Source organism: Brachionichthys hirsutus, unplaced genomic scaffold, assembly GCF_040956055.1.
Source record: "Brachionichthys hirsutus isolate HB-005 unplaced genomic scaffold, CSIRO-AGI_Bhir_v1 contig_748, whole genome shotgun sequence".
In the NCBI taxonomy this organism is placed as follows: Eukaryota; Metazoa; Chordata; class Actinopteri; order Lophiiformes; family Brachionichthyidae; genus Brachionichthys; species Brachionichthys hirsutus.
In genome coordinates this window covers 1-144,179 of record NW_027180422.1, presented here as the reverse complement: position 1 = coordinate 144,179, position 144,179 = coordinate 1, and the positions used below count along the sequence as shown (strand labels likewise).

The following is a 144,179-nucleotide window of genomic DNA, read 5'->3' as shown; positions in this document are numbered from 1 at the left end:
ATCCACACCACAGAAAAATATTGTATTTGAGAAAATAAACTCAAATTCATTGACTTCAAAGCTGTGCTTAAAAGATGAGAATACAAGAGGGGGAAAAAGGCAACTGGAAGCAATGCTATAATGTACTAGAGTGGAAAAGACTATATTCACGTATGTAGGGCATAAATTAGACATTTTCACCTTAATGTTACTGGGGCTTTAGTTTGTGTCCATCAGGAATTCCCAGTGTCCGTGGCGTCTTTATCGAATGAACATGGAGAAACTGTCTCTCTGTTGTGTTAATAGCGTTGAATATAAAAATCTGTTTATTATCCTATTTACATAATTAGGGAAGATTTTACTCCCATTTTCAAAGCTGCAGAATAAAGCAGTGCCGAGAGTCCATCTACGGATAAGCTCCATTATATTTAATTAGCTGTCATTGCAGTGTTCCCAGCTATACAGGCATCCATGACGCCTCCTCAGTCTTTAATGTGTGATGTTTCTTCCACAGAATAAGGAAGTCCTTGGGAGCATAAAAACAGTCACTGGATCCTAACAGGAAACAACAGAAAGAGGAATAAGGTAACTGGGCAGAATGTTCAGAACATCACAAGAAATTCCAAAATGTGACCCGATGAGAAGTGAGGAAATTAATGAATGTGATTTTAATTATGCCACCATCATGGATAATCCAGCGCTTCGCCTCTCGAAGAGCGTTTGTTGTTGCAGCCTGCAAAGTTTCTCTTATTATGTTTTATGTTCTCGTATAAAGAACTCCCCTCAACTCCCACCTGATAATCCAACTGGCCACTATCTGCCCAGTACCAAAATGCAAGGCAACGTGGTGGATGAACTCTGTGCTACACAAAAAGGTCTTCAGTCAGTCGAGGCCAACATGCAGCTACCCTTTAAAGACACCAACAACCAGACAGATTTTAATGTTTTTAGCAGATGGATTTCAGCATCGACAAGCTTGCAACTAAGGGTTAATATTTCGTTTCAAGTAAAGTTTCAAACAGACTTTCCTCCAACTTTTTCCTCACTGATTGAAACATTAAAACCCTCGATGCATCATTGTATGCCTGCGTAATTTCAACAGCCTTCAGCTCTCTTTTGCATCAATTTATGCGCATTATCGCAACCCACCTGATGTACTTGGCATACTAAAGACGAAATTCTCTCCAGTAATCTTCACGACATGTTAATTATCATGATCTCTTTCGCAAATTACTCTATCAAGTGCTTAAATAAGTTTCAATAAGAGCCGCTCGTCCGTAATCACGCTCAATTCAAATTTATGATCTTATAAGTTAAATGATTTTTGCAACAGATTTCACATGGCTTTTAAAATCAAGTGTAAAAGCCATCAACATCTCATCTCACTGACCTACGTGACTTTGCGCTTTGTTCCCGGCCAGCCAGCTGTATCCCGCGGGCCGCTTCTTCCCGACTATCAGAGGGACAGTTTCTTTCAGCAGAGACAGACATAACTCAACTCTACAGGTAGCAGCTGACATGACTATTAGTCTTTCTTCTGGTAGTTGCAAGTGTCAGACTTGCTGGTGCTCACTTGTCAGAGCTGCTCTGTGTGCTGTCTGAGGTGATTCATCTTCTTGCCAGCATCATTAACTTCCTCGTGAAAGGACCGGTGGAAGGAGACTCTAAGCCGGGCTCCAAAGAGTTTACGTGCCTTTTCGGGAGACTCTTTTCCTCCTCTGTAATCTGATCCAAACTTCCTCCTCAGTGTACTTTTTTGTTGGTTTAATTATTTATTTTCCTCTGTAGCATCCTGCATGCAAGTCATAGTCACTTAATTGTTAAAAAGGTTTCCTGAATTAATTTATCTTCTCCAGACTCCATTCAATTTTACAACAAACATTGCAATTAACATTACCGACTTAAGAAATGAAGCAAAGCTATAAAGTGTGGTTTTATTATTTATAGAACCACACTTTATTATCGGCAAAAACAAAAAAACCAAAACAGAAAACAAATTGACAATATAAAAACACCCTCGGCCTTATCCTATTTTGCAATTTTCCCATTAAACTAATGAGTTTCTGTCTTTCATCACTAATTGCTTCATTTCAGTGGCGCACATGTTCATTTCTGCAATAACATGTATTTGTGGATTGCTTGCTTTATTTCGGCTGCAAAATGAAATCACTTAATTAGCAGAGTGAAATGTAAAGACCTGTCAAATTAACCCATTTTCCAGTACATTACATTTCTACATTAAAGCAGTAAAATGAATTATCAGGGAGGCACAAAATATCAGTAATATAGGTCACACTGGAAACAAATGATTGATGGCTTGATGAAGCTCTCACAAACAATAGAGCATTCAGAGATGTCATGGTGCGCTCCTGTGCGTGAAAGCAATGGCCCGCAGCAAAGATGATATATAAAGCACCGCTCCTGCTTTATTAAATGTAGCATAACACTGAGGGGCTTATGAGCGTTATTGAACCTGAAGCTGAATTCTATTACGCTTCTATTGAGGTAACTTATTATTTTTGCCTTCTTTTATTGTTTTGAGCAATTCACGTGTCTTAAAAACCCCTTTAAAACTTTTCTTCTTCTTCTTTTCTTAAGTAACAGCAAATCAGATGCGTTAGATCTCTGAGATTGTTTTCCTCAAGGAAAAAAAACACAACCGAGCCGACCTCTTGACCCTTTTCTCCAAAATATACCTCTTTTTCGGCTCCTTGATAACAAGTTATTATCCAATATGGCAGCCTTTTGAGAGCTAGTGAAGAGTGGTGGCGGGTCTGTGCCGCAGTGTTATTAAGCTGGTGTATGGACTCTCAGGGACTGTCCTTCAACCTCCAAGTGTTTTATTATGAAACCTCAAAGCTTCAATCCAGTTTGAGTCTTGTCTCTTTCCACAGTGATATTTTTCAGAGGAAGCCTTTTAATGTACTTCTTAAGCTTCCTGTCTGAGGGAAGGTATGGATGAAATATTTATTCATGTACCCCTGAAGTCTCATTTTTCCCATTATTGCCCCTGGCTTTATTGGCGTCGTCACTAACAACGCAAGAGAGTGCACGGATTCTTTTGATCTTATGCAGCTGCAGATGAAACTTCTTGCTGTTGCAGAACTAAATGCTTTTTGTTTTAATGGAGCTGTTGCCAATAATAGCTATAAGTGCATTATGCATTTACACGATACAGGGTCAGCACAGGACTGTGAGCTAGTCCAGTGCTGCTTGGATCATGATGATGTAATTGTTCCCCATCGTTAAGTACTGCAGAGACAGAATACTCCCAAGAGAATTCTCACTCCTTGTTCAATAATACAGCTCTGAAAGAATACACACCCATTTGTTTAGGATCATTGTTTGCGCTATATATGTGTCGCAGACAATTGAGCCAGCAAGCCTCCTCTTGAATTTACAACATTTCTTAATAGGGTTAGAGCAGGGGAGCAAGAAAGACAGCGAGCCAATAGGAAAAATACTGAATACAGGGGGGGGGGGGGGGGAGTTTTATCTCGTGTCTCCACTTGATTAGTTTAACAGCTGCTTTGATCTTTTGCTGTGATTGAGGTGTTTAAGTGGAACATGGGGGGGCAACGGCAGAGCCTGAGAGCAGGCGCAGAGTAATGTGCCACCACATGCCTATGAGGCACAACACCTTAATGTCAGGGGGAAATTAAAACACTTTTCCATTACCGAGACCCTTGAATCTTAATTCATTTGTCCACACACAATACAAAGTGGGTGACAAGGTCAGTAAATACTCGATGAATGTTGACCTTTGAGTGCGGGTAGCAATGAGAACAATCTATATATACCGGTATATATAGATTGTATGGGGGGTGAATGAAGCGTTATTGTATTTTGCTCTTTGATTTTAGATATGATGGTGATGAGGTACATATGTTGCTCATGCATCCTTGCAAGGAGACTCCAAGGTCAAACATCTTGTGAATGGCAGACTCAGTATTTATCTTTGCTTCCTTTCTCTGCCTTGCGACCCTTACAGGTGCACGAAGGTAGGCGAGGCTTTGATTGTAACCTTTGGAAAAATTAATTTGGCTTGTGTCCCCTGGATTTAAGGCTTCCCAAATATTGTAAATGTTAATTTTATAGCTGCCTAGCCCATAACAGTAATCAAACTCAGCAATGCAACTAAAAGGCTTTAAACGTTACTTGGAAAAATTAAATATAAAGCAGCAACGCAACATCATGCTAATCACTTAAAAAAAAATTGCCCTCTCACTAGTTTGCTTTGAAGATATTAAATTGGACTTCTTCGTTGCAGTCTCACGGTCTTGTTGGACATGACATTTCTTGTGTTTTTACATTGAAACATTTTTTCACCTGTACAAGCATCTACTGACCAGCGACCAAACCAGCCGTCAACATAACCGTCATCCCTGACATTGCCTGGAACTTTAAGAGTCACAAGGCTTGGGGTGTTTCTGAGACAATGTCAATACCCCTGGACACAAGACAGATGTTGTTATTATTTTGTCATTTCAACATTTCATACGAGTTGGAAAACCTTACGGAGCTCCTGTTGCCCTGCCCCAGAATGTCAGCTAATGACCGGACAGTCGGTGACGAACAGCAGATTTGTTACCGCTGACAGGAAGCTGTGACGGATTCCAGAGCTGGACATACGAAACACAGCAAGCTGCGGTCAGCGACACAGTTGATGCGCAGGGAGTAACTGCAGACATAAATAAATCCCAAAGAATATAATAACAGGAATAAAAAGGCACACTAAATGTTAAAGGAGTTCATATATTGTTCTGAGGAATTTTTGTTCTCTAAAATATATTGAGAGCTCCCCATTGCTGTTGTGAGTGGATTTCAAATGTTCTGCTCTTCTGACATTTACACGATGCCTTCATCTCTCTCATCTCACTCAATGATTCACTCAATATTTTGTATTATTTTATTATCTAGAATCACTGTTGTTGTTGTTGTTTTTTGTAAATGTAAAGTTACACATTTCTTTAATGAAGTAAGTTCCTCTGCCTGAATGTCTGTAGATGAATAGGAGAATGGTGACTAAATGTATCTGTCCTAATTTAAGATAAATTAATCATAAATATAAAACAGATATATTTAAAAAATATGCGTTTACCATCCTTGTTCCTGTTAACAACAAGCGCTCTGTTGCGGGAAAAATCCCTCCTAAACACAAGATTTTTAGTATATTTTTGTATGGGTGGGTAAAAACATAAATAATCGGTGGATACGGTTATAATATAATGAAATAGACTGCAATTCTGTCCTTGTGGCCCCAGAGTATTTAACAACGTGCGGTCACACTCTGATTTTTGTGGATTTATATAATAGCCCATGCTGTGCTGCCTCTTGTTAAGCTTGTTGTCTGCGTTAGCACAATCTGAAATCAGGAGAATTTATCCACTGATTCTTGTAAGGACTCCAATCACTCCAATTACATTTGCTCCAAAGTGACTTTTCCCAGTCATCCGGCCAGGGATTTCTTTAGCCATCAATTAGAAACGTCGTTTCTAATCTGAGCTGGCTTCCCAGACACTGGTCATTTCCCATTAGAGTCATTTTCCCCAGGATCCCGTGGAGCGATAGACATCTCCGCGGCTCAATAGAGGAGACGTGGGGGGAACCATAATTAAAGAGCTGGCATTTACTCTCAGTCAAGCCCTCTCAGAGATCTGAATCTGCAATTACCTTCCAGAAAATAGCGTTGTCAGGACAGGACCCACGTTAATAATGGCCCACATCTCTGGGGCAGGGCACAGAATGCAATCATTTCCACTGAAGGCGCACTTTGATTGTTTATCGCTTTACCCAGGGTTATCAGCCACTCTACTGTAGCGAATATATACAGAAGGAAATAATCCTGTGGACACAAGCTGGTTTACCTATTTCGCTGAGTGGCGACTCACTCCATAAAGGGTAACGCTGGCATTCTATTCATAAAGGGTTTAATATCATGATAGAGCAACCATCCAACACAAAGTCTTACTGTCTACAGACTCTTTTCTTCTCTCACCCTATATACAAATTCCATTCCCGATCCCACATACTGCATGTGCACAGACTCCCCAAAGCCTATGGCAACCCGTGCCTAACTTTCCAGCTACTTTATCAAGTGCATAAGGACCATTTGCACAGAAGGCAATTAAAAGCTTTAGTGGTTCCTGCAGGCAGAGGGGTCGTTTTGGAGCCCCAGTCGACACATGAGCCAGCACCTTATTGGACAGGGCTGACTTTGTGCAGTGAAATGGCTTCAGTAATTTATACCAAATAGACCGCAGGTAGGGTACGAGAGCCAAGAGGAACGCATCTGCATTAATCAATATGAAATTATCCCAGACGTAATTTGTGGAAGGCAGCCGTGCACCTGCTAGAACTGTGATTGGGGGAAGCCTGCAGATAAATTATTAACTAAAAACGTCTGAAAATCTGGTAGCCAGAATGAGAAAAATAAAAAAAGATCTATAATCAGACCCAAATTTCTGAAAAATACAAGGATGACAAAAGACTTAATGTAAGATCATGCTGAAAATGATTAATGAAAATGACTGCTTGCTTCTGATATATATTCAGAAATGTGTATTTAAGTCTCAGTGCAGTTTTCAGAAATACTATACCAATCAAGTAGTAAAATATTTGGAAACAGATTGTCAAGGGCTGTAAGGAAATAAATCTATTGGGATAGTGAACTTGTGTTCCCGAGATAAGCATGTCCTTAAAATGACCATATGCAAAGGTGCCGATAGTGGGGATGTCCAGGGCATTATCGCGTTTGCATATCTTCCAATCAATCCACTTGTGGTGTTTCTGTGTAAAGGTCAAGATCACTGTGTAAGGACTTTGAGACAGTCTTGTGTTTTACTGTTTGTTTAGCTCAGTACGCATTTTTATTCATTATCAACAGTTCTTCTTACAGCATGTTTTCGATATTGAAAGTGCAAGTAAATCGATGAGAAGCTGAGGACATTGTGGAGATGGCCTGGCCCGTCTTTGGCAGCTGGTGACCTTCCTGGTCTGTGTGCTCCATGACTCTCTCCAGACTCTTTTTTCAGTTGTCAGACAGCCCGGCTCTCCTTATCGCTCGCCTCGATCAGCAATTGCTCACCGACAGTCTTGCGGTAATGCATCCATTCTAGGTATCTCCTTGGAGCACAGCCATGTGCTTTGCAAATGAAACACACAAGCAAGGAATAAAAGAAAGAGCGAGCAGGGCACTTCTTTGTAAGTAACATCCCAAGGAGGACATTTTTAACCTTTACAAATTATTTTCAAAATTGCAATTTCACATTTATTCTACAGCTTTAAGCAGAGTAACAGGAAAACATGAAGTGAAAGAGATGGCTCAAAAAGAGGAAGTCATGTCTGCATATAGTGCTACATGGTGGGCTGCTATAATGTCCTTGACTGAAAGAAAGATTTGTATGCAAAGATACGCCTGTTCACCTGATTGGCACTGTTATAGAAAGTCATTTAGCTGCATCCAGTTATCTATTATTTAACAAACAAAAGAACAATAAAAAATGTTCGCCTCAACTGTGAGTGAGCTCTCTATAAGGCATCTTAATTAGGACTGCAACGTTGAGAATTATGAGACAAAATGTACTGCATTAAGATTAAGATTCATTTATATTGTCATTATGTTTTTACACTGCAAACACACAACACCTAGTACAAGGGCCTAACATAACGTGAAACAAGGTGTGGTGGAAGAAGAAGAAGAACAACAACAACAACATGTGGTGTTTAATGCTTCTGGTGGTTCGTAAGAGGTTTGCCAATTATGCAGACTGAAATGCTGAAAAACATTTATAGAGACCCTCCTGTGATGCGTGGTTCATATGAATAGTAGCATTTAATTGGCTGAAATTTTCTCTTGGCAGACAAGTGTGGCCTCAGGCAGAGATAAAAGGCTCTCAAACTCTCTTTTGTGGAGCGAGGACATGAAAGGGCAGCAAAGACGGCCGCTTGTCAGGAAGACGCTGGTCTCAGCTGCCAGTTAGTCTACAGGTGTAGCGGACCAGAATAACGGCAGGTTATCATCGGGTCCCTGCTTGAGGAATGAGACGCGTCGTCATCGCGCCATGATGTGCTTCTCACTATTACACCCAATCATGCTTACTTCTGATGTGACAGACGGCATAATGTTTACAGACATGAGATGTCGAATGTAATGAAATTCTACATCCTCATTTTGCTGCTGTTGCTGCGGCAAAAAAAAAACAACAACTGAAAATTGAATCTTTTATTTTTGACCTTTGACCAAAAATGTTATTTGTTATGGCAATTATTGGTGAAAATAACATTTACATGGTTTCAGGTACTTGAAAAATACTGCTGCATTTCATATTGTATTTTTCTTATTTTTGCTCAGTTGAAACACAACATAATGAGGACGGTATGAAGAGAATCCGTTTTCCCAATACCATGCATTGCTTTCACATGATTATAAACTGACCCAAAATGAGGCTGTGGCCTCAGAATTAATTATCATTCTTTAATTGAGAACCGATGAGCCGTTAACACAGAACTAACACAGAAAACGTTGTGTCTTGTTAATACTATATGACCTGCACTGCAAATGAAAATATATATGCATTCATGAATTTAAGGTGTACATACATACAACTTTTGATCATCAGATCATAACATATTTATAGGAATTATTGCTCTTAATGATTTTCAATGCTAGAATTTAAAAATAAAATGACAACTTCAAATGTTTAGATTTGCATTTTACATTTTTATTAAGAATTTAGATGTTCTTTAGTTATGGGGAGGAAGGGGGGGACGCTACGAAAATGAACTCAGGATTTACCTTTACTATGCACACACAATTCTCTCAACTTGTCTGTTCCAAGCAAATTTGCAGCACTTGAGTGCATACGGGTGTGATCCCTTCAAGCAATTAAAATATGAAATCATCTGCTTGAAATGTATGAAAAACAATATCTGGAATATAGATTTAATCCGTTTTTTCAAGAATGTCATAGATCATTTGTTAATGAAATTAGAATTAAAAATTGTGCATTTTGGGTAAATTATAGCCTCATTCCCACACCACTATCTTGCCTCTATTAATAACATGGAGCCAGTGAACAATTCCTCTCACTGCTCAATGGACATTTTGGCAACAGAGCATCTGCTTCATGGTACAGTCAAAATCCGGAAAAGGTTCAAAGCTTGCTGGTAAGGAAAGATAGAAAGATCTGAATTTAAAAGAAAGGGCAACTATTATTATTTCATTATACGTTATATTTATATTCTCCCATCACATTTTATTTTGGGTTATATTATAAGTTATAGAAATAAGTTATAAGTTGCCATTAAGACCATCAAATGTAATTGTATATGGTGAGAGAAAAACAACAGGATGCAAGAGATTTATTTCACAAAGTTTAAGGTTTCCAGTGAGCTTACTGATGGAGACGAGATCTATTTTCATTCCCGGACAGGTCTGTCTCATAAGAGCAAAAGCAGTTTATTCAGTGAATACTTGTAGGTGGAGGCGTCCTGGTCCAGTGCCCAGGCTCAGCGGAGCTGTACACTCTGAATAATGGCCACTGAGATTGGTATTGTGCTATGAATTTAACTTTTTCAATCATTTGAACAAAATTCAACCGCAGACCTTCACCAGTGGTGTTCAGAAAAAAAGAATGAATTACTTATGTTGCAAGTGACCTTTTTTCAGATTCTCATTTCTTTTCTTCTTCTTTGTTTTCTTTTCTTCTTTTTTAAGATGTACTTGAAGGGCTGAATGTAATGATCAAAGGCGAACACTGAATGCATCACAGCCATCAGTGTGACATTGTGTAACATGTCAAACACAGCTCAAGAGCGGCTCACCGGTATGGCGGGTGATGAAATGAATTACTGCGGATCAAGCTCATTCAGAATCCTTCGACCACTTTTTCATTTGACTGACAGCCAGTGTGCAAAAGTGATACGAATGAAAATCAGTTGGTTTGTTTTAGGGGTAAACGTCCTTCTATTGCGTATGCATTCCAATATGCCCAACATGCCAAACATATATTGATTTAAGGATAATGTACTTGAAAAAATGTTGAACAAATGCTTAGTTGCTTATCCTGTCCAAAATATCTTTGGCAAACGTAATCTTAATCCCTAGTAGGCTTATCAAATGGCCGCCAGGACAACAACACAGCGGATTCCACATCCACTGATGTTGAATCCATGGCTACAGCCTTGCTGCAAAGACGGCTTTCCGACAGTGCCGCTGCAGTTCTTGATTTTGCATTAAGGTTGTGTGAGTGTCATGAAGAAATAATAACTGGAATAATTCCTTCGGGCACTGCCTTGCTTTTTAAAATAAATAAATACACAATGCTATGCTAAATCATCACGCCTTACCATGATGTGCACAACAGTATCTTCCATGTATGCAATTCAAAAGAGAGAAAGAAAATATCGGCACTGAATGATAAAATGTCACTGAAATCATGAGAGAGTTGTCTTCTCTCTGATGATAATGCTAAACCCCACAACAACTTCTGGATTCTTATGAAAACAAATGTCAGAAATAAAATGTCACATAAGTTTCACTCTTGTGAATACAGGCAATATTTAAAACAGTGAACTCCAAACAACTCCCTCTGTTTGTCCCTCTTTCTCTTTGATGTCCTTCTGTCCGTGGTGCTGCAGAACTTGGAGCTGTGGCTGTCGCTTTCCTATCCATCTCCTTGTTTTTGACTTGCCTCCGACCTGCCGTTCTCGCTCTCTCTATCTATCTCTCTCCCGCTCAACCCAGCCGGTCAGACAGATGGCCGTCCACCATGAGCCTAGGTTCTGTCCAAGGTTTCTGCCTGTTAAAGTTTTTCCTTGCCTCTGTTGCCAGAGTGCTTGCTCTTGTGGGTCAAGTTGGGTTCTGTGTTTCCCTGCAGGTCTCTCCCTGCTAATCCTGTAAAGTGCCTTGAGATAACTTTATGTTGTGATCTGGCGCTATATAAATAAAACTGAATTGAATTTAATTGAAAATTCTGATGCACACTGAACTGAGGCAAATGACACATCAGGTGATAGAGAATTAAAACTGCTCTTCTCTGTTAAAGAAAAGACCCAATATCACTCTCTGCATATGTTTCAATTAGATGTCAATGGTTAGTGATTCGTTTGGCATAGGGGGTTCAAGGTGGTGCTTTAGAATTTAGATGATGTTTATTACATCCAGATATATTTCATTTAGTTGAAATTGTATTCACCAGTTTTCAGGATTATATATAAAAATAAAGCATTCAGAGATGGTTTTGTATTGTGGGGTTTTTAATTATTTTTTTAAACTAAAATATTATTGACAATAATAAGATCTCTGCTTGTCTCAAAAACCGCCAGTGAGTGTTATATTTTGTCTTTCAGTTGCTCTTCAAACTCCAAAGGCTACTATAACATCCATATTGTGTGCTGAAATTCTCTCCATGTCTACAGAGAAATCAATTCAATTAATAAATTCTGATAAACCGGTCAGCTAATTTCTATTTCTCATATCCATTCACTCAACATTTGGATATTAACATATATTTTATTGCTTAGATATAATCAAATGAGATTATATTAAAATCTTTGGAATTTTCACCTCCTTTGTTCAGTATTGTGACTTTCTTTCCAAGGTAACAAAAAAAAGTGTGACTCACGTCAGACTCACTTCTTCTCATATGTTCTGATGAGGTCATTGGGGGTCATCTTGTCAATGCAGCCTTTTTTCTTCTTGCTCATACGTTCTGTCTACATCAGTCTTCATTAGAGACAGAATCCAGTACTTGTCAGGAATAATATCAAGAGTATTTTGAGATCCTCTTAATTAGACCACTCTGTAGATTAGAGGTTGGGGGCTGTCGCAGCACATTGTATAAGGAGCTATTCATGGAGACGGAACATATCAAATAAAAACAGTTAAATCTGAAGCCAAAGAAAGATAGAATAGAAATGTGACCGATTGAAAACGAAGTAAAAGTTTCATCATTTTCATTTTTTTATATTTAAATTATTTTACCACCAGGCATTTATGTTCCAAACCTTCTGATTAGAAATAATGCAATAGCAAATGAATGCTAGTTGATTATCATTAATTAGTCCTCCTGTTCTTGAATAGCTGGGCTATATTTCCTGTGTACACACTCAGCAAGACTTTATTCCCTGCCCTTATATTTAACGGAGTCCAATTCCTGATAAGCAGCCATGTATTTCTTTATCTTATCGTCAATCCCTTCCACTTCAGGACGAGTCAGAGTTTTATCACTTTGATATTAAAGATGTTTGACGTAGGCTGCAGAATGTGACATTTTGCTGCTGCCTTTTGAGTCCATTTTACCAAAACCAAACTAACTAACAAACAGTCTGTGCTTTGGGGTTTGTTATCACTATTTGGTGGAATTTATTCACAATCTGAGCCATACTTTATGAATGCGGACTGATGGGTGGAGACGAGCCATTTATCGCTCATTCTGCCAAACAGTGTCCATCCATCTGAAGGGGAATTAGTTATCATTGGCCCAGAGGGAGACATTATGGAGTATTGTTTTAGAGAATGGCTTACCCCAAGCTGCTTTGTATTTGCTAGAGAAGAAACCTCAGAAGCAGACAGAAGAGACGTTGTGAAAGCTGGCACAGAATGAGCTGCAGTTGAGGATTTCAGCAATTGTGTAAGCCACATTATAGTTTCTAGTCTATGATGATGAGTTATTACAGGCATTTATAGGCACACAATATGAGGATAATGATCACATATTCTCCACACCTATGAAAACACATGCATTCCTTCCCCTATTGGGGATCCACTTTGGTCTACTTCAACGTATTGAAATATGTTTTTTCCTTAATACTAAATATAACACTCATTCATTCATCTTCCCACGCTTTTGACCATTACCGGGTCGTGGGTCGTGCTGGAGCTTATCCCAGCAGTCAATGGGCGAGAGGCGGGACAAGCCGCCAGTTCATCGCAGGGCCAGACAAAGACAGGCAATCATTCACACACACATTCACACTTATGGACAATTTAATGTAACCAATTCACCTAATTTACATGTTTTTGGTGGTGGGAGGAAGCCGGAGAACCCGGACAGAACCCACGCAGACACGGGAAGAACATGCAAACTCCTCACAGAAAGGCCGTAAGTCGGATTCAAACCGGTGACCTTCTTGCTACAAGGCAATGGTGCTTACCAATGAGCCCTAAATATAACAATATATGAATATGCATAGAGTTGAAAATATGTTATAGAATATTTTATTTCAAATGGAAACAATCATCTATGCAAAGTATGAACGTGAGTAATTTGTGGAACAGTGTTGTAAGTATTTTACATTAACAGTCTTCTCAGAGTTACTTATATATTAAATAACTTATACATGATTAATCTTGAACTAGATCAAAATACTTCATATACTGTGTGGTGTTTTCAAAAGAAATAATAGAACTCTATCCCGTGTATCCTTTTTATTATTATACGATCACACAGACCAGGATGCTGTCCGAACTTCGCACATGCGCAATGGATATATTTTCCAGCCAGTGAAGCTGCCAGACAGCTAGACAGATGTAAGCTAGCATAGATATAAATTAGACAAAGAAAACCTTGTGAAGAGACTGAGTGGAAAGAATTGCCTAAAGTAACGGATGTCGCAAGGGGTCACAGTGACACAAAGCTAAATGCGTTGTTCGTGATATACGGAAGTATGAAATCGAAAGGTACGCCGTCACTGTGTCTTTTTTAAACTTTTTGTGAGCAGGTACAGCAGAGATTAGCTTTTGGCTAGCAGGCTAGTTAGCCTCCGTTGTTTTCTTACAGGCGGATTGTATCTAAACGTGAGCGTTTTAGCCTGGTTAGCATCCTGTCGCCGATATCAGCGAAGGCCCTTTGTTTTACATCGGTTATTATTGGGTTTAAACAGCATATTGCTAATTTAATTTACGCTACCCTTAGTTTTATGATGGGTAGGAATAAGGCGTATTGGTTTTTTTTCTAAGTCAACTTGTAGTCAGATGTGTTAACATGTTTTGTGTTTAGCTAGCTGATCGATGTTACCTGCATTTAATGCGAAAATGAAATTAATCTGGCTATTGATAATATTAGTGTTAGCTGGAGTTAGCTAGATGCGTATGTCACACAGGACTGACTGATTCGCGCGATCTGATTTTTTATTTTAATTAATTTCTAAAGTATTAAAGCTTAACTTTGTAAGGACGACAAGTCAGCTGGAGTGGACATGTAATCTGGAACGACGCTACGCTAGCATTGAGCTGTTGCTTTTTCGTGATTCCAGTTTTTGTCCTAAAGGCTAGTCGCAGCCATTTACATTTCAAATAGCATAATAGACGAACTGAGCTCAGCGAAGAAACGATCTTTCGGGTTTCAACTAATGTGAACTCGCTGCCTCTTCGGGTGGCATCAGTTCTGTTGTGTTTCAGGCGAGCTAGCATGGCTTCAGCTAATGAGTTAGCCAAACAAAGTTGCGAGTGAATCTTGAGTTGCCAAACGTCGCTATTTATAGGCCGGACAAACAACATCGGTCTATGGGAAATAAATTCCGATTCAGTCAATAGTTTACATAGCGAGGTGTTCCAGGCCTACAACATCAATGCGGGCTAACACTATGTTATTTTGATGCTAACATTTGCCTTCCGTTTTCAATAACGTGGCATTCTTGGGCTGGTTTCAAATCTTAACATTTGATCAGGTCCATTTTCTAAATGTTTTTGTTTCTTCCTAGAATGGAACATGAAGATCGGGCCATGAAGAATCCAGTGATAACCTAGAAAAACTGCATCTGTGTACATTTCAGCCATTACAGAGGTGATGTGGTTTTCATTTCTCCGCTGGTGTTGCATGATTCACATTTATTTAACGCTTCTTGCTCGTGGTGAAGTGTTCTGTGCTTTTCACTGCGAGCAGATGTCTGTATTCTTAACTTTAGGTCTGTTTGTCTGGTATGTCACCGTTACCGGTACATTCATGCTTCAAGAAACAAAATATCCTTTTGTAGTCACGTTTTAGCTTGTTGTTAGTCCGCACCGCACGTAGTCTGTTTCTTTTAAATCTCAAACAAAATCTTTGGGAAAGGAAAGGGCAAAGGTGAGAGTATATACTCCCAGTCAAATGTTAGAGCACGCCTTCTCATTTAAAGGTATTCTTTATTTTCATACCTACTTTAATTGTAGATTCTCACTGAAGTCATCAAAACTATTTTGCAATTGGACAAACTTCCAAATAACTCACAACATATTTTACATTTTAGATTTTGAATAATACTCTTGGCATTCTCTCGATGAACTTTGTGAGGTAATCAATCACCTGAAAGCGGTTCCCAGAGGTGTTGATCACTCCGTGGCCCATTTTGGCTTCACTCTGATGTCCATCTCATCCCAAACCATCTCGGTTGGGTTTAGGCCAGATGACCAGGTCATCACGCAGCACTCCATCACTCTCCTCCTTGGTCAAATAGCCCTTACACAGCCTGGAGGTGTGTTTAGGGATCATTGTCCTATTGAACAATAAACGACTGTCTATCTGAACGCAAACAGGATGGGATGGCGTGTCTGTGCAGGATGCTGCGGTTGCGATGCTGGTTCAGTGTGCCTTCGATTCATTCACACCTCCTCCTCCACACTTCACGTGGACAGCATCCGCTCACCGTTTTCTGTGTCGCACACCAAAGATCTCAAAGTTGGACTCATCAGACCAAAGCACAGATTTCCGTTGGTCTGAGCCAGTTCCATCACAGCACTTGCTGCTTTTTAGACTGCACTTTGGGATGCATTAAAAGTTTTTGCATTTTTCCCAGAGTGACTCACCTTTAGTTTTTAATGTAATGATGGAGTGCGGTATATATTGTCTTGTTAGTTGCCATAAAGACATTTCTTTTTTGTAGATAGATTGATAAGAGGAAGGACAGTGTTTTTTTTAAAGGGCTTTGATATGAACTTCCCGCATGTGAGGGAGATTGAAAGAAATGTGCTGACGCAGCGAAAGAGGATGTCTAAGGTGAGGAGGGAATGGAAAACATCTGTAAATGTTCTCAGCCACAGCAAGTGTTTCTTTGTGTTGGCTTTGGCACGCTGCTGTTTTAACGTTGGTCCTGCTTAAGGGAAATGACATTTACATGTTTCCGATGTGAACAATGGCTGACTAAGACAACGTGCGTTTGGTCACAGATTGCTGCAATCTCCATTATCACATAATTCCTGGCAAGTCCTGTCCTCTGGAAATGACTAAACATTTGTGAGCGACTAGGCGGCGCTGTCAAGTAGCTACCAAATCATGTCACTGATCAGGAACGGAAACGGTTTCCTTCATTCATTTCTTTGCATAGAAGCAGTCTGGAGAGCAGGATATCAAATTGATTCTTGCTGGCGGCACTGGTGTAGACAAAACATCCCTCTCCATTGCCCAACCAGCTTGCATCTCGACGCCGATGTGAATTTTCATCTATCTCTGATGTTGACTCAGTGTTAGTAGTCCCTATTACACGGTAGTAACAATTGTAATAGCCCTACGGGGTGGTTTTAATATGTGGGTCGGGTTTCACAACTCTCATTCATGCTGAAACGTGTCTTATTGATGTAATTAGTGCTTTAAGGGTGAGAGCGAGTGGTACCCCCCCCCCCCCCTGCAGCCGGTGATGTCACGGGTTCCCACCCCTCCTCCCCCTGGGGAGATGTCCAGTGGCCCTGTGGCAGAAAGCTGGTGTTACACACAGGTATGGTTATAACTATCATCACGTCCTGTTTATGAATAATGGAATATGTTGCGCTTCATGACTCTTAGCTGGTTCCACATCCTGTCAAGTCTCAAAGTCAAAATGTGGACTGAATTGGTATTGATCTTTTTATTTATATATATATATATATATATATATATATATATATGAGCGTTGTCACACAAAGCCACAGCATTTCCTTTCTTTTCACTTTGTGTTTTAAATGTAATCGGAAACAAAAAGAGCCGTCGTGTGATGATGACACATGTTTCTTCTGATTCCAAGGTTAAAGTTGTGAAGTTTTCCTACATGTGGACCATTAACAACTTCAGTTTTTGCAGAGAAGAAATGGGAGAGGTGTTGAAAAGCTCAACATTCTCTTCTGGTCCAAACGACAAGATGAAATGGTTCGTACTCGAGTTGCGCCTCGGTGCATTTCATAAATGAGCAGCGTTTCTGTTCAAATCTGAACATCCTTTACTTTCTGAATGATTTTTGTCCTTCGGGATTCTGGAAAATCTCATTAGATGTGTCAGATTTTGTCACGCCATGCAAAATGTTATTGATTTGGACCTTTCCAGTGATAAACTAATAAATACACACCGTCCAATCAGAGGAGACTCATACCTGAAGGCTTCTCATATTTCTGTAGCCTGTCAAAACGAGTTCTGACTAAATCTTCTTTATCATGTTACTGATGTCCTGTGTTGTCTGTTCTCTTGTCAGGTGTCTGCGAGTCAATCCAAAGGGACTCGATGATGAAAGCAAGGATTATCTGTCATTGTATTTGCTCCTGGTTAGTTGTCCAAAAAGTGAAGTCAGAGCAAAGTTCAAGTTTTCTTTGTTGAACGCTAAAAGAGAGGAAACGAAAGCAATGGGTGAGGATGAGCATCGCCCCCGCCTGGACTGTACCACGGTTTTCCTTTCGGACCGCCGCTTTTAGAACATTGTTTTATTCTTGTTGCAGAAAGCCAAAGAGCATATAGATTTGTCCAAGGTAAAGACTGGGGCTTCAAAAAGTTTATAAGGAGAGATTTCCTCCTTGATGAAGCCAATGGACTCTTACCGGATGACAAACTCACCCTGTTCTGTGAGGTAATTATTCATTTCTTTTGCATCCTTCAAACACAGAAGTTCTGGTCTTTTGCTGTTTTATGAATTCTGCCGTTTTTTTTATCAAAACTGCACAACAGAGAACTACACCTTTTAACTCAGTACTGCTTGTAGTTGCTGTCCAAGGTGATATTTGTGGGATACCAAGATTCAAAGAACACCTTTTTGATGATTGAAAGGGATTCGTTTAATTGTTTTAGTTCACCTTGCAAAGAGAACATGCAGGATTACGTCTGTCCAAATGTGCAGACCATGTTTGATAGAGGGGGGTGGATTATCCACATTTCTAACTGCTGGACAGAATTAAAATTCACAGTTGCTTTCTCGAGGCGATGTTTCCCTCTCTAGGAAGACATATTGAAAGTGTTAATGTTCAGCTTCTCTGCTTTTCCATTGTTGTTCCTGGCAACGGTTGGATTCTTGTCGCAGCCGCTTTAAACTCGAGTGCCATTTAACTACAAGCATGCGGTTGACATTTGCTTCAAATGACATTAACGTCTAAGAAAGCGGAATGCTTTCCTCCATCTCAAATCGGGGGGGGGGGGGGGGGGGGAAAGTGTAATTCAATTAAATGTGTCAACAGGAATAAAAGTCTTCTGAAAGGTTCTTTCAAAGGGACAAGTCAAATGAGGTGTCAACGCATTTTGATGTGAAATCATCAGTTTGAATACTACAGACGCTGTTCCAGACAATGGGTTCAAACTGATTCAACAATTTACGGGTGGGGGGGGGGGGGGATTTGCATTGTGATAAAATGATTTTTGTCATCAATTAGATGCTTCAGCAGAGTTAATTAATTTCGCTTTCGTGTGATTTTTGCTTTTGCAAGCAAGATTCCTTCTTGTCGTAAATGTCCTCACTAAAAGGAGAACTTTATATTTTTATATTTTCTCCAAAGCAGTATAACACATTTTTTGTTGAATTATTACTTTCTTTTTTGGGATTATTAACCTCGATGAGTCCCAGCATGATGTTTTCTGTGTTATGTGCAGGTGAGCGTTGTCCAGGACTCCGTCAACATTTCCGGCCAGTCGAACATGAACATGCTGAAGGTACCTGAGTGTCAGCTTTCTGACGACCTGGGGAACCTGTGGGAGTGTTCTCGCTTCACCGACTGCAGCCTCTATGTCAGAGGGCAGGAGTTTAAAGCCCATAAATCCATCCTTGCAGGTAAGATTGTTCATGGCACCCAGAACTGGAGTAAAGAGCCGCCCGTTTTAATGGCTCTTTACGACTCTCTACCTCTCATGGAGCACCATAAACACCCCGAAACTCTCCCGAGGGGTCCTATTTCTGGTTAGATTTATAGTGGCTTAGTGTTGCTGTGGATGCTAATCCAGCCCACCGCCCCTGCTTGGCCCGTTTTGACCCTTAGAAATGGTGCCCTACCGGTCAGGGGGAAACGCTGACAACGTGGCAGCTGTTCAGACTGTAGAGATTTTAAAGCTGTCTTAGTTCAGTTCTGATGTTTCCTACCTTTTTATCTGCAAGAAAACCTTGTGTTGTCATTTTAAATAAAGATCATTCATTGCCACAAGCTTACACTTACATTTGTAAATGTTAAATGTATTTCTTCAACAGCGAGGTCACCGGTCTTTAACGCTATGTTTGAACATGAAATGGAGGAAAGTAAAAAGGTAAGAATAACGCATGCCATTCTATCTTTGATCATTTTGTTGTGCTGTACTTTTACATGTGCAGTAAAATGCCTGTACAGTTAAAAAAACGTTTCAAGCCCGACCTCCTGATCGCTGATGTGACGAGTTTTCTTTCAAAAGTCTTTCTTCAATAAGTTGTGCTGAAAGCTCGCCTTTTCTTCCAGAACCGCGTGGACATTAGTGACGTGGAGCCAGATGTCTTTAAGGAAATGATGGGCTTCATATATACAGGAAAGGCCCCAAACCTGGAGAAGATGGCAGACAATTTACTGGCAGCTGCAGACAAAGTACTTCCTTAAATATTAGAATCACTCATTTATCTTCTACCTCTTTTGCATGGCCTGCGGTTTTCCGTTTTTTTCTGTCAGGAGAAAGTGGGGGTGAACTCCAGCGAGGTGCTTCACCTTGAAATTATCTTTGTGATAACAGACTCATCACCAATGATGAACTCACTGGATCTTGTTAAGCACTGGGTGTCGCACTTGGAGTCACTTGGGTGACGATAGCATCTCAATATTTAATCTTCAGTCACCAGCCTCGATCGGAATTGCAAAAAAAAAAAAAAAATCCTATTGTCCTCATGCTGCAAAATACCATGCAGGATTTGTCCAGATTAGAAACAGCGTGAAGTCAGTGTTCCCTTTAAAAAAACGCTGTTTCATTCAGTAAAGTTCAGTTTTGGCACAAGCCCCCCTCGTCAATCATTTTGCTACCTACAGCTCACTTCACACTTTGCAACACCAGAGGACCCTCGTAGACCCATCCGTTTTCTATGAGCATAATTAAGATGCAATTTTGAGGTTTAAAACAAAGTCTTCGTCTTTTTTGGCAACAGTCTTCAGGCCGCTTTCTCACTGAAACGCAAATTCAGTGCAGCAGCTCTTCAGCAAACATCAGTGTGTGTTTGTGAAACCTTTTAATTGAGCATAAATCCAGGATATATCAGAGATGCAGTTACTCTTCTCGAAGCATGTCGGTAATTCAATGTCTGTTATGGTTTACAGTTATTAGTCTGACGGGATTAAATTCGCTACGCTACATCTCCATCAAAGGTCCTTGTTCAATCCGTATATTCGATTTTATTCCGTTTGTCCCTCTGCTGATGGGGACAAATCCTAAATTCAGCTTCATACGTGTAAAGCCATTTATACCGTTAATCCCACATTATCCATTGCTTGTGTGTAATGACTTTTCCAGCTGCCTGTTGTTTAGATATGTTTTGAGTGGGTTTTTCCCCTCCATTCCCTGTAAAGGCGCATTTATCAAATGTTATTAACTGATTCCATCTGCAGCTTTTTTTCCCCCTTTTTTTAATAAGTGCTTGAGACAAAACCTCGAATCATGGGAACCACAGTGAAATCCAGGGTGTAACCACTTGTTTTTTTTTGTTCTCCCACTCAACCCCCACCCCCACCCCCAGTATGCTCTTGAGCGTTTAAAGGTCATGTGTGAAGAGGCCTTGTGCAACAGCCTCTCGGTAGAGAATGTGGCTGACACCCTCATCCTAGCAGACTTGCACAGTGCCGAGCAGCTCAAAGCACAAGCCATAGATTTTATCAACAGGCAAGTATTGCAAAAAAAAAAAAAAAACCTCCGGTGATGAATTCCTGCTGCCATTTCTGTTTACCAGCCCTGGATGCTTACCTTTTTATCTCCTTGCCATAGGTGCAGTGTCCTGAGACAGCTGGGCTGTAAAGATGGAAAGAACTGGAATAGCAAGTATGTAATTAGCTGATATATGTGACACAAGATTAATAACGCACTCTTATCTCTTTCCTGGAACAGATGCATTAGAATTCATTGTTTCGGCCCAGGCAGACGGGGTACTATTTGCCTTTTCAGTTTGAAGCGCCATATCTTTGTGTCCGTGTTATTAATAGACTCATACCTGAGTAAACCCTGGAAGTGGAATGTGTGCAGCCTTAAAAGAAGGGACACATTTTTTTTCAGTTGATGTAGTGTGTTGTCGTGGTGGACCTTGAAATGCTAAACTTATTTCTACCTCTTGCATTCAACATTTGAAGAGTTTTAATCCTGCAGTCGTTTTCACCTCTGTTCAGAAGCATAAATGGCCCTTTTTAAACTTTACCATGCAACTCACAAATCAAGTTCCCCCATCTTAGCTCTGTCATTATGATCTCATTTACGTTTATTGATTTTTAATGTGCACATTCTATTGCCTGACTTCATTTTGCCTGTGCTTACAGCCACGCTACAGATATAATGGAGACTGCAGGCTGGAAGTCAATGATCCAATCCCATCCTCACTTGGTAGCCGAGGCCTTTCGCGCTTTGGCTTCAGCACAGTGCCCGCCCTTTGGTCTTCCCAGGAAGCGTCTAAAACAGTCCTGACTGCTTGACTGTGATCCAGGACTTTACTGGCGGTGTGAAGCATGGGTTTACAAAGGAAGGACTAGCAAGGGTACTACTCTTATTTCCACCAAAACTGAACACACTTGAAATAAAGAAGAGTGGAGCTTTCGGGCCAGGCATGTGGGGAGGCTGGCAGGTGGATGGTTGACATCAGCGGATTGGGGGGGGGAAAGAATTGGTAAAATTGATGTTGCTTGCTTGCTTTGCTGGACCCAACTGAATTTCGTTCAGCCTGGGCAGTAAGTGGAGCTCTGTGCTACCCCCCCCCCCCCCTCTAATTTTGAAAATGGCCTTAACATATCTGCCATTGCTCTGGAGCTGCTCCAGAGTACTTTGTCTATTTTACTCTGTGCCTGCCTTGTCACAAAGACTGGGCCTCCTCCAGGTTGCACTAGTTCCCATGTATAGTCATTTTGATATGGAGTTCTATAGGAACGTAACAAAGGCTTAACGAAGTGGGAAATATTATATATTTGTAATGTTTAGCCCGTTTTGTGACTAGACATTAAAAAGCATGAACACTTTCAGTGCAAGGTCGGTTCTTTACACTGTTTAAAAGATGTGTATGCCCCATATTGATGGCACCATTTCTATGTAAATGACAGTTGAACATCTTCAGAAGACCCAGTGTATAAGAAAGTGTATTGCATATTTGTGAGCAAACATGTAATCTGCCATTATGAAGACCCGGTGTCAATCCGTATAATGCATACAAGACGAAAAGTGTCTATACTTTGGCCCTAATATATTAAACCATTGGACTTATATGGAAGTATTTACTCAATCTCCCATGTTTTGTTTTTTATTTTTTAAATGACATATTCCAGATCATATGTCTGTGAACCGTTAGAAAGAAAATTATGAGAATTTCTGTCCTTAGTATTGCCAGCTTACAAATATATATTTGCAATATATTGTGGTCGACTAAAAGTGGAGAGACTAATGCATGGTCATGTTGGTGTCAAAGAAAGTGTCCAATTAGCAGTTTCATTTTTAATTTTTAATTTATTTTTCTGCAGTTATCTGACATTTGTGGAAAAATTAAATGAATTGAGAACGTGCAAAACAACAACAACAACCCTCTAACATGCTTGGATATTTGTAGGATGCTGAGCATCACTTCTACTGGCAATGTTATTTCTGTGTTTCACTGGGAGGGGGTGGGGGGGGGGGTCATCATGTTTATTCAGTCAGTCTCGTATGTAGTGTTGTGTGGCCGACACTTCAGAGGATTTTGTAAATTAAACGACAAATCATTTTACATGATAATACTCATCATTCAGTGTCATGTTTGAGCCTGATTTGTTGGAGGGAACAAAAAAAAAACATGAAGTTGTTGTCCGCGAGAATGCCTGCATTAACCCATTAAACCATTTCCCAGCAGTCAGAAGTGGCCCTTTTTCGGTTTCATAGTCAATGAGATTGTTATTTTTAACAGGAATAATTTATGATGTGTGCGCGCGCTGCTGTTTAAATGGTAATGCATGCGGACTTCGGGCTGGGGTGACTCCCCCCCCCTTCTATCTCACCAGTGATTTATTTGGTAGACGACATTAGGAAACAACACCAATGTATTAACCAAAAGCTAAGACTCTTTAGCATAGTAACATGTTTAACGCTGAGCATTTCACAGCACATCAAACACTTTCCTCGTGCTTTATGTGCGCCTGTTCGGCGATAGCCTTAATTAAAGGGAACACAAGGCCGGTCTGTCCTACTGGAGCACAGACGTCTTCATCAGCGGCTTGCTGATCCTCATCCACTCCTCTCACCACAGGGCCCGATGGTATCTCTGCTTTAGGACGCCTCCGCAACTTATTATCTTCCCTTTTCATTTTCCTTCACTAACCGCAATGCAATGAAGGAGCAGCTGAATGCAAAAGCATTGTCACGGTTGAAGATTTTCTTCTGTCTTTTTTGGATTGTAGAAAACGAACCTGCTAAAGACGCGGTGAGCGCAGGCCTGAGGCCAAAACGGCTTTGGCAAATGTTCATGCCTGTATTGTGATGTTAAAAAGTCAATTGCATGGGTCACAATGAGGCTGCAGTAGAGTGCTGCTAACGCTTACCACGAAGAAGAGACTTGATTCTGCTAATTATGGTGCTCAGTGCATTAAAGGAAATATGTCGCGATGAGCTCAAAGGCCATTTGTCCTCGTTCGCTGAGCATGTCAAAGGAGCTTTTGCAGATAAAATTGATACTTATTCAAAATTCAAATATTATGGTTGTGTTGCACTCTGGGGTGAATTGCTGCAACTTTGCCTTTTCAAGTTTCTCAAACAAGCCAAATCTGACTTTTGCCTCTGATGGTGAAGAAAATGTTGCCATGAAATCAAGGTCACTTCCTGTGTTATTGGGTAGAACGCACTGAAAATCAGGTTAGGAGGTTAGTTTGATACAAAAAATATTTTGCTGTTTGGCTGTATAGTAATTGGCTAAGAAAATCTGTGTGATCTCATTGGATTAAATGGGTTTGCTGAGCATTTGGATGCGTGCAGTGTGGCTTGATCCTTATAGAAGATGCCTCGCCCTGATCAGATAAGAGTAATGGAAGCGGATGAAAAGACCCCTGTCACTGATGGCCACAGCAAAATGGATGTGCTCTAAGGTGTACCTCTGGTATCATCCACGCCTGTGGACACAGATTTATTGCCCATTAAAAAGCGACACTGAAATGTACCTCCTTAAATGGTGTGTTTATCCTGCTGAGGAATAAAATGCAACAATTTTGAGCGTCAACACACCGGCGGTGGGTCAGTTTGACAGTATGCTGCGAGCCAAGTTCAAGTCAGGTTTAATGCCATAAAAACCTCAGCTTGATCTTTACAGTTTCATTTAAACAAAACGAACTCCAGGCGAAATGCAATATTCCAAAAACATTGTTTACGAACACTATACACACAGGTAGTGTCCTTGTTTCATTTTTCACAGAGGAAACTGTTCAAACAGGATTAAGCAAGCAGGAAATGAATGCCATCTACAATGATTACAAAAAAGAAAATGGAAATGAAAGCAACTCATAATTATGAGGAATAAATATATATGATACTGCTTAACACCAAAAATAAGGAACAGCATACTTCTTGTTATAATTCTTTGGGAAATGAATGAGAATAAACGGAAGTTGTTTACTTTCAGGGTAAACACATTTAGATCCAGTTACATGTTAATACACAGCATTGCACAAAAGGTGTGGAACTAAAATATCAACACTCGGATTTAGGCATTTTCTAAACATTACACATCTTATGTGCTTAATGTGACAGGATAATTTACAGTTGATAGAGAAAGACGAGATACAGCAGATCAGGTAGTCTTCCGAAAAGCCACGTGATAAATCAGTGGCGCACCCCTCAGCCTAAAATCCTCCGTATACGGATGCATCAACACGATTGATGACATTTAATCTGCTGACGGTTTTCAACGGAAGCTTTTCAAACCATGTTAGTGATCGCTAAGTCGAAGCACATTACACCATTTACAAGAAGACTGGATGTTATCCACTTTTAACACAAAAGTCAGTCAAATTAAGCCTGCTGTACAAGTGGGAAATGTCTGACATTTTCAAATGTAGTCACACTTCTCATTAAAATCCCAGATGGATTTTAGTTATTTTTTTCTTCATTTTATTTATTTATTTGTTTTGGCTTTCGGTTTCTCCACTCCTGGTCTCAAATAAATTAAATTTCCCTGGCTAATTAAAGCCTATTAAAGACAGGTAATGTCAGGGCTGGTGGCAGCACCATGACAAAGTGCTGATAATTGTCTGCCAGACTCACTAAATCCACCTGTCCTGCAATTATCTCACCCGCCACACACACACACACCTTTCCTAACACATTAATTCACTGCAGAGCCCGTTCTGCAGGCTGATGCCACAAAATGCATCCTGCAAAAACAGATGTTGTATTTCAGACTGGTTTAGCATACACATGCCTTATGATGAGGGCAGCAGAAATCCAGCATTATTTAAGGATCGCACGTGGCAGCAGCCAGGTTATATATATGGATGGGTACTTACACGTGCAAAGATTTATGGTTATGCTCTCGACTTGCCTTCAGATGTGCCGGATCAATTTATTTGGTCATGGGCACAGAAATCACTCAATTCATTTTATGCCACTTGCTCCAAGAGATAAAAACATAGACTGTAAGGCCGTAGTCATTATTCAGAGCTACTTGAAAGAATGTTCATCGAGAAAACGAATCTAAGACAATGCGCCGCTCTGCTTTGTGTTCTATTGACAAGTATAAATGGATGGGAGCACTATCTCAAAGACCGTGAACTGATTGTTTCAACTGAACCTACAGTGATGAGAATTACAGAGTTTTATGTCCTATTGAAAGCAACACAAATGCCTTGTTTGTTAGTAATTTACATGATTTAAAGGTTTTCATCTCGTTGAGGTGAAGAAATTGTTTAGCGGTTTTAGCATCAATGCGGCGGCGCTGGTGCGGAAGTCAATATGCATCTCAAACTGGGAGGCTGCTTGGCCTATGGTCCAGCCTTGAAGAAAACATCTGGATCACATGCTAATTATACCAGCGGATTACAGGAGACATGTGCTGTTGTTATGGAGGGTTGGCAGCTATCTTGGAATCCCAAAGCAACCCCTAAAACCGAGTCCCTTGACACCTAACTCCAAGTGTAAAACCTGCATACGTGTCTGGAATACTTGCTGGGGGTTTGGTAACAATGCATCAAATCCTTCCTGTTGTGAACTGGACTTCCTCTGACACGTCTAGGTTTTAAGTATTTCGGAAAAAGGAGATTAGAGGTTGACCTTTGAAAAAAAAAAAACGATTGATGCATACCAACAGCTAGATCATCCTGTGGAGGAGTAGGGCGTGTCGCTATGGTAGTTGTAGTCAGGACATACCTTCTGCACCAGTTTATAGTCTACACTGTAAAAGGCTATATAGATGCATATGACTTTGAAGGGTTTCGAGCACAGCCAGGACACGTGACTTTGCGTCTGCTCCTGATAGCACACCTTAGAGGGGTCGAAGCTGCACAGGGCAGTTTTCTTGTTTCGGTCTGTCTTCTCATACTCAATGCGACAGTTGAACGATTTGGTGTCTTTGGTCTCCAGCGTGGACTGCTGGGCGATTTCAAACTCCACCACCTTGGAGGGTGGGACCAGGCTGACAGAAACATTCCCCAGGCCCGTGGAGTTGTGGCGGAAGTAGACGCTAAAGGTGCCATTCCCGTGGTCCACGATCTTCCCCGTGATCAGCAGGTTGAGTTTGACGGTCTTGATGTTGGAATGGAAGTCTCCCCATCCAAACATCTTTTTGAACTTGCCAGTCTTTACGATGGGCCTGCGTTTAGTTCTGGCCTGTGCACCCTGAACATCTGTCTGGTTAGATAACCAGTCCCAGAAGTCCTCCATGTTCTGTAAATATGTAATTTCCCTCATGTTGCTCTTGAACCCGGGGGAACCCTTGGCAAACAGACGCAGGGGGTTGATGATCCGTGGACTTGCCCCTGTGGGAGAAATCCTCTGTTCATCATCACTGTCGCCCCACTGGATGAGCTCCGTGGCTCCGCCGTGCGCTTTCCTGCATGTGACCTTAGGAAAAATAGGAAAGCAAAAAAACATTACACGGATTAAACATTATGGAAATATAATGTTTTAATGCTTGGGTGCAGATTAATATGACACAGAAGTTACGCAAACTATACCCAAAGTTGTTATTCAGACATTTTAGACTTTCTAGTTGGTCTTAACAAGCAAAATAAGTAATATAATAAATATAAAATATAGAAATATTCTGCTCTAAAAATGAAACCTTCCAAAAAACAATACAGCCTACAGAAGACAGTAATTACTTGCTTGAACTTGAAAAGCATTTAACTGCTTATTAATTAAATACTTATTTTAAAACATAGATCTCGCAACATTAAAAAACACAATTAAAAGGGACTAAAAAGAAGAGAATCAATAGTGTTATATTTATCTAAATGTACGTCATTACGATGACACATTGATATATTTGAGCGACATTCACGTCGCAAGTCACAGAACTCGAACCCGATCTGTAGCAAATATAATTTCCTTCACTTCGCATGCACCTTGCTCTAACGTGAACACATCTGTCCTCTGACACAGCAGGCATGGACACATTGATGCGTCTTCACACGAGCCATCCGCTTCATCAGCTACAGCCAAACACACGATTGAGACAACTGCTAATATTTAAAGACAATTTGTCAAATGACATGACAACAGAAATCCTTGGGAGCTGCTTTCCGATCACTAATGCTCTTTTTCGACACCCCGTGCGTGTGAGCTTCAGCCCGAAAAGGCTTCTCAACAATAAAACAGACTCCGTGAAGTATGGGCTGTGTGCTAATCCGGACTCAGCAATGAACTGTGATCCCTCCTTCGTACCTCAAAGCCTTTTAGCTTCGGGAGCGACTCCTGGTCCACTTCAGATAACGCTTTAATAATTCACAGCAATAAGCTTATAGTTTTATTAGTAATTAGTAGTGCAGAGTCTCTCCAGGCCTGGTTATAGGGATCACTGAGAGAAGCAGATGTTGAAAGCACCAAACAGCGGCTGTTAGGATTCTCACTGAGTTGCCGCACACTACCTTCAGACTAATTATAATTTTTGCTGTAAGCCTAACTGAGGCACATGTGTGTACAAAACTAAAAAACTAGGTCTGTCTGCTCAACCTCACATGACATTCCTATAAACCTAGCTCCTGTTAAAGTGCTGCAAATGTCTTAAATCCTTTCTTTACTCTCCCGCTTAATGCCACAGACTCCAGTAGCACCTTAAAGTGGCGGGCCGGATGCGATGGCTATCTGGATATATATAGCGTGAGATCAATGCATGTCATAAGGACCGAAGCCTTGGCCTATTTAGTCCTCGCAATACATAATTAAGTCTGTTGCTCCCTGTATACGTAATGCCCCTTTACGCCGCTCATCCATTGTGTTTTAATCAACCAATTCCAGCGCCGGTGCTGCCATGGCCGTGCCACGCAGTCATGTCTCTTGTGAGTCCAGCTGTTAATTTGATTTGACTCTTGCAACATCACAATAACAGGCCGGGCTGCTCGTAAAATCTTCGGGACTCCCAACAGGAACATTTCTCCACTGCTGTGAACAAAGACGGCGTGACGACACAAGCCCGGCCTGTGATATCCGTGACACACTGGGAGCCGTGCTTTGCACGCCTGCAGAGGTGAAACAACATTTTTGTCTTTCAGTGAAACTCTCAGGTGAGCTTTGTACAGGATGATTATAATGCAAATGAGAGAGGAGTTTAAGTATGACGAGCAACTGGAGAAATTGCTGTGACAACAAGGGGATCAGCAGAGGAATATCTAAGGCTTAAATGCCCCGAGAGAGATGAAGTGCTGGGAGCTTGAAAGCTTGCACTGACACATAGGCTCTGGTTCCTTTCTCTCTTCTTCTCTCACTGTCTGTCTCCCTGTGCACATGGAGCGCCAGCAAACACACAAGTAGCACGCCTCATTGGTTTAGGTGGGCTGCGTGCCGTCTATTAAAAACAGAGCAAGTTTTTGTACAAGATGCTGCAGCAGTGCAGACCAAAAAAAAAAAGTCAAGGTCTGATGAAGGGGAATCTACAAAAGCTTAATTAAGATTTCTTAATCGCCGCTGCCGTGCTAGAGGCAGTTTGGGGAGACTTGAAACAAGGCATTATTATGATAATAACTGCAGACTTATGGAGCAGAAAACACGAGACCTCATTTTAACGGCACAAGAAAAACCGACGAGTGGCAAAGGCTGCAAATATCTGCCTGTGTGATTTCACTTCTTTTTCTAAACACAAACACAGAGGTCAGGAAATTATATATATATATAAATGCATATGAGTAGTGATGAATCAAAACTACATTTAGATATGTTTTGCTCTTTGCAGTAACAGTGATCGGCATACTAAATGTATTAATTGTTATAATTCTTTTTTGCATCACTACCTGCAAGTGTCTAATAAATGCAGTTTACAGTTCACTTGTTATCTCACCGGGAACTGGGAGTATTGAGAGATTTATTATTTATTATTATAAATTATATGACATTAAATTAATTCAATCTCAAACTATTTATATTAATGTGAATAAAAGTAACATTTCTAAGATGTTCAGAATATGGAAAAGTACACACTTCCTGTCGGGGCAGTATGTGTGTAAGGTTTCAAGAAGAAATACGAGGCATGGGACATACCACTAATTTCATACTACTATTTTTTCAATAGAATTTTTCAAATTTCCAAAAATATCAAAGCATTCCAAAACCAATTACTGTAGCCATGAACAGAGAGATTAACATTCGTTTACACACAATATTTTTAGATAATATGAGTCAACAGGAAATACATTACTTCATACAGTAATGTATTTCCCATTGAATGACATGGCCTGCATGTCTCTCTCCTTTCAAAACGATTGTTTTACTGGTTTCCATGTACTTCTATACGTATAATGGTGTTCTAGTCCAGCGATCCAAAGGCTCCATTTGTGAATCAAATATTATGCATATTTCATTTAATGTCTCGTCTATGCTACTATCATGAATGATGGTGGAACGTTAATACGGACAATGTGCAGCAGGGAACGCCGCGTGTTCAGGATGAATCAGCCTTGCTGTTCCTCTGTAATGAGCGTTACGGCGTTGGCTGTCTGCTTGTCCCGTGGGTAGACATATCTTTTCGAGGCCTGACATAAAGGTAATTGCCACAGTGACTAGAACTAGCCTCTAGAAAGTTATAAAGAAGCCAGTGACATCTGGCTTCTGGCTCATCTGAAGAGGTGCTGCTAAAATACATTTGCAGCGGGCAGCCTGCAACATTGTGCCGGACCGTGATGGGTTCCGGGCCGCGGGCGAGGTTTACGGTGCTGTTTGGATGGCAACGATGGGATGGCTCTCAGTCTGCCCGAGCTGACAACGTGCCCCCCCCCCCCCCCCTCATTTCTCTGTGATAGCCTCTACTGCATCTTCATTACACATTACTGTTTTTCTACCATTGAGTTAAAATAATGTGTTTTTGAGTTCCCCATTTGTTTATTTCCAGTACATAAGGCTTGGATATGCGTCTGGAGGAAAATGGTTTCAGGCATTTTTCTCACAATAAACAAAATGGGCAATTAACCTGCTCATCAGTGCAAACAGAGCTGTTCCAGTGATGCACTCCACCGTTCTTCATGGATTTATCCGTGCAAATTGACCTCGCTTTGGTGGCGCAATTCATTTCTCTGCTAATTTTCCGTGTCTGAGGCTTCATTAATTTGATGCACTTCTGCGTAGTAAAAATCTGGACATTCCATGCAAATTACATCTGCTTCACCACAGCATACCATAATACTCTCCCGGCATTATTGCAACACCTGCTATATTAGAGCTGCTCAAATAGTTAGTCTGCCGACTATTGCAGAGCTGGATTGACTGCAGCCTCTTGCAGTCAAGCATCCAACATGATGAGCGGCTCCACTCACATTAAAACCGAAATCCCCAGCCGCACCTCCTTCCCCAGCCATCTTCCTCCCGATGCTGCAGGCCGCATCATTTGTAATGATCCACACCCAGAACCGGTTCCAGGGGAGAAGACCCCGGAGGCGCTTAGGCAGAGCGAGAGCGAGAGTCTACACGCTCCCGAAGAATAGATTGGGAGTCTGATCGCTAGAACAGCCTCACGCTCCAGAGCCATCACTTTCAATCAGAGCCCATCCACGAAGACACATGGCAGGTGCTTCGGCGCTGTGGTGGATCGCAACAGCAAATCCACACCAGGGGCACCTTACCAATCATAGAAGCTAGTTAGTGTGTGTGTGTGTGTGTGAGAGAGTGCATGTGACCAATCTGCTCCCCTCAAGGATGGCTCTTTAGGCCATTAGAACCTGACTTCTGCGAGAATGAGCCTCTGATATCAGAACACTCATGCTAAAGATGCTATAGATTCAATATTGAATTTTCAGATCAATTCATCGTCTCTGTAATCAGGATTATTTGAGGTGAATATTGAGAGCAGCGATGAGTCGGTAGGAATCTATATTTATATATGTGAGCAATGAAAGGATTTAAATCACTTTTTGTTGTTATTATTTGTTTTTCTGCTGCGCCATAGTTGCTCACTGACTGTGATATATCATGACAGGTTACCGTATATAAGCTCCAGCAATTCATAAGATAGCCACCTTCCTTTTGTACTGTAGTGTGTGTCCAGAAGAACGGGCGGCACTTCACGCAGCAACCGCCCCATCATGGATTAATGTCCGAACCACAGCCTGAGGAAATGTAATTATTGGACGATCTGAAACTGAAATCCATACTTGTCTTGTTGGATCAGAAATTGTAACATTGAGCTTTATTTATTTAGAGTACTTCAGTGTTAATTATTGATTGTTATCTACAAGTGCACGAAGAAGTTGTTGCTGTGCTATTTTTTTTATCTCGTTAACTGAATAACCCGGCGTCGTGTCCTGTCACCTCCTGGACCGACTGTCTGACTCATGAAATCATACACACAACCAGAACTCTCACTGCAATATGTATCTCTATTTGTGTTTGTGTACACATGTGTTACAATTTATCTTCTTTTCTTTTTTATTCATGAGGTAGTTTGAAACACTTTTCCTTTTACCAAGCTGGATTTCTCCTGAGGGTCTATCTTAGAATGTTGTTCAAATTCTGGCACTGTGAAGAAATCTGCAGCAGCTTGTATATTTAAACTTAAAAATAGCTTCCTCATCACTGCTGCCGAGGGTGAGATGCACAAACGTGCAAATTCAAAGCTTGTACGCAACACAATGGTCGTGCTGATATATATATATAAAAAGGTGGTCCTGTGAATAACAAGCATTAAAGCCAGATGAGCCAGACCAGCGAGCCCAAAGGGAAGTTGTGCTTACGGTATGTTCTAATTATGATCACCAGCATCATATCTTTCCTTCTCCATCACACCGTGGACAGATGCCCTTAAAAATTAAAATAACATCAAATGTGACAAGTGAAATCACAGATTCCCGGGTTAGAGGTGAGAAAGCATCCACTCTCCCAGTGGAAAAAAAACCCCACAAACTGTCAGCATCAAACCCCGCTCACAGCTTTGGTGTTGCAGCACTGAATAATAATTACGCAAATGTTATTTATTCAAAGTAAATGTAATGAAATAACAGTGAAAACAACAACAACACTATGCTGCCACACCTGACTCCGTCTGCCAGGGCTGCTTTCTCCGTGTTTGTCAGTGGTTAACAGCTACGGCATCACAAAGCGTGCACGAGTGTTCAGGTACACACTGTCAGTCACGATGAGACAAACACAAAGGCCATAGAACGTGACGGCTGCATCGACCGCTCCGATTATATCCAACCACACAGAGAAACACATAAACAAAGCCTCTGGGGTTCGCGAGGTTTGCAAACATTCAAATGCAAGTGTGCGATAAGCTTGCACAAACGTCTTGGTATGAACAGGACCGATAATTACTGCACTTTCCTTTGTCAAGATGTTATGCAGCCTGTTCGAAGTCTGAAAGGAGATTCTCATTCGCGACGAGTCATTTTTTATTCTGTCACAATAATATATATATATATATATATATATATTTTAGGCATTTTGTTTGTTTTTTGGGCCTGTTTTTGCAAACAAGGCAAAATCTACTCGCTCGTCGTGTTACTCAGAACTCATCACCGCCAATGATTCACATGAACGATAGCACAAAACATATCCCCTGCTGTGGCTAGCATAGATCATAAAATATGAGTTATTCTGAGTTACTTACTCTGCCTGCAGCAAATGACACTGACTCAAATTATTTTTTTTACACAACTGGTAGATTATTTATATTGAAGTTTTCCATCCGTGGCAAAGCATTTGCTGCGTTTTCCTCGCAGGGAACATTACACTAAACCACACAGATCAAAAGCAATTTGCACTTTTGCACGTGTGACAGCTGTTAAAAAACTGCAAACACATGCTTCAAGTGCGCACCCAATCAAATCAGCACATTTTGTCACATGCAATGCTGACCTCACCGACAAATGCTGGATCTCAGCATTTTGCTGTTGAAGTGTTTCTACCAAAGGTAATGCAGCCGTCCTGCAATGAAGCAAAAACATCTCCAGATCGCGCCTCCTTGCAGACAGCGGAAATACCACAGTGCAAAAAAAATACACCAAGAAAATGTTTCCTGCATTCAAATATTTACTTTTAAATATATGGTATTTCAAGCATTGAATGAAGAAGTACTTCCTCAGAATCTGAATGAACCCGGTGAGAGGCAAATCATTTTTGGTTTTATAGGAGTTCCTTCCTAAGAAATGTAATGTATAGTTGTGCCCATGCATATTAATAACAAAGAATGAAATACTAAAACCATAAACTGCTCAAATGTGCCTGTTTTAAATGAAAATACTGCAGTAAAATACAAATATGAACATCACAGCACCTACTGAAGAGGAAAATACAATTATCTAATATTTATCATTTGTGAACAGCAATTATTTTTGTGTTTTCCCTGCATGAACATTAATTAATTAATATACAGCAGCAACACCCGGTGTACAGGAAGAGTTAGCAAAGACCCCCCCCCCCCCCCAAGAGCCTCCAGGTAATCTGGAAACTTGTGTGATCTCAGCACCTGCCACATGTGACAGCAGCAAAGCCGTAAACGCTTCACTTTTAGGCAGGCGCTACCTTTCAACACATCATCACTTTCATAATCCCCTTACATGGTCAAAGCATCAACTTCCGCGCCGGCTCCTGACTCCTGCAGCCCACCTCTGTACGTCTGTTAGCAGCGTTTCAGGGGGATAATACCACAAAGCATGTTGGACTCGGCGTAATTATGCTTCTCTTGACCAATGTCTACCAGCTTCTGCTTTACAACAGTGGTAAAGACGGTTGTAAAACTCCTCAGCTAATTCTTGTGGAGGTTTGATGTTCTCAAAAGAAGACGTCAGGATTCTGACTTTTTGTTTTTCCCACTTTCTTCTTACATAGTGTTTGTGAGAGAGTATTTATGTGTGAATACTTGTGTGAACTTCACTTTTGTGTTTCCTTTCCTTCAAATCCATGCAGCAAATGATACGGCTGTTGTATTCCAAAACAATATCTTTGCTTGATTTGCTCAAACGAACGTCCGTTTAAGTTTTGGCGGAGCAAATGTTTCTGTCCTCAAAGGAGATTGCGCCTCGGCTGATTTCACATTAACGTCTCTCTTTGAAGACGAAACAAGAGTGGGGAAAGACGCCGTTTCTTCTCTCTCTGAGTTGCTCTGACGACAGGTACTTGAAAGAAATATACAAAGACAGACGGGAGCTGACAGTTCTTTGTTATAGGGTTGGGAGAAAGAAAAAAAGGCCTCGAAACCCACAGGCAGAGGAACAAATGCAAAACTGAGAATAATCAGAGGGAAGATTTATGGTTCTTACAGCTGTCACACTTTGCCTTTCACAGGAAAGCAATGCCGTTTTAATTAAAGAGGTCAATCATCCTCCTGAGCGCTGACATGAATGGTGATTACCTTTTCGACAGCATCAAACCAGCTGGTAATTAACAACTTTATATGCCAGTGTGTTTGGGAAATATGAAAGTGGAGACGTGGCATTTTACGAACTGATCCAGTCCCGCAGCTCTGAGACAAATGAAGAACTCTCGGCTGCGGTGCAACAACTCAGCTACTGACTTAATGAGACCAAAAGTGACTCCAGAGATGATACCCCATCATCCACGCACGACTTGGACAGAATACCCGCCTGCTATCCTCCTTTCATTTTGTTGCAGCAGCAGAAAGCCATGCAGCGAGTTAAAAAAAAAAGAAAAGAGCGCTGCTAAACGGTGAGGCTGTGCATCAGAGGATGCTGGATGCTTCTGACCCTGCAGAGCGGTGATGGCTGTGCTGCGGCAGAAGGCAGCGAAGCCTCCAGTGCCAGCGGCTGCCTCAGGCTGCCCATAAAAATTCATAGGTGTGGGCCAGGACCGGGGAAACAGCATCTTATTACACATAATGTTTCCTTCACAGTGGGCGTGAGTCGCTTTAGAAAAATCACTTCATCTGGACATTTCACACCGAGGGAGAAGCGGCGAGGACAGTAATTGAGTTGCTCGTAATTGCTTGGCGTTAGTCTTTAACGGTCCGCCCAGCAGCGAGACTGTTATCATAAATGCAAAGGGCAAACATGTTAGACCGATCAGTTATTTTGGACTTCTCTATCTTCATTTCGCCCTTTATTATGGATTTATTGACGGTAAACACACACTTCTGATCAATGATCGGAAACTTTGCTGGGCCCATGACAGTCGATGCGGGCTGCAGCGTTAGCCGGAGGCACGGGGGGGGGATTCGGGCTGAAGAATCTCGGCCTCAGACGGGCTGAGGACTGCAAATGCCACAGACGTTGTTGTTTATGGAGGATTATCTAGACAAGCCCGCTGGATAGAAATGGTTGTGACCCCAATATTGAGCACAGATACACATCAGAACCACGCAGGCTCCAAACCGATTCCTGGAATGCATCACATGCATGCAAGGACCTTTCACTCCATCGGCCCGTGTTCGATCACTCCTGCAGAAATGTTTGCTGGCCTTCCTGCCATTCCAGTTTCTCTGAAGGGTTTTTTGAAGACTTAAGTGCCAATATATATTTTTTCTCTCTCTCTCTTTGTTAAAAAGCAAATCCTGAGAGAGGTTGATGTGAAGACCAGGCAGAGCAAGGATGTGAAGAATATAAACACGTTTTTTATTTTTTTGATTGTCCAGAGCGAGGGGTGGGTGCGTTGGGGGTGGGGTTGCAAGGGGGGGGGGGCTGGATGGTGGGGTCCGTAAAAAGAGACGAGGACCTTATCACAGCCCAGCAGCTCTGTAATTCGCCGCCATGATAAAGTGGCAGCGCGGAAAACCTTACAAGGCTGGCACAATCCAACGACGGATTAGGTTTTTCTGACATAAGCTTCCTGAAAAACTAATCAATCAGCCCATGCAGTATTATCAGAAGCGTGAGATTAAAGAGCTGCTCCTAATCACCTCACTGTACATTTTATTACACTTCTCAGCGTTAGTTGCCTTTAAATATACATTAAATAAATAGTAAAACCAAAGCTAATGGAGCATGAGGGGGGGGTTAAAGAGCCCTTAGAGAGGGAATTTATGTAGAATTTGTGTTTTGTTATGAAGATGAGGACAAAACTATTGACCTTGCAAGGTTTTTTCTTCTTTTTTTTTTACTTCGATTAACGGATCACTCTGGTGCAACTGAGAGGAAAATAAATCTGGTTGGATGAAACAGCCACTTCAGCAGCTAAAACTCGCCCAAATATATTTCAAGTTCTGATGTTCCTCTTCTGATAATGTTCTACTTTTGGTGCCGGATAAGCGGGAGGATAATCAAGCAAGTGGATGTTAATAAATAAATAACAGTTGAAATTAATGCCAAACCCTTTGAGGAACGACTTGTGATCCCATAAATCAATGCAAATCAAAGTTGCAGGGATAAACTCCATGCATGTATCGGCTCCAGAGGACAAGACTTCTTCCTCTTCCTCAGCCAGCTACGCTTTGTCTCTTTAATGCGTCACACTCTTCTATCATGAGATGCTCGCGCTATTCCGCTGCGCCCGACCCAGGGCGGCGTTCATGGTATAACCGGGGGGGGGGCATACACTTTAACACTCCCACTCATCCTCTTGGTGTGGACCTCGTCCATGCTTTGTCATGACATGATAATACCAAAGAGCTCTCAGCCTGGCAATAAGATACAAAGGCTTAATAGCCTTTGTCGACGTCTTCTCACGCTTAATCCCATGCAGTGATGAAAAAACACAGCAATCTGCGGGATAGATGCAGGACAAGCAGGGGGTGGGGGGGTTGCAGAGCGCAAGTCCTCTCAAGTATGTTTTATCTTCATCTACATTGTACTGCTGTCATTGCACAGAGGATAACTGCAGAGCAGATGTCAAGGGAAAGAATTGATTCTCCCTGGATGGCTTTGACCCTTTTATACATCCCTGGGGTACGGCACAGATGCTTGGGCTGGGGTTACATTTTTAACGTATGATTCATGTTCTGGGTGCATGAGGAAGCCTGAGGAAGACTGTTCTTCATCTGCCTCTCTTGTTCTGAGTGATCGGTTCACAAGAACAAAGGATAAATTAAAACATGAAGTTCCTTCAATGTCATAGTTTGCTCAGTTGTCTGAGCTGCATTAAGATGATATTGTGTTTTAGGCTCGCCCAAATCAGATCTATATATCATGTCCACACAGTTAATGCCGTTAAAAATAGAGGGGGGATGGGGCAGTTTTGGTGCAATCTTCCTGTAAATTACCTAAGTTCACCCTTTGGAAGGATGTGAATATTGATAAGGGGCAATATGTCCCCAGTCAGGCAGTGGTGGGTCTGCTGGGAGGAAAGCCATTGAGGCATATGAAGAAAGCCTCCCCAGGGATGCAGCCTCTCTCTCTGTCTCTCTCTCTCTCTCTCTCTGTTCAAGGATGATTACAACAGCAGCCAGAGCAGCCAGCATGTTGCTGCTGCATCACAGTTCAAGGCTATCTCTAAAGAAACCCTCTTTGGGGACAGCACAGATGTAAGGAATTTCTTCAATCAAATGGCATTTTCTTTTCAGGTGTGATCACCAAAAGAATCCGTAAAGTGAAGACGATCATGATAAAACGCACACTTTATTCAAATGTATATGAAAAAAAAAAAAAAAGTAGGAGAGGACCTTTAAATTTCACTGAAGCTTACGATCTTTCTTTGAAGAGCTTATTCCGGCAAAGAAAACTGATTTATACTCCGGAAAGATTATGTGAAGAGGATCAAGATAATCAGCTTCCTGAGTGAAATAATTCCCCTTATTTGATATTGTTTGATAATCGAGAAGGAACAGTGCGAGCCTTAAAACCAATTTTTAGTGTCATTAGTTGTCTTCTCTTTTTCAAGCTCTGGCCTCCATTTTCACACAATAAGACACTTCATGGAAGTTGAGAACTCAAAACAAAGGTCATACATTGTTTGAAGCTGAAAGCAAAATGAATAAAAATGACTGCTAAACATCAGCGTCCGTGTGATGCAGCTGAATAAATGAAGATGTTTGTATTTATTCGGCCGTAGTATAATATATGAACGGTCACCGCAGGGTAAAAGGATGAAACTGGCCACAGTCAGGTGAGTGACGATAGCGTTATATTAAAATGATTGTAAACTACACTGACACCACTTCTTATTTATCATTAATTATAATCCAATCCTCATTGCTCACATTTAAATGTAAATCCTCTGTATTATTATTCTTTTTTTAAACAGTCTTTTTTTTTTAGCTTTTCAATACAGTATACAATATTTCAAAGAGATATGGGAATGAACAATTAAGATAGATTCTACTGAGTAAAAAAACAAAAAAACAAGCTGATAATTTATATGTATATTAGTGTTTTTTATAGGTTGCAAAAATAAATATGTCACCATATTTGCAGAGGTGAACTTTAATAAATGTAAAAAAGAAAAAAGAAAAACAGCATTATCATTAATTGTTATTTTATTAATATGGATCCCCCCACGCACAAACGAAATGAGCTGCTGATAATTCTGTCAAAAAAAGAAGCATATAATTTACTTAAATTGTCATGTTTGTAGCAAGAATGGAATGAAACAGATATTTTTATATAGATGTATAAAAAACAACATACATATATCAGGATAGAAGTGAAAGTCTTGAAACAAAAACACTGAAACTTTCTTTTTACGCCCCGCAGATACATTTCTACGCATTCTGTCTTTTTTTCCCATTTATTGCTCTCATATCTCACCTGGTGCAGGAAGAGAAGAAACAGGAGTATTGGCAGAGCTCTCATCTTCACAGACTTCTCGACTTATTCACAATGAGCGGCGCTTAAATCCTCTCTTGAAGATTTGGAGAGGGAGAGACGCGCATGCCGTTGAAGCATTGCTGGGATCACCTGCGCGCAAAAGTAGACATGTGGACGCTGCAAATCACTTAAACCTCGGCGTGTTACATTTGAGAGGACTTCAACGGAAAAGCTATTTAAATATTATTTCCCTTACCGTTCTGCAAATGTAATAATACCTCACTTAGTTTGGAAAGATGTTTGGAATCATCCGCGTTCAATCCACTTTGGGGAACGGCGCGTAAAATCCTCTCAAACGTCTCCGTCTCTCTGGATACTGAGTCAATGTTCCCTTCTGCAGCTGAGATGCTCGGATGCGGGGCACGCAGCTCGTCTTGTTTCAGTGCGCAAAACCCTCCGTTTCGCGTCTGGAGAGTCCAAGGTCGGCCGGCGCGCATCCGCGTCGACGCACGAGCTATCTTCTTTTGAAGTCGTCCGCTCACCGTGCGAGAGACGCGTAAAGTGGCTTGATCTCACTGATGTCAGGTTTTGCTCAGCAAAACGTGCACGTGTTTAACCCTTCATGCGCTTCACGCTCAAATAGGTTCACTGTTTCTGTTATAGTCGCATTTATACGTTCAGTCCCTGCAAAATGCACACGCACGCACGCACGCACGCACGCACACACACTTTTGAAACAATTTTACTGTTTGAATCTCAAAATTAAAACTCCATGGTGAGTGATCGTCATTGGGAACTGGCTGATGAAGCAGTCCTGGCCACAGAGCAGACAGAAAACGTTCACGCTTTGGTCACGGTTCCACACATGGGCCAACATTTTCTGCTGCTGGAGGCACTGTGTCGGCTCCGTTGGGCTTTGGTGCCATCGTGTGGTTAAAGACACGCGTTTCACGCTACAGAGGGGGAAAAAAAGGATTTCCAGGTGATGATGTGACGCAAGGAAACACAAATGTGAAATAATCAAACAAAGGAGATCCTCTCCAGAACATAGGCTTCCTGATTACGCAGCCCAAGCAGCATCACTTCTACACCAAGGAGTCTCTGTGCAAGCCTTTCGTGGTCTGGGTGTTCATTCTCTGAGAGGAATTACACATGCTGCCATCGACAATATGCTCTGCATTTATTTTAGTTGTGTGCGTTAGCATTTTCATGTCGCAGGTCCTCTATAGGTATCGTTTTTGATCATTTGAAATTGAGGATTGTTTGCATATATCACAAGATCATTAATCATCAACATCCCACCACTTGATCCTTGTGTCTAATGTTCCTTACTGTTGGTAAGAACAAGTGAAGTGATGATTGGTGATGATAATCCTAAATAGTTCACTTAACCAACAGCATTCCTCATACACATTATTTCTCAGGGCGGTCATTCCCAGGCTGCTTCTGTATCTGTGGATTATCCTGTTTCTCTAGTGCCTTCCCAGCAGATGTGTCCACGATCAATGGACCTGACTGGAGTTAACCCTTCAGTGTCCATGAAAAAACCATGAGGGTTACACCTTCCACAAGTGCAGAGAACACAATTGTTTGTTGTCCGTTGTTCATCGTATTCAGGAGCACCGTTATCATCCTCACTCAAAAATATGTCCTCTGTGCACCCATAGAAAATGATTTACACCATATGTGTCAAACTCAAGGCCCGGGGGCCAATGTGGCCCGCCACGTCATTTTTTGTGGCCCGCAAGAGCTTTGTGCACACATTTGTTTTCGTAAAATGCTGAAAAGTAAAAGTGAATCAGAGTTGATGTGTATTTGTAACTGATTTTTAATCTGTAAATTGGGTTTTAATGTTAAAATTAAATATTTGTTGCTGACTCCATTCTGGATCCGACCCAGATGATATTCATTGGTGAGATCGAGGCCCCCACCCTACATGACTGTGTTAAACTCCCTAAATATCGGTCAATAATCAATGGAGATATTGAAGAACAAATTACAGACAGACGCCGGCGATTACAAAACCTCAGCAGATATTTTTACAGCAGTAAGGTATCGATATATTTTTAGAACTATGCAATTGCATATGTAATATTTATAATTTCATGAAGTATGTAGTAGTAAATACAGTTATTTAGCAGAATGTTAAGGAATAGTTACATTTTATTTACATTACATTTAGTTACATTTACACGATGTTACATTTACAACTGGCTATTTGAGGGCAACCATAATGCTGATGTGGCCCTCGGAGAAAATTAGTTTGACACCCCTGATTTACACCATCTCCCGTGTGTGGGTCATGAGAGAGGATTTAAAAAAAGAGCAAAAGAGTTAATCCAGTAACTCATTAAGCATGGATGTCCCTCTTTTTCAATAGCCGACTCAAACAAAGACAATTTATTTACTCATCATCTGTTGCTGGAGGAAATCATTTTGTATTTAAACCAAAAAATCGCAATTACGATAATAGAGAAATAACACAAAGAAAATATTTTTTTACTATTGCTATGCCTTAATATATATTTCACTGAAATAAAATACTGTCTTTATGCTTCAACAACACCGTTTGACATATGAACAAAAGTTAACAATTACGCATAAATAGATACAAGTTGCATAATGTCACTAAGTAGTAAATGAAACTAATAATTGGAACATGGATAAATTAACCAAGAAAAGACTAAATCACATGACAAACTGGAGACAAACTCTGATTACTGGGACTTTTTTTTTTCACACTCCCTTTCGGTGGTTACACAATATCCCTTGAGCAATACGTACTCATTCACCACTTGCTCACAACGACACAGCTTGACTGGAGAGAGGAGGCATGAACGGGAGGGTGTTGTTTCCTACGCTGGGGCTGGTGGCCTGGCTGTGTTGTCTCAGCCTGCGGCCCGTTCAGGGTGCGAAGGTGCTGGTTCTGCCTATGGACGGGAGCCACTGGCTCAGCATGAAGATCCTGGTTGAAGAGCTCAGCCACAGAGGACATGATGTTTTGGTGCTGTTGCCTGAAACCAGCATGTTGATGAAAGGCTCCGAAGGCTACAGGACTGAGATCTACCAAGTGCCGTTCACTGAAGCTGAAATGGATAAAAATCTAAAAGTTTTCACGGATGGATTATTCCTTAAGGCGCCAGCAATGACAGACATGTTTATCGATGTGGAGAGTTTGGTTAACTATACCACTCTGCAGATTAAAGGTTGTGAGAGTTTGCTGAACAACCAGCCTGTGATGAGTCGACTGAAGGGAGAGGGCTTTGATGTTGTGCTTACAGACCCCTTCCTTCCCTGTGGTTCACTTTTGGCTCATATCTTTTCCATCCCAGCGATTTATTTCCTAAATGAACTTCCATGTAACCTAGATTTAAAAGTCAACCAATGTCCCTCTCCTCCTTCCTACGTTCCTGTGTTCTACTCTGATGATACAAATGTCATGAATTTCTTACAGAGACTCAGAAACATGGTTATGGCTATTGTGGAGTCCTACACGTGCAGAGTGCTCTATTTCCATTTTGATGATTTGGTCAGGAGGTATTCAGGAGACATCACAACATACCAGGAGCTTCTCAGCCATGGTGCTTTCTGGCTGATTAAATATGACTTTGCTTTTGAGTGGGCCAAACCAGTCATGCCAAACACGGCTTTCATCGGGGGAATGAACTGTGCAAAGAAAGCTCCTCTGCCAGCGGTGAGTATTCAAAGAAAGCATGTCAAACTAAACATGTGTGAAATGTCAATCACATGCGCGTGATTTGTCTTAAAACCCATAAAATTGTGATTTGAAAACGTGATACTGAAAATCAGAAAAATATCTCTGAAGATTGGTTTTCTCTCAACAGTTCTGTAAGTGGAAATGTGATCGCTTTACCTTTACACCCATACCTCCCATCTGTGCAGCTGCCTCTTCCAATTCATTTGTTGAATCACAGACTCCAACAGAAGTGGTGCCTCCTTCTGCAGCTCCTTCTGCAGCGAGAAGCTCATTGAGACTAAAACAAAATAACTGAACAGCAATAAGCTGTATTTAAAACAATTTGGATCGAATTAATTCCCTTCATCATTATACTTGAAAATAATTTGACCATAATGACAATTTCCAGATGAGAGTGAGAGGATGATAGCGCACCCTAAAGACAAAGACTCTGTAAGAAAAAACATTTATTACATAATTCTTCTGTAATGTTTTGTATTGTTTTTTACAACCTGCCTGCAGGATTTGGAGAAGTTTGTCGATGGATCGGGAGATGACGGCTTCATCGTCTTTACTCTGGGCTCAATGGTGCCCGACATGCCTGAGAAGATGGCGAAACAGTTCTTTGATGCATTTCAGCAAATTCCTCAGAGGGTAACAACAAGTTTTCAAGCTCTACATGTACTGTATGAGTTTATGTTGAAAGCAGAGGACTTTGTTCTCTACCTTATCTGACTGCAAACACGCCAAACCTTCATTAGGGTATCAGTATGAGTTCCTGGATTGAACAATCTGCAGTCCCTGGTCTAAATTGTTTTAATGGTGTGTCCTCGTAAGGGACTTTGATCCCCACCTTATCTTGCTGCAAACATGCCAGACCTTCAGTTTATTGCACGAATACATTGCAAAGTAAAAAATGAAGCGGTTTGTGTTTCAGGTTGTGTGGAGATACACTGGAGTCCCACCTGAAGATCCACCCAAGAATGTGAAACTTATGAAATGGTTACCTCAGAAGGACCTGCTCGGTAAGTTTATTCAGACAAATGTATGAGGTGCTATCATCTTTATTAACTTTACCTTTCAAACCCATCAAAGTATATTCCGATAAAGAAATTCACCAGCAATGGTTTGTGTCTGTTGTGTTTCTCAGCTCATCCCAAAGCTAAAGTCTTCATCACTCACGGAGGGAACCACGGAATCTACGAGAGTATCTGTAACGCTGTACCCATGTTGATGTTCCCACTGTTTGGGGACCAGACTCATAACACACAACGCATGGTGTCCCGTGGCGTTGCAGAGAAACTCAGCATTTATGATGTGACGACTGAAAGACTTTTGGCTTCATTAAACAAAATCATCTATGACCAAAGGTAACATGGAAAAAAATCATAAAATGCCTTAGCGATACAAGCTGAAATAGCTTTTTGGCATTTGCATATGAGCAATCAAATCACAGAACATATATGTAACATCCACATCACTCCACCAGAATTCAACTTGAACTAAAATCTAATCAGTATTATTGAAAACATTTGTATATGTTACTGTAGCTGCAAAGTGTTTGTGCAGTTTACCCAATCCTTTAAACTCATGTAAGTAATTCATATTTTATTTTATAAATCTTTGGGCAGTATCAAAGTTTCAACAGTGTTGTTTATGGTGATATATTAAGTTTTTCATCTCGATATTTGTACTCCCCAGTTACAAAGAGAAGATGGTGGAGCTGTCTCGGATCCACCTGGACCGTCCCGTGGAGCCTTTGGACCTGGCTGTTTTCTGGACTGAGTTTGTCATGAGGCACAAAGGAGCAGCGCACCTGAGAGTCGCTGCTCATGAGTTAAACTGGATTCAGTACCATTCCCTGGATGTCATCGGCTTTATGGTCGTCATTCTCCTGACTGTTCTGTGGCTGACACTCAAATGCTGTTTGTTCTGCACAGGCAAGTGTTTCAGAAAGAAGGCTGTAAAGAAAAAGAGAGCGTAGTGATCATACAGTAATATTCATCAGAATACAGAACACATTTTTTGCGTGTCCTGAAAAAAGGAAAGAGAAGAATAAAAAAATATCAGTGAAAAATATCAACATATTTGAATCTTAGTGTCTTTACTCACTGTCTGAATGAAAATAAAACCAAATATTATTTTTTTTCAAAGTGTTTCTTGTGACAAGCCTTTTCTTTTCCTTCAGGTATTTGCAGGTCGATGCATGCACAACTTGTTTTTGTTCCTATTTGTGATGACGACTTTCTGATTAAACTGTGCCACACCTTAAAATGATCATCTGTGCCTTAACAGTATTAAAAAGGACACAAACAACTGTAATTCTCTGTGATTGTAACGCCTCCACAGTAAAAGAACAGGTTAGAGTACTAAACAGTGGTTTTTACAGTTTGTGCACGGTTCACACCTGCTCCAGACATTATCCCCCGCATTCAGGTCTGTACGGTTCTGACCACATCCAAACTCACTATGAGAAGCTCGGTGCCAAAAAGGACACTTTCTCTTTCACACCTGTAAATACCGTTGATGTGCTAAAAAAACGAATTGCCCTTCAACCTAACAAGGCCACAGGCCTTGACAACATACCCACCCGGTTCCTCAGAGACGCAGCTGTCTCTATCGCCCCCGTGGTAACCCATCTGATAAATTTATCCATCAATCAGTGCCACGTCCCACAGGAATTCAAGACGGCGCGGGTTATCCCTCTGTATAAAAAAGGAAACAAATTAGAACCTGGCAACTACCGCCCTGTTTCCATCCTTTGTTCCATCTCAAAGGTTATGGAGAGAATAATCCAGGAGCAAATCAACCGCTACCTCGCCGAGCATAGCCTGCTCTTTGAATTCCAATCAGGCTTCAGAACATCCCACTCCACTGACACGTGCCTCATATATCTGACCGACTACATTAAGCGTGAAGTAGACTCGGGCAAGTACTGCGGCATGGTTATGCTGGACCTCCAGAAGGCCTTTGACACCGTTAACCATTCAATCCTATTGAATAAACTAGGGGCGATTGGTTTTGATAGCACATCAACAAACTGGATGAAATCGTACCTTGAGGGACGAGAACAAATGGTAGACATAAACGGAACCTTGTCCTCGTCCCTCCCGGTAAGCTGCGGGGTTCCTCAAGGCAGCATTCTAGGACCGTTACTGTTCCTCCTATACATTAACGACATGAATGCTGCCTGTAACTGCAAATTGTTCCTGTTTGCTGATGACTCAGCACTCCTGATTTCGGGAGAGGACAAAGTGCAGGTTGAGGAGGCTCTCAGCTCTGAGCTCACCAGAATCCGTACTTGGCTTACTGATAACAAACTGTCACTACATCTTGGTAAAACCGAATCGATTCTTTTTGGGTCTAAACACTCTCTACGTGAGATAAATGTTAATGATTTCAAGGTCACAGTCGATAATACAGTCATCTCCAGCAAAGAAGAGATTACCTATTTGGGCTGTGTTCTTGACAAATACCTGTCTGGCGATAGTATGGCAACTAAGGTGATCAAAAAAGTCAATCAGAGAACAAGATTTTTGGGCAGAATGTCTGCTTTTGTCAACAAAAGTGCTCTCCGGACGCTTGCTGGAGCCCTCGTTCAGCCCCTCTTTGACTATGCTAGCACCTCCTGGTATTCAAACATCAAAATGTCCCTGAAAACCAGGCTCCAAACCTCCCAAAACAAACTGATTCGGCTACTCCTCAATCTGGGGCCCATAACCCACCTTCTTCCTGGACATTTTGCTAGCCTAAAATGGCTCAGGGTAGAAGACAGGGTTAAACAACTCAAAATGGGATTGGCATTTAAAATAGTCAATGCAGCTCTGCCCTCAGTCCCCTCAATCCCTGCATACCTGACGGAACACCTCCACAGATTTAGTGACACCCACAGCCACAACACTAGAGGGAGCTCAAACAACAACCTGATTACCCCCTCCTATAGGACTAACATGGGTAAATCATCTTTCTACAATACGGCCACCCAAGGGTGGAACGGATTGACTCCCGCCCTCAAAACATGCACCTCTTTGGCCTCCTTCAAAAAGGCCCTAAAAATACACCTTTTAGGGGGACAGAAACGGAGATAGTCATCACGACTCTCTCCGGATCAAACCCCCCCTCCTTTTTTTTGTCCACCTATGTTGCACGTATTAATTGCTTTAGTAATTTATTGTAATTTATGTAAGTTATTTATTGTCATTTTGCATCAGTGGTGTAATTTATTTTAGATTAATTGTTAGTTTGCACTGGCGGTGTAATAACATTTTATTTTTGTTTTTCTAATGTTACGTTGCATCAATTGCGTAATTTAATATTGGTTTTATTTTTATTTGTATTATTATTTGTGGATGATTTATGTACGAAGGACTTTCAACGGAAACAAGCCCGCAAGGGTTTTTTTGAAATGCTCCTCTTAGACAGGATGTTTGACGTTATTTGTACTGTAATACATGCTACTGTGTGACTGTACTTGTACTCTAACATTCTATCTAATAAATATATTCATTCATTCATTCATCGCTGGACTTCCAACTTCTGCAAGTAAAACCAACATTCTTCACATAGAATGTCAAATTGAAAAAAACCAAAAAAAGTCATGTTTTTACATGGCAATAGTTTCAGCTTGCAGCAAAATCTTATGCAGCTCCAACCCTGGTGAAGAAACAGACCTAAACAGTATGAGGATGTTCTGAAGCACGTGACAGGAAAGCTCTCTGAGCTCCACGGAAACGGAGCTGGCCTGACTGAAAAAGTGTTTCAAGTTATTTCAGGTCCGGGAAGTTAGAATAGTCTCATAATTCAACACTCTCGCCTAAACACAATAAATCTACACTGTAGCTGTTTGAGGTTCTTTTAGATGAATACACCAGTCAGTTGTGTGACATGATGTCAAGTATTGTTAAACGTGACTGATCAAGGGAGGTAACTCTGAATAGGAAGTCTCCCGGTGTCCCATTGGACTGCTTCTCTCTCTCTAGCTCTCTCTCTCTCTCTCTCTCTCTTTCTGTATCCACCCCCTTTCTGGTGGTGTTATGAAACCCCGCCCACACATGTGATCTTAACTTCCTCCAAATATAAACAAATGCTAGATATAAAGGCGCAGCGGAACAGGAGCCGCCACTGGCTTTTTTTTTCAGCAACCCAGCACAGAGAGGAGGCATGAAGGGGAGGGTGTTGTTTCCTACGCTGGGGCTGGTGGCCTGGCTGTGTTGTCTCAGCCTGGGGCCCGTTCAGGGTGGAAAAGTGCTGGTTCTGCCTTTGGACGGGAGCAACTGGCTCAGCATAAAGATCCTGGTTGAAGAGCTCAGCCACAGAGGACATGATGTTTTGGCGCTGTTGCCGGAAACCAGCATGTTGATGAAAGGCTCCGAAGGCTACAGGACTGAGATCTACCAAGTGCCGTTCACTGAAGCTGAACTGGATGAAACTATGAAAGGATTGACGGATGGATTGTTCCTTAAGCCGCCAGCAATGACAGACATGTTTATCAATGTGGAGCGTTTGGTTAACTATACCACTCTGCAGATTAAAGGTTGCGAGAGTTTGCTGAACAACCAGCCCGTGATGAGTCGACTGAGGAGGGAGGGCTTTGATGTTGTCCTTACAGACGCATTCCTTCCCTGCGGCCCGGTTGTGGCTGCTATGTTTTCTATTCCAGCAGTTTATATCCACTATATGCTTCCATGTGACTTGGGTTCAAAAGCTAACCAGTGCCCATCTCCTCCTTCATACGTTCCTGCATTCCTTTCTGGAAATACAGATGTGATGAACTTCCCACAGAGAGTCAAAAACATGGTTATGACTACTGTGGAATCCTACATGTGCAGTAAAATGTATTTCCTTTATGATGATTTGGTCAGGAGGTATTTAGGAGACATCACAACATACCAGGAGCTTCTCAGCCATGGTGCTTTCTGGCTGCTTAGATATGACTTTACTTTTCAGTGGCCCAAACCAGTCATGCCAAACACGGCTTTCATCGGGGGAATCAACTGTGCAAAGAAAGCTCCTCTACCAGCGGTGAGTATTCAAAGAAAGTACAAAGTATAAAACATGCCGTACACTGCATGCCAGGAAAAATGTCTGGACATTGTCCACTCGTTTCTAAGCAAACAAGCAAACAACCTGTCTGTGTCGGTTCTCAGTCATCCGGGTCGGGGTAAATCAATTAAAAATCTAAAACGAAGAATCAACTGGACTTGTTCAAGTTTAGTAGAATACATCAGTTCTAACTGATTGGTAGAGAGTCCAGATACGTATACTCCTGTTGGATCAGAAAACAAAGAAAGGACCGAAACCACCAAGACAATAAGAATCCTCAGGAGTCATTAGCATCCATAAGGTGAGGGGTTGTTGCTGAGTCTTGTCCTGAGGAGTTGTCTCTTCTGTGTTGAGCTATACGCTTATGGAGCGCTTGTTTGGTCTCCTCAATATTCTCGTCGCTGCATTCAAGTGACCTGGTTTTATTATCTGTAAAACTGAATATCTCATCCTCCTAATACGATATAATTTTGAGTATCCATGCTTTTTGTCTGTAACATCTTATTTTATATATATATACAAGTGATAATGGTTCTATGGCATGCCGTTCAGGAACTTATTATATATATATATCAAAAGTGCTGGAATATATATATGAAAAGTTTGAGAATATGGACCGAACTATGAAAAGTCTGAGAATATGGACCGAACTATGAAAAGTCTGAGAATATGGACCGAACTCTGGAATATATATACGAAAAGTCTGAGAATATGGACCGAACTCTGGAATATATATATGAAAAGTCTGAGAATATGGACCGAACTCTGGAATATATATTTTGATATATATATTCGGATATTTTCAAATATATATTCAGACATTTTCATATATATATTCAGACTTTTTTCGGTGCACGGGAATATATATATGAAAGCCGCGGTGTAGTGGTTAGGGTTCCGCACTCACACCCCTGTTGCCCCTGTTCGGTTCCCGGCCGGGGAGCCAGATCGATCTTGTGTCATAAATGGAGTCAGCTCGAAATCTAGTGCCGGCAATCCTCAATGAGGAGATAATGAACGCCCTGAAACAAATCCGCAAGGGCTTTTTTGAAACGCTCCTCTTAGACAGGATCTTTGACTGTATTTGTAATGTGATACATGCTGTGGGTGTCCGTCTGACGCGCGACAAGTCACGTGATGGCTGGCGTGCCGACAGCTGTTCGTCACGCCCCCTCGCTGGCCAAACTGTTCTGGCTTCATACGGCACTTGACAAGTCACGTGATGGGGTCAAAGCTGCCTGCCCCGGAACATGCATAGCGCCGTTCTGGCTTTATACGGCACTTGACGGGTTACGTGATGGGGTCGAGGCTGCCTGCCCCGGAACATGCATAGCGCCGTTCTGGCTTTATAAGTTTATCCAGACAAATGCACGAGGTGGTCTTCATCATCATCATCTGTATTAACTTTACCATTCAAACCCATCAAAGTATATTCCGACGCCTGCCCCGGAACATGCATAGCGCCGTTCTGGCTTTATACGGCGCTATGCATGTTCCGGGGCAGGCAGCCTGCAGTCCAGCACTTTTGATATATATATATAATAAGTTCCTGAACGGCATGCCATATGGTTCGACTATAAAATCTATAATCTGTTACACATTACACATCACAATTAGACCAATATAGATATGACGAGAGCTATTTGGTGTAAACTTCGATCAGGATTATAAATCACTTGACGTGTCACGCTTTATTTCTTAAATATCTTTTTGTCTTTTTCTCTACAGGATTTGGAGAAGTTTGTCGATGGATCGGGAGATGACGGCTTCATCGTCTTTACTCTGGGCTCAATGGTGCCCGACATGCCTGAGAAGACGGCGAAACAGTTCTTTGATGCCTTTCAGCAAATTCCTCAGAGGGTAACAACAATCTTAACAGACTGCATGGCAATCATTGGCTAGAGGTTTTCAAGCTCTGCATGTACTGTATGAGTTTATCATGTTGAAGCAGAGGACTTTGTTCTCTACCTTATCCGACTGTAAACATGTCAAACCTTTATTTCATTAATGAATACATTACCTGTCAGATAGGGAAAATGAAGCGGTTTGTGTTTCAGGTTGTGTGGAGATACACTGGAGTCCCACCTGAAGCTCCACCCAAGAATGTGAAACTTATGAAATGGTTACCTCAGAAGGACCTGCTCGGTAAGTTTATCAGAATCAGAATCAGAATCAGAAGTGGTTTATTGCCATTGTCAGTGAGGGTTCACAGACTAGGAACGTTTCTCGGTGAAGTCGTGCTACATCTAACATTAATGACAAAATACAAAGATCATACAAGTACAGACACATCAGCAGCAGCCGGAGTGGTTACACAGATGTGTACTAGCAGCAGTAAACTGGCGTCACCACGCAGTGCAAATGGAACAGTGCAGGTTGTATTCAGGAGTCCGGGACAGAATTATTAAGTGTTCATTAGTCTTACGGCTGAGGGAAAGAAGCTGTTCTTGTGGCGGGAGGTTCTGGTCCGGATGGACCTGCCTGAGGGGAGAGGGTCAAAGAGTCCATGTCCAGGGTGGGACGGGTCGGCTGTGATCCGACCTGCACGCCTCCGAGTCCTGGAGACATACAGGTCCTGGAGCGATGGCAGCTTGCAGCCGATCACCTTCTCCGCAGCACGTACAATGCGCTGCACTCTGTGTCTGTCCCTGGTGGTGGCGCCAGCGTACCACACGGTGATGGAGGAGGTGAGGACGGACTCCACGATGGAGGTGTAGAACTGCACCAACATCTGGGTTGGCAGCTTGAGTTTCCTCAGCTGCCGCAGGAAGTACATCCTCTGCTGAGCCTTCTTGATGGTCGGCTCCCACTTGAGGTCCCGGGTGATGGTGGTGCCCAGGAAGCAGAAAGCTTTTATCCAGACAAATGCATGAGGTGCTATTCATCATCATCATCTGTATTAACTTTACCATTCAAACCCATCAAAGTATATTCTGATAAAAATTCACCAGCAATGGTTTGTGTCTGTTGTGTTTCTCAGCTCATCCCAAAGCTAAAGTCTTCATCACTCACGGAGGGAGCCACGGCATCTACGAGAGTATCTGTAACGCTGTACCCATGTTGATGTTCCCACTGTTTGGGGACCAGGTGGACAACGTGCATAGCATGGTGGCCCGTGGTGTTGCAGAGAAACTTGATATTTTTACTGTGACGACTGAAGCGCTGTTAGATGCACTAAAAAAAGTCATCCATGAGAAAAGGTAAGACATAAATCATGTATTTCCTGTTTTCTTTCTTTCTACTATTCATATTTCATTAGCTACATAATTCCCTGTTTTTTATAGCACTTATTGACATTTTGCATTATGTCAAATAAATGTTCTTGTGTCTAAACTTAACACACAATATGGTGCTAGATAATTTTATAAAACCCAAGAAAGTTACAAAAAGTGAAACCTACAGCTTGTATGAGGCTGTTTTATTTGTCATAATGATGTTATAATGATGATGATGAATATATTTATTAGATAGAATGTTAGAGCAGTACAAGTACAGTCAAACAATAGTATGTATTACAGTACAAGTACAGTCAAACACCCTATCTAAGAGGAGCATTTCAAAAAAGCCCTTGCTGTCTTGTTTCCGTTGAAAATCCTTAGTACATAATTCATCGACATGTAACAATACCAATAAAAATAAACTCCATTGATGCAAAATAACAATAAATTAAAATGACACATAATTTGAATGAATGTACAAAGTAGGTGGACAAAAAAAGGGGGGGGAATTGATCTGGAGAGAGTCGTGGTGACTATCTCTGTTTGGGCCCCCCTGAAAGGTGAATTTTCAGGGCTGTTTTGAAGGAGGCCATCGAGGTGCATGTTTTGAGGGCAGGAGTCAAACAGTTCCACCCTTGGATGGCAGTATTGTAAAAAGAGGATTTACCCATGCTAGTCTTATAGGATGGTGTAATCAAGTCCCTCATAGGGCCTCATTTTATCTGTTATTTTAACTGTGAGAATGTTTCTGGACCAAACACAAAAGCAATTTCTAGCAAAATAAAAATGACATTGTGGTCAGCTCTATAAACACTGTAAAACATTTGTGTTCAGTTCTTTTTGACACTTCTGGAAAACAGCCAGCAGATGGCGCTTTTACCATTGGAGACACATTTGTGAAAGGTTCTGAACAATATAATTTGACTGTGTAACTGACAATAAAAGCCATGCAGCCAATTATTTAATTTAAAGGATTAGGGTTGGAAAAGTAAATGCATTTATTATTTATTGTGTCAGAGTTGCTGTATCTATATGAACTGCATAGTGGACATTTATTTGTATTACCAAATCATTCTCTACTGGTTGTTAATATCTTGTACTTTGAAGGGCTAACAGCATGCTAATGATGCTGCTAAAACACAGGGTACCTCTTCCTATGCAGTTTAATCTACTTTTACACTGATATGAATATTTCATATTATGAAAAATGTACAATGCCATGAGTATCAAAATATACAAAATATAGAGTCAAAATATTTGTACTCCCCAGTTACAAAGAGAAGATGGTGGAGCTGTCTCGGATCCACCTGGACCGTCCCGTGGAGCCTTTGGACCTGGCTGTTTTCTGGACTGAGTTTGTCATGAGGCACAAAGGAGCAGCGCACCTGAGAGTCGCTGCTCATGAGTTAAACTGGATTCAGTACCATTCCCTGGATGTCATCGGCTTCATGGTCGTCATTCTCCTGACTGTTCTGTGGTTGACACTCAAATGCTGTTTGTTCTGCACAGGGAAGTGTTTCAGAAAGAAGGCTGTAAAGAAAAAGAGAGCGTAGTGATCATTGAGAAATATTCATCAGAATACAGAACACATTTTTGTGTCCCAAAAAAAGGAAAAAGAAGAATAAAATATCAGTGAAAAATATCAACATATTTAAATCTCAGTGTCCTTACTGAAAATAAAACCAAATATTATTTTTTTAGTGTTTCTCATGTGCATGAAACATTCACAGACAAATACATGTGACAAGCCTTTTCTTTTCCTTCAGGTATTTGCAGGTCGATGTATGCACAACTTGTTTTTGTTCCTTTTTGTGATGACGACATACTGATGTAACTGTGCCACACCTTAAAATCATAGTCTGTGCCTTAACAGTATTAAAAAGCACACAAACAACTGTAATTCTCTGTGATTGTAACGACTCCACAGTAAAAGAACAGGTTAGAGTACTAAACAGTGTTTTTTTACAATTTGTGCACGGTTCACACCTGCTCCAGACATTATCGCTGGACTTCCAACTTCTGCAAGTAAAACCAACATTCTTCACATAGAATGTCAAATTGTAAAAACAAAATTCATGTTTTTATAAGTCAATAGTTTTGGCTTGCATCAAACTCTTATGCAGCTCCAACCCTGGTGAAGCAACAGACCTAAACAGTATGAGGATGTTCTGAAGCACCTGAGTGGAAAGCTCTTTGAGCTGCCTGTCCTGCAGATTTACAATAAATTAAATCACAGAAAACATGTTTGAAGAGGAAACTTGATGCATTTTTCAGATTTCAGTTCCATCAGCTGCGTTGTTCAGTGTTTTGTCCTTTTTACCACTAGATGACAGCAGAGTATAATTTTATTTTTTTTATCTATTGTCCAGAAGGTGTTTAACAGCCGATCGTGTTTCTCCTCCAGAAGTGACTTCCACTTAGATTTCCAGCAAGTGGCAGGATGTTTATATGCTTCAATGAAAGCATGCCTCCGTGACAGTAGTTCAATAAAATGGTAAACGGTATGCATGCCTTTGACTTTTGGTTTCCTTCATGCTGATATTGATTGAGGCATTTCCAATGAAGATGCCACTTTACCAGGTTCTCCAGACTGAAAAATCGGACATAACAGTGTGACATACAGCATGCAGCTAAAATGTCCAGTTTATTTCTCCCAGCGAGCAGAATGAGTCAGATCTCATTCCAGAGAAGGCCAGAGGCCGAAGCAGCCGATATGTATAGTACGAACATAAAAGTATATGCAGTCCCAGCACCAGCATGGCGCTGCCTCTAACCTCTAGAGTGTAGTGTAGCTCCACTAACACCACCTCTTTTTTTATCAACATGTGTAATTATTTTATTATCTTCATTCATTAGAAATCAACACAGAGCCAATCACAGATGGGCTTTAAGTGAACATTCTGCTATATGTCTATAAAACACATTCTGATATCGCCAAGTTCAAGATGACTCCCACTCGCTCTGAAAAGGCTGTCAGGCAGATGTCGTGTGAGTACCGGTAATATGCGCAAGCGGGACAAAACATTTATTCAAAGAAGTACCTGGGAATGTTGCCTGTTGGGAAAAAGTTCAATCAGCAGAATCAAAGTGAAGAGTCTGCTGTTATTTCATCAATTGACGTATTGGTTTACATTTCAAAACGCAGTGATTTGATATTGATTGACTGTGACTGAGGCCCGCTGCAGAGCAATACATACTTGGATCATTATGAAACAGCAGACAGCAGAGAGCTCAATAACTCAGCCAGGACTGCTCCCCTCAGCAGATGGGCCCATCTTCCCCAACCTCCCAAATGAATAATTGATTACGTACATGGACCTTATGCCAGGTCATGATTGCTTAAGCATGCTCACCGGTCTGGGTGGATTGGTGGAGATTTGCCACCAGGCCTGTGCTCTGACGTCACCAGCTCAGATGTGATGAAAGCAAATGTAAAACATATCCTCTCTTAAATATTCACATGCTTCGAGATTTGATATGGTTGCTACTGAATGAAAACCAAATAGAATTTATTTTAACGCCTAAAGACCACCTGTACAGTGTTCCCTCATTTAGGCAGTAAATTTAGTAGTTTCTTCTGAAAGAGTTAAAAAACACTAAGTTGATTTCACCAAATTCTTACTGACTAATATGAATATATGTGCTGCTTGTGAGATGGTTCTGGCCTCCCCCACATCTGTTAGCACTTTTTAATTGTCACTTTCATAAGGCATAATGATAACGAATAGAATACACTTTGCATTAATCGCCTATGCAATGAAAAACCTTCACTGCTCCAGGAAATAGGATGATTCTTAGATATAGCTCAGCAAAAGCCGGTGAGTCTGCTCTGCTTTGCATATTGAACCTGTGCTAACACCCTGCTGGCTAGAAGGAGACAAAGCAATTAGCAGAGAATGGAATGCGTCAGTGCCAATGAAAAGTACACGTGATTACGTAACAGAAGGGAATTCAAGAGGTCTTAAAAGGAAAATAAAAACAAAAACATTTTGTATCTGTTGCAGCTACTTTAAAATGTAGCAGGCAGGTTTTCGCGTTCATGAACAAACGTCTTTACATTCTGGATGAAGTGTGTGTGTGGTCATGTGTGTGTATGCTGGTCTCAGGTGTATCGGTAAGTCCTGAAAATTCAACACGTAACGTCCTTTATGAGATGAAGGCCTTTGTGTGTTTGGCCGTCTGTTGCAGGAGATACGACTGTGACGAGAGGAGGCGCTTCTGCATCACGACTATCAGGATTAGAGCGAGTCCGTTCGGCGGTGGAGCGCACTGAGATGATGAAGATGCAAGAGGGCAGTAATTAATCCCTAAAGAGCTGCACTGTGCCAATGAATGCCCTTGTGTGTATGTGTGACAGGCGAGGCTATGGACACACGCACACAAGCATTTCATGCAGAATTGCAGCGACTCTACCTTCAACCTTGACCATCTCGTTCGTGCCTGTAAGATCTGTGAAAACGTGTCGCTATGTCAGTATGATGAGAATCAAAGTTTCTGGCCTGTTTCACTTCCTCTAAACGGCAATAAAGTCAATTCATTTGCTTTAATGTTTGGTTAAAGGGTTCAACCTGGGATTGAGAGATGGAAAAGGGATTTTCATATTGGGGCTGAAGGCCTACAGATAATTTAACATACTGCAGCAATGTTCTGCCGCGTCTCACTTTGGGTACTTTAGAGAACTCTGACCTTGTGAACATGGCCGCCATCGTGCAAAAAAAAAGTCCTGCGTTGAAAATGTGCTCCTGCGAATCTCAGCTCGGTCTTTTCAAGCCATCAGTAAGTGATTCCTAACACATCCATCAAACCTCACGTATAAATGAGGCAGTCCCTCCCGTCAGAGGAGAGAGAGCGGTTGTTGCTGTTATCAGTAAACCAGGTCCAGAGGTCGACCACGGCTGTGTGCGTTTGTGAGCGTAGAGAGTGGGGATTCTAGACCTGTTTGAAAACAGAGATAGTGTGTGTGTGTGTGTGTGCATGTGCATTTATTTAAAACAAATCTGAGAAAGAAAGTGGGCTGGTGTGTGTGTATGTGTGTGTAAGTGTGTGTGTGTGTGGGTGTCTGATGGGTAGACAGCTTGACAGAGCTCATCTGTGGCGGTCGCCCTCTTGTGTGTAATCAACGACGCCCAAACGGGCCCTGCCAATCACACGCGGAAGCGGGATCACGCATCTGCACCGAGACAGACACGGCACACGCACAAACACGCACAAACACGCACGTATGCTGGCACCAGATCTAGAGGAGGGTTTATGTGCTCGCACTGCAGTGGTGTGTGATGCATGCTCACCCCGTCACTCTGCTGTTGTCATTTCTAGGACACACACACACACCTACCCACACACACACACCTACACACACCTACACACACACACACACAAACAGCACTCCACTTCCTCAGGTATCGACCAATAAGCTGCTGCTCCTGTGACACTCGTGAGAACAGATCACCGCATCATCCCCTTATTCGACAATGAACTTCTTAAAATGACCTCTGCAGCGTGCCAGAACATGTAATCACTATATCAGCAACTAATCAGGATTTTATTGATCATTATCACTGCATTAATTTCATTTGATTGTCATCTAGTTCAACATAAAACTGAAACATCAACAGAGGGGAAACCATTAGCATGATATAGTGTCAACAATATTAATGCAGTAAGATATTTTGTTGTAGAATGTCAGCGCATAAAACACGGTCAAATTCAATTTGTTGACAAAAGAGAATATAAATTGGCACTACATCTGAAGGGCTGACGCATAAAACAATAAATCAGTACTTGGGTGAAGCCTGCCTGACCCAATCAAATTTCAAATCAGAGCAAAAGGACACAAGCAAATTTCCCAAGCAGTATTTTTCCCTAATTGTTTTTAGAACATCCGGTTTCTCCTGATCTCCTGAGAACTTCAGCTTTTCTTCATTTTAATTTGCTAACAGAATGATCCAATGAACAGTGCTGAGTTTATAATCCCAATATTTAACTGTTTTTTATATCAATCGGTGAAAATGTCAGTGTCTTTATTGATGGATGTTAATTTGAAGGAATTACTCAAGAAGAAAATAATAATTGGAATCAGCGGTTTGCATTCAGAGCTGTGAATCGGTGATATTTACACCTATTCAAGTTAATCGACCGTAATAATGATCCAGATTTAAATATTTATATCTGCTTATTGGCATTTAGGAATCATTTATTATTTTCCAAATGGTGTCCTTCTCTGTATTGTTCAACTATCTATCTTCCCGTGTGCCAACCCGTGCGTGTCCCTTGTGGTTTGCCGTATCCTAATCTGCCACAATTACATCTGTCACGCCAAGTTTAGTTTCCATAGCAACGATTATTGAGACGGGCACCTGCGGTCTGTTCAGAGTGTCAATTAAACTCAAATGAGGAAAATCCGGCAGAAAACACAAACTGTCCAAGTAAATATCGCAGCTATTAACGGCAGCATGGGTCACAAGTGTGTAACACATTGTGTTGTTATTCCACCGATATGAACAGAAAACACTGATTAGTTACTCATGATCCCGATTGTTTCCATAATCATCCGTCTGACTCACACACACACTCCTTTGAATCGTGTAAACGTGTCCACATGACCTGGTACGGCAATTCTTCACAGGTGGCTCCTCCATGTTTGACCGCTACCAATAACAGCCGAGACAGCACATCATGCATCAGTCACCCTAGGACTGGGACATTATTCATGAGTGGGCCGTACGTCATGACCTCGGTTATAACGGCATTCTCTAGGCGCGAGTCCAAGATGGACGTCAGTCCCAGCGAAACGAAGTTCATATTCATATTCATATTCATATTATTCAAAAACTACTCTTGGATAGACTTCATTGCAGTTCCAAGCACTCGACTTGATCATAGGTGTAATCAGTCTGTAAACAGCCAGTGTAAAGTGGGAATGCATTCAGCGAGACAACAAACAATGAATGTGAGAAATGGGCCTCGAACCAACCCAAACGGGAGATGGGATCCTGAACCTAGAGATTTAAACGCATGGAATCAATGTAATTAGATGATTGCGATGCATTTCAAATTAAATCTACAGAAGTTTTCTAGAACAGTGGCAATATTTCTAGAGGACGTCAATCATGAAATTCATGGAAAGCGAAACTGAAACTGATGGATGAGGAACTCGCTTCCCAAGTGTTCATTTCCTGCTTCTTCCTGTTTCTCCCTGTGTCACTGCACAAGCACAGCATTAGTTTGGGACTCCAGAGGTACTTTTATCACCGAGGACGACACAGGAAGTTTACGACTGGATTTCAATCCCAGGTTGAAACACGATAGAGAAAGTCTTCCTTCACTTCCCACATTGTGCTGCATTCATTTCTACGATCGATTTTCTTCCTCTGCACAAATACTGCACTGTCACATTGTGATTTCTCACTCTGCAATCATCAATTCAGACAACTCGATAGCAACCTGCTTTCGAGGATCTCGAAGGTCAACATTTGTTTCCCCCCCTTGTTCCAAACTTTGAGAAATAATACAATCTTTACAGAATTTTCTGAACACAATGCATCATGTAATTCTTGATCCCCATATTTGGTATTACAGTAAGAGTTCCTTCCTGATGATGTCATCTAGACTGACATCCTGGGTAAGTTGGTCCATACTCTTGAGAGGTGTCTTTCGAATCATCACTAATTGTCCAGGTGCTTTGACAGACTGCTTGGGTATTTATTGGCACTTGTTCACTGACCCGAAGACATCTTATAGTAGTATCTGTAGTAGTTGATCTCTGCATAGCATTAATTCATAATATTGAATGTGCCAACACTTTCAAATGATGGACCTCCTGCCAATTCCACATGCATGACGACAAAATAAAATTCAATTTCCACTTGGCTGTGGAGCCCCAGTGATTTATAGTGGATTAAAATGCTAACTGTGAATCCCAACATTCCCCGGTTCCAGTCCAGCTGGGGACCAGCTGGCCATGTCATTTCCTATCTCTTTCCAAACTCACTTTCTATTATCCATAATGTCATCTCAATGAGAAATGCATAAATGCCACAAAAGACTGTAAATTTAAATATCCACTTCCCATAGCTGTAATTTGATCACAGAGAATAAAATGGCATGACTGGGTAACCGGGGAAAGAAAACTAATTACATTAACAATAATAATATAGCAGTTCAAAATGTACGGTAATCTTAAAGTAAGACATACTATAATGGTAATTTTATGGGTTCAATGACCCCCTCCAATATCTGTCATTGTGTTTTGTCACAGGCACGCAACAACAACAAAAAAAGTAAAAAGAAATCGTGATGCATTATATTGAAACCTAATTTGCATTGAATTTAGTTTAAAAGTACAATATGTTGTGTATAACTGCTTTAAATACAATGGCAATGTAGTAAAGAAGGGATTCAAGGAGGGTTTTTTTACATCATGCGATTCAAATGGACAAAAATAACAGCACACTTTGTGCAGGCAGCAGATAGCCTTTTGCTTGAAGTCAGATTGTAATGAGTAAGCCACACAAGAAAACACTTAAGTTGTCAAAAGTGACTAATCTTTTTAATTTAGTCAGTGTGTGTGTAATGGCGAGGAACACAATGACTCTGGCAGAATCAGTTGCATAAATTAAAATAAAATTGTTTCTTATTTGGAAAAAGAAAGCTGGTGGAAGGGTGATCAGCATAAACGCAACAACAACACACACAATGGATCATGCTTTGCATGCATGTATACATAAATACATGTATACATAAATACATGTATACATGATGATGATTGATGATTAGTTTTATTTTGGTTGTCAGATTAAGACAAAACAAAATATATATTACAACCAAAAAAGGAATAGGCAGAAGCAATGGTTATTGTAGCTTATCCTATACATAAATACATACGTAAAAATAAACACACTGTATGTTCATTACAATCGTATCTAAAACACAGAAACGTGTCCGAATAAATTAGATTAGTCCACAGTTAATCCCAGCATTTATCTGTGTTAGGATTCTTTATACGTCTAATCCAAGTCATCTTCTTTGTGGCTGACGGCGTGAAAGTACCTGAATCGCCACAACGGCGTGTAAAAATCTGTCTAATAACGACACCTGTCACAGATCGCACAGTGTTATTTGTGATACAGTTAGAACACAAACAACATGACGTTCCGGTGGAACAGCAAGCCGTACAGATTACCGGGGATTCTTTTATCCTGGAAATGTTGGGGGGAAAGGGTTGACATCAACTTTTCAATGGTCCACTAAATCCTCTTTGTGACTCTTCTTAACTTGAACCCACTGAACCCCCCCAAACACACCCACAGACACTTATTCATGTGGTCACTTTAGTGAATAATATCAATTCTCCATGGGAAACTAATGAGCGGTGGACCTGCCCACTGGCCACAGGAGACTCCATCCATTCCTTCACACTGAGCGTCTGTCAGTGTGTCTCCCTGTCTGAGTGTGGAGCTGTTGGCTCAATGATCCACCATATGGCCACTGTGTCAAACCCCTCCGGGATTCTTCTTGAGAGTCGCTTCGCGGTCCCGACTCCCAATTCCCAGACGTGGCTCATTCATTCTAGGCCAAAATGGAGACGCAGTGAGCTTCCCTGATGGAGGAGAAAAGAAGGGTGCAAATAGGGAGAACAGCTTACAGTGGAAATAAAGGCAAGAATATGAGCTCAAGAGAGGGAGGAGAAGGAGATGTCAAAAGCATAGAGATGATTATGGTTCAGAAAAAAAAAACGATTTAGGAAGGCACACAGAAGACAGAAAAAAATGTATTCAGTTGCAAAGAAAGGGGCGAGAGGAAGAGGAGGCTAAGATTGTGCGAACAGAGAAAAAGGATAAATGAGGAGAAGATGTTGAAAAGGAGTGAAAGACAGGAAGTGGAGTGAGAGAAAGTGAAGAGGCCAGGTGCAGTGGCAGAGCAGATGGGAGGAAGGGAAACGGGAGGGAGAGAGAGTGATGGCAGGGGGGGGAAGCCAGTCAAGAAGTTAATGTCTCGACTGTTGTGCGATGGGGCGTGTCTGTTCTGGTGCCAGGCCGCTTTTCTACATGCTCATTTAAAGACTGCGCTTTTTTCCTCTTCGTCAGACGTCTTTTTTTCTCCTATTTTCAGACTCTTTGTCTTAATCTCTTGCCCTTTCTCTTGCAGATTCAATTTACTTCACTGGCATGACTGTATATTACCAAAAACAAATGTCTAAATGGAATACGAGGCGAAATAAAGGCCCGCCTTGAACAGGCTCTGACATTATGATTATGAGCTGAACTGTGTTCTGATTGGGCACACTAGCTTCCTCGGAGTGTATATTTCATCTCATTTTTGCCTTGGTGGATTTTTGGAACCTCCACAGGGCGTTATCGTCAGTTGTTTTTAACAAGAAAAGAAAAAACGAGTGGATTTCCCAATTTATCAAACAGTTCAAAGTATTTACATGTAAAAATGTAAATGTAAAATGTAAATATTATCACAATGCCTCCCTGCAAATGCACAGAAGTCAGACGCTGAAGGACGATGGAAGCACAGACTTTCTCTTCTGTCACAGGGTCACTGGAGCAGCACGGGACATAAACATAATAATCCCTTTGAGCGCTGCAGGGGGACAGGATACCCATATATGGAAGCGAGGAGAAATGGAGGCGTAACGGGCCCTGCAGGGCCGCGTTGGACAACTTGACATGGCGGAACGGGTGAATTATATTGGAGGCCCTAAGAACAGTCGAGCATCCAGACTGTTGGTGTGAAGTGACACACACGCCTCCTCCTCCATGCCTTTTCTCTCTAAAACTCTTATTTATTCCTGAACCCATCTGTCATTCACGGCAACTTTTACTGCCTTTATTCTTTCATTATTTGTGACTTTTCTGTTCTCGCCTTCCAGTCCTACTGTTTCCGCCTCCGTGTCTCACACCTGTTAGTGTTCTAATGTCCAGAATATTTCCACCAGTATCCACTAAGCACGGAATGATCTAATTTCTCCAGGGAATACTCTTTGACCTTGCTTAAATTACAATTACAAAAAAATTGTCTAGTGTTTTGTGTTCAGCAATTCAGCAATTTAAAGTAGACATTGCATTACAGTTCTCTTACTGTACTAGTAGTAGTTTGTACATTTGTATAGTTGCAACTATCTGCAAAAATCTCAGCTGGCTACGGGCGAGAGGCGGGGTTCACCCTCATTGTGGGGTGAGTCCTGATTTTTTTCCAATGAGCCCATTTTTTACAAATATTTGCAATAATAAATCCACTTGTTCCGTTCATGCAGCATCATGTGGGAGGATTTAAACATTGTGGGTTAACATGCAGTGGTATAAAACCATCCAAGAGTGGATTGGTGTGTGTGTGTGTGAGAGAGAGAGAGTAAGGGCCTTTTAAGTCAGCAGCGTGGGCTGAAAGGATTGCAGGTTCTAAGACTGGTCCTCATTGTAGATTAATGTTAATGTAATTGTAAAAACAGTCGACTTTTCTAAACGGACACGCATTGATTGACATCAATCTTCTCTTTCTCTACCAAGTGAACAGTGGCTGGTAGGTAACTCACACACAACAGCACGATGATGAGCATGCTGTTTTTCATCATCATCATCATCATCATCATGTGCTCGCATTATTATAATATGATTGATGATATTAAGTTATATTATCATCAGTGTCATCATCTGGGGAAGAGGTGAGGGTGAACTGTACTTATAATGCTTTACTAAGCACTAAACGTGCTTTAAAACATGAGTCAGCATTCGGTCGCTCGACCACTGAACCACAGCCATCAGGTTAGTAACAGAGGGAGAGGGGAGCGAAGCTCAGTGCATCATGGGAAATCCCCCAGCATAGCAGCATAACCAAGAACTGGCCGAGCTTTGTTCGAGCAGGACAGGAATCCTGACAGTGTCCTCTTTATGCAACCATAATAACTAGTATAACATATATAACTTAACTTATAACTCCTTAAACTGCACTCTGTCTTGCTCACATTAAATAGCTTAAATGGACTTCAACCAAAGCGCTTTGGTTTCATTAATGAAATGAAAATATTTTAAAAGCAAATTGTGGATGCCCCAGGACTTCATTCATATTTTCCAGTGAGGGCTGTGAACAAAGGAAGGAAGGTCTGACAGCGATTGTGGTCTCCATCGTTCTCTTCACTTCCTTTCACCATCACTCTCCTCCCTCGTCTCCTCTGTCCTGGAAGAGTCTAAATGTTTAAACAGCGGCAGTGGTCAGTCATCAGTCAGACTGGCACGAATGATTACTGCAGCCTCACACACACACACACACACACACACTGGCCTTTAAGCATTATATATTCATCTATCTATCTTTCTCTCTGCTTATTTTTTATTTCTGTTACATGACTTTATCTTTTCTTTCTTCTCTTCTGAGCACAGAACCCCCCCCCCCCCTCTGCCATTTTAACACTTTCTCCATTCCTCCTGTGCATGTCTGTTTGTCTTTCTGACACAGTTGAGTCTTCATCTCTGTCTGACGGCATCTGCATTTCCCCTTCGTCCCCTCGCCCGCCACACATGCAGGGTTCCGTCTACCGTAATGAATCCAGGTTTCTTGTTGGGCCGTTGGGGCTGACGCGGCCTGCAGCTCTTTGCAGAGTGATAGATGATACAATATTGAGCCAGCAGCAGAGATCTAGGGTTCTCATAAGACAAGAGTCTCTGTAGCCTGTATGGAAGGAAAATACAGACGTATGAGAGAAGAGGAACAGAACGAGTAGAAATGTGGCAAAGGGTGAACAAAAAAAAGACAATTTAAACAGCATCTCCATTTGCACAGCCTGTTCAAGGCAAGCCTGGTGGGCATCCAGTCCCTGCCATTCTTTATGGGTAGAAAGAATATCGGCGGAGGTAGCAGCAGAGGCAAATTCATCTTTTGTTTAGATGTGAGGCAGAAAAGCACAGGATGAGGGGGTAACGTGGCAAACCTTTAATGCTAAACAAGTACAGAGGAATTGTGCAGCAACAAATAAATGACAGCTTTGATACGAAGTGTGAAAAACCTGCAAGACTGACACCATGAAGATTTCATAGTCCAAACCACCGAATCTTTGTGAACAAAAGGGAGTATATTAAGGGTGGATTAACCCAGACTCGCGCTTTGTCCGGCTTCCTGTTTATGAATGCAGCAATGGGTCGCCCATGAAGAGTCAGACATCATTAAGCGTGTCTAATAATTCAAGTTGCGTGACAATGGATGGAGGCCTCTAAGGCAAAGCCTGCATTCATCAACGCCAGTACCGAAGTTAAGGGAACTATTTGTACCTTTTAGGGACAATAGTGACATCTTTATTGTTGGCGCTGCAGCAACAGAAGCTTTGTCCGAACATCAAGTCAACATATAATGAAGGCAAGTAAGGGCTTTTCTTTCTCTGTTGACTCCCTCTCTTCATATCCCACATCTGAACAGCACTGTGTGTGTGTGTGTGTGTGTGTGTGTGTGTGTGTGTGTGTGTCTATTGGAAGATCCAGACTAATTGTAGTCAGGTGCAACATAATGAAGCATCACTCCAGCAGTTATGGGCTGTCGTCCTCCTGTGGTAATTATGCTGTACTTATGTGTGCACCTCTTTTTTACAGATTGGGGCAGATTTCACATAAAAAAAAAACATAAAGATTTACATGAGAAATAACATATTACCATGGTGACCGTGTGAGTAAACAGCTGGCTATTTAGACCTCCCGCAGACCTGGAGCAACTTCCACATCCAATTGGATGATCCTCCCAACATTCGCTCTCCTCCCAGCGCTGATTTGGTTTCCACAAACTCTCGGGAACATATTTGGTTGTTAAGCTGCTAAATGCTTCGCGAGGTCAAACAACCAGTCGCGAACTCTGTCTGTTTGGTGTTCTGTGCGCTGCCAGCCAGGACAGAAGGTGTGGGGGCTCAGTTGTTTAAATCAGAACGAGCTTTTATTTACAGCTGCACGCTGGGGTTCCTCAGTCTGAACAGTTGTTGCTGAAAATCACCAGCTGTCACTTACAATGACATGCTGAGAGGACCCCAGAAAGGGAGACACACATGCACACACTCTCGAAGGCCGATGAAGAATGCACTGTGTGTGCATCTTACACCCTACAAACACACTTCACGCTGTGCAAGATGTGTTAGGAGTCCAGTAACCCCCTTTTAACTCAGCAGGAACCAGTTGAGCCTGCTGTCATCTTTCATTTCCATCTGACTCGTTAAATTGCAGCATTAATGTCTTTAGAGATTTTATTTTTGTTGGCTTTTCATTCATTGCTTATTATCAAAAACAGAAGTATAATGTTTACTTGGTATGAAATACTACGAGTACATATTTTGCATTAAAAAAATAGGTATTTTGACACGGGAGTCCAGAGTCCGTGTCCTGGATCTGATGTCTGATCAGGTTTTGATAATAAAAGCTCTTTGTTTGAGAAATGTCTCACATGAAACTGACAGATTCAGAAGCTGTTTGCCTCTGAAAGGATGCACTTAAGCATAAAAGAGCAACTACACGAGTATCATAACTAAAATATACGGTAAATATTCATTTACATTTTGAATATTTAAAAGGTAAATGGAAAAAAGGTTTTTTGTGATCAGAAACCATGCCATTCCGCAGCCCTTTACGATTTTATGCCCCATTGTTTGTAAACTCAGTCCCATTTTCTCAAACCACCTCATGTCTGATGACTTCGCTTGTTGCCTGCACAGACCGGAACAAATTATTACCCCCCCCCTCTCAGGAATTACTATGGAAACGAGATGCTATACTTGCCATCAAGCGCTGCCCTTGTTTGAGGAGGCTGGGTGAGAAGTGTCTCGTTAGCATTTAAAGTGACAGTCACTTAAACCAACCACTTAGGAAAAGGCAGAGGCCAGTTTAGGACACGTTCTCTGAATGGCCCATGTGCATACATCTGGGCAATCGTTTGCCCAGACATGTGCACATCTGGGCAAACGATTGACTGCGATATGGTATGTATTGCAAGACGAGTTGGTGCGTAACCTTTCAAAACAAACACCTTCAAGAAATCTGCAGCACAAACAAAACATGGTAGCAGGAACTGCAACAGGAACTGCAACCTCGTCAAAATACAACGTTGTGTCGTCATTGTCTTCAACGGGCGATGGTAGTGTGGCATTTTTAAAAATCATTACTCTGGAATGTGCTTGCTATAATTTTAATCCCTGAGATTTTCTTGTTCGAATGGAAGGACAAAAAAGCAACAAAAGCTAACATTGCAGCAGCTCGCTCCTTCTTTCCTGGTTGATGTACAACATATTGGTATTAGTGTGCCTACTGGGATGCCACAGACTCCTGACCAAGGCCTTGAGAAAAAAAAATATTAACTAGCTGAGGCTTAATCAGCAAAGTGTGAACTCATTTGTCAAAAGATTTAATGTAATAACATTCATTTCTACGTATAGTCCTTCACAGCAGATTTTTACTCCAACACTGGTCGCTACACACACACACACACACACACACACACACACAGAGTAATCTGTCACTCTCCATCAGTTGATGAATAATACACCAGTCTATCACGATCCAATAAGCACACACTGCCCCAAGCTGATGGTAAATGCACAACATGGTGAAACACAATTCCACACAAATAAGGCTGCTGTACACACACACACACACACACTGATCTGCGATTGATGTGTTGAGGCTCTATTAACACGTGAAGTCATTTCTCTTTATTAGAAACTTCTTGATAGGACTTTCTATGCCTCCGAGAGATAAAGAAGGCAACACATAGAAGGGAAAGGCAGACGTTATTAGAAACCTCATGATGACAGACCTGCTTTGCATCATCTTGTATTACTTCTCTGATTTCATTATATGACATTTTTCAATACATGTCACAGAAGCCTCATTTCCCTCTGACAGTGCTAGAAACTGCTGCAAATGGAACAAAGTCACCAAAATTGGGCGCAGTTTCATTTCCTGTGCTGCATCAGTTGAAATAGGATTCCAGTCCCGTTGGTTCCCGGCATCACCGGCTCTGTAGAGGAGGTGGCCTTTCGACCCCTGGTAGGTAAATGATGGATAAATCCAAGAAAAGAAAAGTTTCTGAAGAAAACAGAACACTTCCTGCTATACACGCGCAGATTAATTTCCTCTCAATGTTTCCCTTTCATTTCGGGCAAACTTGTGTTGATGACGGAACACAGAAGCAGAAGGCATTATTGGTTCGCTGCGGACGGATGACTTAAGTTTGGATTTCTATTTTCGAAATACAAGAACGACTCAAACAGGCATCGACTACGTTATTTGAAAGTAAACATCGACCAACTGTCTTTTTTTCAGAGCTCAAAATGTTTTTGTTACATGCGGAAATTTCACACAATTTTGTTATGTTGGCATAATGACAATAAAGAATCTTGAATCTTGAATCTTGAATCTTGAAATAAAATGACATATTTCCTGCAGCAGATCTGATTTCATAAATGGAACAGACTATAGTTCTTTTTTTATACAGCATACAGGTTAATATGCAGTGTTATCCTTGGTTTTAGGGTTTTGCGGCTTTTCTGTGGGAGATGGTCCAAATGGCTCTTTGAGTATTAAAGGTTGCCGATCCCTGTTCTAGTCGATTGCATACTTAATTCTAGCTAAATTTTACACCGGATGCCATTCCTGCCGCAGCCCTCTGCATTTATCCGGGATTGGGACCGGCACAAGGGAGACACTACGTCCGTGCTACCTGTGAGGCTGCATTATAAATAAACAGCCATTATTTACCACTATCATTGAACATGCATAATATGACCATGATAAATGAGGTAGATTTTAGGTCGGGCCGGGGGTGTTCTAACAGAGTGTCCGCTTTGTCCTCGATGGTGACAGGAGCCATTTTCGGGTCCAAAGCAGGAAAGTAAGCCAGTCACGAAAGCTCCAGCTAATTTTTTATACGAGTTGCAACGGCTACGGCTAGTCATTGCAAACAGTTTGTGGGTGTACTGTATTACCGCCCCCCTTGTGGCGGCAGAGTCGAATGCCACCACGTAAAAAACCAAGTAAAAACATGGGATTAATGACAGAAACGGTGTTTATATCTACTCAACAAGTAAATAGAAGCCATTCAGTGTCAAAGAACAGAAACTAATTGCTGAAATGGATAGAGGCAACATGAAATGTCTTTAACAATTTTAAATATTCACATTGAAAAAGCTTGAACCCACTTTAAGATTACAATGGCCACAGAGTAGCTGAACTCCCACTTTGGCTCTACTTGCCTGAAATACACTGTTAGTCATAAAAAAAAAAAAAGACACATTCAATACGAGGTTTCATGTAACACTGAGCAGCTAAGAGTCCGAGTTTGCTCAGCGAGCCGATCCAGCACATAGAGACAGGTATGTGTGGGCATTAGCCTCTGCATTAATGTAAAGTTGCCTGTGTGGGGGAGGATAGGGAGTAGAGAACACACAGGCATTCTGCTGCTGGCGAGAGCAACACACACACACACACACACACACACACACACACTCATGAGCCACCTACCCAGATGAAAGTGTTGGCTCTGTTGCCGACCACTCTGCGCGGCTCTTTTGGAGACTCTGCTGAAGGCTATTGTTGCTATTTATAGGATTAGGAGTCAGCAGGAGGCATGTCAGTGTGTTGTGTACAGTATGACGTGCATGCCTTTGTGCTAGTCTGCTTTTTTGTTTCTGCAACACATCCGTTTTCATGTTTATTTATGTGCAGAATGTGTGCTCGACTGCAGTGCCTACTTGAGAGTTTACGGTGAGACCACACCGACACTGGATCCTCATAACTCCACGCTCACACACACACACACACACACACACACATGCTCTTCAGGGGAAAACCACAGCTCTGGATTGTTCAAGAGTTGCAGTGTCAACAGACAACTCTAAAGAGCACAAGTGTTTGCGGCTGAGCAGCCGCTTTAGATCAGCAAAGGACTACCGAAAGGAAAGACTGATATCATCGTAACAGAATGTTCTTTGCAGGGATGGTGACTGATGGGATGTTTAACAAATGAACAAGACGACTGAAAAAAAACAAATAATAAAACCGAAAGAAGGACTGATGATAAAATGTTTCATGGAAGCGGAGAGGAATGAAGGAAAACCATTTACTGTGCAAAAGAAGCAGCGGATGCAAGAAATATTGAATCGAGTAAGAGGCAGGAAGAGGATGGAGATGAACAAATGATGAAAAAATACTGGTTGTATACAAAATAGAGATGGGAAAGCCAAAGTGTACAAAATAAACATTGATTATGCAAAATAAAAGTTTTTCAGCGTAACTTTTTCTATTTGGCAAAGATTCAGGAATAGGTGCCAGCACCTGGCAAACAGCCATGCAGACAAAAGAGAAAGCAATAAAGCTTATACTGAGATTAGATTTGGAACAATCATATTTATACCAGAGTAGTGAGAAAAGAAAAAAAAGCTTTTGTCTGATGAAATGTAATTTGATTTAGCAGCGTGCAGTCAGTGAGTTCGGGACATTAGTAGAACACAGTGGTGGAGGCTGCCAAGAACGACTCGCACACCCAGACGCCCACCCAGGTGGTGGAAGATAAAATAAAAAAACATGTAATGGATTTTATGCACCCGGCAAAGAAGACATTTTGCACTTAGCTCACTTTATTTTCTACAAATTGAAAAATAAGATTCAGTAAGAGGTCAAACAGCATGCAATTTCATTTTGTGTCTTACTACCTTAATAAGCTTAAAATGCTTTTTAGTCCCATTGTTCTGTACGCCCAGCTCGACTCTATAATAAATAAGGTTTATAAATTACAGTGAATTTGCTGGGGAGTGGAGAAACCAAGAAAGACATGTGTAACAGGTGCAACAAAGATGGCAGTGAAAGGAGGCAGCAAAATCCACGTTCAATGAATATTTGACCACATTATTGCAATAACTACTTTCAATAAATGAAATAAAAAAGATGGAGGCGGAATGCAGCCGGTTGAGGGAAAAGTGTTGCAGGAAAAGCAGGAATTGTGCTGTATGCACCAATTTGGTTCTAATTACTATCTTCTGTCTTAGCTCAAGGCAACATTTTTTATTTGCAATGGCAACAAGGTGTAAGTAATGCAGGAAGCTGAATCCAGTTTGGGCATCAGCGCACATAAATAAAAACAAACTGCAGAAATGATTTCTCGCCTAAATGAGTTTTTACTCATTAGATTCTATTATGGATTATGCAAATTTTTATATATGTTGTTGTCGCCATATTAGGAGCAATGGTCCATAATGGAAGAACTAAATGTTTAATGCTATCGCTCTGCAGGAAGAAGCCGCTGTGGCTGTGTGGGGCTTTCTGTTAGCGCTGCACATACCGGTATGTGTGTAACTACCTTCCAGTACGTACCGGGCTTGCCACATTTATAAGGAAAATGCCTGCTGGTTTTTATGTGAGCTGTGTGTGTGTGTTATAAGAGACAGGGAGGCGGGAATAGAAAAATAAAAGGTAGGCTGAGGCAAGAGGAGCGATATCACACCCTCATAACCTCTAAACTTCAAAGCTAAAGAAGATCAGTGGGACTGTGCTTTATGCTGTAGCGGCACCGCTTGTTTAATTTTATTCATACTAAAGAATAAAGATAGAGAGGCTTAAGCGGTCGTCAGTCTGAAAGGATATCTTCAGTTATCAGGCGGTTTATTTCAGAAGCAGATATACAGAGCTTTCAGTTTTTCCTTGTCTGCACCACGACTTCGAAAAGTCTAAAATATTCATTAGACTTTTTATTGTATTGGAAGACCAGCATGTGTGTGTGTGTGGTGTGTGTATGCGTGTGTGTGTGTGTGTGTGTGTGTGTGTGCTTTCAGTGATTTCCACTACTCAGCACAAAGCTAAAATCTGTGTTAGTAGGCTACTCTCTCAGCAAAGGCAAGTTATTAGGAAGCCGTCTGAAGTGTGCGGTCGCATCTGCAGACTCAACAATCGAACGGCAACACGTGCATATATATTAGGTACTTAAAGTTATGTTCTTGTCTTTCCAGATCCGGCCTCAGATGGCCATTGAGGGATTGCGGTACAGTTAGAGTGCTGTGCGCCCGGCGGCACCCTCAGACTCCACTGGTGTTTGTCTGTTCCAACATGTTGACGCTGTTTCCGTATCCATGTGGATCTGTTTGTACAGTTGTGTATTTTCATGTCAGAGACAGCGTGAGAACCGGGTTTGTCTCCTGAGGAGAGGAGCAACAGAGAGTTGGAGAAGCGATGTTTGAATGAGGGCAGGAGTAATGAGAAAGAAGAAGAATACAAAAGAGGTGAAGAAATGCTGATGTGGAGAAATCGCTGTCTCTATGAGCTAATTAGAGGGCTAAAATCAAATTAGCATTGCTGTATGCAGTTGCAGCCAATTACGAAGCATTGTAAAGTGGGGCAGATGGTCAGGGAGGGGCACCGAGTGTAGTGAACTTATTAGAAATTAAAACAAGCATTTCTCCCAAAATGAAACCTTACTTTTGGATTCTGATGTCCTTGCATCGGCTTGCTATTCAGAAAAGGATGAACTTGATAGTTTATCAGCAGCGTTAAGTGATACAGATCTGGTCATCAGCATCAGCACCAGTGTTCAAAGTGCATTTAAAAACATATCTTCTCACTGGTTTATCTGGTATGGACCCAACTATAGTTTACTCCTGTTGACTTTCATCCAATCATTCCATCTTATGGCTTTTCAAATGTTAAAGTTTAATATTTAGTTTGGTCTCTCGTTTAAGTGACTGTTTTCCCAGATCTGACTTCATGTTCATCACTCTCAATACCTCTTCACCGTCTTCCAGCTAATCTGCAGCAGGATGGGCATCTGCTTTGTGTGTGTTTGTGGGTAAGTGTTCGTTAGCAACGAGCTTTCGCGGCTTGTTTAAATGAAGAGAATCTCTAATCCTCCATGCTTTGGCCTATTGAGCGTGCAAATGCAAAAGTTCAAGAGTGAAAATAAAGGAAGGGTGGAAAAAAAAGATGGATCGGTGGAGGAGAAGCCCAAAACAAATATGGTTTACCTTTATTATTTGAGGTTTTATTTGAAACGAGGGTCTGCTTGAGTTGTACTAATGTTGGATTGTTAGCATTATATACAGCTGAGGCTGATATGAATGACATTATGTCTACAGATATTTGGCCATAAACGAAGATGATGGTCAAATATAAACAGTCATTCAAGTTCATCCTGAAAATCTAAATAGATTTGTCAACTCGTTGTTTTACTGAAAACAGAAATGCTAAAGTCATGCAAGCTGGCAGACAAAGTAAAGTCAGGAGTTTCTGGGAGTTTAGCCGCGTTGTAATTATGTGAAATGAATTCAGGATTATTTTGTTATTATTTTATCACACGCCACAATATTTGAGTGTGGGTTTTTCTAATTGCCAGTTCAGCTGATAATACTGGCACTTTATTTCACCATAATCTCATGAAACCTCTCTGTCACCTGGAGACAGCTCAGGCATGTCTCCAGGTGACAGTAACACACAGTCTGACAGGCAGAATCCACTCCAGGTCCATCATACTGTATTATGAGGGAGAGAGAGAGAAAAAAAAAACACTAGGAAGGAGCTCTCTCTCTACCCAGCCCCAGTCTGTGAACATCCCCAACTCTCCCCTCACCTGCCCTGAGCTAATCAAAACCACACTGTGCTCTGGGCATTCTTGTTATAATTGTTTGTGGCAGCAGGTGATATGTGATAATTGGTCAGAAAGTATTTTGTAATTTGACTCCTCGGGGAGTTTGAGACTGAACCTACGTTGTACATATTGTGTCATTTTAATTTAATGTTATTTTGCATCAATGGAGTAATTTATTTTTATTGGTATTTTTAAATGTCGATGATTTATGTACGAAGGACTTTCAACGGAAACAAGACCGCAAGGGCTTTTTCGAAATGCTCCTCTTAGACAGGATGTTTGACTGTATTTGTACTGTAATACATGCTACTGTGTGACTGTACTTGTACTCTAACATTCTATCTAATAAATATATTCATCATCATCATCAAGGGCAGCAATCCTGAGCAGAAGCTAGATAAACCCCCATATGGAGTCCAGACATGGGTGGTGGTGGCTGATGACTCTGCTGAGACTGATGCAATGATCAGTCTGGTGTGTATCTGCGGGATAGATGAGATAAACTGAGGCAAACCACTGACATCTAAAAGATGACAGCAGAAAATTAAGACTAAGCATGCGTGAGAGGTTAAACTGACAAGGACATATGAGATTTAAATTATGGCCTGAGTATATATATGTGTGTGTGTGTGTGTGTGTGTGTGTCACTGAAGTAGTACCACTATTTACAACTAAAAGAAACAAAAACACACAAGAAGAAACAAGAATCAATCATTTGTTATTTAGCCTTTATTAAATAATAATAACATTAAAAAAAGATTTGTTTCTGTACAAAGTCTACAAACGACAGTTTGAGTTACCTGGCCAGTACATGTCTTAATGTGTTTGTGTGTGTGTGTGTGCGTGTGTCGGGGGGGCTGCATGTGTGTGTGTGTGTGTTCATCAAGACATAAGAGGTAATACTATCTGGATTCAATCAAAGAGCTAGATAATAGGTGTGTGTGTGTGTTTGTTTGTTAACTGTGCATGTTACTCTTTTCTCAATGATCATCACTGTATGAGTTGGAGGGAAAAGGAGAGAGAGACAGCGATAGAGAGACATAACAAGAGAGCTCCAAGGCACTTGGAAAACAGTCCAATGAGAATGCAGTTCGATGGACAGAAACCCCTCCATCTGTCTCTCTTTCTCACCATGGTTTCATCCCTCCATCGCTCCCTCCTTGCTCATCTCTTCAACACCCTTTTACGATTCCCTTCTTTTCTTCATTTCAGGGACAGATGAGTGAGAAAGACTAAATAGAGAACGGTGACTCCAAAATAAATACAATACAGTACATGGGTATTTTTGACTCCCCTTTTCCTTCCTCCCTTTCTTTCCATTTCAGTCTTTTATCCCCCCCCCCACCAGAAGATCACCACTTGACCTGGATATTTGACAGATTAAAAAAAATATTCTGTGATTGACCTTTAGCCACTGCAGCCGAGCAGAGGGCAAAAGAAAAAGAAGCAGGCAGCGAGTTTTGAGTCTATTTTCTGCAAGAGTCACTGACCTCCTTTCCGAATGCGTCTTCTATTTTATTTTTTTAAATTTTAATTTCATCTTCTCATTTTGTGTTCAGATTGTTCCTCTTATTAACCATCGGTCCTCTCAGGCATGCACATGAGTATTTTTGCCACGTTTGTTTGATTGCTGATGATAAGAAGTTAGTCAAATGTCGCCGGAAACAGCGCCACCCAAATAAGGTAATGACTGTTTGCTGCTATGTTTTACATCTATAATGCCTCAGTCGCCGAGGAGTTCAGCAGCTCATTGACAAGCCATCTAATTGATTGTTTTTCTTGTCTGACTTGCACGATTTTAAGATTTCCTTTGTCATCTTCTCTTATAAATTAAATGTAACATTCAACCTGTGTCCTTCACCAGTATAAAAGAAGCCAACCCTTCTTAATACGTTTATATCTTGTGTTATTCGCTGCCTTACGTTTTCTTTTTTATGTGAGATCAAAACGAAGGGAAACCATCTTGTTAAATCATCATTCCATGGCGGTACAGAAATACACAGCGTGTCTTTAGTATTAGATGATGTCACATGAATGTACTTCCTGGGTGAAAGAGCTGCGCAGCGCTAACAGAAATACACATTTAAGGGTTACGGGCCGATATGTTAACCTCTCTGCATGTAAACATAACCACCATATTTTCCCATCCTCCTTCTCTCTTTGTCTTCCTCTCTCTTCATCCTTCTTTGTATGTACGTGTGTGTGTGTGTGTGTGTGTGTCCTGCTCGTCAGTCTCTCCAGCAGCACTGGCCCATCTTGATGGCTGTCCTCCGATACAGCGTATACTGTAGTTAGCTTAAGGCTGAATTGTGTGACCAAGAAAGTTGATGAAGGGTTTCCGTCCTTCATCTTTAGTCATTCTGCCTCCATCCGCTTTGGAGCATCCTTCATTCGGGGGGTGGGGTGATGCAAAGAGCCGTGAATAAAAGGCAGGCTGATTTTTCCCTCTCAGTCTCGTCACCTTGTCCAGACTTCTGAACACATACACAGCTCTTTGGCAATCCATAGGTTGCATTATAACAATCACTGACATTCTGTTCACACAGTGTCTGTCCATCATTTGGGCGTCATACAGTCTGAAAAGTAAAAACAAAATAGATATATATAACAAAGACGAACCCTAAAATATTAAATCTAAAGCACGACTCCATAACAGTATCTTAGATTTAGATAAACCTCTCCTTTTCTGTCCTCCATCTTCTTTTATCCTTTGTCTACTCTGATAATCTGTAATGTAAAATATTTCAAAATAGAAAAGGACTGAAGTAACATTTAAGACATCCGAGTCCATCACAATGCTAAAGAAAGTCTAAAATCGCGTAGGAGCTCTATGGGGGTATATCGATGAACTGAAGTTGTCTTTTCTTGACCTTGTTTTAAAAAAAACTGACAAAAATCTAAAACGAAACAGGAATATTCACTATTACTCTTCTATGCCACTGGTTTCACGAAGGGCGGACCAAAGGCAGCCAGAGGAGCGAGCGAGCTCCGTCATGACAATGTTTGAAATTCACAGAATTCTAAAAGAAATTCAGAAACGAAACAAAGAAAAGGTCCATTTTCTTCCTTTCTTTTGACTGGCTAATTCTATGTGGTTGGGGGGGGGGTCGGCATTTGCTTGATATGTGTTGATTTCAGTCAGAGTGCCCACGCTCAATGGTCCGCCGGTGCTGAATCGGACAGTCAGAAGCTCCAGCGTTTTGATTTCTGCATGCGTTCTCTATTGGCCACATTCATATTCAAGATAATGAGGACAAATGCCTTGTAAAGTACCAGCCATGGGCACATGCTCATGAATTTCTCTTCATTAAAAATGCCATTGCCAACGCCCCCCCCCCCCAAAAAAAAGAACAATCCAGGACTTTGCTGTCATTTGTGGTCCAAATGTCCATATTTTCATCGGTGCTGTAGTCCATCTGATCCTCTAACTTCATCCCAGTGGCCGGTGGGCTATATTCTATGGTAAAACTGTTATTCATACTCATTCCTTCATTCATTCACAGGCTTTTAGCATCGAGCAGGATGTCTCCTGCAGGCAGAGGAGATTCAGTATCATAGGTAAAGGAGACTGGGGTGAGGGGTTCACCCAGTTCAGGCCTTGTAGCATGTATAGATCGAGTTCTAAAATTCCCCCACTGGCACGCAGATAATTGGGTTGAATTTCACCCCATCAGACATCAGAGCAGGAGCCGCATAGGGCACACTCGGGATTTAAATAACAGATAGTGCTTCGTTTTGTCCAACACCAAGAATAAAATAACTTTTGGAGAGGACCACAGGGCATGTCCTCCTCTCTCCTTCATGCCTCTGAGCAGCACCTCTGCTGGTTTATCTTCACTTTGTGCTTAATTCCATCGTAGAGCTCAAAGTTGTAGTTCTCCAGCGTTGTGGAGGAGCGCGATGAAAGCCCGCTGTAGGAGCATGTGCAGTAGAGGAGCAGTCCTGCGCAAACAGCGCCCAGCAGGACGCCCAGGGAGCTCATCACGATGATGGTGAGGAGGATGGGGTCCAGCGTGTACAACCAGGCGTTGTCCTTATCTCGCTCCGACAACAGGGTGACGGAGGGGGGGTTCACATCGGAGGAGGAGGGGGTGGAGAAGGAGGACGGCCATCCAGGGAAGATGTAATCTGCAGATAAAACAGGTAAGTATGGAATAAAAATGCTGAAAGCCAAAGAACAGCAACTGGTGTCCACTAAGTTCTCTATATTATAAGAAGCAGTCAGGAGGCGTTTGAAAAAAAAAAAAGTATTTATCTTGTTAGATATAGACAGTTTTGTGTAGGCCTGCAGACATACAGACACACATGAACACAACCTTGATGTTTACCTTGATGCATGACCAACGAGTGGCCGATTTGAGATGAGATGGAACAACCTTGCAAAAGCCATCATATGTTCCTTTAATAGGAGACTGTCACGGTTTAATTGAGTATGTGTTATTGCATTAGCCACCTCTAAACGTAAAAAAGAAGCATAAGGCCCAGTGGAACGGAGACACTGGATAAATTCCACTGGTGCTTCTTGGAGACGAGAACTATCTGAGCTAAGAGCAACTATTTCAGGTATGCAGGAAAACCCTTGAGTGCAGCGAATGAAAGCAAAGGTGAGCGTAATTGGTTACACATAGATTCAAACGTTTATGTGTGTGGCTGATACATCCGGGAAGAGCTCATTCTGTTTACAGCAGCCTCAGCTATTATTGACATAATGACATGGAATTACTGTACGGGGGGTCTCTGGTTTGTTGTGTGTGTGTGTTGTGGGAGTGGGGAAGTGTGGGAATCTAACAGACACAAGCAACCATGCAAATCTACATGAGGAAGTTATACACGTGAACGGAGCAAATGATGGTTTTATAAATAAATGCCCACAGAGGCAAGTAGTAAACAGACGCTGATCACTCTTCTTGTACATGTGCTGAGGGGAAACAAGGATGCATGTGCACACGCACGCACGCACACACATACAGGGTGTAATCCATGATTGTAGCAGGCAGATGTTTTCTAGGTGCCCAGGAGGAAGCTGTCTGGCTCACTTTGTCTGCCACAAATATGAAAGAGGAAGAGAGGAAACTCACAGTCACATGCATCACACACACACACACACACACACACACACACACACACGCACACACACAGCCATAGGCTTTCTCTGTGGAACCGCAAAATAAAACGAAGACCCACAAGCATGCCTCTGCTTAAAGAGCTATTTCACTATTCTTAGGGTAAAACAGCTGGTATAGCCTCGGGCTGAGAGGAGAGGAGAGGAGATGAGAGGAGAGGAGAGGAGAGGAGAGGAGAGGAGAGGAGAGGAGAGGAGCCTCACCGCCATCGATGGATGGTTTGTGGTTGAAAACAGGGTCTTTCCCAAAATCCATAGGCCTGGGATCTGTTGAAAAGACAGAGCAAAAGCATTAATCCCTTCCTTCCGGTCTACAACAAGTTGCGATAAGATCGCTCCATCTCTTCTGTTGTCAGTTCACAAGCTACATTTGTAGCTGTAGCTATCAAAGCACACAAACAGCTCAATAGAGTTAGTGATCTTGTTGAAACTTTCCCAAGAGATCAGGAAAGACATCTCCCATAAACCTCGTTGAGCTGTGCTCAGACCATCGAGGGACAATGACTGCTGCTGCTCAACATTCTGCAGAGACTACCTGCAAACAGCCAGCATGCACGTTTCATTGTGTCATGTGTGTCTTTGCTTTTTTTTATTTGCCTTGAAAAGAAAACAGAGATTTCAGATTAGGATGGAATGGTAGGGGGTGACACGGTGCAGTTTTTATGTCCTCCCTATGTCTGCATGGGCTCTCTCCAGGTTCTCCAGCTCCCCCCCCAACTTCAGTGAAAGGTCCATTTGTATCTGTATTTATTTATTTTTCATGTGGCACCACAATGAACTGGCGTCTCATCTGGGGTGTACCCTGCCTCTTGCCCGTAGACCCGTGACCCACAAGACGGATGAAAATGGATGTATGGATGAAGGGAACGGTAGAAAGACAGAGTAAGAGTAGAAATAAAAAGATACGTAGGACTTTACTAGAAAAATAACGCTTTTATTACCTTCACATTCCGCGCAATATATTTGCTTTTTATTCCAAGACCACGAAATTCAACAAGCTAAAATATCACATATTTCTGAGGCAGGCTGAAGTACAAGGCTTTGGAGGGTATGGGAGCTCAATTCTGCTTCAATTCAGTTTAAATAAAGGAAAAATAAATAGAGCAATATCTGGCCAGCTGATAATCCTGTATTGCTCTGGCAAAGGAACCCAAAACACAGTATGAAGTAAAACCGTAATAGATATTCAAAAGACAAGAGGAGAAAAACTAATTTATTAGATATGAAAAAGATATAGAACCTCATTTCCTCAGTTAGATAAGGTCATTTTTCAATGAAACAATTTTAACATCCAGATTCTACCTTCTAAAAATAATCATTACAACTTAGAATACTCAGTTTTTAAGTAATAGCAGGTAAGCGATTAATGCATTTAGATGAGACCTTCTGTTGAGGAAGTCATTTCCACATGGATTAAATACGAGATCATTTCTTTGCCGTGGCTCCATCACGTTTGCAAAATTGAGAATTTACCCAAAACTGACTTCCAGAACCCCTTTTTGGAATAAACAAAATTCATTTTAATTCTAATGTCACGGCAACAAACAAATCCGATCCTAAACTGGATGCATTCATTCTCAAATGTTGAATAAAGTCAATGTCTTTTTCTTCACAGAGGCAGACAAAGTACACAGTAAATATAAGAGCAGAGGGGCTGAAGCCAGGGACGGATGTTTAAGAGTTTATCACTTCAAGGCCAGTTTTATCCAGTCTAACAGGATCGAAACCAGTCCCAGTCTGAAGCGGTTCGGTTTCATCCCTCACTGTGGCACCGAAATAGAAGAACAAAATATTTTTGCTTTATTACAATGAGAAATCAAACTTCAACATGATTCCTTCATTTGATAAAAAATAACACCATCAAGATTGAATTTCCATAAACTCGACATGTGGTTGTACTTTACAACCGCATATTATTGGAGTGCAATGCAAAAAATAAATAAAATACAATCAAGATCTGTCCCTCTCAAGCTTGGAGTCCTCCTTTTGATATAAACATGACTTGCGATAATGTCAAAAGCATCCGGTTAAAAAACAAAAACAATAAAAGCCAAATATGACTTATCCCTGTGGTCACGCCACAATTTTAAATATTTTCTGGAGGTCTGAGTGAAATGTAAAACTATATTTTCTCTTTTTTTTGTCCTGATTGTGTAAATGTACGATCTCGCAACAGAAGTTCCAGCATTTAAAACCTTTCTCACGGTAGACTGAAATCACCACAGGCCACAGACAGAACATTAAATCGCTGACAGACTGACTGAAAAGTAAGACGGCTGAAAGGAAATAATATGAAGATACTCTTCGGATGGTGGTTGAACACTTTCTAATGATCTTAGTTTCAAGCCCCGAGGCTAGATTCCTAAAAAGAATCATGTGTATCTGAAAGGAGATTAAAACTCCCCATTAGCCCCATTTTATCTCCACTGTCCAATTAGTAAAAGAGAGGAATAAAAAGGGGCTTTTATACAGGCAAAAGCATGGATGCCTCTTTGGCACCATATGCTGTTCCACTGGGGGCTGGAGGACCTGTTAGAGTGGTTTCACTTGTAATATTTCTGCAGGAGAAGGAGGAGGAGGCAGAAAGTAAAAAAAAAAAAAAGAACTAGAGATGGCTTGAAGCCTGGAAGTGCTTACTGCAGGGTTTTTATGAATGCAATCAGCTCCATTAACTAATTAGAAATATTAAAGCGCTTCAAAGTTGCCTGTGATGGAAAAGGGAGAAGTGAGGGGAGGTTGATTTGAAAGCGCTGCGTGACAAGTGCATTTTCCAAATCTTGCAAAAGGTTTGATAGAGCGAGAGTGAAAGACAAAAGTGCGCTGGCAGCACAACATCAATACAACCGTATATCATTTCTCTTTTGGATTTTCAGACTCGCATTGATCGTTTACTGCGCGAGCCTCATTCACATAAAGTGTAAATCATGCACAAGTCGATTGGAGTGGAAGGGAGCGGGGACGGATAAGCAAGCTCAGAAAGAAACGGCATGTTGACGGCAGCACATTTTTCAAGACAAATTTCATTAAATAAGTCAATATCAACATGTTAAATATGCAATAAATGCTGATATAAATAGCTGAATTATAAGGAATCTCTAACTCAGATTTGTTTTGTTCGATTGTGTGTGTGATTGTGTACGTGCTGCTTTTAAAACGTGTCTATATAGCCACACAGCCGATTGGGCCCAAACACTTCTTTTCATGTGCCTTTTGTGTTTTAAACAACCTGCCCTCCTCCCTCAGTTCTCTCCTTCCTTCAATCAAAACCCTAACCTGCCTCCCCTGTTAGTCCTCTATCTCCAGGAAGACAAAAGTCTCGTCTTTAGAAAGGCTGGAGAACAGGGCTTTTTTTAAAAACTTCTTTCATCTTCATCCGTCTCTGCGAGCGTTGCTGGAGGGAAAGGGTCCCTGGTTTAATGGGCCCCTCTCCTCAGATATATTTTGCTCTCTCGTCTTTTTTGCCTCTCAAGGTCCCTCCTATGTTTTTTTATACTGGGAGGATTCTTGATGAAGGGGGCGCAACAGAATAGGAACAAGCAGCTTTTGATGAATAAAAAAAAAACGTTTGGGGGATTTTAACACAATAATGTAGAGGGTGGTACACAACAAAAGATGGTGAACTGTGTCAAATTTAAATCTGGACTATTTAAAGTAAAACCAAACACATTTTTTTTCATGCTTTTTTTTGTATAATTATAATAATAATAATAATAATAATTAAAGCCACATTAACTTCAATTTAAACATTCACTTTCACTGAATGGTTTTAACTTGAGAATTTGCCATCAGATGAAAGTCAAGAAAAGTTAAGATCATCTCAGTGAATACAAACGACATGATGACGGTTGCTCAAAACAGTTTTTGAGTACAAGAAACAGACATGTAACTATACATCAGAAGCACAAGCCTCCTACTGCAATGTGAAAACAATGTTATTTGGTTGACAAGCAAAACATCAATGAATTTATTCTCTATATTAAGATTCACAGTAAATTGTCATCAATTTGCCAGAGCCTTTAATAAATGATTGTTAAGCAGCAGAAAAGTGCTAATCAGCATTTCAAAATAAAATGTAACCTGATTTCAAAAGTGCATCATGTCATCAGGTAAAAATGTCTGCAAACCCACCTGAATTTAATGCAAATAAACACATAAACAGATGATTAAGAAAACACCACAAGGCTGTGTGACAGTAGTGCTGCACTGGAATCAGTTTTGCTTTTCTTTTCTTTTTTTAAACTTCACGGTGAATGAAACGCTTAAATAAGCCGACCAGTGATCCTGGATCAGTGGTTTTCTGAAACGCTTCATAAGTAAGACACTTTCTCACAGCATATTTGGTCTCACCTGTTGAAAAGCAAAATTAATCTTCAGTTTCCCGAGCTCGTACGCAAAACGTTCTGTCATTCATGACAATGCAAGAAAAGATTCAACTGCTGTAAAATGTTGCACAAGCTCCAAATAAAGTAAAACTGCAGCGTCAGGATACGTAATATATCTGGATGTGTTCCTGTCAATCCAATCTAAAGTGTGCAAGTCATACAAAGATGTTTATTTTGGACATTAGAAACAGGCAATGCATTGCGTCCATTCATACTATAATTTGACACTGAGGCACTACCTCATTCAGGAGGTGAAGAGGTAACAGATTTAAAGCACACTTTAAAAAAAAGAAAAGAAAAAAGGCATATCAGGATGTAAGAAAAAACAATGCAGTAAAACATTTCGAAATGTCCGTGCATACGTGTTTATTCCTAGTTTTGCAGCATCCGGTGTAAGCCGTCTCATCCCGTCGTGTAAACCCGACAGAACACAAACAAAATGACGCTGATCCGTCGCCAGTTCGCAGAGCAAGACATGTCACGGCTGATCGGGCGGCGCTAATTCTTTCTGCAACTCTTCCTTTTTTTTTTTGTTCTTTATCTTCCTCTGTCACTCTCAGCCTTTCAAAGTGGACAAGAAAACAGCAGCTTGTTTCAGACCCAAAGAAAAAGCCGCCTATCTTTATGCAGCACACACACTGCGACTTCCATCTGCCTCTACCTAGGTGTAAATCCCCTTTCTGTCAGACTGGGTATTCAGAGGCAGGCAGTGTCCAAGCTGCAAATCAGAGCGAGGCCGACTTATAGATGTGGGGAAAACGTGTCCTTACAACACCGACATCACATGTGTTGTGTCCACAGTCTGTTCGGCTCCCGACGAGCATCGGTCTGATCACAGTTCATGTTCAAGTTGCAGCTGTAGAGACCAGGATTCTGAAAGTTTTACTTTAATGATGCCATAAGGCCTTCGCCGGCATTTTAGTTCTCTCATCTGCATACAGAGATGTAAAAGTGAATGTCAGAGGTTCAATTCCAACCAAGAAAAGGCACATCCTGATTGGTTGATCGGATCAGCCATCAGGACACAAACAGTCTTCCACGTTGACCCGTCAAGCGTGTTGATGTGAAAATGGCTATTTATCATTTATTTCAGGGAGCTTTGACCCCTTGTTGATCACTTTAATGGACCGAGGCTATCAATTACACTCCCATCTTTTTCACCATTGGTTATCGTAGCTGTCGTCTTTATCCATTCTGATGGTAAGCATGGGATCGAGGTTCTGCCCAGCACCTGTGTACAGGTGGTTTTGGTTAGGGCTGTGGATCAGATTATAGCTGAGGTTTTGGTTCTGGTAGCAGTTTTGGAGAGCTTGCTGATTTGGCTGCTGGCTGCTGTGGTACATCACTGAATGATGATGACTGCCGCTGGTCTTCTTGGTTGCCCAGTGGTACCGACGGCAGCATATTATCACCACCACCGTTACAGTGACCAACAGCAAGAGGGCACCACCTCCCACAAAGTACCAGTAGGTCGGGATAGGCTGCACCGCCACTGTGTCTACTGTGGGCTCCATCCCAGACATGGCACCCCCTGGAGGGCAGGAGGACACATTACTGGTTGGCAGTACGGACAAGGGAGGCAAGCATGCAGATCGCATTGGGCAGCTGTTGATCGTCAAATTAAGCATTCGCCAATCCCCTCCGTTTGAAAGTTATTGTCAAATCATAGCATAACACCTTTAACCAGGCATAGCAGGTCTGTCAAGCTTTGGATTTCTCCACATGCTGACTCGTGTCGGGGGTGCAGCACGAGTGATACCGAGTACTTTCAGCCATGTCCAAGCTAAATAAATGCAAAAACAAATGTAGAGTTTAAGGATTGTGTTGGCTTTTTGTGTCGTAACCTGCAATATTTAGCCTCTCTAGCTTTAACTAGCTTTCTAAAGACACTTCTTCAAAGAGAGGTCTAATTAAAAGTAAACTATTAGCTTAGTTTGGATTTCAGCAATGGTTTTGTTTGAATAAACTCTGACCTTGAATGCTTCCTTATCATGTTCTTTGTTTTTTACAATGTAAACAACAAAGAACTTTACATGATGGAAACAACAACAACAACAAAAAAAATTTGAGACAAGCAGTCTGAGCTGTTTTTAGTGTCTAAGCATCAGGTAGACCTATATGGCGTTCAAATTCAAGTGTAAGTCCGATTTTGAAATGAGTAACGAGAAGGAAAACATCAAAAAATCAACCAGGAGAGAATTTTTCAGTCGATTAATCAAGCAAATGTCGCAAGTTACCGATAAAATTGGCCGCTTCCACGAACAAAGCTCACATTGTGTTCAATCTGACATCAATGCGCATGGATGCCATGTGAGAAAGGAAATCATGGCAGACTTAATGAGAGTAACAAATTAGACTGTGAATGGTCCATTACTGCAGCAGAGCAATGGAGGGATTGTGCTCTGCTGGTATCAACAAATGTCAGCTTGTGGAGCTCTATTGCACGTTCTCAATATTTAAGCAGACGCTGATGCATGTGTGCTTTGATTGAGCTGGGTTCACCCAGCAAATGTCACAAGCATCAGCCGCCCATTGACACGCAGAGGCACATGCCATGCGTTCGGAATCAGTCAGAGAACGCAACGCCTGGATTGTGCAGCGAGAGTTACATGGTTGTATTTGGTAGTATTCAGCCGCTTTAATCAGGGCAAGCTCACAATGAAGGGAGTTGAGTGGCAAGAGAGAGATGGAGATAAATCAGAGTGAAATTAACAAGGGTGGAGAGAGGGGATGAGAGGGAAGGCATTATTGGAAGTATTGAAAGGGAGAAGGGTGGCGACATGTGAGGAACGAGGGTGAGGGTGGAAGGTAAGTGAAAGGAGAGAGCTAATCCTGCCATAATATCTTTAATCCTGCATTAGAGGGTTTGTCTGAAAATTCAATACTCTGTCAAGTCTCTGTGAAAGAATGTGAGTGAAAAAGACAGGGAGCGATAAAGAGGAGAAACAGCTAGAGCAGGCAAGATGGGGAAGAGAGGAAGAAAGGAAAGAAAGAAAGAAAGAGGTGCATGCAAAGCCGGAGAAATCCAAGGGAGTGACTGATCTTGAATTAGTCAGACGTTCTATTTAAGGCTCTAATTTGGCTTTACTTGTAAAGATGAAGTCTTACCCAGATGAAGTGTCAAAACTGACCATTAGTGCTATTTTATTTTTGACTTTTTTGTCTGTGTGTGGCATGATTGGTGGGGGGCGCAGGCAGCCCTTTTCTTATCAGAGGCCAAATGCCTTCTAGGTTGCCATGGAGACAAAAACCCACCAGTGTTACATACTGGGTCATATCACACCACACGTCTACTGTTAGGTTGGGGCTGCAGTAATTAAAATGGATCATATTCAATTCTAACTCTGAACTAGTTCTCCAGAAGTTTTCCCATTATATGAGAGTTTGGGTCGGTTTCGGGTCAATACATGTGTTTCATTAATATATTCACTGTTATATTCTTTGTAATTTTAACTCACTGGACACGTCTATAGTGCAAGTCTATTATCTTCACTCTCATATGGACTACAGTCCTTATTACTGGTGGACTTTTGGTTTACAAATTCAATTTAAGTTATCTTCCAAATAAGCATTTAGTTTCATTTAAATCAGCTTGTTCTCAGAAATTCTCCACAAATTCTGTATTTTTAAATCATAAAGGGTATCAAAAGTAAAAAAAAAAAAAAAACTACAACAAAAAACAAAGAAAACAACTCTGTCATCCGTGACCACAACCCACAGGCTAACCTTTCAATTATCCACACCAAGATACGCAAATAAATAGCAGTACTATGGGGTTCAGATTCAGATGCATGTGCTCACTTTTAAAGAGGTGCCTCAAAACCAGGGGTGTCGTGAGTGAACACACACATATAGTAGATCTGACACTATCGTCATGCTGGGAGTCGTGTGATCGGCTCTGCTATCTGTGTACGAGTCAGGGGACGGTTGACTCTTGGATCTGACTGTTTGTAGGAATGTTTGCCTTTTATGAAATGTAACTGTAGTGGAAAAAGTCCAAGTGGAAAATGTTGAGAATAAGTTTAGTCTCTTTACCCAACACACACACACACAATGAATAGCTTGATCACGGGTCATCAGTAATATAGCTCTAAACCAACAGAACGGATTCAAATGACTTTGTTTTCGCACACAGCTTCAAAAACATTATTTGTCATGCAGTAATGGACGGTAATTTAATAAAAAGATGCATTGTTCTGTCCTAACTTTGTGATCAATGAACCACAAATCATAAGAGTCTTGATTACTATTCAGAATGGCCAAACACAATATTTTTTTAAATACAATTGTGAAGAAATTTGCTGTCACAGAGGCCCAGGCTCCATAAAAATGCCATTGCTCATATTTTGCAAGCCTCTAAACAAAAGCAGACGTGCTTTAGGCAATGACCCCGACTCTGACAGCAAAAGATTGAGGAGTGTAATCGGTCTAAGCCCTTTAAAAAAAAAGGCCTGTTTGGAGAGGAATGAGCAAAAGAGAAAAAGGAAGAAAGAAAATGGGGGGGGGGGGGGGGGACTTGGATGGTTATCAACAGTTTGTTGGATGGAGTAATCGAGTCAAAGGAGGCAAGGAAAGGGAAAAGGGAAAGATAAAATAAAAGCAAGGGAGGAAATGAAAAATAAATGATGAGAGACAGACAGGAGGGAGGAGTAAAAAAAGTAGTGACAATAAGACTAATAAAGCAACACATGTTTTGCTTAGTTCTTTCAATCCGTTGACATCACTGGTTTTATGTTATGAACGCTTTCACTAATTCCCTGCGGTCAGCGCACCAATCATGTGCCCAGATTTGTTGCAATCATGAATACCTGTGACTTATCCGACTCAGCATGGTGCACACCATTACTCAGGATGCGGAATGTGAAAATGCACCCTGACCGCTCTCTGTTGCAATTGCACATGTTTGGTATTGCAGTCTGCCAGGGTGATAAATAGCATATGTGGTGGAAAATGTAATTTTCTCATCAAGGAACATACCAAACTGCATAACCAGGAGTGTCAGCCCAGCATGCAGGGTGTCATGCTGGAACGATGCAGTGGGTCCATTCCATCAGGCTGCAACACCGTCAATATCCCCAATCAATGCATAAGCTGACTTTCTTTTCACTAGCATATACTAGTATATACAAAGTGTATATTTGGATATATTTATTTATATAAGACAGGATTATATTTGTTCGGGCCATATTATTTACTACCCCGGGCCAGTGCAGCGCTGCAAGCTAAGGTCAGCAACGAGCCAAAAACACACAAATACATTTAACACAGGAAGTACCTACGAAAGAGGAAGTAGAACTTACTCGTTATGCCAGGAGTTAAGGCGGGGAAAGGTTCTGTGAATGAGAGAGACAGTGATGTTAGAGATGATACCCCATTGGACACATTTACTTCGGTTAACTAGAGTAACTGAGAGAAAGTAATTTGTACACTGATGATGATGATGATGATGATGATGTGATATGACGATTCATTCAGTTACAAATCATGCATAAAACAAAAGTGTTAAGAATGACATCTTTGGTTGTGTAGTTTTAAATCGTTTTGTCCGCGCCGTGAGTCGTTGTCATGGTGATTCTTCCTCAGGCTGACAGTCAAGGCGGTTTAGCCACGATGACGCTGCCACTATGTGAGCAGTGAGAAATGCCTGCTAAACGTGTGCTAATGTCAAGATGACTAACGACTCACAGCACACTTATGAGCAGTCAGGATGGGGGTGGATAAAGGGGGTTTGGATAGTCTAGAAACAAATACTTTGCTCTGGAGGTGGTTAATTATCCCCAAAATAGCTGAGCACAGGCTGAGCACTGTTCCAGAACCACGATAGATGGTGACTTAAGGTCAGGCATTCCTATTTGGCACGAGTTTATCAAATCAAATATTTTGTTCTGAAAACTTCATCCACAGCTGCATAGGTTTAATACTTTCAGCTTTAAGGAGAGTTTTTATACTCCATGTTGTGCTTAGTCAATAACTTTCATCGTCAGTTTTTCATTACTAAGTATATAAGGAGATGGCAAGCATCCACAGCCAGTCTCAGCCTCTGGGTGCTGTGGCACACTTTCATGATTAAAATTGCCATGGTACAACTGTAGGCTGAACAGAAATACATTTTAATACTGCTGATTCTCAAAGTTTTAGGGCGCCACAATTTTTGCTAAATGCACTTTATGAGGAAATCAATAGAGATTTGTCGAGTCTAACGGCTAATAACTCTTACCGGGTGACATGTCTTTTATTTATTTCTTTACAAAATGCAGATAAAATAGAGAGGGGGAAGAAGACAAAAGAGTAGGCTGACGGGGTTTGAAGGGAAGAAGTGTCAAACGTCTCCCCTTCCTTTTGTGTTTGTCATTTCTGAATTCTTCTCTCTTTCCTTTTTCTTTTGGCATTCTGGCTTTCTTTCCTGTAACTGCTGGTTCCCTCTCTATTCCCATGATAAGACGCAAACTCTTCATGGGAGCCGGTACAGTGGAAAAGAAGAAAGAAGAGACCGGGTGGACGATGAGGGTGAAAGGAGTGAGGAAAGGGTGGATAGGAGGGAAATTGAGGAGCGGTTAAAAAAAAGTTAAGGGTTATGGGAACAAAGACTGAAATGTACTGCTGTTTATTATTTGCCAGAGGATATAACAGCACTTATGAAACTGAGAGGGGGGAGATGATGGGGGGGGGTTAGGAAGAAAAACAAGTCAGAATGGCAGCACAATAAGAAACCTGCAGGAAAAGGCAGAGAGACGATGGAAGAAACGGAGAAATAAGCAATAAAAACATGAAACATGGATGAAAGCCTCTCTGCCAGTCAGTAAATAAGTCTGTGACCTATGATGATGTCTTTTCTATTGGAATCTCATTGTACCATCTGACAACCATGCATGCAAACCCATGAATCCGTTTATTTTTTTTAGATTTAGTGAAGAAAAATCGGCATCTGAGACAACAAGCCTGATCCAGAGGAAAGAGTGCAGCATCCCAAATACCAGAAAAACTCAAAATTAGTCATGACAACGTTCTACACAGCAGCAATAAGCTGATACCATTGATGTGAAGTCCTTTACAGTATTGGGCTTCCTTTCTGAGGATACTGTAGAAACGTAATGCTGGACTTCCATGAAATTTAGTAGAAGTGTGAGAGAGAAATTTAAACAAAGTTTAATTCTTCATTTCCCTTTTTGTACCTTGATCGCAGAACCTTGATGGAATAATCCGTGTTTTATTTTTAAATGATTTATTCCTCATGATACGTTAACTGATATGTGTGGAATAAACCGATCTACATCTACAACCGATTTACCTATGAAAACATAGCATCTGCTCTGCGAAACCAAAAAGACCAATTGGAGACATTGCAATTATTTTATTGTGGTTGAAAATAATTTAGGTGTTTAAGTTTAAATATATAATGTTATAACTATATGATGTTAACCTCAGACCTGGTGAGATTATTCCTCATGGCTTTTTGGATAGATATTTCTTTTCATTTCCATATCTATATCACGACTATATCTGAAGCGAGATTTAATTTGGCGCTCTACAACCTGGTCACAGCTCTGACCGAATGGAAGACAAGATGGGATATGGAGAGAGAGAGAACGAAAGAGAGAGAGACATACATGAATGGACAGACTGGTTGCGGGACTTACGAGCACACTGCTCCAGCTCGACGCTGCTGCTCATGTGGATGTTATCTATTCTGATGTGGCCTCTGGTTGGGTGATCGAAAAAACCTTCAAACACCACCTTGAGATAAAAGAAGAGAACGAAAGATGAGCCGTCACAGAAATACAGATATAAGTCTTAGAATCAGTCATAGACTTGTCACAGACCACCAGTACTACAGTCAACTGGAAAACATACCTGGTACTCCTTAGGGCTTTGGGGCAGGATGGTGCGCCCTTCCCTCCAGTGAGACCCCTGGTCTCCTTTAAGAGCCCAAAGCAGCGTCTCCTCTTGGTCACTTTCCCTCAGCAGGACCCTCAGGCTCCCCTGAGCCTCTCCCTGGAGCTGGTAGTAGAAGAGGAGGCAGAGCGGGCCTTCCTCGGGGCCCACCTCGGGGCTCAGCAGCCGGGCTCGCTTCCTCTGGGTGTGGGCGCCCGCATCCAGGTGGAGGTAGTTCCCTGAGAAGTCTGGGAGGAAGGGGAGCGAAAGAAGGATGGCAGATGATGCATTATTAAAAGGTCGGTGATGAATTTAATATGAACGACTTGTAATAAAAGCAACATTATTAGCCATTAAACTGATTCATCGCCACTCTTTGAATGAATGCCTGCAATTTTAAAGTTCACAGAAATGGATTTTTCTCTTCTATTTGAATTCCATTCGTCCATAATGCATTCCACTTTAGTGGAGTTTATAATTTGAGAAGACATCAGAGTCTCTCTCCTCGCTTGTGTAACAATGCGGAGGGACTCGGCTGGAGTTTCAGCTACCACCGCCATCATTCTGTGGTATGAGGCCTCACCGCAAATGAGGCTGGCATTTCATCATGGCTGCTAATGGTTATGGATACCACATACACACACAACTCAGCTAAACAGCCCTAATCACTCTGAATGCTGACACCTCGTTCTGTTGCTCTCCCTGCTTCTGCTACTTAGTCAGCACAGCCATCAATACACTCACAATGCCTCTGCACATGTCTGCCTGCAGTAGTGTGTGTGTGTGTGTGTGTAATCTAATTCACTTGTTTTCGCTGCTCTCCGTGCTGATGGACAGAAAGCGGAGTGAGGGAGTGAGTGTCAGATCTATCTATCTATCTATCTATCTATCTATCTATCTATCGTCTAGCCTGCAGCACATTAGACTTAATGAATTATGGATTTGGGTTGAGGTAACTCTTTTTTTCACTTGAAGGCAATAAAGAGGATCCAAATTACCGTTGCTCATTAAGTACAGTTAGAGAAAGTTGCCTTGTTTTTCTGTCTCTCTGTGTTTGATCTTGGCGAGGCTTACAAACGGAGGGAATTAATTAACAACCCTCTACGGGAGGAACAAGCAGGGATGTAGGACTGGCGCCGATGGAGGGAGAGGAGTGTGTGTGTGTGTATGTGTGTTCATTTATGTTAAAATGTGTGTGTGTGAGTTCATCTGTCAGTCATTGTGTGTGTGTGTGTGTAACTGCGAGTGCCTTGCGTCTGACTGCATCACTTCTCATTTGCATTTACTGTATGTTTGCTGAATACAAGTTTAAATGGAGACAGACTGCAGGTCTGCAACGGTGAACAGAGCCAAGAAGGAGTGCACTGTTAGTGACATCACAATGTCCACGCCTGTTTACAGCCACACTTGAGTATGACTGGACGTTTCTTCTAAAAGCATTATAATTCTAGGAAATGGCTTTTCCAGCCTTCATGGTCATGCATTCTTTTCAATGACAATTTGAAAAGGCACCGCGCCTCATTGGAATTAACTTTGCCTCTGATTTTTGTTCACTTTCAGGGCTCGTTTTGGCTTCTCAACTTTGTGAACCAGAACAAAGATTGTTATTTTTGATAAATATAAGAAACCTGTATATATAGGTCCACATTTCAAAAGTAGATAAAACAATAAAAAGTGAGTTAGGAAATTGCAATATTTAACAAAAGTATAGCATACAGAAAAACATCTGCACATTTATTTATCATATTTAGCCAATGATATGAGCAAATTCACAATATTCTTCAGCTTGATTGTATGCTCGCAACAACAAACAAACTTTTCTTGAAAACAATAAATTCAAGAATTGGCTAATTATCATTAAGGAATACTTCTAGTTGTGTTGTATCTTATCTTAACAATACACATCTGGACTAGTTTACCGTTTGTTAAAGTAATAAGTCTGCTGGCACTCATGACATGCAAATACATGTTTCCATGGTTTCCAAATGTTAATGGTCAACTATACAGATTGCTCAGAATATTTCCTCATTAGCGGTTCTTATAAGCCCTGCTGCTCTCCCTAAAACCACACATTTACCATAACTCGGCTCTGATTTTTACATTCACTTGAAATGTAGTGCGGTCGATTTCACAGAGCCATTGTTCAAACAGATTGTTCGACCAGTCAGTTATGAAGCCATGCCTAAATTGTGTTAAAGATATTGTCCTCCCATCCATCATCCATAACCTTTTATCCACCTGGCTGACATCTGGACAAACAACAATTCATGCTCACTTTCACCTGGGAGCAATTTAACATTGTTAACAGGTCATGAGGACATAGTTATTTAATAATTTATAGTTTGAATTATCGCCTGTTGGATAACATTATCCGCCAGATGTTTTTTTCTTAAATTTTTTTGGTCTCTTTTTAACGTTCCTCCTCCATTCTTCTCCTTATCAATAGCTAAAGCACTTCCTACAACAAGCAGTGTGAAGAGTGTATTTCAATGAAAACCTCCACGGGGCATAGAATCTCTGTCTTGCCCCATCTAAGATCAAAAGAATAACTTATGAGCTTGGATTTTCTCTTCCAAAACCCTAAAAGAGCTTTCAACGACAAGAACTGGGAATCTGATTTGCATATGGAGACAGCTTCCAGACAGGGTGCAACGCTAATGTTGGTGTAGAACAAGACTTAATGTCATGTTCACGTCTCGCGCGTAGACAGGGACCCCGCTGCCTATTGCACACTCTCTGACAAGAGCACACGTAACACACGCACACACACACACACACACAGCAGCCTAGTGCGATGAAGAGCTTTGTCTTATGCCACAGCCCTGTCTGTTCACGCGGGAGCTGCTCAGTCAGCCAGAAACTGGATGGCTCCAACAGATACGGAGGAAACCTTGGTGAATGGCAAGGTCAAGTGTGTGTGTGTGTGTGCAAACCAACCCACACTTCTTGGGTGTTCTGGCCTTGGCCCAGTCCCACCTTATGTATATACTGTGTGTGTGTGTGTGTGTGTGTGTGTGTAGACTCAGGGGAGCTAAAGAGCTAAGGCAGCACTTCTGTCAAAGCCATCATTTGACTTATCTGACTCCTCTGGGTGATATGTATGAGTTGTTTGGATGAAGTAGCGTGCGTGTGTGTGTGTGTGTGTGTAGGTGTGTGTGACATGGATAAAGCAGACATGGTTATCCTCCTGCTGTCTTATTGAAGATGGAAAGATGCAGAAGAAGCATCACTGAGGGAAATGGGAGAGAGGTCAGGGAGGAGAGGAGGAGGTGATGGAGTTAAAGGAGGTGGAAATGATATGCTGTAAGGAGGACTGCAATGGTGAACTGTGAGGGTTGAGCAGAAAGGCCCTGTTGGTGAAAGATACATTTTGACTAAGACAGAGGAAGAAAATAAAGAGCAAACAAGTACACTAATTATAACACATGAAAGGTTCAAGCTAATGCTGCTAGTGGAGAGAATGAAACACTGAAATAATGGGAAAAATAAGAGAAATAATAGGAAATGAAAGAAGAAACTTGAAAGGAAAAGACATAATAAAGTAACAAACTAGGTTAGTGCAAGGGAAACTGTTAGACCTCCCATTAAGATGTCTTACAGTTTTAGCAAATCAGAATGAAATACTTGCATCATGATTGCTGTCAGCAGTTCCTCCGAGCACTGGGATCTGTGATGTTCCTCTATACGACAAACATTTCGCTCTTAATTAGCCACAGAAATCTCAGTGCTGAGGAAAGTCAAACATCTCAATGTGAATGTTAAATTTTGCCTGAAATGTGGAAGACTTCTTTTTTTTGGGTTTCCTCTTTATTTGACTTCATATGTGTGTGTGTGTGTGTGTGTGTGTGTGTGTGTGTGTGTGTGTGTGTGTATTCTGTGTACCGTTGGATGGGTGGGATCAGGGTTTTTCTTTTGAAATGGGGAACAACCAGAAAGATGAGAATGGAGGGCAATGAGTTTAAACGAACAGAGGATAAGACCTGCCCTGAAATGCTTTTCTGGATTCTTACTTTTTGTTCAAGATTTAAAGTACTCTTGGGAGATTAGATGCAGAGGTTTGATGTAAAATACAAGACACATATCAGCATCTGTCAGCACTCACTGTCTGATCCCAGTGCCAGATCCTGCCTTGTGCCGTGCGAGCCGTGGGCCGTTGAGCTGCTGCTGGCTGTGTGCAGAGACCAGCTCACACCTGACTGGGGATCAGCCGACCAGCCACACAAGCTCTGTTCAAAGTCGCATACAGCCGACAGGGACGGCGTGGTGGCTGCGGGTCATGAAAGAAACATACAACCGATGAAGAGATCATCTGAAAGTTCGTCCGCTTTAAAACAAACAGAGCAACAAGTTGTCTTTTGAGCACCGTATCAAATTGACAAATCTCGTCAGCTGCTTAGCATCCTTTTATGAGGCTTAATGTCGGAATGGCTACTGGCTCTTCCGCATTGTGTTTAGATGTTTTGGCAGTAGAGCTTGTGAAATATCACATCACAGCAACTCATGCAGATAATTAGTGGAGAGGATAAAATGAAAACTGACAAAGAAAGCAGTGTAGCTATAAATCGAAAGAGAAGACGTAATAAGTGCATAAAATTTAAGACGGGTAACATGAACATTATAGCACACATTTAGTTGTTCTGATGACGGATTCAGTTTAAGCCTTTAAAGCCTGAACCATGAAGTAATCGTTGGAAAATAAGGTCTTCGTGGAACCTTCTGACAAATTTGTCCAAAAAGAAAATGCACATACATTTTTATACAAGTGCTCTAATTTATATAACTTGCAGATGCATGTGTTGGCTTGTATCCATCAGCTTTTTCAGAAAAAAAAAAATCAAACTTCTGAAGTAGAAGTCTCAAAATCCTGAAAGGCCAAGTGTATCAAATATGATACGTTTGGCTTCAAATGGTTCAGTCATTGTCTTTGGTTATAGAAACCAAATGAAGTTTCTAACCCCAGTAAAGCTGCTGTGAAATCATATTCCCAGTAAGTGTGTGTGTGTGTGTGTAAGCTCTCTGGGTGTGAGAGCCTATTTTCACTCAAACAGACCTTCCTGTGGGACTACTGAATCAAACAGACTTTAAAGCCCAGAGGCTCGGTGGTGCACAATGACATCATGCGTTTGACCTTAACAGTGCCGTGTGTGTGTGTGTGTGTGTGTGTGCATGGATGAGAGACAGAGACAAAATGAATGCTGAGTGGGAGACCACTTGAACTGTTTGTGCGTCTGTGTGTTTACCGGGTCTCATTGCAGCAGTCGTCTGTTCCTCTCGGGGCAGGGTCGGGGTGGCGGTGTCAGGTACGGTGGTGGACTCTGCTAACAGGAACAGAAACATGAAGGTCACAGCATGAGATAACAGAATGAGCTGAGTGTCATAAACCATAAATTAGCTTAGCATTCTGTATTAATGTCATACAGAATGGCAAAACGTGAACAATCACACTTTATATCTAATGCACATATTGTAGCGAGTGGATCCGCTTTAAGTGTGATGAACTTTGGCTGATGGGAGGAGAAAATAAAGACAAAAAAAACATATATGAAATATTCACAATTTGTTCTGCAGCTGCCTCCCTGGGAAACGGTTAATGTCTAACAACCCTCAGCGCAATCTGAGCAGCATTCAGATATGATACTCCAGGACTTTGTCGTGATCCAGGCAGTCAGAGAGTGAGCTGGCACTAGGAAGAACACCACACTGGTTCACCCACTGCAGGTTGGCACACACACACACACACACACACCTATAAGGATATGTTGATAGATGCTACACCGGAGCTGACCTTGGTAAACAGCAGCATGTGACGAGCACATGACAGATCAAACAGCGGCACACGCAAATGTCAGCGGTGTGGTATGTCAGTGGAACTCCAAGACCTTCTGGTCCTAATAAGCAGTCCTCTACTGCTGGTTGGGATTCCTTGAAAGGGCCCTGAATTCTTCCATCAGCTCCCTCTGACACGCTGGCGTTAGCGAGTCGGCGTGTTGACGTAAGGGAATGGGAGATTGTCTGGCTCGTGGGGAATAAGGCGAACGCCGCAAGCCTCTTGCCAAATTATTCCTGGAAACTTTTCTCTCTCTCGTCTTCTCCGACATTCGTTATACGGTCTGGTTTTCATTTTTCACTTCGCTAGTCATCTATCGTTTGGCTCAGCAGTGCGACGTCATGTTTCCATCATCTCTTCTTCATTTGACACAATAAATCTGACCAGTTGCAGTCCCACTTTGCAAAACCAGAGAATCTCTCTCTCTCTCTCTCTCTCCCCAGACACACACAGCCCCATCTCTCATTTTCGCTCCGTTATAGAAGTGAGACCATATCTTATGTTGTTTCTGTTTTACCGCAACCGCAGTTTTTTTATTCCATAACTCTTTCTCATGCTGTTCCGGTCGTCTCTCCGTGAGGTGCATTCTGAAATCCACTGGTGTTTTCAGTTCGGCTGGTACAGATCTTCTTTCTCCCTCTCCGGTTAGGACTGTGCCGACTTTCCTCTCCTCCTCTTCAGTGAGCCGCCAGTCATCCGCTCAACATTTCAACACTTCCCTCTGTGCTTGTAACTCTGTCCGCCGTTTTTCCATGTCACTTCTAACCAGCAGGGTAAATGTGAGACCACTGTTGATTTACCACTCGTTTGGTTGTCCTGGATGTTTCCATGACTCCGGTGATCTATAAGCATCTGACTTGTTTACTGTGAACTCTTAACCCTTTTCCAGACTTTGCTAATAATGTTGTTTTCCCTGCATCTCTATTATGCATTGTGTGTGCATAATTTAAGTTTATTGAGTTAAAGCAGTCTACTCACAGGGAAGATATGCAGCATTATTATGTAAGCTTTAGCAGAGTGTCCTCACACACACACACACACACAGAGGCACAGAATTAGATATTAGCATTAGATAAGTAGCTCCCAGCTGCTGACATTAAGCTGTTTTAATTTGGTGCCCTTTACCACTGTAATTAGCCCCCCGTATGGCAACGGAGAGAGGGAGAAACTGAGATGAGAGAAGGACAGAGGAGCACAGATATAGATGAAGAGAGATGAGAGAAGAGAAATAGCAATGGGAGCTTGACCCTTTCCACTTCTCATCACCACTTTCTTAATTAGTGACCACACACAGCCTCCATCTCCACTCCACTTGTCCAATCCAATTTTGCGCCGTCTGCTGTAACCTCTCCTGCTAATTCTTGCTCTTTTCCTCCTCTTCCTCATCCACCAAGCCCAATTTGAATTCCATCCTTCCCGACCCGCTCTGTAGCTTCTTCTAATCAACGTCTTTAAAACCAAATGCCCTCAGAGTTGCATTTGAAAACTTTTGCAGGAGCTTTTCCTTTTACCTGTTGAACTGAATTTGACCGACGCACAGGTGCAGCGTGTTTAGTCGCTTGCTTGAGATGGATGTTTTAAACATAAGAATTCAAACAGGGATGTGAGAAACACAATCCTTCACATCTTCATCCTGCAGATGGGTCATCCTGAATACAACTGAGTTACAGCTTCCTGCCATGACTTTCTTTTTCTCTGTCTCTTTCTCACACACACACACCTCAGACGGAGAAACTGCAGGGTGTTTGGTTCGATTTGCCAAACACACACACACACACACACACACTGTCACACAAGCTCGAGGGCTCATCGTAAAGCTGCTGACTGAGCAGGGTGAGGCGGAAACAGAAAGACGAAAACTGTTCAATTATGGAAAGAGCTATGGGTATAAATCTACCTCTGTCAGCCTAAATAATCAGTAGACACAGTAGTATGTGTGTGTGTGCGTGTGTGTGTGTGTGTGTGTGTGTGTGTGATGACTTGCAGACTGTTTCTGAACAAATATCTTCTTTATAACAGGAAACTCCACTCACAATTATCAACTATTAACTATGACATAACGGTCTAACCTTTATGCTCTAGGTATATATATATACTATACGAGTAAATACCCACCTAGCAGCTCTGGGCAGTACAGCACTGCATACATTAAAACTGGGCTGACATTTTTATGTGTTAATCTTAAAATGACCAGCAACAATGAAAATGTGTGCTAGGTGGAAAGAAATATGGCAAAAGTGTGTCTAAAGATGATTGAAGGGTTGAAAGCATGATTGCATTCAGATGGAAATCATCCAGTGTGCTAAAACGGCAAATCAGACAGCTGCACAAAAGTGCAGGTTTAGTTGTACCTACCCTAAAGTGCTGCTCTAATCAGGACTCCCTCTGTAGATGAGTGGGTGGGAAAATGAATTCTTTACAGCAGGAAACTATTTTCAGACTAAAAGCCCAATTAGCTAACCATACTGCAGGCTACCAGCAATATCTGGTTTTACAATAAGTGCCGCACTGGACCACAATTTTTATGTATGGTCGACAACGAAGGAGGCGTCTGTAGCCCGGTGCAAAGTGAGAGCAGCCATGTGACTGTAGTTAAAATGCCACAAATAATAGAGCTTAAAGAGTAGTTTATAAAATAAAACAAAATAAAAAATGCAGATACAGTTAGGATTTAAGAAGCAAAGAAGCTCTTTATGTCAGGAAACAGACAGTGAATTGCTCTTCAGCTGACTGTGCAACAAAACACCATAAGGTATCTGATTGTAATAGTGGCCTTGAGCGTGAAGCTGAGTGCTGAGTAAAAAGAGGCTGCTGGCAATGAAATGGCTAATGATCAGCGAACAGTAGCCAACGACAAAGAAAGTGAAAGTGGAACTCAAGCAGACGTTAACTGTGCTGGAGAAAGACATGACGACTTTCTGCATCACCGAGCAGCTTTAAGTTAGGACGTGTTTTAAACTATTTACAAAAGCCGTATCAGTAGCTGCGCCTTCAAGGTCAGTGTCGGGAGGAAACAACCGCTGAGGTATGACCACGCAGTTGAATTTTTGCAATTGCCACACACACAAAAAAAAAGGGATGGATGGATGAAAACTAGATGGATAAAGAGGCAGACAAAAGGAGACAGGCATAGAAAGAAGGTGGTGAGCCAAAGCTAAATATTTAGATTGGAGAAGCACAGGCTTTTCTGCACACAGTCACATGTAAACACACGCATGCACCGGCAGCACACCGGCGCCTAATCTGAAGTGCTGCCATCTGAGACGTCTCAAACAGGACGAGAATGGAGCAAAAAGGGTTACCCCCCCCCCCCCCAAAGTGGACGGAGAATGATTGCATATAGTTTAAAATAACTTCTGAGGCTGTACGCTTGACTATTCAGACACTTGACAATGAGAATTCGTCCCGCTGCCAGCTTAATGCTGGTTGGAGCGACTGAGTAAGTCAGAGGTAGAGCTGCCAAATACTGCACCCCTCTGCAGTGGTGGGCAAGTGGGTCCATCATCACGCAAGTGGCCCAGTGCTGTGTCTCAGAAACCACTGCTGATGTCCGAAAAAACTCCCAACACGCCTTAAGGAACATTTAGAACGTCAGTTTCCTGTTTTAGACCAGTGTGATAAGTACGTATCCAATACTACTACTAATGCTAAAATATAATAATAGAAAGTACTCCTGATTGGGCTCAGTTAATCATCATATTCTAACTGCTTCACCTCTTTTCTAGGACGATCCTACTTCTTGAGTTATTTCCATCAGTCAGTGAACGATTCTATTTCGCTTTTTTGTCTTTTTTTTAATAGCTGATCCAACATCACTCTCACACATTTTACACAACCCATTATCCATGAATTACGTAGTAGCCAAATGCAGTGGATAATCATTGTGGTTTTCTTGGAGGTAAAAGCATAATCTAATAATGTCTGAATCTGGTTGGCAGTCCAGAGGCTGTTTTGCTGCAAGTGAACACGATCCAAAAAGCAGCAACAGATGATTAAAGACAAAAATGTTATCAGCGGTCTGAGGCACACGAGAATAAATAGCTTTCCATAAATATGCCTTCAATATTGCTGCCCGTTTTAACGGAGACAACAACCTAAGGATATATTTTAACGACTACGAACAATTGTTTTTCTCCATGCCAAACAAGTGGTGTGAATGTGTGTGCCTACCTGCCATAACTAGGTGTGGAATGAAAGAGAAAGAGCAACGATTATTTTAGACCCCAGCCGTTAAAACACGAGCAAAGCACCTAATGTCTGTGTCAATTTGTCAGAATGAATTGGTGCCGTACTGAGATGGCAAACTGCCTTAGTGTGTCCTCAATAAAAGCCTGAATCTGTAGGTGCGTTTACATGGACACATGTAATCAGATTAAACTCCTGATCGGAATAAAAATGCTTCATGTACACACCCAAATCGGAATAGTCTGACCCAATCTAGCTCGATCCGATCACAGTTCTATCCCGATCGAGAGGGGTGGTTTATACCGATTTGTGATCCGATCAGGGCAGATGAAAACACTTAATTCCGAAGTATCGGTACAAACCGCCCTTAGCGCATGTCTGTGACGTCAGCTACACGCGCTGCTGCGATTCCCGGAAGCTAGTTTAAGCCGAGCGAGCAAAAGACACGGCGAACGGGAGGTATAATTGTTCGATGTCTGCGACAAACACGTTGCTGGGTGTCCTACGATGCTTTTACATCGACACTATCAAAAATAAAAGTGCGGTCTGGAGGACACAGTGAAGCTCCATTTGGAAGAGCGATGATTTGTTTACAACGGAAGTCGCTACGGCTTCTTCTACTACTATTTCCGGTGTATTTGGTAAAATTGCGCATGTCAAAAAAATGTACTCCGATCGAAAGTGTGATGCATGAACAGGCAAATCCTATTCGGATCAATATTTTTAGGGTCCATGAACACAGTGCATCCGATCACAACTTTACTCTGAACTCTGATCGGATTAAATAAATTGTGTCCATGTAAGTCTTTCAAGGCCCTGAAGCCATGTTGATACTCATCATTAAAATAAGAAGGCTGAATAAAACAGAGGCAATGATGGAAAAAGCAATTTCATAAAAGTTGTGCACATTTGATACGAGGTTTGTAATTGACACATCCTTCTCTCAAATTTCAAATGTTGTGAATCTGAAAAAGAGGAGGCGCCAGTACTGTAATGCCTCCAATCTGAAACCTTATGTGTGTGTGTGTGTGTGTGTGTGTGTGTGTGTGGGCGGGGGGTCGCTAGAGTTGTGTCATTCCATGTGCTTGTGACTTATGTGTAAACTGCTGTTTTGGAACTGAATGTTTTATTTCTCATTACAACCCATCGCACACATACACATATACACATGCACACCTACACACAAATACAAGTGTGAACACACTCATCTATTAATTTAAAGCACCAGGAAAAGGACAGTGATTATCTGAATCTATGTCTTAGATGTGGACTCTTTGTGTTGTGCGGTTGCGTGGGGTCTGTAGAATGGTAGACGGAGCGGTTGCTGTGGTGATCAGGCGAAGTGGGAACGAACTGCTATCACGTCTATAATACACGGATTACGTCCAGGAGGCAAACATCTGGCACGCAGACACAGACGACCAGACAATATCTGAAACTGTGCAAATTCTGCCAGGAGGTTGATCCACAATGAGATCCAGCGTGGAGACGGTGGCTTGCAGACATGATGTGCATGATGCCATTAAATGCAATAATGGGCAATGGGTGTAGACTGGAGAAAGCGCTGCTGGTGCTGCCATATGGGACATATCAGGATTCATCCCATTCTAAAGAAATCTAATGCTGCCATTCATGATCAGAGCTGAAAACATCAGAGCTGTACGTCATGCTAATATTTTTAATCTCATGTTTCACTGGTGCTGTTGTTGTGCCCGAGGGTTTCTGTAGCACAGCATGCATATTTTACACTATCCTCTCTCTCCCAGTCATCGGGATCTCAAAATGAAAGTTTCCAGCAAAATGAACCACTCATTTGTGCTCTCATTAAGGATTTTGTTACCTGGGGGAGTAGCTAAATTAGAGCAAAATCTCAAACCACTATGTTTAATTGGAGAAAACTTTATAAGAAAGTTCCATTATTCAGTTTATACTATCTATTTCTGCTCAGTCTATTTTAATAGATGATCCACCACCAATGCTCACTTGTCTTATAAAGTAACGCCATTCCCCGGCTTTAACCTAGACCTATTATCCACATCATACATCTGTTACACCAGGCTCCAAATTTTTGTAGTCATGGCAACCTGATAAAACCTGTGCTCGCAGTGGAGGCTGTCTCTTTTCTCCTCATCATCACAAAGCTCTTGGCTTGTCCTGACACATCTAGGGTACATGGATCCCTTTGGATCTCTCTCTCTCGCTCTCTCGTTTTCACCTCGCACATGTTACAACTAGATCTGATGACAAATACAGTAAGGGACAGTAGAGTAGAGTAGAGTAGAGTAGAGTAGAGTAGAGTAGGGTAGACCTCTAGAAGGACTGTTGTCACTGCAGCAGGTCCTTATTGGTTTCATTAAATAAAGTATTTGGGTAGATACAGCAGCACACTGCAAAAAATGCTGTTCAATGAACACGTTGACTAACGGTGTGCCTTTATCACTCTTTATCCTAAATGAAAATATTAACACAGGAATAAAAGATATATAAATTGGAACATATTGAGAACACTACATTTTTGCAAAACACTGTACATAATCCTTTACTTTACTTGAGCAACATGTTGTAACATGATAGATTGTGAACACAATATAAATACACAGCTGGCCATTATTAGTAAAAGTCCCACGACCCAGTCACTTTAATCCCTGTCCAGACATGCTCTTATAGAGCCAGATGATTAATCTCAGCTACATGCAGAATGTCCTTTAATTAAATGACTACATGCACAAACTCAAATGCATGTCTGTACAATTTACACACACACACTAAACACGCTCTTACATATTTCAGAGACAATACGTGTATGTACGCGTGAATAAAATCACTGAGTTTATTAATGTGTGTACGTTTATATCATTTGGTAAAAAACTTTCTGGTTAAATAAATCAAGGCTGTGTCATAATTTATGTGGTGGTAGACAAAAGGGGGCTCTGTATATTCAGTATTTTTCTTCAGCCTATAAAAACAGTGACAGTGTTTTATATGCATGCTACATTTCTACATTTCTATTATCTTACACATAAACACATGTGCTCTTACCGGGGAGGTCGCAGCCCAGGACCTCCATCCTCATGCCGATCCCGGCCGGGGACCACCTCTCTGGAAAGACTCTGATGTACTGGGTCACTATCTCGTCGAACCGCCGCACCTCTGGGGTATCGTAGTGGCCGTTTCCCTCGAAAATCTGTGAGCAGGGGTTGATGTTTAGTTTAGAGAATATTTCATCTTTGAATACGACAACAGAGGACATAAAAATCATTTCGTCAGCAGTATAAATGATATTTCCAAGACAATCGCGGCACTTAATATGGCAGTTCTGTCTGCTTCACTGATGACAGCTGCTTCTTTGACTGTAGCTCAGTACAATAAGATCCTGCAAGAGGAAAATGCGTCACGAGTATTATCGCTTGTCTTAAAGCCAAAGCTGCCTGAGACGTGTCGAAGATAGAAAACGATGAGTGATATGATTTACTCCAATGCTAGTTTGATATGCAGTATGTGACATCTATCACGGTACGTGAGCTGGTACATTGTTCTGTGGTAAAGACAGCATGGAGGATGACTATCATGACACGACTGGGAAGATGTAAACGCTGCAGCGCTGGTTAAATTTGTCATTTCGCCATTCATGTCTCATTGAAAAACAACAGCAAAATGGGGAGCCTGTCTCTCCGAAAGTCATAAAACGCTGCTAATCAGAACTGTTTCCAAGCACAGCGAGGCATGTGTCACAACAACAGACACTGTGTTTCCTTTGATTTTCAAGAAATTATTTGAGGCGGCTCACAGCAGCCTCGGGCAAAACACAAGATTCCTTATGAGCCAAAAACTGACTAGACTTTGCTGTCGCTTCGAAATGGGGGCTCAAATATTGGTTTCATTAATTGAAATGTATCTTATGCCTTCCCCATTTCTGAAATTAAAACAAATGTGTGATGAATTTCCTGAGATGCTCATTTAAAAAGACAGGCAGATGAGACAGAAAAGGGCTCCAGCATCAAGACACTCAGTAGTGCTATTAAAACGTTTTAAGCTGGCGTCTCACAATGGAGAACAACGTTTAAAGGGTGCTGTCTCACAGTGTGTTAACACTGCCAGCACTGAGGGCTGATACAGGAAAAGCATTTTTAATTAACGCCCATGAGAGACAAATATATGATGAATGAATGAGCGAGAGACACAGGGAAAGCACACACACAGAGAGAGAGAGAGAGAGGGAGTAGAGAGGACCTAGACAGAGAAAGACAGTAGCAGAGAAAGTGAGGAGTGAGGTGATTAAACTGAGTTATTATCAGAGCTGAGGCTGAAATAAAAGGGTTTTTTTTCTGTAAAAGTAAAAGGGTGCGGGAGAGAGGGAAAGAGGGGAAGAAAGAGAGGAAGAACAAAGAAGGATTGGGAGAAAAAGGGTTATAAATAAACTATAAATTGGGAACAATTGGCAATGACAATCAGAGAATGGAGAGTGCATATACTGCATACATGTAAGTGTCAGACAGAATATATACAGGTATATGTGTGTGTGTGTGTGTGTGTGCATGCTCCTTCCTTTACCTTAGCAAATCCAGTCTTGCTGTCGATGATGTAAGTCCAGTCTTTACCAGTTAAGCTGTGAGCCAGTTTGTACTTCCTGACAAACGCTCTGTTCTCAGCGCTGGTGCTGCCCTCCAGCCCTCGAGCACCCTGGGTAATAATGCCACGCACCATCTTCGGTACGCCGAGGTCCACCTGTGATACAGGGAATGAAACTATATTGTTAACTCAGTCCCCGCACCATGGAAGACAACTTTAAACAAGCTGCTGGACTTCTGTGCATTTTGGGTTGCGGTATTAAGTTTTCGAACCAGCCCCTGATCTTGTCTAGTTTGGAATAGAAAACAAGCTCAAAAAAGGTGGCGTACCTGCAGCCACTCTTCTCCCGCTACGGGTTGTGTCGGGTTGGGAAACCAGCCTGACCGACTGGCCACGAGCCTGGCGGCCCCCATGGAGCCATGGATGTCCCTCATGGATGATGCAGAGATCTGGGAGTCGGAGAGCAGCCCGGACAGCATGCCTTGCATCTCGGAGCAGGGTGCATCTGAATAGAAGACAGAACAAATGTTACACTACTCATGATTCCTATATAATGAAATTTGCTTTTTTTTTAATCTTCATAAAATAGATAATTTACTTTGTCTTGATATCATCTGGAAATATATGAATATTAAAATAATATTTATTGCTGCGGTTCAAAGTTTGGAACAGTTCCCTTTCCTCTCTTAGTTTCTTTTTTTTAAGACATGCACATCTGTGATTCGACAGATAAGGTCAGCTGAAAAATAATGCTGCATTCAGGAGCTGTCTGAAAACTAAACTCTCAGGAAAAACAGACAAACGGATGTGAAAATATAGTGAAATGGACATTTCTTTATAAGATATGACGCTGGAGCTTTATTGAATGATTCAGCATCAAATATGCTTTTTAAACTAGCTTTGCATCGCTGTAGTTACTACAAAGTAATAACATGAAATAGACTAAACATATAAACAAAACAAATGATGAATTTTATAGATTACGCCTGTAAAAGAAAGATATACATTTATAATCTGATTTCTACAGAAAAATGAAAGATGAAAGCATTTTAAAGCAACAGACAAATAGACAAAAGCATGTTATAATTGTGAGTCTATTGGATTCCTTGCATGTGCAAAATGCTTTCTATTCTCTGAGTCAAATGAAGCTAAAGGAAGCCCCTGCTGCTGAATCAATAAGACTCTGAGTTCAGAAATAATTATGCGACTCTTTCTGACCTCATTTCGGAGCAAAACTCTTGTGTTATCGTGGCATGCAATTTTTAAAGAAATGTTTTGCACTCTGCTGCTTTCCTTTATGATATTGTGTATTGTACCTTCCTGCAGCTACAAAGTCAATGCATAACTTTAACCCAGCCACCAAAGGGGATTCTTCATGGGGAATTGAGCCCCGTAACTCCCCAAAAGGATATTGTTTAATACATTAAAAATGTGCTTCAGTCAAACGAGCATAAGTATATCCTATTATCATGAGAAATGAGAAATAAAATATAAATGAACAAATAAAAGGGTTCATTTCTATGAAAATGGAGCAGGTGAGAGAGAAAACCTACGACACAATAAAAAAGAGATGGAAGCTGGAGGAAGAGGAGGAGCAAAGGTTAGAAGAATTTGCAATATAAAGGTGAGGAAGAGGAGTTAAAGGACAATAAGGAGATAAAGAGACAGACAAAAGGTTAAGTAGAACAGTGGACAAAAGAGTGAAAAGAAAGTGAGAGGAAGAGGAAGAGAGATGCTCGAGAAAAGAAAGAGAGAGAACAGATCGACAGCAAAGGGTGGCAGTGATTGATGGTGACATTCTTTGGGTCCACATGGACATGAATATTTAATGCTCTGACAACTGCAGCCGTGCCTCACAATGGTAAATAATGAATAAACAATAAACAACAACAGCTAAGCCATGCAAGTAGAGCTCCCTCAAGTCCTCTGCAAAAAGCACTGAAACTGGTTAGCAAAAGAAATTCTGTTACTTAGCTGATTCTTTTATTTTATTTTTGCATCTATCTTTTTATGCAGCTGAAATCCTGCAGAGTTTTTTAATGCATGGATGCAGAGGGAGACGATTAGAATATCATCTCTGGAGATCTCAGAAATAGATAGATATCACCAGCGTTGCACAAACACACTCACACACACACACACACACACACAGTGTGTATTTTTGCAAACATGTTCAAGCACACGGCCAGAAAAAAGATGCTAAAATAGATGATTGTCCGGTGCTGCTGGGCTAAAATGAAATGAGATTCAGGAGGAATCGAATGCAGGATGGCCAGTATTGTGATATAATGGGGGCGGAAAAGAGGCAAAAAGTGGCGATGGAAGCTGTTAGAAAATGGAGTCGAGGAACAGAGAAAGAAACAGAATGAGCGGTAAGAAAAGATAGCAACACCGAAGAGGGATTGGTCTAAAGTTTGGAAAAAAAACAGCCCGTGAGAGAGACATAAAAGTGTGATTTAAGTTGATGACCTGTCACTGAGTGACTGCTTTATGTCTGCCTTTATATGCCTGTGTAGGGAATTATCACATTCCCCGTGGCGGTGTGTTCAGATGAGTGTTTGTCAACGTGTCTATGTGCAGGGGAAGACAAAGATGCTGGTGTGTTTGGATATAAATGTATCTCTGTGTTGGATCTGTGGCAGGAGAGTGTTTTCCTCTGCTTCCCTGTGAAGTTACAAACTCTGTCAGCTTTCTGAGGAAAATCATAAACTAATCTTAAACTGTCAGAACTTTGCATATAAAGTCAGTGTTTTTCCTCAGGCGTGTGACGGATGTGAGGCATTACAAGACATGGGAAAAACAGAGGGAGACATAAATGGCTAAAATATGCACTGCTGAGAATGTAGATTGAAAGGCAGGGTGATATATAATCCAATATCATGTGTTAAAATAGAGTAAAAAAAAATAAACGATCGGTGGACAAAAGCACAGGCAAAGATATCTGATATACAGTCATCTCTGTCTCTCTACACACACACACACACTGGGACACAGACACAGAATCATATTGTTTTGGTGTGATTTGTGTAGGTGCTGAAATAGCCCTCCTAGATAAGAGCATATCTGTCCCCCTCAATGGCCACTACAATGGCAGCAGAAAGAGGCCCTAACCCAATAATGATACGGTGGAGCTGGGACACACACACACACGCACAGATCACAAGCGGATTTAAAGCCTCTCTTTTGCCATTTCTATCGCACACAGACATACACACAAACACAGGGAGTCTAATTAAGTTTCATCTATTTATAGTGTTGAGCTGATTATACTGGTTGAAATTGTGTTTGTTTGCCAGGGCTGCAGATGAAATCTGAGAGCCTGTTACTCTCTGATGTGATCACCCCACACTCTAGTATTATTCCATTAGGACTGGATGTGTGACTTTGTGTGTGTGTGTGTGTGTGTGCGATGTGTGAGTGGGAGACAGAGGGACGATATGCACATGAAAGGGAGCTAGGGCAAGAGTGCGAGCGCCCAGGAGAGCGGTCGCGTTGTGTGGATGTAGAAGAAAAGGAGAGAAATATCAGAAATGAAAGTACAAATAGGAGCTTCAGTGTATTGATGACTAGCCAAATGAATCATTTATCATGAGGTCGGATAAATTACGAGGAAAAATGCATCATTTTTGCTTCCAGGAAATGTTTCCTGAAGGAGTTATGAATGCCATGATCCACTTTCTAACACTGTGTCACAGCTAGTATATTACTGGCATAAAATTTGGCGAGGCCACCTTTGTGTTTTCACAAGAGTGAGTCTCGTGAGGAGATGGGCCATAAAAAAAAGGGACGAGAAACTCCACGAGACGAGATGCTTTATCTTCCTTACCCGTAATCTGACAGCCGTAAAGCTCAAACCGCAGCGCGATGCCGTTCTTCCACGTCTGAGGTCGGATTCGTACAAACCGGGCCAGGACTGGCTGCGGGATCCGATTGAGAACGACCTCTGTGGCATCGGTGTTGGCGTGGAAAACCTATGAAGAGACAGAACAGATGGAATTTAATGATACTGTATAAGTGGTTGAAGGGATTTCGTCTTTCCCTTGTCACCCTTTACGGGAAGGACAGATGACAGAAGGAGAAAAACACAGTAGCAGACTCTTAATGATGTTGCACGAGTGAACTAACAGCCTTGGTCGATAAAAAGAATAAAGTCGGACATCATAACATTTTTAAGCTTTAACTTATGCTTTGCTTCATTATTCATCCTGTACTTTACATTTTTATAGGTTGGAGCTGTTGAATCCCGTGTAGTTCCTGCAGAGAAAATTTGATCAAATGTTGAGATTCTAGCTGTGCTAATAAATCCACAAAATGGGTCTCCACTGAAATATCTCAAAAAACTGTTGCATGCATCGCCTTTTTTTATGCAGATATGCTATTTAAATGTTGTTGTTGTTGTTTTATCCTGAGCGCTTTAGTGATTCCACTGAAGGAAATCTTGGCCAGCTTTTCACCCTCGCCAAAGGGTTCACATTCGTGGGTCAAAGATCAGATCAAAAAATCCATTGGTGCGATCATAGCTTCAAGCACCAACCTCATGAAAGCACGACAGTGCGATTCCTAATGCTCATCTTCACTGCACTGCGCTTCTAGTAGTTTTTGGCAAATGAGTGTTTAAATTTTCTTTTGCAAACCATTTCCAGAGGCAACGGTCAAAACCTGCATAGGTAAACGTCAAAAATTCCCATGTCGGTGTTTAAAGTTTTGGGATGGAGTGTTAGCTTAGCTTTAAATCATGAGCAATGGCAATTCTACAAGCCAGCTTGCTTGCGAGCATGGCTCAGTCGATAGTTGTATTTAGATAAAGTCATACATAATAAAGAAATGTAATAATGTCAAGTTGTGATTATCGAAGTAACAAGACAACTTGGGCCATGACATTTAATTAGAAGTGCAAATTCTTCCACACGATCTGAGGGGATTCAATATGCAATAAATCACACACACACACACACACACATACACACCACACACACACTCTCTCAAGGAAACATCAGCTTTACTCTTTCGCAGACTGACAGCAAAAAAGAAAAACAGGCTGTCGCCGCTCACACAACACACAACACAATGTTTGAAAAATATACTCACGACGCAACTGTCATGAACATACTGCACGCACACACACACACACACGCACGTGCACAGAACGCACACTGCCTCACAAAGTACCCTCCGAGGTCCCACACTCCCTGACATGCGTATACGTCTCACACACAGAATAATTTCCTCTGACAACACACACAAATTCAGATAAAAAGGAATTCAGCGCAGCCTCACATGGCCAGAAGCGCTCTTTTTGTCTCTTGACACCAATACTTTATATCTCTCTATCCGACAGTGTCGTCTCTCTCTCTCTCTCTCTCTCCCTCTCTCTCTCTGTCTTACTGTCATCTTTTTGACTCTCCACATGGAAACACAGCTGGATTTCTGCTCTTCCTCCTCCCTATCGCTTCAACTTCTTGTCTTCCTTTAGACGTGCCTATCGCTGTCAAAACCAGGATGCTATTCTTCTTTACAATTACAGGAAAAAGAAAACCTATCCTGTTGTTTCATTTGAAAACATGAAAGGCTGTTTTCTCTATGTGTCTCTCATGCTCTTTCTATTATGTTACATTAGTAGTGAAAATACAAAGTGGTGTGTTCATTACAGAGAGAAGTAAACCTCATTCAACAGCCAATGGCCTTGCAATTACTTGCTTGGCTACTCATTTATAGATGGGCATTTCATAGGACTGTGTGTGTGTGTGCGCGCGCATGAGAATTCACTATTTTCTCAATCCTGCTCTCAATCAATTAAACAGCAGGACCTGTCAGGGGTAACGAAATATGGATGAAAGGTTTTCTTTTGACTCGCAGGAACGGGACCATGTTACTTGGCCAGCTGGGAATTGAACCCGTGACCCGATGGGTGTTCGATGCAGTCAGACAGAGTGAAAGTATGCCCTTACATCGGCCTTAGTACCACAAACTGTGACCAGTTAAGTGATGGAAAAATGCCAAAAGGCCCCAAAAGACTCAATGGGATTGTGGAAGTGGAATGTAATTACAAGTGTGTATGTGTGTATAAAAGTGTAATTATGAAGTCTCCCCCGGAGGAGATGGGGGCTTGCGGGTGCTTTCTGATTTCCCTTGGTGCATGGTGAAACATTTCCTCAGAAAATTTGTGCACAGATACTTACTGTATACACACTTAAATGTGTTTGCTTTTGTGTACTTGTACAAAAAGCTGTGATACTCTATGTGTACTGTGGTTTGTTTTTGATTACAGCTGTAAACTGTAAACTGAAATGTCTTCAGAAAAGGTGGAACACACGCAATAAAGAGAGCAGCTTATGCTGCTGGTCAACGGTCAGCAGTAGGAATGATGTACATACAACAGACTCCTCCTGTAGGTTGTGGCTCTGCAGGGAGGACCCACAGTGAGGAGGTGTAAGGAGATACTGAGGTCTCAAACTCCTCAATTCACAGTTAGGAGTCTCTGTCCTGCAACAATCTGCTAATGGACTACACCTGCAACCCAGCTCAGGTTCTTATTATGTGTGTGTGTGTGTGTGTGTGTGTGTGTGAAAGAAAGAGTCATGTGTCTGTTAAATCGAGTTCCTGGTGTCTGCTTTCGTTGTGCATAAATTATATGAGCACCAACAAACCTGCAGAAAATGCGGACATGTCGGCCTAAAAGAGTAAACAAAACAAAAAAAAGAGACTTCAAATGAGATTTAAAATCAACTATAATATTTAATTCATTGATTCAATCATTTACGTTTTGTGGGTCACAGACGTAGCTGGAGCTTATCCCAGCTTGCTATGGGCGAGAGGCGGGGTACAGCCAAATGCTTTGCCAGCGCACCGCGGGGCCACACAGAGACAGACAAGCATTCACACACACACTCATACACTGTAGACAATTTGGATTAACCAACACGGCGAGAACATACAAACTCCGCACAGAAAGGAATCGCATGTGTTTAGTATCAATTTTCAAAGGATTTACAAAGGGGGGTGGATTCTGTGTGTTTTCAGAGATGAATAAAATGCTCTGACATGAAGCTACCAGATTATGTGTGTGTGTGTAGGTGTGTGTGTGTGTGCGTGTGTGTGTGTGTGTGTGTGAGGTCATGTCGTGAGCCCTCAGCGCCACAGTCACTCAGCCAGGAAGGACTCGTCCAGACATGTTAAATTATTCAAATGTATGTGCTGTGTGCGTTTAATGTGTATGTGGATGGAGTTATAAAATAGTAAACCAGTCCCCATCCCCTCTACTTCCATCAGGACAGACACACACACACATGCGCGCACACACACTTCGAGACCTCAGGGACCTGTGCTGGACAGCTTTCTACTGGTGAGGCGGTTCAGTCTGCATATCTCACAACCTGAAGGACACCATGAAATTACCTTGTTTGTCCCTTTCTCTTTTATTCCCTTCCAGGTTTCCATCTTAATTTGTCACAAACTCTTTTCTCCCTCTCTCCTTTGACCTCACCCTCCATCCTGCCTTCTCCTCACCTCTCCTGGCTCCACCCTCCTCTGGCTACTCTGTTGTTTTATTTAATTTCCCCTCTCCTGATATCCATCCAGGCTGTGTTTCTGAGACTTCTGATCTGTCTTGAGGGATTTGTGGTCAGCACCCTTGTCTGCTGTTGTCATTATTCCTCCTTTCCTCTTTCTCTCCATTCATCCATCCATCCCCTTTGCTCGGTGTTCCCCCTGTGAGCACTCCTTTCCCCTTTCTGCCTCTTTCCTTCACTCACTTGTTCCCCTATGAACCCCCCTTTTCTCCCCCCGGAGCTGCTCAGTTTTTCCTCTCTCTATCAGTCTACTTCTTGACTGACCTTTCGATTTTGCTTTCCTTTTCTCGCTATGTATTTCTTTCTTTCTTTGCTGATTTTTTTATTTGAACTTTTCCAAAACTTTCGCCTCATCACAATCTCTCTCCCTCCCTCTCATTCCACCCACGTCTTTCTCTTCCATCCTTCTCTCTCCATCCATCCTCCCTCCTACAGATTAAGGTGGGAATAGGAGGCTTTGGTCCTGGCTATGGTCCAGCGTTGTAATGGCCTCAGGCAGCTCTGCCTGCAGCGATCCAGGAGGGCTCTGCATTGACATTTGTACCACGTTGAGCTTAAATGCACCTCTCCCAGCAAAAGGTCTCAGACTCCGCCAGACGAAGACTCAAACTGAGACAACATCGTTTCTCAACTGGAGACCTCGGGTCTCCAAAAATCACTGCTTCCCTCTTATCATGTGGCAAACTTCCTATAACTAGTCCCATCGGCAAATTGTGTACCGTACACTGAGTCATAGAATAGAGAAAGCTATGCTGATGGAGTCATTAAATCTGTTTATGTTTGCTCGTAATGCGAGTGCACATGAGCAGTCAAATGATTTGACATGACCCGGTGATCGAGGCGAGGTGTGAAAACTGGCTGCTGCAACAGCAAGAAAGGAATCCAAGAAGATTCATGGATAAAAAGACAAAGAGAAGAAAGAAATATAAAGTACTGATTCCAATAGAGAAATAGAACAGCGTTTGTAATATTATATCCACCAGTTTATAACAGTTAGTCAGTACAACGAAGGAATAAATGCTGTTTGAAGACTCCTTCTTCTTCTTTCTGAAATGTTTCTGCGGGTTAACATGTATTCCATATGTGCAATCTGGTTCAGGTCTTTAATGACAGTATCAAGTATACGTTACCGATCACATGAATCAGCATGATGTTGTGTGACAGCGCCCCCTCCCCTATAGGTCAGCTTCCAGATGTTTCAGAGTGTGTGCGCAGTGGCTTTATTAAGAACGACTGAGACGAAGCCTGACATCACACACATTTCTCCAAACGCATGTCTGTGTTACCATTTGTCCTTCTTTAATGCATCTGACTTGTAAAATTATAATTTGCTAATTCTTCCAAATTAGCACACTCGCACACCAAACTATCACTGCAGCCAAGCACAAAAAAGTTATTTGTTCATGCAGCATTAACTTGTCAAGCTAAATCTTGAAGACTTTCTTTGGGACATGGTAAAGGATGCAAGAATAGATGTATAATGTGAATAAAGATGTGTGTACACGTAGGGAGGGAGGATGAGAAGAATTTTAGAGGGCTTGTGAAGGGATGAGTGAATGAACATGTCATGTTTAAAAATGATGGATTGAAGGAGTTGAAAAAGTTGGAGAGAATACAGTAGTTGGGGAACTTGCCTTTATCACTCAAATTGATAGATAAAAAAGATTTGTGGCATTTGAGCTGTGAAGAAGAAAGCAATTATTCCCGCTTAAAGTCTGGATCTGCTCTCAGTTATCTGGTGCTCAGTATCATCCAAACATTAGAAACTTCACACACACCCAAAAAGTTGGTCGAGACAGTTGTGATGGTGAGGCTGATGCTGATTGGCAGCCTGAGGTGCGTCAGCTGAGAAGCACAGGTATCAAAGATGCTCACGCCACGTCTCACTGTCAGCTCTCTCTGTTCTCTACTTCACTCTGCTTCCTCTTTCGTGATTGATATGCAGATCAAATGAAAAATAATGTGATGACCCTGATCTGAACAATCAGAATACTGCGCAGGCTGACTCAGCAGGGGGTCGGGAGTGGGGGGGGGGGATGTCAGAGGCTCAAAAAACCAGGTCAGTTGGTTTGAGGGTGTGTCTATTTGTGTGTTTGAAAGGCAAGGGGGGGATTCGCAACAGAAACCCCTCCTCAAATACACACGCACACACACACACACACACACGCACACACACACGCACACACACCTACACAGACAGGGTTTCCTGGGGCACTGAGCTCTGAAACAGCTGGCCAGGGTTACGAGAGAATCAAGGGGGGTTATGGGTGCTGGACCCAAACATCTGACCCCAAAGCATCATCATTAACCCATTTTGCATGTTAGGTTTCTGACAATTTGTCTGACAGCACAAGTGACTGATTTATTGCCGATTGGTGTTGGGTTTTCTTACACATCCCAGACAATTTATAGCTTAGCAGTTTTAAAACCTGATTAAAATAATTTGTTTTACACTCCTTTAATAAATACTGTGTGTATCTCCCTCAATTTCCTTATTTTCTCTGTACCTGCAGTTCTCCTCAACTCGCGCTCTGTTTTATCCATCAATGCTATGGGAGTCAGCTGCAGCTGCAAGTCTTCAGGGATCTGCAGTCTACAGAGGATTCCCAGCTTGTTAGACTAAATATCCCATTTCCCTCTCACAGCAAAGACAAGAAGGAAAATGCATATGCATTCATCTGCAAGTGTGTGTGTGTGTGTGTGTGTGTGTGCATGCATTGGTGTTTATGAAGGCACAAGAGCTCACGGCAGAACGCTAGACATGGCGTGAGACCTCAGGACAAACATATGTGACCGCTCTAGCAGGGGGAAAACGACGGTGATTGAAAAAGCAGCCACAACCACTGGAACGCTCCTTCAATTTAATTGGAGTTGCAACGAGTTTAAAGAGCTTCGGCAATGTCTGTTTCATTTCGAATAGGCAACCCCAGATTGGAGCTCACTTACTGGTGATTCATCGTGCATCAACACCTCCAAGAGAAATAGCTTCGAACGCTGCACAACCACGCCGACATTAAGACTAACTCTGGCAAGTGAGTAACAGAAACCAGATGAGATGTCAGATGTGGGCTGTGCATTCTAGGTGCAGCCGCATTCAATGATGTAAGGTATCTCTTGGACTTGTGAGACGTGTGCTGATTCTAGCTTGGTGGTGAACCCTTAATTGAAGCCAAATGAACAGCAGTGGAAAGGCTATAATTGCAGCCACTGGTTGGATTTCATCTTGTGGCCAACTGCAGCTGCACATATTCCATGTCATATACTTTTCTCCCCGTGCGTTTGCGAGGCATGCGTGTCATTTAAGAGCATCCAGGCTTTCACAGCGCCGACCTGAATACTTTTGTGGGCCATCCAAGAGAAGGAGCATGCATGTAGGCTTGTGCATGAGCTCAAACCTACCTTGTGGTTCTTGCCATGTCTGTAGACCATCCAGTCTTCCCCGTTGGTGCTGACCTCCATCTTGAAGGTGGTGACATAGTAAGTCTTTTGAGTTTCCTTTGATATTGCACCCTGGCTGGCGATGCCTGTAAGCACCTTCAGCGTGTGGAGATCCACCTGTTGGCAAAGTGAGAAGAAGTTTCATAAAATATTCACAAATAGCACAATGAACTCCCAACCAACAAATCGGATTTTCTGATCTGATTTAAAAATAAAATAAAAAGCTTTTAAATGTGCCTATTCGCATATGAATTTATCAGAATCCATTTTTCACCTTCACCTTCACCTTCCTCTTCTTTCACTCGTCTCCTCTCTCACCTCTCTCTCCTGGCAGATCGATAGTAATGACCTGGGGCTCATTTTAATCCCCCCGCCCCCATACAATAGCCATATTCACCTCCACATCCTGATTGTAGATGCTACGCTACGTGTCCTGCATGCAGTTAGGTGTGCTGCATTATACGAGTATGTATGCCTCCACTTCTTCATTTCAAGGTCCCTTAGGAGGACAGACATTAGTCTTGTTGCATGGTGTCCAAAATGAAACAAAATGAAATCTAGCTTCTGTTTATTTGCTCCGGACAGACAAAAAAAAACAAACATTTGTTTCAGTGGAACAGATGTTAAAAACTGCAGATGTGTTTTATAATAATGTTTTATCACTTTACATGACTTGTTTTCTGTTTTTCCAACATTTACTAAAAAAAAAGAGAAGCTGCTAGTAAATAAAGATCAGAGGATGAGAAACATTCTCATGTAGGTTGTAGCAGCTATTCTGTACTATTGCTGCAATCCACTAGGGGAGAGTGCAAAACGCTGGGGGAGGTAAAATGGTCCGTTTGTTATCTGTCAGAGAGACAGGTGTTTTAGATTACAACCAACACACACACACACACATCTGCACGCTTAGGGCCAGACAGAGATCCACTAAGACAACTAATCGATAGCCCGGAACTAAGGAGAAGAATTGATGAGAAGAGGAGGGGTGAGAGAGAGAGAGAGGGAGAGAGAGAGGGAGAGAGCGAAAGGGAGGGGGGGGGGGGAGCTAAATGAGCCTTTTCAGGGACAACTTCTCATCAATCACAGAGTTGTTAGAATAACAGAGCCACCAGCCCTCACATAATCAATCTGCACCACAGCTCGCTGGACCAGACCAGATAGAACAGAACAGAACACAACAGACCAGAACAGACCAGAACAGAACAGAACAGACCAGATAGAACAGAACAGACCAGAACAGACCAGAACAGTCCAGAACAGAACAGACCAGACCAGACAAGAACAGAACAGAACAGTCCAGAACAGAACATACCAGACCAGATAGAACAGACCAGAACAGTCCAGAACAGAACACAACAGACCAGACCAGACAAGAACAGAACAGAACAGTCCAGAACAGTCCAGAACAGAACAGAACAGAACAGACCAGACAAGAACAGAACAGACCAGACCAGACAAGAACAGAACAGAACAGTCCAGAACAGGACAGAACAGAACAGAACAGAACACTCCAGAACACTCCAGAACAGAACACAACAGAACACAACAGACCAGAACAGGACAGGACAGAACAGAACAGAACAGACCACAACAGAACAGAACAGAACAGGACAGGACAGAACAGATCAGAACAGACCAGTCAAGGCCAGCCCGGAATAGAATTGACCCGAACAGACCAGAACCAAAAAGGAAAGAATGGACCAGAATCTATATCAGAGAACGTGCCTTAGAGAAAGATTAAAACCACACACGTGTCTCTTGAGCCAACATAGCAACACACGGACATACCTGAGCCGCATGGGCACCATATCAGCAAAACACACACTCACACAATCACATGCTGGGCCACACAAACACACACACACACACACACACACACACGCACGTTATAATACACTGTGGGGTGCAAGAAGCAAGAAGGAGAGGCATGTTGGCATTTATGACAGCTGCTTGTCAAGACAAGATGTTGCACACACACACACACACACACACACACACACACACGCACATGCACGCGCTGAGCGAGGTGTTAACGCAGGGGAACAGCTGAGAGCCCCTGTGGAACGCTGCGACCCGAGCACAACGCCGGTGACCAGAGGGAGGCAGGGAGGCGAAACGGGAGAAGGAGTTTCAGTCGCTTTCATTCCGACCAACTGTCCAGGGGATTTCATGCAAAGATTTGATGTGCCACAAACAATAACATTCTAATTAAGGGTCTTTCCATCTGCCGAGGAAAGTATGCTTGCAGGGGAAAAAAGACAGACAAAAAATATGGTGAATCTTTTCACGTGATTCGTCTTCAGAAAATTCCTCAACGTCAGCTAAACTTTGAGAGCGAGCAGGACATGATGATCTGTCAGCTGCAGTTGAGGTGAGGCAGGAAGGAAGCGTGAGGCTAATGGGACCTTGGGCTCGTGCTGCCTTTTGGCCATGGGCCCTTCCTGTGTTTCCTGGCCCAGAGGCTGGCCTTGCTGGAGGCCTGACAACCAGAACTACTGCTTCTATTCCACATCTGCCTTTCTGCGGTCGTATCATGCTTCCTACAAATTTCAAAGATAAGGCGTTCATCACCCGGTTCTTGTCTCTTTGAGCAAAACACTGATCCTCTAGCAGTCCCTTTCGTGTTGACTAAAGGACTGCCGATCATTTGTTTGAAGCCACACATCTATAGGGGTATTTAATCACTGGGATTTAAGAGGGCAGGACTCAATCTCACACGATTATTCCAGGTGTGCTGCGGTTTTGAGAGGAAACAGTTCAGACAATGACGAATACAGTTCAATCGACTACAGGAAGCATTCAAACGGTTAATTAAATGAAGGGAAGTACGTGTCATCGGCTCCTTCTGTAAAAGCAGCTTACTAACCATCATAAAGCAAACTAGTGGGCGGGTATTGCAAGGCTACAGGAAGGTGACGCCCAACAAGATAATCTGCCAGCAGAAGGCTTCTCACTGAAGAATGCCCCGCAGGTTGGTTTGAAATCATTTGACTCTGAGGGGTGAGTGAACCTCCCCCCCGTCTCACACCAGACAGCCTCACAACTCAGGCTCAGACGCAGGATGGCACAAAGTTCCCACTCACATTGAATGCAGGAACTAGTCCTTGACCCGAGCATGTAGATGCTTGATATCACTGCACCTATCACATGCACACACACTCTTCTCCTTTCACACACACACACACACACACATGCACTGATACAAATATAGCTGTGGTGGAGTTATTATGTGCAACATGTCAACAGATAGAAAAAAGAGAGTATTACAAGATGAGTGGAATTTCTCTTTCGTTCAAGAAAGGTTTTTCAAGAACAACAGTGAGTAGTTCAGGACTGAGATCTTGTATTTGTGGCACAAACAGAGAGAAATATCTAAAATTCAATAAAACACACACACATATATATATATTTTGACACAATGGGCTCTGGTGTGGATAGATGAAGCATTAAAGACTCGTTTTACAGCAGCACAGCTACCGGTTTGTGACGTGCAGTCGAAACAATCTCCTACCTGTATGTACTCCCTGTTGCTGTCTTCTTTTGGCGTCCACCCGTTGTTGTGGTAATTGAGTCGGGCTTGTCGCGGCAGCCAGTGTTCGTCGTAGAAGCTTGAGGAGGCTGAGATTTGGACGTCTGTAATCTTTCCTGACTCCAGACCGAAAGCGTTGCTGCAGTGAAAAGCTAAAAGATAGATGGATTAAGATTTAGACCGATATTCTATCTACCGGTATTCATTTTTCCTTAACATTATAAAATAACAAATGCAAGTTAAACTTACTCTCGCTGACTTCCTTGTGTGTCATGTTGTACCGAGCCGAGAAGCCATCTTTAGCGACGGCCATGTCGGTGTGGAAGGACAGGGAGAGAATCCCGGTAGAGGAATGGATCTCGGGAGGCACCCTGGTCCCACAGTATCGACCAATCAGAGGTCCCACTTATTAAAGGAAAGACGAGACTTTTAATTCTGCCAAGGATGTGGCCAGCAATGTCCAAAAGGACCTCACTCATCCAGGAGTCAAGGTGATTTATTAGCGCTTCATTCCCTTATCAATCCAGTAATCCTCACGCATGTTGTCTATGCTTTACTACTTGTATTGTTATTCCCTGTGTCTTCCATCATCTCTTCCAATCCGTCATCCTGCTCATCACTCTGCCCTCTTATGTCACCACCTCTATCCGCTTCATCCATCTACTTTACCACTGTGCTGGACGTGGCCCTCATGGTAAATCCATGGATCTACGTGATTCCTCTACTGTCCCCTTCTCTAATGCCACAACTCGTGCACGTCAACACAAACGTGTGTGTGTGTGTGATTTAAAGCCTTGGTGTGTGTGCGTGCATGCGTAACGGGAGAGCACATTTATTGTACAATTATCCTGATATGCCTTGACTCATCTCCCACACTCACACGAGTAGGTTTGTGGGGTAGGAGGAGGAGGAGGAAGAGGAAGAATATGAGAAAAAAAGCTAGCAATCGATCAGCGCTATTGATTTTTTTTCCCAACTCTTTTGGAAAGGGAGGATATTTGAAATAGGGCTCATGGACAAATAACGGTAATAACTCTTTTCTTGATGGTGGTGAGGAAGAATGAAAAATAAAGGAAAGAAGCGAAAAGAATCCAGAGAGACGAATCTTAGGAATAACAACCTCTGTTTGTGCAGAATTTTAGGTCCAACTAATTTCTTGATATCTAATATTTCTCCCAGACAAATGTCTTATTTCGCTCTCTCTTTTTTTTTTATCACAGCTTTGTTCTATTTAATTGATGCACACAGACGCACACACACACACCATTCCTTTTGTAGCACACGTTGTCATGGCATTGTCTCTGTCACAATGTCATCATTCCTAAAGCACAAACGCATAAACAACCACAGATGCTTCCGTCTCCAGTCTGCTCTCTCCTTGCGTGACAGATTTCTTTACCTTTGCTCTTTCTCCTTTGAATAATTAAACTTGTAGACCAGCTCCTCCTCTTTCAACCTGTCCTCTGTGTTCCTTTTCGTTCCCTGCCTTTCCCGTATTTTTCAAGGCCACTCTTCCTGCTTAGGATTCCTACAAGGGGTGAGACTAAGTCCTTCAACTTTGAGTCTCATCCGGTATGTTTCCATCCCTTTCAACTGCCACCCACTTAATTTCCCTTTCCTTCCTTCTTCTTATCCAGCTTCTTGTAGTCTCTCTCTCTCTCCATCACTCAGAGTAGAATCCTTTCATCTCATCTTTCTCTTCTGTAGCTTTCTTCTTGACGTTCTGCTCGTCTTGAGTTTTTTTTCTTGCAGCCTTGCTGAACTTCTCTTGCCTTCTATTTAATCCAATGGAAATATGTACTTCTCTCCTTTTATCTGTCTTCTTGAAGTTGCACCATCTGTCTGAGTCGTCCTCTCTCCTCATGGCTAATCTCATATTTATAGTCGTCAATCATAAGACGAGGGCACCATTGTTTGCACTCCTTTACTGCTGATGCTGTTCAGCCTTTACGAATCATCTTGAAGATGAATTTATGATGTAAATATTGCTACACTCTCTTCTACCAGAGGCCTCCTGGCCTTCATTTCTTCCTCTCACCATCTTCCTCCTTCGTTCTCAGCAGTATCTGAGCACCTTTCACTGCTCCTCTGCTGTTCTTTTTCTCTATACCTCTTCCATCTCTTGAAACTACATCTAAGGTATCAGTGCTTTGGATTTGTCCTCACAAACTCTTCCAGTTTTTCTAAAAGATAGACTAGAAATATCCCATCTCTCTACCATCCCTGCTCTCACCTCACCTACCCTCTTTTCTTCTTCCTCTCAGCAGCATTTTCCCCTTGAAAACTTATGTTGTTTCTACACAAATGGTACAAACATCCTGCCTGGAAGCTCAGCTTTTATCTACCAACGCATAGCTACTAAAATAGTTGCTACTCCACCTCAGTCAATAATGATGTAGGCAAGTCAGGGTACGCATCGCTTGAGCGTACCGCCTCATGAGACGGATGGATTGTTTAGCACATTCATCACCATGCTCGTCATCATTGTTCGCATGTGATCATCATGATCCAAACAATAAAACCCAAATTGAGAAGCCTCTCACCTCCTGGGAGGCCGTCCCACACTTCCAGCCAGTCGTACTTGCAGTCCCCGTCTCCACCCGGCAGTGGGTCATTCTCCAGATCAAAGGTGAGGAAGGCGAGGGTGACATCCATGCTGGGGGGGACAACTATGATAAAGGAGCACTCCAGGTTGTGGGGGTACTTGTCAGGGAAGCCAGGAGACTCGATGAGACCAGAGGGACTGGTGAAGTTGCGGGAACAGTCTGAACCTGGGATGGAAAACGTGAAAACACAAAAGCATTTTACAACCATCTCAGGCTTCTGCATGCGATGCATACAGGTTAGAATAACCCTACATTATTACTTTGAAATCAGTTCATTTAGATCCTGTGTAGAGAATGGACTGCTCAGCCAATCAGACTCAAAAATGATTCAACATCAGAATATTTATATAAGAAAGCCGATTAAATTATCTCATTCAGGAAGACCCCCCCCCCAAAAAAACCCCAAAAAACATAGCCACCTTATACTGAGGTAACTGTAAAGTCAAAAACACTGCAAGCTGCCAAGACTACAGGGGACCGAATGCCAGCAAGTACAAGATTAGGTGTCAAAAGAAATGCTTGATTTTCTGCGGTGCACTCGAGAAAGACGCTGCATCCTTCCTTGCTCCTGTATGTAGCAACGACAGCAAAGCCAAGACATAGAGTGTCCTTTGATTATTAACACAGAGATCAAGTAATTCAGATAGAGCTCTAAGAGGGGGGGATACGAGAGAGGAGAGAGTGAGAAAAGTGGACAATGAATACATAAAGTACGTCTGAGAAGGCAGACGTGGAACGTGGTTTGGTATCATTGTGGGGTTGTCTATCAGTTGAGGAGCTTTCGACACACACACACACACACACACACAGTGAACTGGGATAATCTGAGGCTCTTCGTCTCTGAATGAAAGTAATGCCATCTCTATTAATACACCCCCCACACACGTTATGGATGATATGTACACGGACCAACTGGACCATTATTCCAGTCCAGCCCGTCATGTATGACCAAACACACAAACACACACACACCTACACACGCACTGTCTAACCCATTTCTCTCCGGTCTGTTTGGGTGTTTGTTGTACTAGTAAATAGAGAGAAAAGGAACACGTGTGTATTCATGCATGTGTTTGTAAGACCTTGTCTCCTTCAGGCATGTTTCATTCCAGTCTTTCATCTGTCAGAGTTATCAGCTATCAGAAAAACATCAGAATAGATCATTGACACGTTGTAAAAGTTTAGATGCACCAAAAACCCTTCACTCACTGGTTTGAGGTGGCTCTATTTGATAAACATTTACGTATTTGTCCACTTTCTACTCCGGTCTCTACTTCGAGGTTATGTGTTTAGATTGTCTGTTTATCTTGACGTATGACTGGTCGTATGTTTTTCTGTCCCACTTTCCAGCACTTGTTATTTTGACCTTCTCCCTTACGCGCCTCAAGCACACACACACACACGCACACACACCCACGCACATGCACACACACACACACACACACACACACGATTGTCTGTCACAGGGTTCCCCTTGCGTCTGCCCCCCCCCCACAGTCAGTCGCTGGTTAGTCTGTCTGCGTGTGTGTGTGTGTTTGTGTGTTTGTGGGGGGGGGGGGGGGGGGTCCAGTTATGTTGCCAGCAGCGATTTTATTCTCCTCTCATTACTTCATGCTCATGAACATCCCGAAAACACTCCTGTCCTCCTTCCTCCTGTCATTCTAATCATCCTGGCTCGCCTGTCTGCACCTTGACCCTCTTCTTCTCCCTCGTTTTCAAGTGCACTCCGAACTATTTACATTTTCCAATGTTGTTTGAATTTCGTAGTGTGCTCTGGATTAAATCCACATCTGTTTCCCTCATTCATTCCTCCTCCCTTTTATCTCCCTTTCTTTTCTGATCCCTCTTACTCTCTCCTCTCCTGCTGCTCTTTCTTCACCATCTTCCCATGCATCTTTTCATCTTCCACAGCTCCATCGCTCCCATCCCTCCCACTGTCTCATTTCCTATTCTTTTCTCTTCACTTCCCATCTGTTTGAATTGGATGAATGTGAAAGAAACACGTGTTTCACTATGTGGTCAGGGTTAGAGGAGGTGTGTGTGTGTGTGTGTGTATGTGTATGTGTGTTGCTGGGCAGATCGGGTGCCAGAGCGAGTGTGTAGTTCCTAAATAAAAGTGTGTGACCCTCATGTGTGTGTTCCTGTCTGAGTCTGGTAAGCTGGCATCCAGACGTCTACTTTCATTTAAATCGCCTTTCATGCCAATGGGCTATTAGTCTGGATCAAACCCACAGTAATTTGTCCTCCTCTTAAGCAATCTGCGATGCACACACACACACACAGATGAATTGTTCCATTGTTACAGTGAGATATAACAGTGTCAACTTGGAGGCTGTTGATGCTGAAACTCGGACATTTCATCCCAGCCTCTGTCACTGAATCCCAGCAGGGGTTTGCCTCCATCATAAATTCCCTATTCAAAGTACAGCCGACATATGAAAGCAAACTGTCACAAGACAACCACCCGATCACCCGTCCTAACGCAATTCACTAAAGGCTTGAACCCAGCATTAATGTCATGCTGGAAGTCACCGAAGTGCTTTCAGACATGTTCTTTAGTTTGACATGAAGATGAAACCAAGGTGTCTCGGAACATTTCCCATCTGCTGTTATTCAAAACATTGACATATTTTCTACTAAATAACATCTCATCCACATAAAAATCTGCATTCATATTTCATATTATACTTACTCTAAAAGTTTCATCAGCTGAACTCAATTTCAGTCCTGTAAACAGTAATGTAAACAGTAAGTAAAACCCCTATAGAGTATGTTTCCAATGAACACAGTACATTGAGCCAAGTAAATTATTCAATTTCTAATTCAATTTTTTAACAATAAGCTAACACAGAGAACCCTTTTATTCAGATCTGGATCCACTTTTCTCCATTAAAGGTGGAGGAATGCGGAGCAGCAATGTGATTGGGTGAACCACGCAATAAACCGACTTGATGGGAGAAGGAGAGCCAGAAAGGAAGTCCCTAAAGGTATTTGTTAGAATGTAAACAACAGCAGTTATTGGAACGATTGTCAAGATAGCTTCCACATTACCTCGCCTGAGAAGTGTGTGTGGGCATGTGTTTGTGTGTGCATGCTTGGTGACTGAAATCTCTTCATGCAGTTGCATCATAAGGACTCAATTCTCATTTTGGTCAAAAAATGGTTGGTCATGAGGTAAACCGTAGAAAATCAGAAGCGACATAATTTGGGTTAAGAGTGAGGTTGATGTACTGATGAGTGTTCAGAGATTAAGGATTCTCGTAAGTGACAAAAATCCAACATATGTGTGTTTTGAAGTCAGTTCATGTTATTAACTGTCCCACATAATGCTATGAGTAACTGTCGTGTGTGTGTGTGTGTGTCTGGTAAATTCTGGGTCACAATAACAGCTGGGGGCACACTGGCTAGACAGTGAATTTTGATTGGTCACCACGCTCCGTTGGCTCTGTTCATATTGGCTGGAATTTTACTACAGTATCCATGGTAACAGAGGAGTAAACAAAGTTTTGTATGTTTTTTTTTTTTTCCTGTGCATATATTTCTTACATTTGTCCAATAAATACATCTGTTATTATGCATGCATGATGTTTTTTGTTCATCTATCCCTGCTATTTGTTTCCCCCTGTTTTTTGTGTTGTATGTAAAATGGACTGAAAACACGAGCATGCGCCCGCGCTTGCTTTCCATGACGGATATGAGCTACTGTGTGTGAATATGGGCCATTTCCAGACCGTTGATCTTTGAGGGGTTCAGTAATCAGGACACCCAGAGAGGTGGGGGTGTGGGGTCACCCCCCCACTCACCCCCAATACAAGTGCACATTAAAAATATTCTCATTATTACAAGACACAAGTCAAGAAAAAACATTATTATTACCAGAAACATGATTGTGGGAAACAAACTGAACAAAAATCACAAAAACAATTCCTTGTCACACCCCGAAGCAGGAATCCCCCCTGCCCCCATTCCATGAAAACAGGGCCTTCTCAGAATTGCTCAGATTCAAACTGGTGCATCCAAATTTCCTGATAATAATCCGACATCCCAGCTGTGCTTGAAGCGCCTTCACTAAACATTTCTCAATCCTTATTCCCCCTCATATTTCAGTGTCTAGCATTGAGTTTCCACACTGTATGTGAGCAAAGCAGAATGTGCTGGGCTAACAAGCATAGCTGCATATTTAGACATTTCACTTTCACTAGTCTCCCACACAAAGACGCAGTCTGCTGCACCTTCCAGAATATCAAGATCGTGTTAACAGTATGGCAACAGCTTGATTCTTCGTTCCGTTATCACTGCCAAAGAGGGCTGGACATAAATACAAACACAAGTATGTAAAAATACCTTTTACACAGCCTGTTCAAGACACTCTCCTGTATAAATACCACAAGCAGCAAGTTCCTCCAACCTTCATTGTGTACATAAATTAAAGGAAACTCTTATGTTTCCATGACCAAGATGAGTTTTACAGAACATTTCTTCCACAGACAGTCGCCTCATGAGACCTATTTATTTTTAACAGTGATGTCATGTGGCTCAATGCATTATGCAAGTAAATTAATTACAGTGTATTACCCTTAAGTTTTTTAACAGCTCATTATGAATTCAAGATTTAGGAAGCTTACATTTGAAGTGAAAATGACTAGCTGCAGCAGCGCTTCGCAAAAACCGCACTAAAAGTGTCTAATGATTTAATTCTCGATTGAATCAATTCACGGTCTCCATGTCTGTGTCCCTCTGTCCCTCTCAAGGGTGCGAGGGTGTGAACACACACACCCTTGTTGTTTTAAGTCATCAGGTGGACCGTCTCATGACCGAAAAACACACACACAGAAGATATCCCAACAGACTGGTGCCAGCAAGTGAGAGACACTGACAACTCCACGTGTTGTGTTAGTAACCTCAGCCCTCTGTGTGTGTATATGTCCGTATGTGTGTGTGTGTCCCTATTTGTGTGTGTGTGTCCCAGGGGAATGGAGCTCAGGACTCAATTAAGAAGACATGTGTGGAATGCTTTCAGGGGGAACGGAACAAGATGGCTGTGGGGGCCGACACTATGCTCCCCTCTGTCTCACTTGCCCTTGATCTCAATTGGTCTTGCTTTGGCTGACCCATGGCAGTGTGAAGGGGAGCCATGTGGAGGCACACACTCTCACACACACACACACACATAGACGCACACAAAGTGCCATGAAGGAGGGCAATGTCTCGCCTGAACCGTCCACAGGTCTCTGAAGGGTCCTCGGCTGCACCTCTTGCCTCTCTCCCGTGACACCAGGGAGCTGAACGAGGCTTGGTCACCTAATGAAGCATGTTGAGTTCACACAACCCCCCATCTGTCCTGTGCCTCCGCTGCTCACCTTCTTGTTGCAGATAACCAACAACAATTCAGCCTTTCTAACTCTTATAGAAAGCTGAGATGATATGAAACCACAACAATCCAACTTCAAAAGTGTGTATAGTGTCACATTCTGGATCATCCTGGAGTACTGGAACAGTTGTTAGAGGTCTCGTTTTTACCCTCGCTCAGGAGGCTATGTTTTTTGTCTGTCTTTTTGTTAGCAAGATAACTCAAAAGGCTATGCATGGATCATGATGACATTTTCAGGAAATGTTGGGAATGTTACCAGGAACATTAGAAACAATTTTTGTGATGATTCAGTGAGATCCTGGATTCCGATTCTTACCAGTTTTGAAGATTTCATAGCGCAGCGAGAAGCCCGCCCCCTGGTGGGCGTAGTCAGACACAAACTTGATGTGGAGAGACGGCCCCGACGATATGATGGGTGCAGGCGCGATGTTGCTGCAGTGCTTCCCCAGGAGGTCGGCTGACTCAGAGTTCCCATCATGGATCTCCACGTAATCATATCTGCAAAGGACACAAAGGAATATTACATCTCTCCCAAAAACGTACACCAGACTTTAACAGCATGTCGCCACCGTCCTCAGATGTACAACGTGTTGAAACTGGGAGATTAAAGCAATAAATATGTAAAACTGTTCATCTTTGTGTATAGACATTTAGTTAATACACACATGAAGTGCTCCTCTCCCCTTTGGGAGAGGGGGGGGTCCGTTATTATTAAGAGAAAACGTAAATTGTTAAATTGTTCCAAGCTGCTTTGAATCTGAAGTTATTATACTATTTGAGTTATTAGTTTTCCATCTGGCAGGCATTGCATTAGATTTGGCTCGGAAACAGAAGCAAGAACATTTTTTCAGTCAGCAGAAGCAGAGGTGTCATTACAATTCAAATGAATGCAGCAAAAGACATCGGCAGTTCACAGATGGTGGGGAGAAGAACCACCTGCATGCGGCAATAACGGAAAAAAAAACCCCCGAACAATTATATGAATACGTTGTAATTGAACGATCGTATGCTTCAATTGCTTACAGACTACAGATCAGCAATTTATGGATTAGAACTGTTTTGTAATACAAACAGAAAGCAAAGTGGGATTAAGACAGAGTGTTCCCTTTCATCTTGCATAAGGAAGCGGTGTTGTCGCGTTGCATTGATTCTCCGTGCCGGAAAACTTCCACCACAAAACTTTGGAGCTTCATGACATTATTAAAGCCAGACGAGAAATGACTGCTAAATAAAACAAGAAAAATGTCAGATTAGACGTACCTCATATGATTGAATGTACAGCTACAGTGCATGTAAGGGTTGAGCTCTTTGCCTGAACTATGCCTGAACCCCACAGGCCTTGAACATTGGCGAAGTTTTAATGTGGAACAAATGACTCTCGTTTACATCTCTTCCCAGAGCTAATTCAATAATGTTTATAACACAGCCTGGAGGCTTTTGGTCATGGGAGACACAGATTTTCCACTTTTTCGGGTGGATTAAGGTCATTCCATCATTTCCCTGGTTCGTCTTTCCTTTGAAATATATCCCAGTATTTGCTGCTGTTACACCGTAGGGGTGGTGAATTTGAAATAATAGCACGGGCATTAATTGAAGGAATAACTTGACTATGAATAAGGAGTTCTCTATAAATACAAATAAATGTGGAAAATAAACGACAGATTCAAATTAAACTTTGCAGTTATTTTTTCTTTGTACATTAAAGTCTGGATCTGCCACAAAATTCATGTACACACACTCTTTGTGGAAGATTAAACATGAGAATAAAACCTGCCTGGGAGTTTGTTCAATCCATGCAGGGCGGCGTCTGAGTCCGATTCTATTTTTATTCCTACTTCTTTCATGTTTTTTGACCACAAATGTTAGGACCTCTCTCCAGACACACAGTAGGAGCGCTGCCTCTGTGTCTGGATTCCAAAGACACACCTGCCTGTCTCTAAAATAGCTTCCTGGAAAGAAATTGCTTCAACAACTCGCCTAGAAAGAACCTAATTAGAATATTTCACTCTGAATTATGTGGACGCAATTCTTTTTGCTAAATCTATTCACACATCAGTGTCAACTGAAAACATGACAACACAAAGAACACGAAACATGCAGGTTTAAAGTAAGTTCATTTGTATTCTAGAAATTCTAAAGACAAAGACAAGAAGGTGTTAGAATGAAAATTCATATGGCAGGTTTTGCTGCTTCGCTACACTATAAAACCTAAATAAATAAATGTATTAATAAATAAAGTAATTTCTAATTTGATACTCATAAAGTCACACACACATACTGGCTTGTGCCACTTTTGAGGCCTTATTTGTGTTCTCTGGACAGTGACCACCATCTTCAACAGAATAGCAAATCCCATCCACAATTCTATTTGGATGTAATATAATTTCTCAATTTGCATTTGTGCCGTTTGAGTTCTGTGGTCTCTCTCGGCTCCTCTGTGAAATCACAGCAGTGATAGTTACGCAAACCGTGGGTGGATAAATTAAGCACAATACAAGTATCAATTGGACTTTACATCTGTGCTACTGTGCCACGCTTGCGGTCAGACTGGTATTTGCTCTGAATGTGTATTTGTGTATTGCTTTCTGAATGTGTGTGAGTCTGTGTGTGTATGTGTGTGTTTTCTGACAGGTGAACAAGCCTGTGAAATTATGCAGGTCATGCACTTCCCAATCATGCTTCAATGTCTGCTTTGTGTGGAAGTAAACAGTTAGATGCGAGCTGTCACTGCGCTGTGTGTGTGTGTGTGTGTGTGTGCGTGTGCACGCATATGAGATCTTGTTCTCATATTTTTTCCCAGGAGAATGTCTCGTGCCAGCGACAGTGTCCTTCTCTATTCTGTAACAACAACTTTGTTTAACTCGTATCCTGACAGGATCTATTTTTCCTGCTCTTCTTTGCTCACTCTGTCATTAATTGCCCTTCATTTCTCTATTCAGCGCTATCTTTTTGTTTTACCATTCTTTGTCTTCATTTTCTTTCTCTCTAACTGTCAGCCCTATAACCGGTGGAAATGTCTCAACGCGGCGATGAGGCAGAGGAGACCGAGATGATTGTTAGAATTTATAAATGATTGAATTTCTAACTAGTCTTTATTATCACCTCTGATGGGAACGTGAGAAGCTGATGTTTGATTCCCGATTCAGGCGGAGCTGTCTGTTCATAGTCACAGAGAGAACACGACACTGCATTTATCCATGCACTCCTCCCTTCAGATGGACGGAGACAGGTGTCCCTCCCTGCTGCTCTGTGCCTTTAGAACATGCACACATGCTAGAGACTGGCATCGACACAAACATTTTGGCGTGCACAGCAATCCTGTGGCCACGCGGATCGATCGACAAAAGGGTCATGGGTTTCATCCCATCTTTTTAAAAAAAACGGTTTCATTCCATCGTCTCTCTACGGCCCACATTCAGACAGGCTTTAACAAATTCCATTGTTCATTTTTGCTTTCTTGATTCTTGCATCCATGATGAAAATGATCAAATAAAATTCTACTTTGGTTCCAAAACGTGTAAAAAAGAAGTTAACAAAAGTCAAGTTGGATGATGGTTTGCCTTCAAACTGAAGGCAAAGGTGATTGTGTTTGTATTTTTGGGGTAGGGGCATCTCATGAGCAAGAAAACTCCTCAAAGCCGGTCTGACGGGAACCAAGGAAAGGTTTTGAGTCCAGGCAAACTTCTACCCCTCCTCCATCCATCTCCTCCCTTCTGCTTTCGTCTTAATTGGCTTTCACACCTTCTCGCTCTCTCTCTTCAGGTCAGGAGCTGTCTTCCTACTCCTGCACATTTCTCTCAAACATCAGGGGTGCCCTCAGCAGCAGACAGCGCGTCTGTACCACACACACACACACACACATGGACAGACACACATGCTAAAAGCAGTGAACGCTTTTATTTATGTGTGGTGGTGTTTTTACAATGCAGAAAAAAATGGATCAAATCTGTTCAAAAGATTTCCATGTTTTAATTTTTGTATTATAACCAAGTCAAATGTTTTTACATTTTATAACGTCATGTTAAAGGAAACAGTTAATAATGAAAATAACTCCAGTTCAAGAAAAGTTTAACTTGAATCCAAAATATTGGTTAAAATTGATTATAAAAACATTTTTATTTTGTTTTTTCCACATCTTTGGATGTCCCAAACGGTCAACATGTGTGTGTAGGTGTGTGTGTGTGTGTGTTTGTGTAGCAGTATCCAGCACAACCAATCGATTCTTCATTACAGCTTTAACACGCATTGATCAGGGTCAGTCCTTCAAAGACACCCCCCTCCCCCTTCCCATAAACACACACACACACACACACCAGTACTAGTCATAGATCAGCCGGTGCTTCAGGGCATCAGGGAGTGTTAGTAAATCAAACCGCTAATATTATCATCGTTACCTGTGTGTGTGTGTGTGTGTGCATAGTTCCTTAACTCACTACCTCTCCACCAGGCGAGATAGACAAATCATGAAGTGCAACCCCTTTTTCAATCGTCAAATGTTTACGTATGTAAAAAAAACTTGTTCCCTACATACTGCAGTTCTCTAAATTTGACCTTTACATTTAAATGAGCGAATGTATCTACTTTTCAGTGCTGACAGAAATTCTACAAAAGCACGAAAAGCATCGCAAACAGCATATCATATCAATTCCAGACATGCAGTATGCGATTCGAGAGACGTGCAAGGCAGTGAGAAAAAGCGTTCCTGAATGTAACTGAATCCTCAGCGTCATGTGAATTCTTCAATTAAAACGTGAGAGCTTTGGATTGCTGCGCGTGCTTTAAGATGCCTCTTTGCCTCACACTGCTGTCGCTAATTAAGATTTGATTTATGCGCGCCACTCCCTGCAAAGAAGGAGGTGTGATTGGGGGTAAAAACATGGTTCACATCTCTTCTCACTCAACCCGAGTGATCGTTGCCTTAAGCCTTAAATGTTTGCACAGCGAGGAAGAGAACAAGCAAAGTTCAAGCTGTGCTGCGCCGTGCCTGCCGTTCCCGGGGTGTAAGCTCTGCTCCTTTCTGTGTAGGTATCTAATGACATTGTCTTTCAGCTTAGCTCTGAGATGTTTGTCTGGACGCACGTCTCTCCCGCCGGAGTTGCCAGGATGTTGATTCAATGACTGAACACTCCGCTGCCACTCCGAAGGCCCCTCCCCTCGCGTCCTCGCTCTTTCATACCTCCTCGTTCTTCCTTCAAACACTTGCTTCCTGCCCTGAGGACAGTGTCACATCACATCACTCTACCTCGTCCTCTCGTATACAGGTTATCTTGGTCACGTCTCCTGGGCTTTCGTCTGACGGTCGGGTGTGTCTGCATGCATACGGTCATGCATTCCCAACTTTCCATCTGAGTGCGAGCATGCACTCCAAGCCCGGAGGAGGTTATTTTTATGAGGTACAGGAGGAGAGGAGCCAGCTTGATGTTAAATGATTGATTGAGGAAGAGTACAAAGACAAGGTCTAAATCATTAGTGGAACCATTATCAGCGACTGCAGCTTCTCTGTCATATAAATCACACACCTGACTAAGCCGACTCCTGTTCAGTTGGGGAGCTGAAAGTCGCAACATTGTTGCATTTATCACTTGTTGCAGGTCTGCTTTCACACTGTGATTTATAAAGCGCACCGATCTTTCAGAGCAGCATCACGTGGTTGAAAGGGGCGCCCGTTGATTGGGCAAAGTAGGAGGGGAAATCCATTCCTGGTGATTCTTCTTTTTTTTTTCTCCATGGTATGTTCTCCTGTATGTTTCAAATGCACATGGCTCGTAGGTTTTCTCCTGTGTTTGGTCCTGTGAGCTTTCACACTGCATACGAACCAAACCATGAATCACTTGCAAGCAAACCGAGACCCACGTTTTCAGGAAGACCAGAGTTTGCTTGTTTGGTCCGCACCAGAGTTCGGATAAGCTTTCACACCTGCCCAAATGAAGCGGACTATCCGAGGTGTGAAATTGACCTACTGTAAGCGAGCCTCTCTAAATGTCGGGCTTTTACTGAATGCATGTGTTTGTGCACTGCTGCATGAGTTTGTTTCTCTCATATCAATAGTTACAGATGGCATCTGCCTGTGGTAAAGGAGGATAAGAGACATACATATAGAGATGGGATTTAAGTGATGGATCGGCACAGACTGGGGGATAAAGGGGGATGAAGGCAGATATAGGCTGAGAAAACATCTATAAATGAAAAAGGGGAGAAGAATAGATGAATGTTAAAAGAAGGAAGACATGGATGGGAGAGCGTGATGAGGAAATGAGAGCGGGATGCAGAGAGAGAGAGGGAGGAGAGTATGACATTTGGCTTGCTGCCTGTGTTTTCTCATATGCAATGCTGAATAATGATTTGGCCGATAAAAGATTGGCACTCTATTGAAGGATGAGGGCGAGGAGATGAGAAGGACTTGAGGGAAGGGAAGGGAAGGAAAGAAAGGGAGAAGCTAGGTTGAATAAGAGGAGGAGAGGAGAGAGGCATGCAGGAAGGAGGAGAGAAAAGGAGTGACAAGGCGCATGAGCTGTGAAAAGGGAATAGATGGTGTCCACCGGGCAGTGGCAGTGAGGGGGCGTGAGGGTTGAGGAAAGGTGAGATGAATGGAGGGGCGAGAGAGCCAGGAGCAAAGAGGAGAGAAAAGAGAGAGGAGGTAGCTGTCAGGATGATTTGAGCGAACCCTTAACCAACCCTGACGCTGCACTTTTCCCTAAGCAGTGTGTGTGTGTGTGTGTGTGTGTGTGTGCATCCAAATAGAGATCTTGCTTTCAGAGACAGAGCAGCAGACCAGCGGCTGCCTCAGCGGCGACATACTGTATGAAAGAGGAATCTTCTCTTCTAGCATCCTGAGTACAGTAAGACGTTTTACTCCAAGACATTCCCTGAAAACTGCATTATGTTTAAAAAAAATGGAATACTGTGAGTCAAATGAGCTTCAGATGTGATGATGTAAAGCAAAACTCTTGACTTTTTTTTTCTTTAGGTTGTCATGCATGTTTGTGCATATTGGAATGAATTATTATTTCTTTTTTTCTGGCTCCCTTCAAGACTTGTCATCACTATTCATCATTTTTCTAGCAAAAATGTGAGCTTGATTTAAAGCACAAAGAAAACACATCTGCCATTTTTCAGCCAGCCTCCTGGTTCACCCCCCCCCCCCCCCCCCCCCCCAACTATCCCCCCCAGTTGTCTCCTTGCACTTAAATAGCTACAGCATATGAATCCTAATGAAATCATCTCTCTTCATCTGACAACCTGTCTATTGATGTTCCCCACAGGTCCAGCAAAGCGCTGGACAACATGTGATGCATTGTACATTACAGATCGGCTGCTTAAATTGCAATCGGGCCCATAAGAGCTTGTATTGCTTCAACTTAATTAATCAATCCTGACCAGCGCATGCATATTCACAGCGGTGCTGCTTGTGGGCTGATGGAGATGTAACTATATAATGAGTTTTGTATGTGGTTTGTGACAAAGATAGCGTCAGATTAACTCGGCATAATGTGTGTCTCTGTCTACACACACAGATGTCTGTTTATCTTTCTTATTTTTAAATTGATGATAATGAGCAGTGTTTTATTTTTAAGAGTTGTAAGCTATTAAAGTGTTTGTATGATTTTTCTTTTGGTTACAGATTATAAAATGTTAAAAAAAAAAAAAAAATAAGAAATGAAAGGAAATGTAACCCAAAAAGACAGTTTGACAACCAGGGTGAGACTTGTTGCTCAGACACACACCAACACACCCACAGACACACTGAAAAACGCACCTCGGGTGTTTGTGCTTGAAGACGCAAATAGCTCTGTCCTGCAGGATAGTTGTGACAGTGTAATAGGCCTGGGATGTTACACCAGCACTGCTGATCTCTCACTCTCCCTGACACGGTTCAAGATTTATCAATCGAACAATGTAACCTGTCATTACTGCTAAAACTTGAGAAGGATGCTTGGGCACATGCCGACAGTCGTAGAACAACCATTAACATAGACACCGTGATAAATCAATCATGGGCAGCGTTTTATCCCAGGAGTTCAAGAAGAGTTTCTCCCCATGGGATGCTATATTGGTCTTTAAATGGATATGAGACCTTCAAAGAGGAAGAGGAAAGAAGGGCAAAAGGAGAGGAGGGGAAAAAAGGGGGGGGGGGGACAGAATGGATGGAGGAGGGAGAGAGAGCAAGCTGATCCAAAGATAAGAACTGGAGAGTTGAGCTACAAAATGAAGACGATTGGGAGACTGACAGTGGAATATGTTCGTCAGCCCCACAACGCAGTGCAGAAGTAAAGCGAAACAGAGCAGAGCGCCGGGCGCCTTCAACCTCTCAGCCTCTCGACAAACAACCAGCTGGTAAAATATTGATGTTTCAATTCCAACAAAGACAGTTCTGAATGATTTTAGTGGGTTACGTCTGAGGGGGAAATTCATCCATCCATAATTGATATGGCTGAAATGTTAATCACTAGAAGGGAAAGCTCTGGAACAGACGCATAATGGTGGTGGGGGGGGGGGGGGGGGTTATAAATGTGTGTTTCTGTGTCAGTGGGTTTGTATCTGAGATCCTTTATACAGATATTTGAGGGGCCTCAGATACAGAAATTATTTCTAAATCACTGCAATGCCTACAGAGTTATGTATTATTTTGCTGTATGATTACATTATTTAGTTGGTTTTATCATATTGTTATAATGTTAGTATAACTGTAATTTTATGAGCCGCAGCTCCCATTGCAGCAATCCCATCGGCCATCTGTGCCGAGTCTTTTGTATCTTATTGCCATTTCATGCTCTCTTTACAACACTTTAAACAGTTTGAACAATGCTTGCTCTGTGTCAGAATCCATCTGAGATGTTGTAGAAGAGTAAGACTTTGTACCTTATGTACATTTGATATCGCTTCAATTATAGTTTACTATTAAAAAAGGTGCATTACTATTAACTCACATTTTAATTTCATAGCGATACAGATTATTTTCCTGTTTTCAAGGTCTATGCTTTATAACTTTTAGACTATCTGTCTCATTTTTGAATGGCGAACCTGCATCTTGCACCATTTCTATGTGCTTCATGTTCAGTATTTTTAGCATTCAGCCTTTTTTTCAGCCTCACTATGCACCCAAAGCCAAAAAGCCAAAAACAATGATGGACACCAAATCCTTTAATCCGTGCTGGAACAGTTAATGTGTTGTAATTAGACCTTGATAATCAGAGGATAGAGACTGAGGGACGTCCCGATGTGATTATTATGGTATAGAGAAACAGAAGGCGAGTGGGCTGAAGTTTACCAAAGATACCCAACAACCCTCAAACAGAAAGAGTCTGGCAGACCCTGAGACTTCCACAATTCTCATCCTTCCTCTCGTGAAGCCTGATCTCTGGAGCAATCTAAATCTTCACTTCTTTTGATTATGTTTTCTTTTAATATCCACCCATCCATTCTGTCTTTACCTGCAGTCCAGCTTCTCGATCTCAAAGTGCGGGTTGAAGTTGAGGACGATGCGCTGTGAGGGCTCGGGGGCTGTGATGACCCAGCGACAGTTCTGGTGAGGCGGGTACTCCAGAGGGTAGCCAGGGGTGGTGATGTAGCCGGCATCGCTGGCATCCAAGTAGCCACCGCATGGCTCAAACGCTGGATGGGGGGGGTAGATAGAGGGGAGGGCGGGTTCATTTCATTGTCTTATAATATGTGAAACTGTATTTTACATAAGTTAATGCATTGGGTCGTATAATTCAATAAGACAATGGACATTTTACTGAACTTAAGGATGGACTAAATGAAGTTTACATGACATCATGTATCTACGGCAGCGCTATCGGGGTCACTTCTGCCCCGGCAGACAAGGAGGGCCTTATCAAGGCAAACACTGATCAAATGCTAAGATAAGAGCTCTGTTTGCAGACACAGGATATCAGCAACAGAGATGTGTGTGCGTGTGTGTGTGTGTGTGGTGACACAGGTCAACTCGCCAGACTCCATTCTGACATATGCACACATACATGCACAGTATGCTCTCCAGATGCCTCAGTTACTGTCACAGAGCGGATCCACTTGTCGTCAGTCATACGTCTGTGCTGTGTCACGAACAATGCCGCTCGTTCACTGCTGCAGATCCACCCTGACATTGACGATTAACTCACATGTATCTGTGGCACCCAGTGGCAAAACACACACACACACACAACTCTACTGTATGCATCTATGGAAGCTATTGTACGCCATGCTGTCTGCCCCGCTAATGGATCGTGCAGACTTTCTGAAAGAGCTGAACTTCCTCATTGTTTGAGATCAGCAAAAGAAGTTAAACCGCCATGGTGGAAGTTAGTGAGCGGCATCTGTGTTAAGCCAAAGCCCGTCTGGTGGGACAGGATGAGCCACAGTCTGACTCAAGAACTGAGGTCATTTGATATTCCGTCCATAACCTTCATTATTAAATATGATTTATATACATAGCATAAAATATGTGTGATAACACTAAGCGTTTCAGTACTAGCAGACAAATTCATACAGGCAAAAGTGAGTGCAGTGCAAGTCAAATGAATTGATAATTAACCGAGATCTGTGCTTTCACTGACCCACTTTTTTACCCCATAAATTATTTCTGTACCAAACTGTGATTATATCACAAAAGCAGATCAATTTGAAACACATATTTGGGCTATGCTCAGAACAACTGCTTCTGTCAGTGTCGGATCCCTGCTGGGACATCTGTGACTACATAGTAAATGTCACTTCCTGTTTGAGAGTAAACAAAGGAACAATCAAGAGCCATAAACGGTGCATTGTTGTTTCAATTAAACGTATATGTGTATACAAAAAACCAACATCTGCATAGATCTAACGACAACAAAATAAACACCATATTTAATGTAAAACCAGACGAAAACCACACTTGATGATAATAACAGTGGTGAAAACGAGATAAATATGTATAAACTACATGTCGTATTCTACTGTACTGTGTAACTGCTTGGTCTGTGCAGCCGTCTCGCCTCCAGCGCTGCGACGCTTAATATACTGCAGCTGTGCAGACACGGCCAAGTCAAACTACTCAGCAGAATACGACATATCTCGGTGCTTTAAATAGACTAGCTACTGTAAACCTAATCTGAGAGGAGTCACACATGCAAACATTATCACACACACACAGCATAAACACATCCGGGGAAGCCATCTTTAAAACGAATTCAACAGCAAGAGAAACTAAAGCAGGATGTAAAGTAACACTTTATCTACCCCTCCCCTCTGCTTCTGTCTGTCCTCCCCGTGTCACGCTGTGGGCCGAACGGTCCCATCCATCTCCTGCCATGTTTCCAGTCGCCCCGGTGACATGCACCGATACAGGAGTAGAGTTACAGTTGCATATGTAACTCGGTCATTTCATCTCAGCACCACCTGGATTAGTGTTTAAACACTATGGAATCTTGCAGCGCCATCAGCCAAACACATTTTTAGCACAGCACTAAAGTAACGCTGGTTTGCATTCATTGCTGCAGGACCTAACAAAGAAATTATGGCAAAGCTACCGGCAAATTGTAACTGAATTCAACCTTTGGTGCAATATCCTACAGGAACCTAAATGCCTTTTGTGACTATTGTACACAACGTTGATGTTGATCAAGTCAAAAACAAGAAACAGAAAGTGAGACAGAGAACTGGCATATTCTCTGTGACACTTTGTTCTATCAGATACGCCAGCGTTTCCCTCCTCTCGACCCCGGTCCTCACACAAGACGCCTTTTCTCTCAAAGACATCAGCAGACGAGATCCTCGGGGAGAGGCTGTACTTTGACAGCAAATACACAAGCAAAAACTGCTGAACATCGCTTATCACCCTCTGGCTGGGACACACACTCACACACACGCAGAAAATAAGGAGCAGTAAACGGTGCTAAGCAGTCAAGCAGGGATATGAGACACGTTACTGCATTATTTATGGATCTCCACCAGGTTCGGTATTGCATTCTGATAACATCTATTCAGCAACTTTCAGTATGTGCATACCTGAACACACCACACACACACACATCGATGCAACCATGAATAAAGAGTGAGAAAATCAGGGAATGAATGCATGTCAGCGTGTATGCATTTTTCAATATGTGCTTAAACATGGCGCTGTTTGGCAAAGTTGGACTGGATCATTGTTTGTTGGCCTCAAATGCACATTTTCCGACCTTGTTTCTAAGCCCTCTTACAGATTCATTTTCCTTCTGGTTGAACGGTCTGTTCCGACTCGGACGCAATCGATTTGCAAGTCGCTGAGAACGTTGCTAAACAGCTGAACCATATTCCAAATTAATTTCCTTGGTCAGAGTCCAATGAGGACAGCATTACTGATTTAATAAGTGCTTGTGCATAGAAGTGTGTCTCACTCATCTAACAAGAGAGATACTCGCGGGTTTGAATGCAAACTTATTATCTACCAATATTATATTTATTACTTGGTCTCATTCTCATTTTTGTGACCTTGCTGGAAACACTCCCCTGGTTTTAATGATCCGTACATCGACGCCTGGGGGAGTAAAATGGTAATGTCCCCGTTTATTTCCATGCATTTGCAATTCCAGCATCATTGAGGTTGAACAAAGCATGTCAAGCACTGTTACCTTAAGTCGTGTGAATACAGATGTGTGTGCAGTAAAAAGCTTTTATATAGCTGTGGGAATACAAGGAACACTGCAAATAACAGACTGAAATGTCTTCTTTGGATTCAAACCAAGGCACTTTTAGTCATCAAAACCTGGGAAACCTCAGGAATGAACAGAACCAGAGGAGAGAGAAAGAAAGGGAGAGTCTAATGCCAGAACATCTGTCTGCCATCATCCAAAAAGAGAAAGTCAGCAGCTCAGAAAGGTTCAGTGGACAGAAAACGCAACACATCCATACACACAGTTATACACACTCAAACATGTGGGGTTGTGCGTTTCTCCAGGTGACTTGTATTAATCCACAGTGTGAAAACAACAGGAGAAAAGAGTGTAACACCGAGGGGGAGATGAGGGAGCGCTAGAAAGGATGAAAGCAATGAGCGGTGGGAAAACTGAGAGAAGAAGGAAAAAAATAATTTGTGGATGATGGTGTGATACAGAAAAAAGAACTGACAGGAGATCAAGCTTCTCACACAGAAGCAATGACGCCTGTCTGATCAGCGGGGCTTCAGGGTAAAGCAGTGAGAGGTTTTTATATTGATAACAGAGAGAAGAAGTGAAAAGATAACTCACAGAATGGAGATGTGAGGGTGTGAAGAACTGTGTCACAGATAAAGGCGGATTTACTGTTCAAGAACGAGTTTTGGACGAGTCAATCTCCAACTGGCAAAAGACTCCATGGCCACAAGTTTGTCCTAAATGTATGTGGTAAGTAATTAGAATAATTGGAAACTCTGTTAGACTGTGCGCATATTTAGGTCCAGTATCTAGAATTGTTTGAATTGCAAAACGAGGCTTGTAATGTGATCACAGCTTTTGAGTTTGGTAAAATACCCTTTAAAGGATTAAGGGCCTCCAGGGGCCGACCCACAAACCCTTCGTTCGGTGGATGACTGCTCACGCCACCTGAGCCTCAACGGGGGGGGGGTGGCCCTTTGTCCCTCTCTACTATGTTGATGCCCTGCACAGCAGAATGATTCTGTGTTACTATTTGGTTCCATTAAATACAGTGGTGTTTATGCATTCCTCTTCAAGTGCACCTTTTGCACGGGTTCAAGGACGACACTAAACCTGAGGATAATTGAAATGATGCCAGGACTGCGTGTGTTTAAAGGCAAAAGGCCATTAATCTGCTCTGTTTAAATAAAGCTTAAATAAACACAGGTGACGGGGCAGTGGAAATTTGACATGTCTTATCTCAAGTAATACTTCAGGTAAAATACAAACAAATATACACAACGCAAAAAAATGTGAATGCTTATTATAAAACAATGTTAGTAAAGATTTAGACATAAATGCAAACATAATCCAGACTTCATCCTCAAGATTTAGATACACATTATTTATTATGTTGTGTTTACTGCTAATCTTCATGGCCAAAATATTAATAGTATTATTATTAGTAGTATTACTCATCCCGATTTGCCAGAGTCAGCTCCACCTGAATCTTGAGGATTCTTGAAGTGATGCTATAAATAACTCTATTAAGGCTGGGGTTCCACTAACAAGCTATGAGAATGGATTTGGAACAGTTAATCTTTATTCTTGTCCGGGCTGAGAGACCAGGGACGAGGAAACACGGATTGGCCTGGAGCGAATAGACAAACGGTGAAAGATGAAAGCACAAAAAGATTTCCCACCGTGGCAAAGTGGGGAGAGGATAAGGTGGAGCGGGTGTTTTTTTTTTTTAAACCGGAGCGGGAGAAAACACTGAAGTGGGGAGGTGTGGAGAAAGAGACAGAGAGCGCTATTAAAGGAGAGGTGAAGTGCCGTGAAAAGAGGAAAACAACAGGATGATTCACCGTGAAGGGAGAAAGGAAAGGGGAAGACAACCTGTGGCCTCACACGGCAGCGCTCTGGAGGGACTAGCGAGGGCGCAGAAGGTTCAGCAGCCTCACAAACAAAAACACATTTTTTTCTTCATGTGTGAGGATTTTGAAAGAAATGAGGATGGGGCAAATGATCTCATTTGGTACATTTCCACGATCCGCCGTTCCCTCGGAGGACATTTGTTCTTTGAGAGTGTACAAATACAAGAACATGCTGATCTCCCATCCTCTTTAATTACCTCAGTCATTACCATTGGCCAATGAAGACACCAGAATACTAAGTTCACTAATGACATGATAGCTGTAATTAGAACATCCTGCCAGACCCGCTAATTATTGTCCTTTCCTTTATAGAGACGAGAGAGAAAGGGGGAGAGGGGTTAATTAGCCTCATGTTTATTCTCTAGCTGCAAACGTTAATGGACCAGCATCTCGTTTTATCGCTATCATTCTGATGATTTCTCACACTTTTCCCCCTTTTGAAAGTGTGATAGGCAAAAGTTTTTAGAGCTTTATTATGCACTTCTTGCACCTTAATAACAGAGAAAACAAAGCGGAAGTCAGCAGCGGATGAATAGGGATGACTCTTAATCCAGGAAGCTGGAAGGAAACACCTGTTATACCTGCAGGATAATTAAAATGGAATCAGCTTTTGGGGGAAGAGTCCAGCATCTGCGTCACCTGCCGTGGATTAGCGTAATTGCGCGTCACGTAGGACTGAGCGACAATTCTGAAACACATTTCACGGCCTCTGTGAACAAAACTGTGTGAAATAACACCGGAGGGATCGGAAGAATGAGCCAACACATTAATCTGCTAAATCATCCCTTCAAACACGATGTAGTTTCATCATCGTCAAGTTAATAACTTGGAAAAGTATGGCTTATTTTATACCTGTGTACCAATCAGAGGATTTATTAATGCTATGCTTGTCTTTGTCCTGAAAGCCTGAGGGGAGGAATACATCTGGGCTGCTCGACTGCAGGTGGCTCCACTTGGATGGTTCATCACACTCTGCTGCCTTCCTCGTATGTGACTAATGTCCTCTCATGGTCTTTCTCTCTTTCGTTCTCTCTCTCTCTCTCTCTGCACTACCA

General features: G+C 42.0%; 5 protein-coding genes across 5 annotated transcripts; 3 read left to right on the top strand and 2 right to left on the bottom strand.

The window, feature by feature from the left end:
* Positions 1 to 16,593: 16,593 nt before the first annotated feature.
* On the top strand, positions 16,594 to 22,967 carry LOC137914820 (speckle-type POZ protein-like A). Its single transcript, XM_068758314.1, has 9 exons — positions 16,594 to 16,671; positions 16,957 to 17,078; positions 17,398 to 17,549; positions 17,639 to 17,766; positions 18,777 to 18,954; positions 19,366 to 19,421; positions 19,607 to 19,729; positions 20,863 to 21,005; positions 21,650 to 22,967. The coding sequence occupies exons 1-9, from the start codon at positions 16,594 to 16,596 to the stop codon at positions 21,792 to 21,794; spliced, it is 1,125 nt and encodes a 374-aa protein (XP_068614415.1). The 3' UTR covers positions 21,795 to 22,967.
* A 3,675-nt stretch (positions 22,968 to 26,642) lies between these two features.
* Positions 26,643 to 27,944, bottom strand: LOC137914821 (neurexophilin-2-like). Its single transcript, XM_068758316.1, has 2 exons — positions 27,852 to 27,944; positions 26,643 to 27,389 (listed from the first exon to the last, which is right to left on the bottom strand). The coding sequence occupies exons 1-2, from the start codon at positions 27,942 to 27,944 to the stop codon at positions 26,643 to 26,645; spliced, it is 840 nt and encodes a 279-aa protein (XP_068614417.1).
* Positions 27,945 to 42,424: 14,480 nt separating this feature from the next.
* Positions 42,425 to 45,392, top strand: LOC137914816 (UDP-glucuronosyltransferase-like). Its single transcript, XM_068758311.1, has 5 exons — positions 42,425 to 43,295; positions 43,821 to 43,952; positions 44,236 to 44,323; positions 44,449 to 44,668; positions 45,000 to 45,392. Exons 1-5 carry the CDS (start codon positions 42,435 to 42,437, stop codon positions 45,280 to 45,282), a joined length of 1,584 nt encoding a protein of 527 aa, XP_068614412.1. The 5' UTR covers positions 42,425 to 42,434; the 3' UTR covers positions 45,283 to 45,392.
* Positions 45,393 to 48,458: 3,066 nt separating this feature from the next.
* On the top strand, positions 48,459 to 55,054 carry LOC137914823 (UDP-glucuronosyltransferase-like). The gene is made up of 5 exons (XM_068758318.1): positions 48,459 to 49,319; positions 51,069 to 51,200; positions 51,398 to 51,485; positions 52,321 to 52,540; positions 53,829 to 55,054. The coding sequence occupies exons 1-5, from the start codon at positions 48,459 to 48,461 to the stop codon at positions 54,109 to 54,111; spliced, it is 1,584 nt and encodes a 527-aa protein (XP_068614419.1). The 3' UTR covers positions 54,112 to 55,054.
* A 22,897-nt stretch (positions 55,055 to 77,951) lies between these two features.
* On the bottom strand, positions 77,952 to 138,233 carry LOC137914818 (neuropilin-2-like; the record flags this gene model as incomplete). The annotated part of the gene is made up of 18 exons (XM_068758312.1): positions 77,952 to 78,280; positions 79,479 to 79,541; positions 84,888 to 85,187; positions 88,957 to 88,989; positions 91,294 to 91,390; positions 91,508 to 91,776; positions 95,631 to 95,795; positions 96,769 to 96,843; positions 104,580 to 104,724; positions 106,092 to 106,265; positions 106,439 to 106,614; positions 109,936 to 110,080; positions 117,077 to 117,232; positions 120,627 to 120,783; positions 120,875 to 121,049; positions 123,188 to 123,415; positions 128,938 to 129,119; positions 138,053 to 138,233. Coding segments are annotated over 18 exons (3,050 nt in total), but the record flags the coding sequence as incomplete, so codon positions are not given.
* Between the last annotated feature and the right edge of the window lie 5,946 nt (positions 138,234 to 144,179).

Coding starts and splice junctions, on each gene's coding strand:
- LOC137914820 (XM_068758314.1), top strand. CDS start 16,594: ATGTCACGGGTTCCCACCCCTCCTCCCCCTGGGGAGATGTCCAGTGGC. Junction 17,767..18,776: donor AACTCACCCTGTTCTGTGAG/GTAATTATTCAT, acceptor TGTTATGTGCAG/GTGAGCGTTGTCCAGGACTC. Junction 21,006..21,649: donor GCCATAGATTTTATCAACAG/GCAAGTATTGCA, acceptor CTGTGCTTACAG/CCACGCTACAGATATAATGG.
- LOC137914821 (XM_068758316.1), bottom strand. CDS start 27,944: ATGTGTCCATGCCTGCTGTGTCAGAGGACAGATGTGTTCACGTTAGAG. Junction 27,390..27,851: donor TTATATTTGCTACAGATCGG/GTTCGAGTTCTG, acceptor ATTTTTCCTAAG/GTCACATGCAGGAAAGCGCA.
- LOC137914816 (XM_068758311.1), top strand. CDS start 42,435: ATGAACGGGAGGGTGTTGTTTCCTACGCTGGGGCTGGTGGCCTGGCTG. Junction 43,296..43,820: donor AGAAAGCTCCTCTGCCAGCG/GTGAGTATTCAA, acceptor ACCTGCCTGCAG/GATTTGGAGAAGTTTGTCGA. Junction 44,669..44,999: donor AAAATCATCTATGACCAAAG/GTAACATGGAAA, acceptor TGTACTCCCCAG/TTACAAAGAGAAGATGGTGG.
- LOC137914823 (XM_068758318.1), top strand. CDS start 48,459: ATGAAGGGGAGGGTGTTGTTTCCTACGCTGGGGCTGGTGGCCTGGCTG. Junction 49,320..51,068: donor AGAAAGCTCCTCTACCAGCG/GTGAGTATTCAA, acceptor TTTTCTCTACAG/GATTTGGAGAAGTTTGTCGA. Junction 52,541..53,828: donor AAAGTCATCCATGAGAAAAG/GTAAGACATAAA, acceptor TGTACTCCCCAG/TTACAAAGAGAAGATGGTGG.